Source organism: Podarcis bocagei (genome assembly GCF_964188305.1).
Source record: "Podarcis bocagei genome assembly, chromosome: 6".
Lineage (NCBI taxonomy): Eukaryota > Metazoa > Chordata > Lepidosauria > Squamata > Lacertidae > Podarcis > Podarcis bocagei.
Window position 1 is genome coordinate 90,758,021 of NC_138130.1, and position 142,848 is coordinate 90,900,868.

General features: G+C 46.0%; 3 protein-coding genes and 1 long non-coding RNA gene across 10 annotated transcripts; 3 read left to right on the forward strand and 1 right to left on the reverse strand.

The window, feature by feature from the left end:
• Positions 1 to 2,178: 2,178 nt before the first annotated feature.
• On the forward strand, positions 2,179 to 44,774 carry MTMR2 (myotubularin related protein 2). 3 transcript variants are annotated; one of them, XR_014008985.1, is made up of 16 exons: positions 2,179 to 2,566; positions 8,766 to 8,871; positions 17,033 to 17,108; positions 18,622 to 18,716; positions 19,200 to 19,310; positions 21,149 to 21,250; positions 22,742 to 22,825; positions 24,984 to 25,133; positions 26,391 to 26,579; positions 27,902 to 28,087; positions 30,173 to 30,379; positions 32,357 to 32,449; positions 32,963 to 33,076; positions 34,158 to 34,334; positions 35,560 to 35,832; positions 44,670 to 44,774. XR_014008985.1 is itself a non-coding variant. In XM_081197659.1 (15 exons), the coding sequence occupies exons 1-15, from the start codon at positions 2,481 to 2,483 to the stop codon at positions 35,719 to 35,721; spliced, it is 1,938 nt and encodes a 645-aa protein (XP_081053785.1). In that variant the 5' UTR covers positions 2,179 to 2,480; the 3' UTR covers positions 35,722 to 40,119. The 3 variants fall into 3 exon arrangements, 1 of the variants encoding a protein (XP_081053785.1); XR_014008986.1 differs by lacking the exon at positions 44,670 to 44,774 and adding an exon at positions 35,969 to 40,119; XM_081197659.1 differs by lacking the exon at positions 44,670 to 44,774 and having other exon boundaries at positions 35,560 to 40,119.
• Positions 42,216 to 60,005, reverse strand: CEP57 (centrosomal protein 57). 3 transcript variants are annotated; one of them, XM_081197679.1, is made up of 11 exons: positions 59,831 to 60,005; positions 56,770 to 56,929; positions 53,586 to 53,765; positions 51,062 to 51,183; positions 50,172 to 50,288; positions 48,980 to 49,057; positions 47,477 to 47,593; positions 47,135 to 47,215; positions 46,023 to 46,249; positions 44,701 to 44,845; positions 42,216 to 42,428 (listed from the first exon to the last, which is right to left on the reverse strand). In XM_081197679.1, exons 1-11 carry the CDS (start codon positions 59,858 to 59,860, stop codon positions 42,222 to 42,224), a joined length of 1,464 nt encoding a protein of 487 aa, XP_081053805.1. In that variant the 5' UTR covers positions 59,861 to 60,005; the 3' UTR covers positions 42,216 to 42,221. The 3 variants fall into 3 exon arrangements, with proteins under 3 accessions (XP_081053805.1, XP_081053804.1, XP_081053806.1); XM_081197678.1 differs by lacking the exon at positions 59,831 to 60,005 and adding an exon at positions 57,890 to 57,934; XM_081197680.1 differs by lacking the exons at positions 53,586 to 53,765; positions 56,770 to 56,929; positions 59,831 to 60,005 and adding an exon at positions 52,171 to 52,333.
• LOC308588993 lies at positions 51,200 to 53,193 on the forward strand. The gene is made up of 2 exons (XR_014009005.1): positions 51,200 to 51,639; positions 52,562 to 53,193. It is a non-coding gene; the product is annotated as an uncharacterized lncRNA (long non-coding RNA).
• Positions 60,006 to 60,516: 511 nt separating the features above from the next.
• On the forward strand, positions 60,517 to 76,706 carry FAM76B (family with sequence similarity 76 member B). 3 transcript variants are annotated; one of them, XM_081197697.1, is made up of 10 exons: positions 60,528 to 61,056; positions 63,410 to 63,474; positions 64,064 to 64,118; positions 65,078 to 65,233; positions 67,785 to 67,981; positions 69,701 to 69,748; positions 69,897 to 69,977; positions 70,550 to 70,685; positions 71,704 to 71,805; positions 73,586 to 76,706. In XM_081197697.1, exons 1-10 carry the CDS (start codon positions 60,898 to 60,900, stop codon positions 73,673 to 73,675), a joined length of 1,089 nt encoding a protein of 362 aa, XP_081053823.1. In that variant the 5' UTR covers positions 60,528 to 60,897; the 3' UTR covers positions 73,676 to 76,706. The 3 variants fall into 3 exon arrangements, with proteins under 3 accessions (XP_081053824.1, XP_081053823.1, XP_081053825.1); XM_081197699.1 differs by lacking the exon at positions 60,528 to 61,056 and adding an exon at positions 61,184 to 61,298; XM_081197698.1 differs by lacking the exon at positions 69,897 to 69,977 and having other exon boundaries at positions 60,517 to 61,056.
• The last annotated feature ends 66,142 nt before the right edge of the window (positions 76,707 to 142,848 follow it).

A 142,848-nucleotide genomic window follows, 5' to 3' on the forward strand; every position in this document is an offset into this window, starting at 1 on the left:
CAGCGGCGGGACTTTAGAAAGGAATGGAGCCGCGGGGCCGAGGAACGGCGTATTCGTCGCCGGCGAGGGACCGGGGTGAGGGGAGAATGGAGGGGACGGGAGTTCCCGCTGCCGGAGCGGGGCTTTTTTTCTGGGTTCGGCTAAGGTGACGTTGGTAGGAGGGGGTGGCCGCCTCCCGGCGCGAAGCCTGGGGAGGGCAGGCCGGTTCTTGCATGCAAAAGCACCACTGCCATCCTGCCGCCAGTATGGGCCCCCCCAATATTTTTTATAAGTCGGCGCCCCTGCCCCCATCGTTCAGCCTTGACACTGAGGTCCAGCTCCGAGGGCCTTCTGGCGGTTCCCTCCCTCTGAGAAGTGAGGTTACAGGGAACCAGGAAGAGGGCCTTTTCGGTAGTGGCACCTGTAGAACGCCCCATCTGATGTCAAGGAAATAAACAACTACCTGACTTTTAGAAGACATCTGAAGGCAGCCCTGTTTAGGGACGTCTTTAATGTTTTATCGCTTTTTATTATTAATATTCTGTTGGGAGCCACCCAGAGTGGCTGGGGAAACCCAGCCAGATGGGCAGGGTATAAATTATTTGTTGTTGTTATTATTATTATTACAGTGGTACCTTGGGTTACATACACTTCAGGTTACATACGCTTCAGGTTACAGACTCCGCTAATCCAGGAATATTACCTCGGGTTAAGAACTTTGCTTCAGGATGAGAACAGAAATTGTGGCGTGGCGGCTGGAGGCCCCATTAGCTAAAGTGGTGCTTCAGGTTAAGAACAGTTTCAGGTTAAGAACGGACCTCCAGAATGAATTAAGTTCTTAAGCCGAGTTACCACTGTATATATATCTGTTACCTGGCACTAAAATGCCCTAGGGACACAGGATCTCCTAGAAAACTCCCTGCCAACATGCACTGGGGCCCTGAACTGTGCATTTAAACCTTCTTGTCCCATCAGCTTCTGTACTAAACTTCCTCCCTATATCCAAAGGCCCATTCTAGGTCGGCATCCTGTTCTCATAGCAACCGGTCAGAAACACATCATGCCTGCTTCCCCAGTTTTTTATCAGGAGCAGCTAGCAAGATAGAGTCACATAACGTGCTTTAGGGGCTACCAAGCCATCTGCTTGGAGGTGGCAGTGGTGGGTAAGTCTGGGCACCATGGGCACGCTAGACTGGTTCCACTAGCGTGCCCACACCACCCTGCCTTCTAGCCAGCCAGGTAAGCTGAAGCAATCCTGCTGCCAGGAGGCCAGCGCTGTCACAACAGCTCCTCATCCTTTTGCTTCCCAACAACTTGTATTCGGAGTCTTATCACCACTGACACCGGAGCCAGGACACAGCTAGTACAGCCTTAAACTCCACAAAGCTTTCCAGACCCCTTTAAAGCTGTTCAAATTGGTGGCCATTGCTGCATCTTGTGGCGATGAGTTCCGCAGTTTAATCCTGCGCCATTTACTGTAGCTCAGTAAAGATTTTGGACCCCCAGTTCTTCAAGCACCAATAGCAACCAAACGGTGCCCCTGTGGGCATGGGCATAGCCAAGATTTATGCTGGGAGGGGGCAGGACACCCGACTGCTGTCCTCATCCTCTGTCTGGCTCTGTCTAACACAGGGGTCAGCAACCTTTATCAGCAGGGGGCCGGTCCACTGTCCCTCAGACCTCGTGGGGGGGCTGGACTATAGTTTGAAAAAGGAAAAAAAAGAACGAATTCCTATGCCCCACAAATAATGCAGAGATGCATTTTAAATAAAAGCACACATTCTGCTCATGTAAAAACACGCTGATTCCCGGACCATCCATGTGCCGGGTTTAGAAGGGGATTGGGCCAGATTCGGAAGGAAATAGTCTCAACGACAGCTGTCTTCAATTAATTTCTTTTGACCCCGGGCATAGCTCAGTTGGTTGGAGCGTGGTGCTAATAACGTCAAGGTTGCAGGTGTGGTCAGCTGAATATTCCTGCCTAACAAGGGGTTTGGACTTAGGGTGATCCTCAAGATCCCTTCAAATTCTTTGATTCTATGACCCCAAGCGCTCAGAAAGGTGTGTCAAACTCTTTCTACGAGCATTTTTTTATTTATTTTCTTGATTTGTGGGGGGCGGGGGCAGCCCACGCCGAACAGAGCTTAATTCCAAGACACACAAAAACCAGAGGCGGCCGTTTGGGACCAAAATGAAGACGATGATGGTGACAAGCGGGTCGTGCAAGCCTCACCGCCTCCTCCTTTTCCCGCCCTCCCGGGCGCAGGAGAGATGCAGATTCCTCCTCCTCCCTTAGGGGGTGGAGGGACGGAGCATCATCCGCCCCGGCCGTGCGCACAGCACTGTGGGCTAACATGGCAGCTTCCTTCGCCACTCTCGGCTTCCCACTCCTTTGACAATCTGCTCTGCTCTTTTGATTTCCCGGGGAGGGGATTCCTTTCCCCCCGCCGGCAACACACACACACACACACAACCTCTGCACACCCTTAAGGAGATCCAGTATGGAGAGGAGCTCCAGCTGCGAGAGCATCGCCTCCAAGGAGGCTCCGCCCGCCACCCGCCAGCCCAGCCCGGATTCCCTCTCCAGGTAAAACCGCCCTTCACCCTCCAGGGTGGGAAAGCCCTGGAGGAGAGAGTGGGGGCGGGGGGGGAGTTGTTGTTTGGCGCTTTCGTATCTCTAGGGTTTGGTTTGTTTCTTCTGCGGGGGAGGAAACGGACCCCCATATTCCCTCCATCCCCTTTCCATAACCTGCGCTTCTAACTGGCACAGGTCAGTGCTGGAGAGAGAGGTGCGCTATTACGCACACACTGCGCCCGTTGCACCTGGGTGGCTTGTGTGGTTAAACCCAGGGGGAGGGAAGGGCTGGGTGCGATCGGGGAACTGCACATGCTCAGAGGCACTCTTCTTGGTAAGCGCACGGGGGTTCCGGGTGGTTCCAGGGCACCCGAGGCCGAGCGCGCTCCTTGCGTCAGGATCCTCAGCGCGCTTTGCACAGGAGCCCATCAACCCGCGGAGGAAGCGCCGGTTTCGGTCCCCTGCGCTCGGGAGCGCGCCCTGTTTCCCCACCCCTCCCTCTGCGAGGCTTACTTCTGAGTAAACACGCAGAGGAACGAGCGCTGAATAGAACAGGGCGGGGGCGGATTCCAAACATTTTAATCCTGCAATCCCGTGAGTTTACCTGGGAGTAAGTGCTACTGAACACAGTGGGGCTTGTTCCCGAGTAAATGCGGAGAGGGTTGCGCCCTGTGAGGTTTTGGATACTTGGGCCATTCACCGTGCTGCGCTATTTCGTGGTGGGAAATAGAGGACAATGCTTGTAGGATTGTGTGTGTGAGATTTTTTTTTATCTCTGTGTGTCTTTGGTTTATTTTTATTTCGTCCTTAATGGAAGTGTTTGTATATCTTTATTTCTTTTAATTTATTCCATCAGAGGACATTTTCTTATTTTATTTATTTTATTTTATTTCTCACTTTAGTATTGCCTCGTTTTTCCTGACCCGACTACCTTGCAAGGTCGATCACATCCTTGATTTGGAACGCTGAATTTCACCTATCATATTTTAAGGCAGGGTTGTGGGTGAACTGGCAATCCATCTTGATTGTGGCCCCATCTGCACCAGACATTTAAAGCAGCATCATACCACTTGAAGCAGTTGTGACTTCTCCCAAAGAATCCTGGGAACTGTAGTTTGTTAGAGGTGCAGAGTGTTGTTAGCAGACCCCTATTCCAACCCACCCCCCAGCTGCAATTTCTAGAGTGGCTTACCAGTCTCTCTTCCCAGGGAATTCTGGGAACTGTTTTAAAAAGACACCTGGGGAAGGGCCTCAACAAAATCTCTTCTGCTCCTTCAGGTACTTAGGTAACCTGCCAGGGATTCTCCAGGCAGAGAATCTACCACCTACTTTTTCAAAACCTAGAGATGCCAGGAATAGAAGCTTTGACCCTTTGAGTGCAAATTGGGTCGTCCACCACCAAGTCATGATCCTTTCCCCATAAACCTTGGTCGCAAACATACCATACATTGTAAACACAGTGTCCCCTTTCTCCCCCAAAATCTTGGGGGCTCTGGTTTGTTAAGGGTGCTGGGAAGTGTAGCTCTGTCAGGGGTAAAATACAGTTTCCATGGTAAAAAAGGTAAAGGCCCCTGGATGATTCAGTCCAGTTGATTGGGGGAGGAAACAATGCCCGTTAAAGGGGCGTAAATGTGCTTTAAATTGATTATTTATTTCCTTATTTCCATGCGTACATAATTTTTAAAAAATTATTTTAGACTGATATGACAGTTGTTTCTTTTTTTAATCTTTTTTGTATTTTTATTTAGATTTTCCATCATACAATTTAATTAAAAAAAGAGAAATAATACACAACGGAAAAGAAACATTAAATCATTATACATTAAATCATTATACAATATAAAAAAAAGAAAAAACATAAACAAGATAAAATAAACCCACCACCCTGTTTAACTTCCCTCCACTGCTACTCCTTTTCTCTAGAATCAATCTTACCCTTATCATTGCATTCTGATTGTTTTTATTTTCTCAATATACATACATATGTCATTGATAATTTGTTGTTTTGATGCATTTACATTCTTAATCTAAGCATATTAGCATGTCTTTTTTAGAGCAATATAATACATAATTTTATTTTTATGCAGCTTCTCCATAGTTCAAACCATGCTCAGGCAGCTTGCAACATGACAAAAGTCCATAATCGTAACAAGGCAAAAGTCGCCATCAGCAACAAATAAAGCATTAAAAAAAAATACAACCACACTGAACAGATTCCGCCTAGTGATGTAGAAAGGCAAATAGTTGTGCAGGGTATTTCTGCCTGACTCTGAGGCTGTGTACGCATTATTGTATACTCTGGCTCCCGTGTGCTCCCACTACAGGTGTTTGAAGCTGAGTACACAATCCCTAGGTGTTCTACAGCTTCTTGAGAAATGCTGCTGTTTGATGAATTTCCCCTCAAACTAGCTTCTAACTTGAGGTGTGTACATCTAAGACCACAGCAGCACATGCCTGGATGGCAGTACACATGGAGTTTCACTGGCAGCAGGGCCAGATTTAGGTTTGATGAGGCCCTAAGGGACGCGGGTGGCGCTGTGGGTTAAACCACAGAGCCTAGGACTTGCCGATCAGAAGGTCGGTGGTTCAAATGCCCGCGACGGGGTGAGCTCCCGTTGCTCGGTCCCTGCTCCTGCCAACCAAGCAGTTCGAAAGCACGTCAAAGTGCAAGTAGATAAATAGGTACCGCTCGGGCGGGAAGGTTAACGACGTTTCTGTGCACTGCTCTGGTTTGCCAGAAGCAGCTTAGTCATGCTGGCCACATGACCTGGAAGCTGTACGCCGGCTCCCTCGGCCAGTCAAGAGAGATGAGCGCCACAACCCCAGAGTCATCTGCAACTGGACCTAATGGTCAGGGGTCCCTTTACCTTTACCTAAGCTACTGAAGGTAATGGGACCCTTTATATGTCCAGCTGTCCTTTGTCAACAACAAATTGTCACTGTTTTTTGTATTGAATATATGCTATATGGCAATTTATGGACCTAATAGCCATTTGTCACTGCTGGGTGGAATGTTGAACCTCCATTATCTTTTCCCCCTGTGGCTGGCAAAGCAGGTGGCGTGAGAAGAAATTCTGAGTGCACCCTGCTAGCTTGGAAAATGCTAAACTCCACCTTTTTTCCCTGACTTCTTTTCCTTTTTGAATACAAAGCAGTTGCAAGTGGCTTAAATCACTACATATATATGTGTGTGTATATACTTTAGTCTTGAGGTTCTTCCCCCTTCATCGACTTTCAAGCTTGCCTTCCATAGCCTTAAGGTCTAGAAACATGCTATTTTTAAAAAAGAAAAGATTCTCGGGAAGCTGAGTTCTATAGCCAAAACCAAAGGGTTGCACTCCTAGAGAGGCCTTTTGGCTCATGAATGGCCTGATTCACTGGAGCCTGAGGATTGTTCCATAGGAACACTGTATTGCATTTCAATGCCTGGTTGCCTTTCTGTTCTTGGAGTGGAGCAAAAAAGGACCAAACAATTCAGGCTTTGTTTACCAAGCGCCTTACACAGGCTGCAGGAATTCTGTAATTTAGCTTCCCCCACCCCACAAAATCCAGTATTAAAAAAAAAAAAAGTCTAATAGTGTATGACTGCTGCTTGGGATACTGTGGTCTATTGTGTGATCATCGAATGGACGCAGCCAGAAAGAAGCTCACCCATGGTCCGAGTCTAGGGTACCTTTCTCAATTTGCTTCTGGGAAAATATATCCTACAGATAAATTCCGCCAGGGTAACTGTGTTCATACGCTAGAGCCTACACGAGGAAAGAGCATTGTGGTAGCTTAACAGATTTCTTGTGGCACAAAGATTTTGTGGACTGATCTGGTTGGGACATCCGTTTTGCAGAAGGCCTAATCCCCATCCTCTTCAGGTAGGGCCGGGAATGTGGAGAGCTGCTGCCAGCCAGCGTAGACAATATGGAACTAGATGGCCAATAGTCTGACTCTGTAAAGGGAAGATTCCTATATTGTTATACCTCAGCCAGTTACAGCATGATGCTCATAGTGACAAGGCTATAGTTTCTATCCCTGCAAAGGACAACAGCATATTCTTACATTGCAGGCGGTTGGTCTAGATGACCGTCAGGATCCCCTCCAACTCTATGATTCTATTATTGTTACAGATTTTTTTGGGGGGGTCCCCCTAAACCAGGGGCCAACAAACTTCTTCAGCAGGGAGCCGGTCCACTGTCCCTCAGACCTTGTGGGGGGCCGGACTATATTTTTTTGGGGGGGTGGGATGAACAAATTCCTATGCCCCACAAATAACCCAGAGATGCATTTTAAATAAAAGGACACATTCTACTCATGTAAAAACACACTGATTCATGGGCCGGATTTAGAAGGCGATTGGACCGGATCTGGCCGCTAGGCCTTAGTTTGCCTAAGGTAAAGGTAAAGGGACCCTTGACCATTAGGTCCAGTCGTGACCGACTCCGGGGTTGCGGCGCTCATCTCGCTTTATTGGCCGAGGGAGCCGACGTACAGCTTCCGGGTCATGTGGCCAGCATGACTAAGCTGCTTCTGGCGAACCAGAGCAGCGCACGGAAACGCCGTTTACCTTCCCGCCGGAGCAGTACCTATTTATCTACTTGCACTTTGACGTGCTGTCAAACTGCTAGGTTGGCAGGAGCAGGGACTGAGCAACGGGAGCTCACCCTGTCGCGGGGATTCGAATCGCAGACCTTCTGATTGGCAAGCCCTAGAAATTAATAATATGGTAGGATTTTGATTATTTGTGAAGAGAATATTGCAGGCCTGTGGGAAAATACAGGTTTAAGCTTCCTTTCCAAGGCAGGCCTCACCTGAGATGGAGGCATGCTGTAAGATCTGGACTCCCTCCATGCAGATTGAAGGTGTCAGTAGGTGAATAAATAATATTTCTTAAGGCTACCACAGTCTCTGCCGCATGTTCAGTTCTCCAAAGACCACAGGGCGGCTCACAATATAAAAATACCTTCCATCAGCAGGTATCCGAGCTAAGATATAGCTGTAAACAGTGGATTCATATTAATCCATAGCCCCTCTGCTGTCCCCTACACACAGAGGCTAAATGTGGGCAGGGGCTCTGCAAATATTGGCCTTCTCCCACCCCCCTGGTGTCGTCATGCCCCTCTGGCCCTCCCTCTAATTTCGACATTAAACAGGATGTTTGAAAAGCAGCCGTTTGGAAAGGCTTCCTGTGTAGACATTCCCCAAACGGTCAGGAATCGCAGTTGTGTGAGATGATGATTTTGGATGTAACATATGTTCTCATTCGCCACCCGTCCAGCTTCATCCGATGACCTTCGGTTCTAATATTATGAGAGAGGGAGAAAAATGCCTCCCTATCCATGTTCTCTGCAGTGTATATAATTTTGTACACCCCCCAATCTGCTGTTACTCACCTTTATTCTAAACGAAGTAACCCCAAACAGGAGGGACTGGTGTGGAAGACTGGCTGGCACAGAGGGGAGGCGCTCCTCTGCCCCCCGACCCCAGCAGTGGCATTGCTGATTCTGAACAGAAGGATTGAATTCTACCTCTAGAGCAGCCTTTTTCAAGTTGTTGGACTACAACTCCTATCATCCATAGCTAGCAGGTCATGGACGATGGGAGTTGTAGTCCCATGACATATGGGGACCCAAAGTTGAGAGCGGCTGCTCTAGAGTTCCATTACCCTGCCTGCATTCAGATGTCATTATAACAAACCATGGCTTATCCTGACAGACTCTTCCTTTGGCATGGCTTAGAAACTTTTGCCTCTGTTTTCGATTACTCGCAGCTTGTTGTGTTGTATGACCGCAACAAACTGATTAATCTCTTAACTGTGGTTTGTTTGAACTTTGTTTGTACTTTAAACTGTGGCTTGCGAAGCTGGCTTATTTCATAGTTTACATCGCTCGGACGTAATACTAAAATCTGATTAATTTCCTCTAGACTGCACCAGAGGAGATATTCACGAGCCTGGTTGGAGGGTAGGCTCATTCCAGTTCTGATAGGCTATGGCTTATTGTGACATCCAAATAAATTGTAATGTTTGCTCCTTAACCATACCCTCATGTTACGGCCTGATGAACTTTATTACTTTCTCCACCTCAGAATAGTTAAAAGACTAAGCACCAAATGTCCTTGGGCCTCTTGATCACAGCAGACCTGTGAATAAATTTCTCCAGAATGTACACCAAACAACTGTCTTTCCCCCCCATCCTTCTCCCTCTCATTCCTTCTCCTTTAGCGCTTCCACCTCTCATTCAGATCATTCGGCGCGTACAAAATCTGCTTCTGTCGTCTCATCGGATTCCGTCTCCACTTCCACAGAAAATTTTTCTCCGGATCTAAGGGTAAGCCAATCTGCATGTGCAGCAGCGGAGTCATGTGATCATTCATTTTTCTTTTTATTGAATTTGTAGTACGGTAATGTTTTGTTAAACTTTAGACAAGAGAGCCGTGAGTTTCGGGGCTCCTCCTTGAAGAAGAACTTACTATACGTAGAAAAATAGTAGTACAAAGAGGAGGCTACAATTGGATTAATTATCTCCTGATGTATGTTGATTAATACATGAGACGGCATGTTGCTATATTACCAAAAGTGAAAATTCAGAGAAAAGTTCTTGAGGAGATTTTTGTCTCAGTTGTTGAGAACATCTCTCCTCCCCCCCCCCAAAAAAAAACAAAACTATTTTGGGTCTTTTCTGGGATTCTAAAACAATGCTTTTTTTAAAAACACCCTACTTGCCATACGTCTAGGTTTTCCCGGACAATTTGGCGATTCAGCAAAAATCCGCCCAGACGCCATTTTCAAGCTTGTTTCCTGGCTGTGTCTGGGAAAATCCAGACGTATGACAGCCCTATATATTTCCCCACAGAAATTCTGAATTCTGTAGTCCGGAAGTGGGAGAGGAGAAGCAACGGGATTTGCTGCATATGTAGAATGGCTATTCATCTAGTATTGCCATCTCAAGATATATCTTAGAGAGATGCCTGCTTAAAACCTTGGAGGGCTGCTGCCAGTCAGTGTAGACAGTATTGAGCTAGGCAGATCGATGATCTGACTCCGCATAATGCACCTATGTTCCTGTGTGCTTCCACAAAATGCGCCCAGGAGATTCTAGAGTAGGGGCTGGCAGGCTTCAATCCTCTTTGAAAGGCCACCCAGGTTCATGGCCATTACTTGCTCCTGTGGGAGGGAGTTCCACAGTTTAACTAGGCGCTGTGCAAGAAGTGCTTTCTTTGATCTGTCCTGATAATGTCACAGGAGCGGCAGGTGTGGAGGAAGGCGGTCACTGTCACTTACTGGGGCAGGGCAGCGGCAAGATCACAGCTGCACCCATAGGTGCTCCCATGCACCTCTGACCTCACTGACACCCTTCCCAGCCCCACACAATCCAACGATGGTGCTGTCACGAGTGTAGCAGATTAGTAGTGCCCCTCTGCACCAGACACTCCTGCAGCCCAGGCAAGGAGGAAGTTACCTGTATGAACTACATTGGTACCATCTGGGAGAGGGTCAGCACAGGCCGCTGTTAGAATTCCTGCTCTATGATTGCAGTCATGGGATTGTTGTCTATCGCATGACGGTATATGTTTTGACTCCACAGAGTGGGAAGTGACGAAGACAGGATGTTTGTGTTACTGTGTTCCGTGAAGTGGGACTGTTGTCCTTTGTTCTTTTTCTCTTTGCTGTCTGATGCTAGAGAGAGAAGGAGCTATGTTGCAGTGCTCCGTGTGTGTTTACATGTAAATAAAGTAGATTAGCCAAAATGCTGAGTTGCTGAGGTCTGTCACGCATGATGCACAAACTCTGGGGATCCCTAAGTGTGCCGGTGTCGGTTGGCATCGGTCGCTGTGATGTTTGGGCTGAAGAAAGCTTTTGAAGCTCCTGAACGATCAACCAGGAGGGAGAGAACATGCCAGTCGGGCATGTGTCTCTGCCAGGGTTCTACTCGAGTGTAGGCCGAGCTCCGGACCCTGTAGTGCAGAGGTGGGCAGAAAGGAGATTCGGATCTACTTATGGTGACTTGCAGTGAGATCTGCAAGGGTTTTTGACTTCCAACGTTCATAGAATCATAGGGTTGGCTGCCATTGGGGTGGCTGACATAACACAAAATGGCTGCCATTGGCCGGGTGGCGCAACACAAAAAGTGGCAGGAGCACAACGGTTAATTGGTGCCAGTGGCGGAGGAAGCCTCTTGGGCACCTGGGTTGGCATGCCCGGGGGCGGGGCGAACCATCCATAGGGGCAGGGCAAGGCGCCCATAGGGATGGGGCATACCGCGGGGCCTCAGCTGCCCTACAGCTGGGGGGGGGGGAGTTAGCAGGTGGACAGCGCGGAGCCTGCGGGTGCCAAGACACGTGACTCGTGCACATTGCAGGCCCTGCGGCGAGTGCCGCCTGCTATTTTGTCAACTCCCCCATCAGGATGGCACCTGGGGTAGGCCGTACCCCCCCACACACACTCCTTCCTACGCCCCTGATTGGTGCCCATTGTTAACTTTTTACTATGTTTTTTACTGTACGGTTTATGTGTTTTTGTTAAAAACCACTTTGATAATCTTTTTTATGAAACAGCGGTCTATTTTATATGTGTGTGTGTGTGTGTATAACTAATACACAGCTTATAAATCAATGGAGCAGGCATGCTGTACCCCACATCAAGTACCCCCTGCAATAGGGGGTGAGGGAAAATAGGTGTATTTCAGCTATTAATGTTCTCACTCACTCTTTGTCTCTCTCCTCTGTTCTGAATGGAAGGGGAGAGGCATATCAAGTCCTGGCATCCATTGAAATGTGGGCAGGTTTAAGGGTGCGTGTTCAGTGTAGGAGACGCTGAGGCAGCGCAAACAGGAATCGAGCAGCAAAGGCAGGTCTCTTGTGGGATATTTACTGCCACCTTTCTCCGGCACTGTAGCTTAGGTGTATTTCAGTGTTTGGCTTCATTTCTAACTGCATTGTGACAGCGTTTCGGTTTTTCCCCCTCACATGGAATTGTGCCCCAAAATGTGGGCTTCGCTTCAGACCAGCTGTGCTTCAGCTTTCTAGTGGCAGTGATGTCCCCCCCAATGTCACCTGAAATGGGCTGAGACTCTGGCCACACTCACTCCATACGCTGAAAGCGCTTTAAACAGTGGCTTCCCCCAAAGAATTCTGGGAGCTGTAGTTCGTTAAGTGTGCTGGCAGCTGTTGGGGGACTCCTTGTTCTGCTCACATATACCAGAGCTCCCTGGAAAGAGGGGTTGGTTGTTAAATTACTTTGGAAACTGTAGTTCTGGGAGGGGAGCAGGCGGTCTCCTAGCAATTCTTGGCTTTCTTGGCAAACTATAGTTCCCACAACTTAGGGTAAGATTATACTGCTCCTTTCCAATTGGTTCATGTCCTTTATTTTCCCCACTGAAATCCAGTAACTTTTCGTGCTGCAAGTGGTCTTTTTTTTGTCTCCAGACAGTAATAATGTCACTGGGGAAACATTGCGGAACAACTAGCAAAGCAGAACAAATCCATCACTAACGCACTATTATTGTGCCAAAGGCATGTTGCAGAATACACTTGCAAGAACCTAGAAAACAAAACAAAAAACCCCCCACCAGTCTAGAGGGGCTCATTATTTTCACTGCATGTCTCCCTTCTTGAAGGGGCATTCCATGGTTGTGGTGCCACAGCTAACAAGGCCCTGTCATTCATGTTTTTGTCTGCCCTCAGTTTCTGAAGGCCGAGGAACGGGTGGGGGTGTGGAGTTTTACAATACTGGCTTGGGTGCATGAGGACACACGTGTGCTGCCTCATATTTCCAAACATGGAAATGCCCTTCAGGAACCACAATAACCTGTGTTGGCAATGCAGGAGCTTCTCTTTTCTGCATTGTCTGAAATGACCCTGACAGGAAGGAAGGCCGTGCAGCAATTTCTTTTTAACTCATCTTTTTTTTTCTTGGACCTTGGCAAGCCTAGCTCATCCACTGACTCTGCCTTCTGTCTGTGTACTTTCTTTTCCAAAGAAAGCTCAGCGTTACCGTATCTCTTCTGTCAACCCCCACCCCAATTGTTTCCTGACAGGGAGGAATTCTGCTTATTTGAGCAGGATTCGCTTTTAATACCAAGTGTCCTTTCCCCCTGCCCTCTATTTATAGCTCTCTCGTCATAGACCTGCCAAGGCCCAGGTTACAATATATTGATTTAGTGCAAATGAGATCAGGGAGAGCCAGACTCGGTCAATCTTCTGTCTCTGAGGCAAGGGGGAAAGGAAGCGCCTCTGGAGTGTGTTCATGTTTCAAGAGACAGCCAAAGGAGAAGGTGATCTTAATAATGTTCAAGGTCCCCTAGATGTTTGCATAGGCACTAAATGTGCCGTGCGGAAGCCGCCCTGAAACTATTTATGATTGTCATTCGCGAGGAGCTGAGCGCTTAAGGGAGTTCGCCCATGGCCTTGGGATGCCCTCTTGGGACGTGATCCGTTATTTCCTCTGAGGCTTCTGCCTGCCTTCCTACCACGAACCCTTCTTCAGACTTCTTTCCTTTTCTTTTTTTTGCAATGTACAACAGGGTAAGGGATTTTATTCTTCTCTCTTATGAGTCTGAAAGGCAATCAGTCCGAGTTGTGCTTTAGCTTAGGTAGCCCTGCCGAGCATCTGAACAAAAGTAGATGGTTAGTGATTACTATTATTATTGCCAAATATGTGTGGGTTTTGTGTGCCTTCTTGATCAAGAAAGGTTCTCGTTCTTTTTGTCAAGGAGGTTTGTGGCTGTGACGTTAACATTATATGAGAGAGTGCTGGAGGGGAAATAGTTAAACAGGTTGCCCAGTCAGGACCCGGGACGGGGGGGGAGTCAGTGGGACTATAAAACCAGTTCTGGGAGCAGTTCGTTGGGAGTTGTTGGTGGGTAGCTGGTTGGTTTTAGTGGGTTGGCTGGTTGGGAAAGGTAGTTGGTAATAGAGAGACAGTTAGGGCCGTGTGGGGAGGTAGAAGAGATAGAGAGAGGAAAATAAGACTGAGAAAGTAAAGAGCAACCACGTTTGGAATGCCGTAAAAGTTTGTTTGTGTCTGAAATAAAATACACTCTTCTTTATTAATTGAGCAGCTGACTGAGACTGAAGTGATTTTACCAGGGAGGACCTAGTTGGTGGCAGCAGATTAGTGGTGTACGGGTCAATAGTCCATGAGACGACCGGGGGCTCCGTACGAACGCCACAGTGGCTCGCTTTTGGAGTGTGCATTTTGCACGCAAAGATTGAATCCCAGGCATCTCCAAACAGGTTGGGGTTGTTAGACTCCCCTTCTGAAACCCCGGGGAGCTACTGCTAGCTAGTTCTCACAATTCTGGGACCAGTGACTAGGTGCACGGCAGCCTCTGATGGAAGCCCAGTTTTCAACTTTGATTTTTTAAAAGAGATGCTACCGCTGCCTCATATTTGCAGCTCCAGGTTTGTGTCAGCGATCAAAATTCCCGCGTGAAATTCATCCCTGGGTGATGAAGCCAGTGCTCCCATCATTTGACACAATGGCCAAGACACTTTACTTTCCTCCCACTCCACTTCCTTTTTTGTGGTTGGGGGCAGCTCTGATGAATTAAGGCTATTGCACCAGTTTCCCCTTGGCACTTCCCTTCTGCTTTGTTTAACCAACAGCTAAAAACAGGGGTTTTCGGTACCGCTTATTGGCATGCTGTAGTTAATTTAACAGTGGCGTGAGAGGTGGGGTGCAGTCTGAACAATTTTGGGGATGTTTTCAGAGGAAGAAAATGTATGTCGTTCTATGAGGATAATGTTAGAATGAATGGGAAATGGACGAAGATCTGTATCGGGGGGGAAAGTCAGTTGTCTGAGGGAAGAACTAGATAGCGCGAGCTTTTCTGTCCTCCTGCGTTAGACGTTGCCACTATGTTCCTGGATCTGATTTAGGAGAAAATGCTTCAGGGGAGAGGCTGCTCAAAAGCAGCCAGAATTGACGTTGACATCACCTGTAACTTAAGTTACCTCTCTTCCCACCTTCAAAGAAAGGTCTAGGTGTGGCCCAGGGGAAGGGGGAGTCTGAGAAAATATGCCAGAGGTAGCTTTGGCAAACCAACCAAAACAGATAAAACTAAGGTTGCTTCTAGGCAACCTGTTTATTGGGCATTCAGCCTGATTTGGTTGCACAAAATTTATGGGGGGAAAGCCTGCTATTCGCTGAGCATTCATGCCAATTTGTTTGTGCGATGTTGTGTAGACCAACTGTTATCCCATACTTTCACCTACAATTCCCCACCACTTTCCTTTCTGCAAAAAGTCAATCATTGTTTTTATAAGTGGGCTCGTTGCGCAAGACATCAGTTTTAATGATGCCACACAAATTTGCTGGTATGCTACTAAATCCAGCGGTAGTCTGTAAGCACCCTAAGTCACTGCAGGAATGTTGGGGTTCCTATATCCATGAAATGTGGTGGACCGAGGTGTATATTTTTTATAATTTTTTTTTATTTACTCTCGTGTTTACGCCAAACTGGAGTTTGGGGTTTTAGTAAACTGAATGGGGCGATTGCAGGAAGACGCCGGTCAGTTGTGCGCTGGGTAATGCTAGCTGTACACACACACACACACACACACACACACACTCCCCTAGCTGCTTGTAGATGATCTTAGCAAACTTTGCAAACATTCAAGTAAGAAATGCTGTGTCCGCCCTATCAGGCTCTTGCACTATTTATTTATTTTTCAGTCCACGTTGCAGCACTTTGCAGAAAAAAGCAGCAACAACATAAGATTCTATGAATGACAACTTTCTGTATTTCAAAGCAGGGTGCCAACTTAATTCTTTATGTCCGGTTTGTAAGCAAAATGGGATGCTGTGAGATGATCTGCAGAATCGGATTGGCTGGCATGCCTATGGCCTGCCGCTTGATTGGCTGCCTAGTCTACGGCATGCCTCCAGATTTCTTCTATGTGCATCATCATAAAACGACCCATCTGCATATGGTGTTTCTGCATGATTTTATTTCCCTCCTTCTCCCCCCGCTCTTCAAAAAAGCCAAACGATTAAGACACAAGGCTTTTACATGGGATTAGTGATTTTGCTGGCTGCTTCGATCGTTCTGACTTGAGTTATTCTCCCCCACCCCACATCTGTTTATTTAATCCCCAGAAAAAGCCCCTTTCGCCACCATAATAAAGCAAGGCGCTTGGCTTTTTGTTCTGTTGTTGTTGGGGGGGGGGTTGCAGCAGATCTATTGTGTAGAAAGCTTGTGAGAATCCGGTGGTGGTGCAGTGTGATAATTCTGTGCAGGTCCAAATATGCAGCAGTTTACACGTAAGTAAAAGAAAAGTTTTTTCGGACACAGGTGGCACTGTGGGTTAAACCAGAGCCTAGGACTTACTGATCAAAAGGTCGGCAGTTCGAATCCCCGCGACAGGGTGAGCTCCTGTTGCTCGGTCCCTGCTCCTGCCAACCTAGCAGTTTGAAAGCACATCAAAGTGCAAGTAGATAAATAGGTACCACTCCGGCGGGAAGGTAAACGGTGTTTCCGTGCGCTGCTCTGGTTTGCCAGAAGCGGCTTAGTCATGCTGGCCACATGACCCGGAAGCTGTACGCCGGCTCCCTCGGCCAGTCAAGCAAGATGAGCGCCACAACCCCAGAGTCAACCACGACTGGACCTAATGGTCAGGGGTCCCTTTACCTAAAAGAAAAGTGCAAAAGGAGTAACTCCAGCAATTGATGCAAGATGTCCTTGTTGTCAGTATCTTGTTTTTTAAAACACACACACACACACACACACACACACACACAAACACACACACTTACTTTAACCCAGGGCATTGTCAATGCTGGCTGGGCAATCTGGAACAACATTTGGAGGGTAGTAGGCTCCCCACCTTTGCCCTTATGGAGACAGGTTTCTCACAAATTGCAATCTACATGTACAATTTGCTGTGCAGGTGCTACAGAGAAGCAACTTTCAGACAGGAATTGTGTGACAACTGAAGCGAAGCAGCTGCCTCGTGTGACTGATTTTTGGGCACGTTGAAAGAATGGCAGCAGACTGTCCATTATTTCATTTATTGTGCATCCAATTATCAGTGGATAATTATAATTTTTTTCACAAATGGAAAGAGTAAAACTTCAGATGGGTCGGTTTATGAACAAGCCTGGTCTTTGCAACTGTGGGATTTAGTCATTCCTACCCCCACAAAGAACTAACGAACTGCACAAAGGAACACCCAGAAGTCCGATAACTTGTATGATTCAGCTTGGCTTAGTTTTATTTCATATACTTTTCCAAAAAAGTTCATTAATGTGGAGCTCCCAATTCATGTGGAGACTTTTACAGGGTGAGTCTTTTAAAAGAGGCACCGTGGATACAGAGTAGAAATATACTTCTGTGTGATGGGCAATATCGTTTGTATTGTTTTATTATGAAAATCAGTGCTGTACTTCTTTGAGAAGGCGCTTGTTCATCTTGCCATTACCTGGAAAACAATAAAATAATCTTCTTTTTAAAAAGTATTTAACACTGATGTAGCTGATTTTCATCTTAGGTTCTCAGGGAATCTAATAAATTGGCTGAAATGGAGGAGCCCCCGTTGCTACCAGGAGAAACCATTAAAGACATGGGTATGTGCAGATATTTCTCTTTGATGTCCCCCCCCCCCCGGGTAGATAGCACTGGGTTACACATACATAGCTATGACAAGCAGACACAATGGTTTAATATCAGATATTCCTTTATTTTTCAGCATATTGTATGTTAAATCAAGACTGAGCTCCTATCATTTGCACTTCAACTGACCTCCGTCCCCCAACCTTAATTGTACTCCATTTATTTGTCGCTTTTGTTGAAAAATCAATTGTAAAAACCCATTTATTTATTCAAAAGGAATAGAAGAAATGGGATGATACCACTCTTCCCCTTTTATAAGAGAGAGAAAGGAAAACGTGAAGTCATTTCTCAGAGCAAAGCACACTGTTTCTTTTATTAGGATTAAACAGAAAGCTCTCTCCCTTTGTTGAAATTCCTTCCGTGTTCAGGAACGATAACCAGCTAGTAAATAGTTGTTTAAAACCCTCGTGTATCTATGACTACGGATGGGTTAGTTGTTAAAGAACTTCAGAGGGTTTTTTGTGTGTGTTTTGCTGGGGGGAAGGGACAAGCGCAAAGCACGTTTGGCCAAGATGTTTAAGGAAAGCCAGAAAGGACCAGCATCTTCATTATCTATCCATAAAACAGTACTCTTAAGCTGGATAGATATGAACAGTGTTATATGATGCTACTCCCACATGCCTGAGCATGGGTATGAAGTGTGAAATTCCCTTTCTTTAGTCGTCGTTTACATTGCCGCACCCACTTCTCTTGGTGAAACTGAAGGAGAGCCACTGAGAAGAGGCTTCTAAAGTCTTTTTTCAGTGGCAAGAAAAAGCACAAGTTGAGCTGATTTCACCTTAGAGCAGGAAACCCTTTGGCCCTCCAGGTGTTGCTGGACTACAAATCCCATCAGGCCCAGCAAACAAGACCAATGGCCAGGAATTGTGGGACTTGCAGTTATTGTTATTACTATTATTGTTCCATTTATTAAATTTGTATACCACCTTTCATCCGAAGATCTCGAGGCGGCTCATGGCATTAAACTACAAGATAAAAATACAAAATACAGAATGAAAACAAGAGCAAAACAATAACCTTCCCACCCACACCCACAACATATTTAAAAGGATAGCAGTGGTTCTCAAACTTTTTTCTCTGGCCCACATTTTCGGAATAAAAATTTGCTTGCGCCACACTGAATTTTTATATATATATAAGAAATAACTCTGGAAAGCAAAAAGAAGCAACTCCTAACCATGTTTGATTTTGAAAATCATATTCTGCAAATTTTAAAAAAGTAAATGATACTATACTATACTGCACTGAAATGTTTAAATGCTTATTTGATTGCCCTTGAATCTTCCCTCAACACTTATCCATCGTCTCCTACCTTTGAGAACCACTGTTCGTTCAGCTCCATCTCTTCAAAGCTTCCTCCTCACCTGCTTTGAGAGACATTGAAAGGTGTTCCAAGCCTCATTGTAGCACCTCCATGTGGAAATACATATAATATGTATATATAACATATTTCTTTTTTTCTCCTAGCAAAAGATGTTACTCACATCTGCCCATTCACCGGCGCCATTAGAGGAACTCTGACAGTTACAAATTACAGGCTATATTTTAAAAGCATGGAAAGGGTAAGGCTCAAATTGAGCAACTTTTCACTTGTTTTTCACAAGTAGTCTGGTCTGTGCCTGGATGGGCAACCACCTGGGAATCCCATGTTCTATGGGGAAAGAAAAGTCGGATGTGACTGTAACAAAATAAATGTATCAATGCATCTCCAGCCTCCTCATCAAGATGTTCAGCTTTTGGGTGCTCCAAGCTCTGTCTAAAAGTAATCCAATCGTCCCTTGGTTTTCAAACAGCTGAGTTCTCAAACATTTTGGCTCCCGAATGCGCAAACCCAGACTATTCCGGTTTGCAAACTATTTTTGGAAGCCGAACGTCTGATGGGGCTTCCGCAGCTTCCAACTGGCTGCCGGAGCTTCCTGCAGCCAATCAGAAGCTGCGCTTTGGTTTCCGAACGTTTTAGAAGTTGAACAGACTTCCACAGTACGACTGTACTTTGTTTTAGGAGGTTTTAGACTTTTCATTAACACACTACATTTCCTCCCCAGGACCCTCCGTTCGTTCTTGATGGTCCTCTGGGAGTGATCAACAGAGTGGAGAAAATTGGAGGCGCTTCTAGCCGCGGCGAAAATTCATATGGCCTTGAGATTGTGTGTAAGGTAAAGCAGATCCATCTATGGTTGGTGAATTATGGCTAGGTTCTTGCCCCACAGCAGTGGTCTGTTATGTTCCTAAAAATCACATGTTTTTAAATTCCTCTTTGCTGACTTTAAATAGAGCAGCCCTGCAGAAAGCTGCCATGTAGGACTTGAAGCTGAGTTGGCTAAACCAAGAAGAAAATACTGTATTTTTCCGTGTATAAGACTATATTTCCCCCCAATTTTTTTAAGTTTAAAACTGGGAGTCGTCTTATACAGTGGACCCTCTGGATACAAATGTAATTCGTTCCAGGAGTCCGTACGTACCCCAAAAAATCTGCAAGTAGAGGTGTTGCTTCTGCGCATGCGCACGGCACGATAGAGCACTTCTGCGCATGCGCACGTGGCAAAACTTGGAAGAATACACTTCCAGGGTTGCCGTATTCACAACCCAAAAGTTATGTTACCCAAGGATAATGTAATCCGAGGGTCCGCTGTACACAGAATGCTGCACTTATTTATTTCTTAATTTGGGGCTCAAAAAATAGGGGTCCTCTTACACATGGGGGCATCTTATACACAGAATAATACAGTATATTTCCCCCCCCCCACAGTGCTCTATATTGAAAACTCTGATCCTAAACCTCCACTGCCTTGCAGGATATCTTTGGGGGAAGAAATGGCTCAGGAGTAAACCCTACAGAAATCCAGAGTGGAGTCCCTGAGACGGTTGGATGGTGTCTCATACGCCTCCTTCTGGCAACTCCTGCAGCCAAGCTGGTGCCAAACATATTATTCTGCTTTCCTTTGGACCACATCAGTGAGGCCGAGGGGGGGGGTCTTATCATCTGGGCAGCACAGGACCTCCATATACACTGCCCAGGCTTGTGCGCCTGGGAGGTCACTTTGGTGCTGCTAACACCCCTGGAGGCACACTCCATTGTCTCTCAATAATAATAATAATAATAATAATAATAATAATAATAATAATAATAATAATAATAATTTTATTATTTATATCCCACCCATCTGGCTGGGTTTCCCCAGCCACTCTGGGCGGCTTCCAACAATGTATTAAGATACAATGGTCTATTAAACATTAAAAGCTTCCCTAAACAGGGCTGCCTTCAGATGTCTTCCAAAAGTCTGGTAGTTGTTCTTCTCTTTGACATCTGGTGGGAGGGCGTTCCACAGGGTGGGCGCCACTACCGAGAAGGCCCTCTGCCTGGTTCCCTGTAACTTGGCTTCTCGCGGTGAGGGAACCACCAGAAGGCCCTCGGAGCTGGACCTCAGTGTCTGGACTGAACAATGGGGGTCGAGATGCTCCTTCAGGTATACTGGGCCAAGGCCGTTTAGGGCTTTAAAGGTCAGCACCAACACTTTGAATATATAGTGGGTGACAATCTCCATACAGATAGAGGCCAACAACAATAGTACTGAGGTTTAAGAAGATGCACAGAAACATTGCAAAACCAATCCCAAGCCTTTTAGACCTTCAGTCCATCATGGGAACGACTCATCTGTTTCTGTCGTTGGCATCTGTTCCTATTTGAACTGAAATATGAGGTCTTTAGGATTCCAAAGAAGGCTCTACTCTGCATCGTAAAGTCAAGTGTAAGATGTCAAGTGTAAGATGTCTGATCCTTGCAGTCATGTAGGTGCTCTTCTTGCTGTGTCCTAACACTCCCCTTCCGCCACTCCTGCCCCCTTCAAGATATTGCAGTTCTACTTGGGGGTAAGAAAGAGCCCCCACCAGCGTAGCTAGTGGTCAGGAACGATGGGATTTGTAGTCCAATGACATTAGGAGGGCACCCGATTGCAGAAGGCTGGTCTGCTGAGTTTGGCCTAACGTTTTTCAGGATGTCCGGAATCTCCGGTTTGCGCATCGCCCTGAGGGCCGCACGAGAAGGTCCATATTTGAGAACTTGACAAAATACGCGTTTCCCGTGTCAAATCATTTGGTAAGTGCTTTTCTGTTGCTCTTGTGGCGCGCATGGTAAAATCGACATGAATTTAACCATTCTTAAGAGATAAATTACTTTGGGTCATAGTGGATGAAAATCTTTCATTAGTAAAAAAAAATTAATATAATTTTCTGCTTTACAATTTAAAATAAACATTTTACAAACTTTAAAATATCCAGCAACTTCCCTTCTTCTCTTTCCATGGTTCATTTTGCATATCTTTCATCCCTGCATATTTTACAATAACCATTCCAATTGGTTACTCTGTTGAATTTATCTTAAGGCTGCCAGCGTTTTCAGCTGGACACCATTATTTTCCACATACTCATTAAACGTTTTCTTCTTTAAACGTATGTTCTTCTTGCTCTCTTAGTTTATATGTTAAATCTGGTACACCTTAAAAGAATTCCCAGTGGCTCCGGCTTAATCTTGAGCTTGGGAGATCTGGGAACTTTTATTCCCCAAGCTTCCCAGCGGCAATTTGGAGCATGTTGGGTGAAATCTACTGGTGCTTGCAGCCTTAGACTCGGGCAGAAACCCTCCAGGTCATCGCTGGTTTAGCTTACCCCATAACTGCACACTGTAATCCAAATTGAGGCAGTTGAGATCCTGACACCCTCGCCATTCCTGAGGTGAAAAATATTGGTACCACCTCTGATTGTAACCTCCTCATAGCGCACCACAAACATGAGCATCCTATGGCTGTTTTTGGTTTTAAAAAGCCAGGATACTCGTAAGGTGAATTAATTTTGAATTTTAAATTGTTGTAACCTGCCCTGAGACTTTCTGGTGAAGGGCAGGTCCTAACTTTACTGTTAATTAAAGTTTGTAGGACTCGAACCAATGTCTTCAAGTTAAAAGAAAGGAGATTCTGACTCAAGATCAGGAAGAACTTTCCGACAGTAAGAGCTGTTTGACAGTGGAACAGTCTCCATTGGGAGGTTATGGACTCTCCTTCCTTGGAGGTTTTTAAGCAGAGGTTGGATGGCCATCTGTCATGGATGCTTGAGCTGAGATTCCTGCATTGAAGGGGGTTAGATTAGATGACTCTCGGGTCCCTCCCAACTCTACAACTCTGCAATTCTATCATTCTAGAATTATAATTGTGCTGTGGGTGCTGGCACAAAATGGCTGCCATAGGCAACCATCACAAAAACGGAATAGGTGTCATCCATGTGATGTTGCCTTGAAAGACTGCTCTGTATTTACACTGCCAGAAAAAAAATAATTCTTTTCACACAAAGTCCCTTTTCTCCCCCTTTTTCACCCCCATGGAGATTTCGTAGGTAATAGATCAGAATACAAAGGAATATGAAGAAGTGTACACTGATGTGTTAATTACAACGTGCAAAGACAGTTTCTTTTCGTTCATGCCTCAGTGTTATAGAAACAAAAAAGACTGTGCAGAAATTGTTATTGGAGATGCCAAATAAAATGGAAAATGAGCTGAAAAGAACTGTTTTTTTTTCTCTCTCTCTTGTTTTTAAGTCTCTTTTTGCATTTGAATACAAAGAGGTTTTCCCAGAAAATGGCTGGAAGGTTTATGATCCTGTTGTGGAGTATAGGAGGCAGGTAAGCACCTCCATTCTACCTCTGATTTACACTCCTTCCTGTATGTCAAAATTGTATATTATTGATTTAGGCTTGAGGAACCTCTGACCTGTAGGTGAACTTATTAACCCAAGTCCAAGCTGGGACCAGATCAAGCACTGCACTAAATAACTTTTAACTTAGTTGGTCAAAATCTGGCTCAGGAGCCACCATGAGTGGCAAGAGCAAGGAGGAATTCTGACACTCCTGGACTGCAGCCTTCCCCAACTGGTGCCCTCCATTTGTTTGGGGCTCCAGCTCCTTATCATCTCTAGTCAGCACGACCAGAGGTCAGAGATGATGGGAGTTGTAGTCCAAAACATTTGGAGAGTAACAGGTTGGGGAAGGCGGGCCAATGGCTAATCAAAATTTAAAAAGCAGCATCAAGCCTGTATTGTATGCTGTTACTTTCTCCCAAGCTCAGCGAACCAAAAGCACCAAAGGCGCAATGGGCTCTGTCTCGCCAGAAGAAAGCACTCGCCTTGCATTCTATGACAATCTTGCCGAAAGGGGATTTATATGGAGTTTATATTGGTCAATTTAAGGTAGTGCTCAACTCCCCAAGGTCTCAGTTCAAAGTCTTTGTGGCTACATGAGGACCTTTATCAGGAGATACCAACTATCAGTGTGTGTGTGTGTGTGTGTGTGTATCTATTAGATACCAAGCAAATGAGCATCTTGGCGCTTGAATTGTGCTACAGTTCATATTCGATGGCCATGTTCTTATCACGGAAGCAAGGAGCAACAGCATATGCCTTCAGGAAGGGCCATAGATAGCTCAGTGGCAGAACATCTGCATTGCATGTGGAAAGTTCAGTCCCTGGTATTTCCAAGCAGAGACCCTTGTCTGGAACCCTTGAGCACCGCTGCCAGTCAGTGTGTTAAGCCAAGCTTCCTCAAACTCAGCCCTCCAGATGTTTTTGGCCTACAACTCCCATGATCCCTAACTAGCAGGACCAGTGGTCAGGGATGATGGGAATTGTAGTCTCAAAACATTGAGGAAGCCTGGTGTAAACAGTAATGGGCTGGATGAACCAATGATTTGACTCTGTGTAAGGCAGCTTCCCATGTCCCCAGCTCTGAAATAAGTTTTAGATTGCTGGGGGGTTTTGGAGAGTGGTGCGGGTAGAAATCCTAAATAACTTCCTTGAACTTTTAAAGCCCTAAACGGCTTGGCCCAGTATACCCTGAAGGAGCTTTTCCACCCCCATCGTTCTGCCCACACTGAGGTCCAGATCCGAGGGCCTTCTGGCGGTTCCCTCACTGCAAGAAGCAAAGTTACAGGGAACTAGGCAGAGGGCCTTCTCGGTAGTGGCGCCTGCCCTGTGGAACCCCCTCCCACCAGATGTCAAGGAGATAAATAACTACACAACTTTCTGTACACATCTGGAGGCAGTCCTGTATCGGAAAGTTTTTAATGTTTGATGTTTTATTGGTTTTTTAAAATATTTTCTTGGAGCCATCCAGAGTGGCTGAGGCAAACTAATCGGATAGGCAGCATACAAATATTATTATTATTACTATCAGCGTCCTGTTGGATCAGCTGGAACATAAGAACTAAACCTTCTGCTGCTGTTGTTCCCCAACAACCTTCATTCCTCTAGTATATTTGACTCCCTTTGTCTCCTGTTACATTTTAGGCAGGTATTGATGTAAGCGCTTCCATTTCCGTTTCCGAGCACAATTCAAAGTGTTGGTGCTGACCTTTAAAGCCCTAAACGGCCTCAGCCCAGTATACCTGAAGGAGCGTCTCCACCCCCATCATTCTGCCCGAACACTGAGGTCCAGTGCCGAGGGCCTTCTGGCGGTTCTCTCACTGTGAGAAGTGAGGTTACAGGGAACCAGTCAGAGGGTCTTCTCGGTAGTGGCACCCGCCCTGTAGAACGCCCTCCCATCAGATGTCAAAGAGAAAAACAACTACCAGACTTTTAGAAGACATCTGAAGGCAGCCCTGTTTTGGGAAGCTTTTAATGTTTAATAGGTTATTGTATTTTAATATTCTGTTGGAAGCTGCCCAGAGTAGTTGGGGAAACCCAGCCAGATGGGCGGGGTATAAATAATAAAGAATTATTATATTATTATATTCCATTTGAATGATGGGAACGGGAAGCCCAAACATCTCTATCTCTTTCCAAAACAGGGAATTCCTAATGAAAGCTGGAGAATTACCAAGGTGAACGAGCAGTACGAGCTGTGCGACACCTACCCTGCCCTCCTGGTGGTTCCTGCCAACATCTCGGACGAGGAACTGAAGCGAGTAGCTGCATTCCGATCCAGGGGACGCATACCTGTAAGCTTAACGTTGTCTCTTACTGTGGCCACAGCCATACCATGCCTTTAAAGCACCGCGGTACCGCTTTAAACAGCTTCCTCCAAAGAATTCTGGGAGTTGTAGTTAAAGGCCTGTATTCGCCTCTTGGAGCTTCAATTCCCAGAGTTCCGTGTGAAGAGAGATTGATTGCTGAACCGTTCTGGGGAATCCTAAAAAAAATCCTCGAAAAATTCTTTGGGGCCTCCTAACAACAGACAGCATCTTAAAAAGCAGAGACATCACCTTGCCAACAAAGGTCTGTATAATAAAAGCTATGGTTTTCCCAGTAGTGATGTATGGAAGTGAGAGCTGGACCATAAAGAAGGCTGATCGCCAAAGAATTGATGCTTTTGAATTATGGTGCTGGAGGAGACTCTTGAGAGTCCCATGGACTGCAAGAAGATCAAACCTATCCATTCTGAAGGAAATCAGCCCTGAGTGCTCACTGGAAGGACAGATCCTGAAGCTGAGGCTCCAATACTTTGGCCACCTCATGAGAAGAGAAGACTCCCTGGAAAAGACCCTGATGTTGGGAAAGATGGAGGGCACAAGGAGAAGGGGACGACAGAGGATGAGATGGTTGGACAGTGTTCTCGAAGCTACCAGCATGAGGTTGACCAAGCTGTGGGAGGCAGTGGAAGACAGAAGTGCCTGGCATGCTCTGGTCCATGGGGTCACGAAGAGTCTGACATGACTAAACGACTAAACAACAACAGCAACTCCTCTCAGTACCCTTAACGTACAGCTCCCAGAATTCTTTGGGAGAAGCCCATAGGCGCCGACTCCATGGGGCCTGAGGGGGCCCGAGCCCCCTCAAAAATTCGTTTGGGGGGCTCTGCCCCCCCAATAATCTCAGGCGCCCCTCCAGCAGAGCGCCACCGCCGCCCCTCCCCCAGCCCAAAATGCACAGGGTCGGGCTGCATGCCTCCTGCCCTCCCTCCCGAGCAAAAGCTCCACCCAATTTCCTTCGGAGCTGATTAATAGGCGCAGCACGCTCTCCCCTATTCGCTCACGAGGAGGCGGCGCCACTTTATCTGCATATTCATGAGCTTATTTATTATTCATGAGCTTTCGCGGGCTCCCCCAATATTTTTTGTAAGTCGGCGCCCCTGGAGAAGCCATGGCTGTTTAAAGAGGCGTAGTAGCTTTAAATGTATGGTGCAGATGTGGTCTGTTTCTTCGACCTCATATTTATTTGTCTTTTTGAATAAATAAAGCCTTCCTTCTCCTCGAAAGGTTTTGTCCTGGATTCACCCGGAAAGCCAAGCCACGGTCACGCGCTGCAGCCAGCCGATGGTGGGCGTGAGCGGGAAACGGAGCAAAGAGGACGAGAAGTATCTGCAGTCCGTCATGGACTCCAACGCTCAGTCCCACAAGATATTCATCTTCGATGCCAGGCCAAGTGTGAACGCTGTAGCCAACAAGGTTGGATAATCGTGCCTTTCCCAACAGCAGGAGTCAGGAGCCTCATGCCTGGGCGCCAGATGTGGCCCTCAGAGCCCCTCTGTCTGGCCCTCTGTTCTCTTCCCAACCCACTCACTGGCCCTGGTTTGGTTTGCCTGAACTCTGATAATGCCTGGGTGTATAAAGGTAAAGGTAAAGGAACCCCTGACCATTAGGTCCAGTTGTGGCCGACTCTGGGGTTGCGGCGCTCATCTCGCTTTACTGGCCGAGGGAGCTGGTGTACATGTGGCCAGCATGACTAAGCCGCTTCTGGTGAACCAGAGCAGCGCATGGAAACACCGTTTACCTTCCCGCTGGAGTGGTACCTATTTATCTACTTGCACTGCATGCTTTTGAACTGCTAGGTTGGCAGGAGCAGGGACTGAGCAACGGGAGCTCACCCCGTTGCGGGGATTCGAACCGCTGATCTTCTGATCGGCAAGTCCTAGGCTCTGTGGTTTAACCCACAGTGCCACCCGCGTCCCGCCTGGGTGTATAAGTGTGTGCAAAAACTCACCTGGTGCGCAGAAGTAAGGTTTTCCTTGGTTTCTGCACCCTCTTTTGGCACTGGCCCTGCCTGCCACTGGCATGTGGCCCTTGAAATGTTGCCCAAAAAAGGGAATAGAAGCCCTTGGCTGTAACAGGTTCCCCATCCTTACCCAACTGTGTTGAGGAATCTGAGTAGTAGTCAAAAACAAACAAACCGAAAACCTGATACTGTATAAGATTCTCCCTCCCCTGTTTCCTCCCAGAAATGTTCTCTGGAGGGTTGGAAGCTCTGGAAAAGTGTGGGAGATTGTTCTGGAACTTGAAGAAAGGAAAGGAGGAGGAATTGATCGATAATTGTCCTTCCTCTAGCAGGTGCCTTCGCTGGGGCTGCAAAGGATCCCGGGGCCTGTAGTTTACCCCTCACCGTGCTGCAATTCCTTACTACCCTTAACAAACTACAGTTACCAGGATTATTTGGGGGGAAGCCATGTGCTCTGTGTGTATATGCAGCCGGGGTCTTGAGCCAAGAAGGGCTGGCTTGGATCTAGCCCAGCAGAACACTTGATTAAAAATACAATTAGAAAGGGGCAGTAGAATTAAAAGAGTGGTAAATCAAAGCAGCATTTTTTAATGCAGCACTCATTCCCCAAAAGGCATTCTGAAAAGTTGGATGGTCCTATCCCATAAGCCGCATCTGTTGAGCACCACAGGTTCCCTCTCCCTGCCGTAGGGCAACACACTAGGCGAAAGTTCAACCTGCAGGCTTAGGGTCTTATTCGGGACAAAGGCGGTCTAACCTTCATTTTCTTCTTCAGGCCAAAGGAGGAGGTTATGAAAGTGAGGATGCCTATCAGAACGCAGAGTTGGTTTTCCTGGACATCCATAATATCCACGTTATGAGAGAGTCATTGAGGAAGCTGAAAGAGATTGTCTATCCCAACATAGAAGAGACGCACTGGCTGTCTAATTTGGAATCCACCCATTGGCTGGAACACATCAAGGTACGTTGATGTGTGTGTGTGTGTGTGTGTGTGTGTGTGTGTGTGTGAATGGCAATGTGTGGGTTCTCCTACCGGTGTGGTTTCGGCAACTTCCCCCCATCCTTGGCAGGTTGCAGCACCAGACTGGTTGCAAATTGCAGCATCAGAGATGCAGAAGCCTGTAGATGTTCTGTGACTTACCGTATTTTTTGCTCTATAAGACTCACTTTTTCCCCCCTAAAAAGTAAGGGGAAATGTATGTGCGTCTGTCTTATGGAGCGAATGCAGGCTGCGCAGCTATCCCAGAAGCCAGAACAGCAAGAGGGATCGCTGCTTTCGCTGTGCAGTGATCCCTCTTGCTGTTCTGGCTTCTGAGATTCAGAATATTTATTTTCTTGTTTTCCTCCTCCAAAAACTAGGTGCGTCTTATGGTCTGGTGCGTCTTATAGCGCGAAAAATACGGTGCCTTACTGAAGCTGCTGCAACATTGCAGCTAAGAGACCACCGAGAGCGGAAGCTTAATTCATCCGAGTGTTTTGTGTAGAAACCTGGCTGCCTCTTCAAAAGAAGTCTCTCCCCCGGCCCCAACTTCTGAAAGAGGGAGGGAGAAGACAAAACTGCAAAATGTGTGGTTTGTTAAAGGAGTGTGTAGATGATGAGCCTTAGAAGCAGGAAGTCTAGAAATGCTTATGAGTTGTCACTTTTGAGACATAGAAAGCAGCTGCCCCTAGCTGGAACTGTGGAACTCACTCCCACAAGAGGTAGCAATGGCCGACAGCTTTCGGAAAGCGCTAGAGAAATTCATGCAAGATCAGGCTATCAGTGGCTGTGTTCTATCTCCGTTTTCGGAGGCAGTGTGGCTCTGAGTACCTGTTGTGGGGAAGGATGCTGTTGCCCTCAGGTTGTGGTTATGAGCTTCTGATTGACCACTGTGAACACAGGGAGCTGGTCCAGACGGGCCATTGGCCTGATCCAGCGGGGCCCTCTGTGTGCTTTTATATATTGCTGAATGCACACATACGCGTTGGACTAGAATTATACATACTTCATCAACCTTCTGAGAAAAATACAAAACATTAAACAAAGCCACAGAGACTTGCAAACTACCCAGCTTAAAATGAACTTATAATGTCTGGTTTCAATAGATTTTTCAAATGCTTAACTCGGTCTTTTAGATAAGTTCATGACGATACCAACAAAAGGTGATTTTGGTGATATTCACAATACCGAGAGGTGCTAGTAGAGTTGTAGATAGATGTTAATAAAGTTGTAGACGATGAAGTTGTAGATGGCAGGGTGCTGGCTTTTTGCACCTGTTTCGCCCTGGCAGTCCAAGTAGTCAAGAGGCCGCTGTTCGCCCCCAATGGGGCCCTTTTACTGGGGCTTGCAGGTAGCACACTCCCAAGATAGTTTTCCGGGCTTCTTCAGCGGTCTAATCTCAAAGTCTTGATACGTATATTGATATTCAATCTTATAGAGAATACTCTTTCTTGGCTTAAGCTTAAGAGACTGGTTTGCTTAGCACTACTTCCATCAGCAGCAGAGGTTGCATTTTTCTAGCATGAATGCACACATCCAGCATTCGAAATTCGCCAGGCGCGTTTTGCACCTTGCTATTGTCCACTTGCGACCAAGTGAAGATGTCCCTGCACCGGCATGGCGCCTGATGTCTCCAACCTCTGGGGGTCCCTGGATCTTGACCGTTTTCACACACTAGCAGCACATCCTATAGAATTCTATCCATTTTATTCCATCTTCACAATCAGAATGAATTTCAGGAACCCAAAAGACGTATTATCCGGCCCCCAAAATGGAACCAGGCACTCCGCTTTGGCGAATGTAACCCTGGTTTAAGGAGCTGTCGGGCGCCTAGCTTATGTACCTGAGTTTCTAACACGTGCAGGTTGCAAAATTGTAAAAAAAGAAGAAAAAAAGACGTGTGATCGCTCCTTGTGGAACATCCTTTCTCACTCGTTCGATCCTCACCTCTGTAACCTGGCTATGCAGAGAAAAACCCAAGACTTTGTTCCCATTCTCAATTATAATGTGTGGGGAGGGGGGAGGCTTTATGTTGTCTTATGTCAGGCCATTCTCTTTTCTCCCCAGTTGATTCTCGCCGGTGCTCTTCGTATTGCCGACAAAGTGGAGTCGGGCAAGACTTCCGTGGTCGTGCATTGCAGTGATGGTTGGGACCGGACAGCCCAGCTCACCTCACTTGCCATGCTGATGCTAGACGGCTACTACCGGACAATCCAGGGCTTTCAAGTGCTGGTGGAGAAGGAATGGCTGAGTTTCGGGCACAGATTCCAGCTGGTGAGTCGCCAACCCCTGGAGTTACCAAACTGACTGCTGAAATTTAGGGTGTGTGTATGAATTTTTCAGCTTTCGCATTCCAGGAATGAGGGGTGCTAAAAAGTTGTAACATGACCAGGGAATCCAAAAGTTATGTTGGTTGAATTAATATAATTTTGCTTTGCTTGGTAAATGGAACGTGTGTAATAATTGCATGGAAATCATTAAAAATGATTGCCAAATACTTGCACATATCACTAGTATTAGTAGTATTAGTATTTAACATTACCTGACACTTTCAAAAGATAAAACTAACATTCTTTCGTTTCCCAAAAGAAGCTTACGTGCTTCTTCGTCAGACAAAGACTTGCCAAGTTAAATGTTGTTCAAACACAAAAATAGCAGCAGATTTGAATTCCTCACACCCAAAAACATATTTTTAAGGTCCCACATTGAAGAAAAGTGCAGAAATTAAGTTTCACCTCCTAAAATTACATGCCTCTCTGCTATATCTTAAATCAGTGGTTCCCAATTAGCTAAATACTTCAGACCCCCTATTTTTCAAAAGCCAAGCCATTGACCTCCTACTTTTGAAACTTTTGATATCTTTGTTAGTTTTTGTTGTGTGAATTGTGCCACAGACCCCCCTGGGTGGGTTTTGCGGACCCCCTGAGATCCGCAGACCACCCATTGGGAAACCACTGTCTTAAATGATTTAAGAGGTGGTTTAGGAGGGCAGACAAGTGGGACACCTACTCCAGGGCTGTTGGCCAAGGAATTGGTGGAGTTCCAAAAATGTCTAAGAAAGGGAAGCAAGGCAAGGAAGTTTGGGTAACGAGCTTGATGCTATATGCCCACTTTTCTCAAGGACTGGAGAAAACAACAACAACTTATTGTTCTCCAAACAACTTATTGTATTTTTATATACGTGTATAAGACTCCTCCTATTTGGGGGGACTCAAAATTAAGAAAATGGGGGCGGATATTGTTGAGCTTTTTCGGGGGGGGGGATTGCCGAAAATCGCTCACCCGTCAGACAGACAATGCCACTTGCACGCCTCGGAAAAGCCACCTATCCTATGTCAATCACCCACCCAGTCAACACCAGCCCTTGCCGCAGCCACCAATAACAATCTCCAACTCTATCCATGTGTAAAACACTACACACTATCCATGTGTAAGACAACCCCAATTTTTAACATGATTTTTGAATTAAAAAAACTTGTCAGATACATGGAAAAGTACAGTACATTTAGGCAGCAGAAAGTATTGGAGTATGCGGATATAGCAAGGCTAACTGGAAGAATCCGGCAGCAGAACGATGAGACATTCCAAAAAGAATGGTCCAAATTTATGGTATACTTAGAGAAAACTGTATATAAATAAAGACACTCACAGGACTGAAATAAAACTCAGAACGTTTATTGTAAACATTTGGTTGGCCCATAAGATGTAATGCTGTAATATAATAAGGATTGTATGTTTAAAGTATAATACAAAAATTTATTACGGAATTATAGGCATTTATAGAATGTATATATAGTAAACACGTTTAATAAGAGCAATGCAGAGAAGCCAGAAGAGGGGTGGAGGGAAGTTAATTCGGATAAGATATAGATTTTAAGGAGAATAATATTGCTAAGCTGAATTGTGTTTAAGATATTTGGAAAAAAAATATTAAACATTATTGGAAAAAGAAAAGTATGGTACATTTAAAAGCATGAATATATGATAACATAGTGAGAATAAAAATACGTTATGGAACAGAAATGGTAGGAAAGTGTACATCCATGCCTGTCAAATGAATTTGTATGTCACTTTGTGTCCTTCGGGTCTCTTTATGCTCTCCTCTCGCATTTAGGGCTTAATCCAGGTAAGCCATCCTCAGAGTAGACTCTGCACACTGGTGATTTGCCCGATTTAATCTGTACGACTCCTATTTCTATAAACGATACTGGTTTTCAGATACACATCCTGTGGCCTCTCGTTTTGTTTTAGAGAGTCGGTCACGGAGACAGGAACCATGCCGATGCAGACAGATCTCCTGTTTTCCTCCAGTTTGTGGACTGTGTCTGGCAGATGACAAGACAGGTAGATTTCTAGGGGTACATACGGGGCTTTTGTTGGGACAGAGCTTGGGATTTTTACTGTGTTTTTTTTTTAAATAAGGGGCTTTTATTGGGAGAGGATTCGAATTACTTGGGTACAAGGGTGGTGTTTGGGGATTGTTGCTTTTTAAAGCACAAAGTACGCATATGTAATTTAACTTGTGGAACTCACTACCACAAGATGTGATAATGACCACTCCATATATGTATGAGAGAGAGAGAATAATGGAGTATAAATAGTTTTTTTTGTAAATACATAAAATAGATTTGAGATCTCTCAGTGGAAACCGGTCAATAAATCCTGTAAATAAAATTATTAACTGGGTGTCAAAAGAGGGGTGGTCCATTTCTCCCTTCCCTCCCACCCCTCTCCTCTCATCGATACTCCCCAGCCCCATATTCTCCCGAGTATAAACATTTTGCAGGAATAATGTTTTCATGTCCTGTTGGGGAAGTGTCCAGTGAAAACAAAATCTCAACCGCTTGTCTTTTGAAGTTTCCCACCGCCTTTGAATTCAACGAGTGCTTCTTGATCACCGTCCTGGACCACCTGTACAGCTGCTTGTTTGGGACGTTTCTGTGTAACAGCGAGCAGCAGAGAGTCAAAGAGGTAAAGCAGCAACAACCATCCCCAAACCCCATGGGCTGCTTTAAAAAAAAATAAAACATTTTGCTTTCCTACCTACCGTCGTTGGGGCCCACGGGTTACACACACATGAGGGTGGATGGAAGGACCCCAAGTGAGAGGCAGGGAAGACCTCCTAAGGTGAGAGACTGAGAGAGCAAAGGGATGCTCCCAGGTGAGATCTGGGAGGGTCTACCACTTTCTGGGTGAGACAAGATTTGAGAGCTCCTTTTAAGAGAGGACTCTGCGTTTTCTTTTCTCTTTCTTTCTCTGCTTTGGTTTTTATTGAGATTGGTTCCTTTTATCCTATTGTATCATGAAAAGGCTTTAATAAAATCTTTTTTATTTATTTTTATTAATGCTTTATTGGTTTTAAAACTGTATGATAGAAATAATCAACGCACAGAATAATTACAGACAGAAACTCAATCAAAACCTGCCCAAACCTGGATTGATATTTTGACAATATTCTTTTACATAAACTCTGTAGGTGTCCCACACTCTGGTAAATTTTTCATCTGTAACGTCTCAAAACCTTGCTGATAGTCTCACTAGTTCAGCGTACTCTCTTAATTTATTTTGCCAGGCTGGTTTGGATGGGGTAGCTTCTCCCAATCTTTTGCGATTAGAATTGTGGCAACTATTGTAGCATACATAAAGAATTTCCTGAACCTTTTTGAAAGCTCCCTGTGAAGAGAGATTGATTACCCATAATTCCCAGCAGGAAGGCTTCAGGCTTTTTAGGGAAAGAGCATTTAAACAGTTTCTTAAGTTCATTATAAATCGTTTCCCAAAACTGATATTTTTACAGTTCCACCACATGTGGATCCATGTTTAAAGGCTTTTATAAAATCTTAAGGGGAAAAAGAAATAAATAGAAGATCCACGCCTCTTCTACAAAGCAGGCGGTAGACAACATGGTGCCCTCCAGCGACTCCTGGTCAAGGATAATGGAAGTAGTAGTCCTAATTCTGCAAGTTGCTAAAACTCCCCAGAACTGTGCTAAGGCATTCTCCTAAAGTGCCACAAATACAGTAAAGCATCCGTCTTCCCTCCTGTTTTTCAGGGCCTTCCCAAAAAGACGGTTTCGCTGTGGTCTTATATAAACAGCCAGCTCGAAGACTTCACCAATCCTCTCTATGCCAGCTACACCAACCACGTTTTGTATCCCGTGGCCAGCATGCGCCACCTGGAACTCTGGGTAGGCTACTACATCAGGTGGAACCCGCGGATGAAGCCACAGGTAAGGTGACTAGGAGGAGGAAAGGGGTGAAAACTGGGGAGGTCAAAGTTTCTCTGCATTGCATGCTTCTCAGAGCCTGAGCGCATGCCTGGGCTGAGAGCCGCTGGACAAGAAGCTTGCTTGATCCAAAGGTTCGTGCCCTTGCCAGGCATGATTAACTATGGGATGCAGATGGGTGGTGCTGTGGTCTAAACCACTGAGCCTCTTGGGCTTGCCGGTCAGAAGGTTGGCGATTCGAATCCCCGTGATGGGGTAAGCTCCTGTTGCTCTGTCCCAGCTCCTGCCAACCTAGCAGTTCAAAAGCACACCAGTGCAAGTTGATAAATAGGTACCACTCCGGCAGGAAAATAAACGGCGTTTCCATGCGCTCTGGTTTCCATCACGGTGTCCTGTTGCTCTAGAAGCGGTTTAGTCATGCTGGCCATATGACCAGGAAAGCTGTCCACAGACAAACACCGGCTCCCTCGGCCTGAAAGCGAAATGAGCACTGTACCCAATCTGCCTTTGACTGGACTTAACCGTCCAAGGGTCCTTTACCTTTTTTAAAAAAAACCATGGTTTACATGTTATTGCTTCACTGTGTTATCTCTTTTTTCTTCTTTTCTTTGTGTTGGAAAGTTTTATTGAGACTTTTCATACTGCATTGCAATAAAGAAAAAAACTAAGCCAAAAGAAAAACACAAAGTCTTCTCTCCCAGGTAGATCTAAACTCTTATCCCACAGAGATAGAGCTGGACCCTCCCAGCTCTCTCACCTGGGAACTTTCCTTTCCCAGTCTCTTACCCTGGGAGGTCTTCCCTTCCCTGTCTCTCACACAGGGTTGTTTACCAACCATCCACTACCTCGATCTGTGTGTAGTCTCCTTGCTAACCCAGACTGGCTTATAGAAGCAAGAGCAAAGTAAAAGAAGAAGCAACAATAACAGAAAGATAGAAATAATAAAGGGATGGAAAAGTTTTGTTTTTTAAAAAAGGAAGAAGAGAGAGAGAGAAAGTGGGAAACAAAATTTAAAAGAAAAACATTAGAAAAATTTCCATTCGCTGTTTACATTAAAAAAGCCAAATAATTTCAAGCTATGTACTTCGCTGGGTTCTGGGCCTTAGTTCTGGCGTTGAAAATAGCTTCGGGGCTAAAAATGGCTGACCTCTAGTCCAAATGAAGCTTCTACCTGTGGTTAACCTCCATCTCCCAAGACTTGAGTGTGATGCTTCCTGTCTTGCTGTAGGAGCCGCTGCACAACCGCTACAAGGAACTCCTGGCCAAACGAGCTGAGCTCCAGAAGAAGGTGGAAGAGCTCCAGCGAGAGATCACCAACCGTTCCACTTCCTCCTCTGAGAGAGGCAGCTCTCCTGCCCAGTGTGCCACCCCGGTCCAGACTGTGGTATGACGCAGCTTGCAGACTCTTCGATTTGTCATCTCTCCAGAATTGCGCGATAATGGCAGCTTATCCAGAAATGGAAACTTCAAAAAGAGAAAACTTTGCGAACTTAGAAAGCAGGTCAGACACACTATTTATTACTCTACGTCCCTGCACCAGGGTTTATTATAATCTTTATTATTATTAAGGATGTAACTCTACAGAAAGCGAAAGCCTTTTTTCTTTCTTTTTTTGTTCTGCTTATTGTCGTTTAAAGGCGTCATATATAATTATCTTACTCGGGGGCGTAGTTACAAGGAAGCTTGCTGGCACAGCCTCCCAGGACGAAACCAGGACACTTGTTCATTGAGCTCAAGTTGCGAAAGCGGTGGTGTTGCTTTGAAATGGAGAACATTGCTCTCACACTGGAAGCTGCAGACTTCAAACAGTGGTATGACCACAGTGTAGCTTGCATCATCCTGTCCCCTCCCTCGCCATCTGATGAGCTGCTCCCAAAAACTCAGAGGAACCTAAGCAAATGGCAACAACAAAGAACTACATTCCAGAAAAGGGAAGAATTAGGAAATCTTGGTCTGCACGCAAAAGCAGTTGCGCTCATTTGGTTTCCGGACGCTGTCGACAAAGGAGCTTGTCCCATTATTTGGGAGGAAATCCCAATCTCATCGTGTTCTTAAGGCAGTCCTTTGCATCCTTTGCAGCCTTTTTGTGCCGCCAGTGATTCCCCAAGCAAAGGTGACAGCAATCCATCTGACTCACGGAGTGCCATCTTTGTATAGGTATGAAGCAGAACACAGTTTCTGTGCCAGCTTTTGTATGGCAGGTTCTGCTCCTGCACGGCCATCATATTTGCTGAGGGATTTTGTAGCCACAAAAAAACCACTGCAGGCAGCTGCAGTCCACAGGTGGACCATGAACAACAGTTTGCTTGCCCCCACTTCAAGAGGCAACATCAACAGCTAGCAAAATTTATCCGTTGGGGGTTGTCACCTGAAAATTAAACTCCCTCTAGATTTGGAAAAACAAAGAATGGCTCGCTATAAACAGTTTAATTCTCATCATTTGGGTTAAAACAAAACAAAGCAGGGAGCATCGTCACGAGGGTTTAGAGCTTGACATTCGTTAATATCTGGGTACTACTTGCTAGCAATTTGCTGTTAAATATAGTTAACCACGTTCCAGTGCTAAAGCAATGCCTTACTTAATCGGAGTAGAAATGTCATGTTATTTGAAAGTTCCGTTGAAAAGTGTTTCCATGTTGCACCTGCGTCCCCCTTTTGGGACATTCTCCAGCCCCATAAGTTGCAGCAGCAAGAAAATCATCATTCCCTATGACACAAATGTTAACACTGTGCTAGGGCAGAGATGGGGAACCTGTGGCGTTCAGATGTTGTTGGACCATAATTCTCATAGTCTGAGCACTGGCCATACTAGCTGGGGCTGATGGGAGTCCAACAACATCAGGAGGGCTATGGGTGCCCCATCCCTGAACTAAGGGGTGCCAGCGACCCATAGTCTTCCAGTTCTCCTCTGGTTTCCATTGCTATTGGCAAAGGGGACATGGGGAGCTATGAAGCTTGCCAAGGGTATGTGTTTTGTCTTTCCTGACATCAGAAAAAAGAGAATAAATCATATACTTTGGGGAAAGAATTGCACCCACACACTGACACACACACTATGGCAATGGTGTTGGATAAGGTCTCCTTTCTGCATGGGGGAAACGTACTGGGAATCGCATTGTGAAGTGTTAGGCTGTGGGTGATGTGACGTTGCTTTCTGATGGTGGTCTCTGTTGCTTGGGTTCTATCGCATTGTTCCAGTGACTTGAAAAGGGATTGGTGTGTGTGTGTGTGTGTGTGTGTGTGTGTGTGTGTGTGTGTGTGTGCTGGCACATCCCAGTCGTACTGCTGTAGCTGCCTTGTGTTCAGTGGTGCGTGTGCAAACAGGGGCGTTTCAAGACAACAGACCAGAGGATCGTGACGTCCCACCTCCAGCACTAGAGTAGCCACAGATTGCCAGGGTGGTTTCTCTGCTGTGTGAGACACCGCTTGCTATTATTGTGCCGATGTCTTGGTACCGGTTTGGTAAGGTGTGTCTTCAGCCGAGCAAACAAACTATAGGTTTTTGAGAGGGAGCAAAAACATCCCCAAACTCAACTCTGTGGAAGCTGAGCCTCACCTTTACTAATTTGCGGGTGGGGGCAAAACGTAAGTGCTTCACTTAGGGACACCACGGCAGTGTGCACTCCCCAACTCTGGTCACCGTGGCCTTTAAAACAAGGATGGGGAATGTGTGGTCCTCCAGCTGCTGTGATCTTCAGCCCCAGCTGGCCCAGCCAAAGGTTCAAGATGATGGGGTTTGGAGTCTTGCTCTCTTAAGAATTCCATTTATGCATGCAGGGTGCCTTTCTTGGCCTGCACAGAGACCCATTGCGGCTCCCCCAGGTCAGTGCAACATACACACCGGCTCCCTCTTCCCCCTTGACCGCGCATAATGCTGGACATTCTGCTAAAAGCACTAAAGGGTCACCAATTGCCTCTCCGCCGATGGTTCTGTGAGCAAGAAAACAAGTGATTGCGTTGTGATGGGCAGATGCTTGCTGCCTAAACCCCCAACCCATCTTGAACCCATTTTGTTTCCTTGCTTTTCCTCTCACCTAATGCCTTATAAACAGGTGAGCTCTGCCAAGCCAATTAGCTTTTTTATCCTCCATGCTCTTGGAAGAAGCCGGCGTGTCCAACTCTTGCTGTTGGCCGTGAGGAGCCCACGGTCTTTCCGATGTTGGACTAACAGCTCCATCACCCATCCTTGCCGATGCCCGTTTTGCCATAAATCATGTTTCACCAACCTTGGATCCCAGGTGTTAGGTAACAGCCCACATCCTCCCCAGCCAGCATAGCCAATGGGTGGAGATGGTGGGCATTGTAGTCCAGCAATATTTGGGGAGCCATGGGTTCCCCACCCCTAAGCAACAGCAGGAGTTGGGCGTGTCCACATCTTCAGGTTCAAGCAAGACTGTAATGTGTTTCCAAGTACAGTGGTACCTTGGTTTAAGAACAGCCCTGTTTACAAACTATTCGGTTTACGAACTCCGCAAAACCGTAAGTAGTGTCCTGGTTTGTGAACTTTACCTTGGTGTAAGAACGGAAGCTTGAACGGTGGAAGGGCACTGGCAGCAGGAGGCCTCATTAGGGAAAGCGTGTCTTGGACTTCCGGAACGGATTAAGTTCGTAAACCAAGGTTCCACACTATCTATTACTAGCTGGTTGTTATTTCATGTTCTAAACCAGCGTTCTGCCTTTCCCAGGATGGATACGGCAGAAATTATGGAGGGGACACCACATTTATATTTCTGGCAGTGTCTTCTTCATCAGTGATGGAAGCGTTTGCCTGGGTTTAAAAGGCTCGGGAGAAGGGGGGAGCAGGGATGGTAGACCGAACTGATGTAATCCCCATGTTGCGAGACTAGGCCCAATCTGGAACTGCTAAAAGCAAGGCTGATGGGAACTGGGAGCTCGACATCTCGAGGTCCCCAGGTCCCCATTCTAGACTTTCTTAGCCATTATGCCTCTACTTTTACTGAATGTTCCCAAGTGTGCAGTTTACATGCTGGAAAGCACACCCTGCCTGTAACCCAAATGTGTCTTCAGGATCTTTCTGAAGATGGCCACAGCAAAGTATGGCATCGCTCTGACTTTACAATGTAACGTAATCCTGTTCCTTTTTGTTACTTGCTGGCATTGGTTTCTGTTATTTGGAAGCAAAAGGGTGCAATTATTTATTTGTGAACAGACAGTGGACGTTGATTATGACAACTTGGGGCACTGCAGTTTGCCTAGGGTTGGTGTATACCTGCAGCTGAATGACGGCGGATTGTTCCACGTCAGACCACAGGGTGGAGGGGGGGATGGGATAATTTTCTTCCCAATATAAAACTCCCTACAAATGACAAACTAGCGAAATATGGGGGGAATAGGCCTAGCTCAGCCCTTGCTGTGCTAGGGTTTTGTTTTTAAACTCTGGTTGCATTTCCATACAACAGAGCATTTAAAACATGCCGTTTCCTTCACCTGCGGTCTGAAGTGGTACAATCTGTTCTACCATTCTGTTCTCTATTTGGACCAATGGTGGTAAGGGGGACTCTGTGCCAGTTCAAATCTTCCTGGACTCCAGTTCCCATCAGCCCCCACCAGCACAGCCACTGGTTGGGGGTGATGGAAGCCGTAGCCAAGCAGTAGCTGGAGGCCACGGGTTTCCTACTCTTGTGTAGACCAAAACCTACCCTGCAGGCCCTTTGACTGTATTAGGTTGCCCTGGGTGGCGACTTTCCTGTGTATTACTATTTTTAACATGATTATCGACTATGTATTGTCTCAAACGGAAAGAGCTATGATAAACAAAGTACCAAAATGTTCTCTTGCCCTTTCTTGGTAGTGTTTCAACTGTTTATACGGTCAAACTTGGAACGCACAAGAACAAGCATATTTGCAGCGTTCCAGCCCTCCCAAGGAACCAACCAGCAATTGCACATTTAAGACTGGTGTATGATTTAATTTTTATTTTTTAGCTTTAAAATAGTGCCTTATATTTATTTATGCATCAGCCTTCCGTGGGGCTGCTTGTGGCCTCCTTTCCAAAGGAGCAATCAATGTTCATGTGCTTCCAAGTCGCTCAAGGATAAATGACCATCTGATGTCACCACTAACATGACGGTACAGTACAGCTGTCACTTGTTCTGGACACGTGGGAATTTGCTTAAGGTAGGTACTTTCTGTATCTCAGCTCAATCGGTAGGGAAACTAAGGTAAGGTGGAAGCAGCTTAATTGCAAATATATCTCAAAGTTGGCACACCTGGTTTAACATTTGGCATTCCACTTGCATTGCCAAAGAGAGACTGGCTTGCTTAAGGCTTGAAGGGCCAAGAAGGGATTGGGACACAACTCTTGACAAAAGGAAGGGCATATTCAATTGCTTTCGATTTGCTGTGGCCTCGTTCCAATTCATGCAAAGGCAGTCCTTTGCCATGACGCAGAAACAGCTTAGGGAGACCCAGGTGACCCAATGGTCCTGCTGCTATTCCTCACGGCAGCTGAGCAGAGATGGCAAAGACAGCATTGCCTTGCTGTCTGCTCACAAAGGAGGGTGAGGGAGGGGAGCTTGCAGCAGGTCCACAGAAAAAAACGGAGGTCCTTGCTACCTTGTTTTTGCTCTAGCAGGTAATGAGGATTTTGCATGTACTGTCTGGGTTGCATGCTGACAAGTCTCATTGCAGGAAGCACAGGCTATACTTAACATACGTAAAAGCATCAATCTCTGAATGCAATCAGCTTTCCAGATTTGTTTAGAGCATATGCATCCCTGAGTTGCACTAGTACTTGAAAAGTTCAAGAGAAGCTGTTTTCTGCCTAATTTATTCAATTGGCAAGTTGCCTTTATTGGATCCCAATCAAACCTCAAAAAGCACAATTTTTGAGTCATTATTCCATTCCAATCATTGGAAAGACTTTACATTATTAATGTAATAAATAATATATCTCTGTGCATGTGTGTGTTTATCAAAATCCATAGTACCACGACAGCCACCAGATCTCCTAGTCCAGTTAAGGATAAAGTTATTAAAAGCCAAGTTAAAAACCAGCTGCCAATACCAGGACAGCCATGATTGGAGGTGCTGTTGTGTTTTTTGTTTTTTTAAAGAAACACATTGACTTCACTCTTTTGCAAGGAGAAAAAAACCAAGATACAAACAGCTGTCTAGTTCCTCTTTGAAACCACATTAAGATTCCAAGGATGGAAAAACACTGAAGGAAGCATCCTTAATTATAAGCTGAGGTAAAAGCCTTTAGGTAGTCAACTGAATATTGAAGAGGTCACTCTTTACAAAACTTCCATATTTCGAAATGAGAACGTCTTACTGAGAACGTTTGAACATCTGAAGTGGAAAATACCCAACACCACACATAAAGCAATTTTGGGAGGAAATGCAGGGGAGGGAGCAATTTAAGGCTGAAGACAAAACAATGCATTTTAGGAGAGTTGAAAGGTAATGTAATAACACCTTTTTGTGTCTTTCACCCCACTGGTCAAGATGGCAGTGAACATTTTTGAAGCAGGGCAAAGGCCTGCAAAACCTGTATACCAGAGACAACTATGCCTCCGTCATACTCTCTTCTGTGGAGGGGAGTGGGGAAGAAAATCACTATTGTCTGCCTCTAGGCTTAGGAAAGAGTCTCCCCTGGTGAGCAATTAGATTAATTGCCTGAGTTGCAGGGTAAGGAGAATACAATGGTTCACAGCAAAGGGATTGTTGACGTGCTAAAAGAATAATAAGGGTTATCTTATTTCTTCCCTCCCCACCTCCTGCATCAGGATTAGGGGCTGTAATCTGATCCAGCCCACAGATGGGGAATGAGGGGCTTTTGTTTAGAAAGTGCAGGGAAGGCAGCTGAGATTGGAGCCAGCAAGCCGGAAAAGGTGCAAAAAAAACCAACAATCACACACGCAAGACGCCTCAGTAGGTCCAACTGTTGTCATCTTTCTGAAGGGAAGTCTGTATGCTTTGCATTTCCCTCAGCAATTGCAGACTCTTCTTGCCCTGCTCTCCGGGTCTCCTCTTCAGGCCGGCATCTTTCACCCGGTTGACCTTCATTTTCGCTTCGCAGCCTCTGCTTGGCTGCTGAGGACAAGAGAGCCTGCCTTCCCTCTTCTGCTTCGCCAGCTGCGAGGTCAAAAAAGGAGAAGGGGAGAGGGCATTTCAGAATGGCCTGCTTTTTACCTCAGGAATATTCTTCCTTCCCTCCAATCCCCTTCACCAACTCTGCGGGGAGAGAGGTTTTTCTTCTTCGAGAAAACTATATTCTACAGACCTGTTATGTTCAACAGTTATTCTACCATAACATGTTTTCTCCCCCTCATAGGTTGTTCTAGACGTTATTTTAATAGGAAGCTGCCTTATACAGAGTTGGACTCATTGGTCCATGTAGCTTAGCACTGTCAACAGTGACTGGCAGCAGCTCTTCAATATTTCAGTGGTCACAGAATTGTGGAGTTGGAAGGGACCACAAGGGTCTTCTAGACCAACCCCCTGCAATGCAGGAATCTTTTGTCCATGTGGGGCTCGAACCCACAAACCTGAGATTCAGAGTCTCATGCTGTATGTACAAAATGAGCTATCCCGGCTGTTCTACCTGAAGACTGGTCCTTGTGCATGCAAAGCAGATGTTCTACTGTTGAGTTACAGCTCGAAGCCACCCTGACATTCATTTTTAGGTTTTATTTATTTATTTCGCAAAAAATTATATACAGCTTAAAGGAAAGACAATTAAGTGGTGCATATTAGTGTAAAATACTCATCAATGGACCAATTCACACTTTGAAAGGTGGAATATAAGTGCATTAAATCGGAGAAGGGGAACCTGCAGCCCGCCAATGGTGGACTCAGCCAGCATGGCCAAGCGATGGGAGTATGAAAACATCTGGAGCTGCTGCGAATCAGAGTAGAAGAAGAGGAGTTTGGATTTGATATCCCGCTTTATCACTACCCAAAGGAGTCTCAAAGCGGCTAACATTCTCCTTTCCCTTCCTCCCCCACAACAAACACCCTGTGAGGTGAGTGGGGCTGAGAGACTTCAGAGAAGTGTGACTGGCCCAAGGTCACCCAGCAGCTGCATGTGGAGGAGCGGAGACGCGAACCCGGTTCCCCAGATTACGAGACTACCGCTCTATCTTGTGGCTCTCCATATGTTGATGGACTCCAGTTTCCTTCGGACACAGCATAGCATGGCCCATGGTTAAGGCTGATAGGAGTTGTAGTCGCTCTCAGCCAGACTGACTGCAAGAATAAAACACCAGGAGCCTACAGCTGTGGCCCTGAATTCTAATTACTGGAAACCACAGGATAGGAAAACACTCTTGTGCTAATGTTCTGCTCACTGGTTTCCCACAGACATCTATCCGGTTGCCGACTGTGATAAGAGGATGCTGGACTAAATGAGCCACTGGCCTTTTTCTTTTAATTATTATTTTTCATTCATTCATTTATTGAATTTATATACCACCTTATACCCGGAGATAACCATAGTTTAACCATACTGTAGTTTTAATATTTTATATTTCGACTCCCTCCTCCCTCTTTCTGCGGTTCCTTACATTTATAAGGGCTGCTGGCCAGGCCCAGCAAATTCTTCCTATGTTCTTAGGGACATTTGTAGGGCATTCAGAAAAGACATGATGGGAGAGTAAAGCAGCATCAGCACGGGGACAATGCAATTTTGAAAGACCAGGGGATGGCCCTCTGTGGTGCAATGGGTCAATGCTGTTGAAGATGCTTTATCACTACCCAAAGGAGTCTCAAAGCGGCTAACAATCTCCTTTCCCTTCCTCCCCCACAACAAACACTCTGTGAGGTGAGTGGGGCTGAGAGACTTCAGAGAAGTGTGACCGGCCCAAGGTCACCCAGCAGCTGCATGTGGAGGAGCGGAGACGTGAACCCGGTTCCCCAGATTACGAGACTACCGCTCTTAACCACTACACCACACTGGCTCTTAGAACAGGACGGGCACCTGTGGCCCTCCAGATGTTGCTGGTCTACAGCTTCCAGCACCCCAGACCATTGGCCATGCTGGCTGCTGCTGTTGGCAGTCCAACATCTGGAAAACCACAGCTTCCTCCATCCCTGGAGCAGAGAGGACAAGCTCAGGTGCAACTCCTTTATCTGTTGTCCATTTGCCTTGTGCAGGGATGGCCAGCGGGGCACTACATAATTGTTTGCCATCACCTATTATAAAAAGCAACCGAGCTGCTCAAAAGTTGTGGCATTGTTGTTCAACCTGCGGTCCTCTAGAGGTTGCTGGACTCCAACTCCCATCGGCCCCAATGGTCAGGGATGATGGGAGTCATAGTCCAGCATCATCTGGGGGGGGGGGGAGAGGGAGTGACTGTAATGATTCCTTCTTTCCAGGTGCCAGAACTCAGGCAGCAGGGCAACTCACCCGTGCCCGATGCCTCTGGATTTTACAGATCTGTTCTGCCTTGGCTTCCATCTTCTTCACCAGCCCTTCCAGCTCCCTCTCTAGGTCTTCTCTTACGGCAATCGTTGGAGCCTCATGGATGAGTTTTACCAGCTGCTGGTGATCGCTTACATGCAATAGAAAGATTCAGGGCAGGGGGCGGATTAAACTTGCTTTTTGCTCGCTAAGAACATGTTTCATATACATTTTCAGAGTCGCTTTGCAAGTAGAGGAAACAATCCAACTTCAAAATCTAGGGCTGTTAAACCAGTGACAAAAAATATTTTTTCGACAGGCAGATGAATAAGCACATTTACCAACATAAAGGGTGTTTGTGATAGATTGGAGGAAAACAGAATTGGTGGATTAAGTTGTCAGCTATCCATCATTGTTAGGAATGGCAGGGAAAGAGAAGAGGCTACAACGTGACCAAGAAGCCTGTCTTTAAGTGCATTTGCATGGGGTGGGGAGGCAAAACCCCAGACAGATGCTTTATCGTAGCAAAGCTACCATTTAAATAGGGGTTCTTCTCAGGGGCAGAATGGTCCTATTCTATGATTTTAGTCAACTTTCTTGCAGTAGCACGTCACTTGGGGCATGCTTTTCTTCTTCTGGACATCACTATTTGCTTTGCCCCCTCTCCAGTTCCAGGAACCCAATAAGAGTGTCTCTGAGTATGTGCAGAGTGCCTTTTCTTCGTCAGCATATAGAGGCCCTTTCCCCCAAACCATGCCCACCTGCCCTACGTGTGACATCATCTGTGATGTCGTAATGGGTAGGGATGCATCTGCAAAGGAACAATCAGAAGTCTTGAAACGTGCTCCCATTATTTCTTGCCAAGTGGGGCTCGCTATCAGCAGTGACAGCAAGCCCCGGAAGAACTGTCGATGCTTTGGAGTTCCCAAAGCAGGGCTTGCTGTGTGCACAAATATTCCTTTGCATTGCCAAGCTTGATTTCAAGACGGCAAAGCAAGGCTCTTCCAATCCAGCCTGCTCACAAAAGAAATACATTATTTTGGGTCATCTCGGATCCTTGTGATGCCTGGTGATTGGCAGGTGGGTAGCTCCACCCAGCTGTCAAAACGGCCCTAGCAGTTTTATTTTGACACTCCAAGGTTGCAGTCCAATGCTCCTCTCCCTGAGAGTAAGCAACACAGACTTTGCTTCCAACGACATTCAGACAGAATTATGAAGGATGACCTGCACTTCTGCTCAGGGGGTCTGTGGGGCAGCTACCGGAATCGAGAGTCACACAACGGAACACGCTCAGAAGATCCGCAAGGCGCGCAAGTGTTTTGACTCACAAGCTCATCTGCCCCAGTTCGTCTTGCAGCGTCAACAGCACCTCGGAAAGGTCTCCCTGGGACGTGGAAGAAATGGAAGAGCCGGAGTTCCTCCTTCCTCTGCCCATCGGCTTGCTCAAGGGGACATTGCTGACCACACGCTCATTGCAAAGGGCTTTCGAATGATGCTTCATCAGGTGCAGCACATGCTGAACGTTGGCTCCCACCGAGTGGCTGGGGCTTGTGGACTGAAAGTAAAGGGAGGGGAAAGGTGAAGAGGACAAAGGCGACCTGGGCAACTGAACGCTGAGCAAAATGTACCACGGATATGCATCAGTACATACAATGCTGGCTTATACAGTGGAAACTCGGGTTGCGAATGTGATCCGTGCAGGCGGCACGTTCAAAACCCACAGTGCCGTGTCTGCACAGGTTGCGATTCAGCGCTTCTGCGCATGTGTGACTGCCGAAACCCAGAAGTAACCCGTTCCGGTACTTCTGGGTTTCGTTGCGTCCGTAACTTGAAAACGTGCAACCTGAAGCGTCTGTAACCCAAGGTATGACTGTGCAGAGTTAGAACTTTGGGACAGGAAATTAAGGGGAGCTGCGATAGCAGCCTTCCAATATCTGTGCAGAGCCTAACTCACAGAGGGTTTGAGACCCACAGCGGGGCGCCTTCATGTGCCCCAGCTGCAACAAAACATGTCTCTCCCACATCAGTCTCTACAGCCACAGCAGGAGCTGCAACCATCCAACAGCTTGACCTCGCCTCCAATGACACTCTCCTCCACCATCTCTCAAGACAGATGAATGCCAGCAACATGTTGTGCAGAAAGTAGAGAAGAACCAGTGGGTGGAAAGGACAGCCAATTTCAGCTGAACATTAGGAGAAACAGCTGTTTGCCTATGGAAGAGACAGCCTCTGGTGATGGCAGGCTCTCCTTTGCTGGAGATGAGGCATAGGTTGAGCAGCCAGCTCTCAGGGATGCCATGGTTGCAAGATTCTCCGCCCCAAGCAGAAGGTTGGACCAGGCGGCTTCTAGGGTACCTTCAAACCCCATTTCCTAGTATTGTCTCTGAACACAGAGCCCTCCATTCAGTTATCAGGGCTTGGGAAGTCACTGATTCCTTACCTTTCCCGCGACAAAAGGCACATCTCCCAGCCGCAGCCTATAGTGAGGCTGTGCGTGGCAGTGAACCATTCCAGGGTCATTCTAAAAAGAAAGAAGAGACACACTCACATTAGGAGAAATTAAGTCCATCAAGGGTGGCAACAAATGGTGGGAGGAGCCAGAACTGATGATGGGCAAAACTACAGCCAATAAAAAGCAGAGTCTGCAGCACTGGAGGGTTTCACAGCTGTCCCTCACCTCCACCCCATCTATGAGGGCTGCGTGAATTCGGGATTTTATGTGGATTACGGGCCACAGGTAAACAGGGATGAGATCTAAGCTCTTTTAGCACCAGTGATGTACCTTTTCCAGCTGTTTTGCTTTCTTCTTGATCTTCTTTGGTTTCAACGGTTCCACCAACACCACAGGCTGCGTTTGTGCTTCCAGCAACTGTCTGTTCTTCTCCAAACCCGTCTGAAGCTGCCAAGATAAGCCTGGGGATTATTATTATTATTTACTTTAATTCAAAATAATAGAAGATGAAGTGGGGGGGGGGTTGCCAGCTAAGGCACAGCCCACAGATGGGTCACCCCAAAGATGCTGCAGGACTCCCAAGTCTCATTAGCCCCAGCCAGTATAACAATGGTCAGGGGATAGGAACTGTAGTCCAACAATATTACAAGGGCTGGAAGCTCCTCATCCCTGACACAGTCCAGAAGTGCTAAACACATTCAGCCACAGGCATCCATTCATTGAGGAAAGTGTTAATTCCTCCATAAGCTGGTAAGAATGTTCCTTCCTAAAACACAGCTGCAGAGGGCTTGTGATTCCTTATCTCTGCTGCTATGCAACATGGCATGGAGAGCCGGCCTATGTAAGAGGCCCCCTTTTCAGCATTCCTGCATGGAGATGAATAGGGGAGACAAACTATGGAGATGTGCAGAGATACATTGAAACTCCCGGGACAGAAATTGAAGATCCAAAGGCTGTTGGAAAACTGGACGAAGGACAGTGTAGTTGCAGGACTTTGGCAATCGGACTTCATTCTTGCTTTGTGGAATTGGTCCAAGCAAAGATTCTGAAAGCTAAAACCCTCTCTGGGCTCGGAGAGATAGAGGGCTTCTTAAGGCAACTGTTTATAGGGTGTGTATAGTGTGTCTTGTGTTCACTGTGCAAAGCAGTATTATTAGATATTCATCTCAGCCCTGGTTTTCCCCATCAAAAGTCTAGCCTGCCCTTGGATGGTACCAGGGCCTTATACGGGAACAACCCAGAGCTGCTATCCAAACTCCTGTTCCACTGCTTCTGTATCAAACTTCTCCCAACCTGCTGCCCTCCAGATGTTGTTGGAACTCCAGCTCCCAGCAGCTCAAGCCAGCATGAGCAAGAGTCAGGGATGATGAGAATTGTAGTGCAAATTCAGGCACTAGGCTAGAGAAGTCTGCTTTGTGATGGAGGCAAGGAACTGATACACAAATATCTATATGTATATCTACTGCATGTAATTGGAAGCATTTGCATTGAAGGCTGGAGATGGGGACTTCTATCCCAACAAACTGGATGTAGGTTTTCAACTAAAAATGTTTGCAGTGTCCTAAAATTAATAATAATAATCTGCAGACCACAATAACTGGCCTGCTAACAGGCCTGCAGACAAGACCTTATGCTACCCAGCAGCTTGTGTCTGGACATATTCTTGCAATCTTCTGAGGGGGAATCTACCATGACTCTAGCCTATGCACAGAATGAAGTTTCTGATCATTCCATGTTTCTGCAAGGAGGCCTCAAACACATTACAAATCCTACATGCCCTCAGGAGTTCTTTCCTCTGCAGAGAAATTCAGGCCACAAATCGGAAGGACTTGCCTCTGCCGCTTTTTCCTGCACCCGTTTCCGCGCTTGTTCTTCCTCCAGGAGCTTCTCTTCCAGCTCTTTCATTTTTTTCTAGTTTAAACAAAAGCAGAACCTAAAATCACCCAACAGCCAATTGAGTCTTGCCTCCTGACTCCAGCAGGGTGTCCCACAGGCAAAGATCTGTCTGGGGATAGCCTGGTTCTAAACCCACCCTTTTTCTTTTAAAGGGAAGAAATAATCTAGCCTCCTTTTAGGGTTGCTGGGGAGTAAGATCTGCTCTGACCTTTCCCGAGTAGAATACAAAGGCAATGAATACATAATAGAAACAGATCTGGAGTCTTACCAGAGCCACAGCTCACAAAAGTAGGAGACACGGCCATCTATGCAGTTATATTCAACCACTAGGGGGATCCAGAAGAAAACTAAATTTACAAAAATCAAAATAGGTGGCACGATGGCGGGGGGGGGGGAGGAATCTAAATATAAGTGTAAGACACACACCATATTAAACTAAATAAATGTGGCATAGCATAATGTTGGGGCTGAGCTTTTAGGTTTACTTGCGAGCAGATTTCATGTTTTATTGGAGCAGAATTTGGGATTCAGAGGTTCTCATGCAGAACACTACAGCAGCAGAAAAAATCTAAACATTACCCTATTTAGTACGGCTGCCATCTGACTGAAGAAATATTTATATCAACTCAATCAAATGAATTTAATTGATTTCATTTGCATATGAATAAAAGAAAGGATAAAACATATCCCAGTGTTTAGAACACAATACGTGCCATGCTTACCTTTAAAATAGCAGAAGCACAATACTGCAACTTTCAGACTGTTAACCCTATACATGGTTTTCTGGGAGTAAGTCCCACTGAGGTCATTTATATATCTCTGCTCCAAGTTCCAGTATAAAAATTGAGTGGATTCAAACATTAAGGAAGTCCTTCTTGTATCAGACCGATAATGGCCAGCCAGATCGTGTCTAGAAAGCCCATTAGTGGGGCATGATGATGACAGGGATGTAGCAAGTTGTGACTCCCCCATCCGCCCCAGCCAGCATGGCCAATGGTCAGGGATGATGGGATTTGTAGCCCAGAAACATCTGGAAGGTCACAGGTTCTCCATCGCTACATTACAAGAATGCTGAGCATCCACAACGAGCACAAACCTGGTCTCGGGCGTCCAAACGAACGCAACCTACCTCTGCATGAGACTGCATCGACGTAAGCCTTGCATATTCTTTCTCAAGCAGATCCAACCTTTCCAATTTAGATGTCACATGTGATTGATCAAGGATTCTCTCTCTTTCTAATGTGGCCTGGAAAGAGGAGGAGGAAAGTTATTCATGGCGTGGGGAGGCAAGAAAGATGTGACGGGAAGTTTCACCAGCTGAATTTCTGCCTGCCGCTGAAAAGCACAGGGGTAGCCAACAGCAGTAAAAGTCTGCAACCCTAGTCAACTGCAACATCTCACTAAAAAGCAGCAATATAATGGGAGAAAAGTGAAGCAGGGTGTGTGTGTGTGTGAAGCTCACAAAAGGCTCGTGTCAAACCTTTTAATTCTAGGGCTGAATATTGTGACGTTTGAGACTAGAGCCTATATCATGTCAACAGCAGGCCCCAGTAGCAGATAGGGTGGCAAAACTGTTCAATGAAGGGGAATAGTTTTCAAGATCCGCATGATGGCAACCCAGTGCCACAACGTAACCTAATAAAAGCCTGGTTGGGCCAGACTGATGGTCCACCTACTCTGCCATTCAGTTTCCCACAGAAACTGACCAGATGCCACATTTGAGGAAGCCCAAATGTTGGACATGAAGAGGGAACAGCTCCTCCGGTTGCAATTCACCTGCAGTTGATTTTCAGGTGCACTTTGATACTGGAGGTAGGGAATACCCACCAGGACTAGTACGTCTTCTCTGAAATTTGTCTCACTCAGCTTTGAAAGCCTTCTAAGCTTGTGGCCATCACTACATCTTGTGGCAGTGAGTTCCACAAGTGTGTGTGTATAACCCAGATGTATTATGGCTGTTGGTGAAATTCATAGAGTTTGCATTAAGAAGGTCAGATGACACAAAGGCAGATGACGTACCTGCTTCTGCAAGACAGTGGTCTTTTCGAGTTCTGCCTGTGCAATCATTTGTTTCATGTAATCCAGCTGCTTTTCCAGAAGGCTGCAGCGAGTCTCGGCACCTGCCAGCTGAGCTGCCAACTCTGAAAGGAGGGCAATGAGAGATGGCTAAACCACAGAGTTAAACCACAGAGCCTAGGGCTTGCCGATCAGAAGGTCGGCAGTTCGAATCCCTGCGACAGGGTGATCTCCCATTGCTCGGTCCCTGCTCCTGCCCACCTAGCAGTTCGAAAGCACGTCAAAGTGCAAGTAGATAAGTAGGTACCGCTCTGGCGGGAAGGTAAACTGTGTTTCCGTGCGCTGCTCTGGTTCGCCAGAAGCGGCTTAGTCATGCTGGCCACATGACCCGGAAGCTGTACGCCAGTTCCCTCGGCCAATAAAGCAAGATGAGCGCCGCAACTCCAGAGTCATCTGCGACTGGATCTAATGGTCAGGGGTCCCTTTACCTTACAGCCCCAATGCTAATAATGGACCCCATGAGGACTATACAGGTTGCAAGCTATGGGGTACTGCCAGCTGTATTCAGGGTAGACTCATTGGTGGGCCTAGGTTTGTCGTGTCCGTCAATTTCAATGGGTCCATGTGGGACTAACAATGGATACAACCCTACTGCTCAGAGTAAACCACTAAATTTTCAGAAAAGTCCAACCTAGGTCCATTAATTTCAGTGGGTTTGCTCCATGAAGAATTTAGTTGGCTACAGCCCCAGGCGACTAGTAGACTAGGCCTAGGCAATGTACTGATACGGTTTAAAGTTAAAATCACAAAAGCGATTTCAGACTGGGCAATGTACTCACAGCCAGCACAGCACACTTCCCTTCGGCACCTGATGCTCGTCCACTCCCTCCCTCCCTCCCCAGCCTAGCCACCGGCCTCAGGAGTGGGGTTTGCCTGTCTGCCAGCCAATATCTTCATTTTCTTTCTCTGGCTCTGCAAGCGCTGGCAGGCTGCCTCCTTCCTCCGTTCTTCCTCGCACTGAACAGTGGCTCCTCGTAGCCACTGCTTATGTGGTGAGACACTGTGGTCAGGGTGAGCCATGGTTGGCAGTTCCGGGGAGGCCGGCGTCATACCATGCAATACAACAGCTGATGTGCTCCGCCCAGGGCAGTGCCACCTATCCGACCTCGCCAGTAAGAGGCAGAAACTGCACACAGTGATGCCAATTGTCTCCGTGGCCAGCAACGAACTTCTTCCTCCCCGCCTCCTTTCTGACGTCATAATATACCACCATATCGGCAGTATATTACGATGCTGGGAAGCAGATATTGCCCAGCCCTACAATAGAGCAAGCACAGGCTCTTCAAAATTCTAAATGGCCCAAGAGATGGAGTGGAGGAAGCACTCATCTGAACACCAATGGGGCAGATAAGATGCCATACGTACGTGCGGCAGATATATACTATGCAGAGCCCAAAGCTGAGATACTCAGACCACCTGCAGCTGTGCCTCAACACAGAAGAGGCGAGCGGAGAACGAGCAGCAGCTGAAGCACAGCCATACTCCCAACTTCAGCCGTACGCTGACCATGGGAGCCATACAAAGACATCTGTCAGTTCCACAACAAGTAAGAACAATCAGGTATCATGGTAACAGGAGGTTTTTTTGGAACCGGGCTCTGCATTCTAATTCCATGAGGCTACCAATACAGTAAAGGCTCCTGGATAGAGCTCTTCAACCTTGCCTTAACGACACCGATTCTCCAACACAGGCATTTCAAACTGTGTTTCAGGGTGATCCGGGATTTCTTAGAAGCTTCTCCTGAAGGAGGAGGCAGGCAAGCTCCCCTGAAAGGCAGCTTGCTCATCACAACTGATCCTCCCCTCAAATGTACATCCACGTGGTTGTGTAGGATGAGCTCAGCATGCTGAGCTGGGTTAGGCATCCTGGTGCCCATTGGAAGTCCTGGGCCGCACCTCTCTTCTTCCCTGGCCATTGGTTATGCTGGCCAAAGACAATGGGAATTTATAGACCAGAAGGTATCCATGGCACTTGGCTGCCCGCCCTTACTCTAAGCGAACAGCTGCTACTTGCAGAATAATGATCTTTTTGGATCTGAAGAAGGCAATGTGCAAAAATAAATGGTTTTCCCCGCCTCTTTCAGAGCATCTCAGCTTTTAGGCATCACATAGCATACATCTGCCCCAGATAGACCGGGAGTTGGATCGTTGGAAAACACTTCCACTGCCAGAATCCTCTACGATGCACCAAAATGCTTTGGACTGTAAGTTTTTGGACATTAACCTGTTTCTTCTACCCTTTTGCTTCTTGCTTCTCCCTCTTACACACATGCCATAGGGTGCATAGAGGATTCTGATAAGCTCACATGCTGTCCATATGCACAGATTTGCGGGGTGGGGGGTGTTTCACTTTGGACAGCCTACACATTGGGTCATGGGAAGTGACCTCACTGAATAACTTAAGGGGGCTCATCCAAACATCCCTAGGATTATTAATTTGTAGTTGAGCAAAGGAGACATTTACACACCTTCGTTTTTCCTGAACACCTCAAACTTTGTCTGCTCTTTTTCCATCAGCTGTTCGCCCAGCACTTTCTTATAGTCTGAGGTTTCCTTGGCCAGAGATTTCACACTCTCCTCTGCTTGAATCCGTTCCAGCTCCAGCCGCCGTATTTTCTCTTGCAGGTTCTTCAGAGCTGAGAATATTGCTAACAACAACAACAAAGCTAAATACAATTAGAACCAGCTATTAATGAGCTAGCAGGACACAGCAGATACAAGGTTGGATTTAAGACTGCGGAAAGCTGCATTCAAAGACTGTTCAGCTGTGAAGCTTAATGTGTGGACCTGAGCAAGTCCCAAGCTCCCTCCCTAACCTATTTCACAAGGATGGTTGTTGAAGCCCAAATGGGAAATGCTGATATATGCTGTTCTGAGTTCCTTGGACAGAGGGGTAGACTATACACCTGATGAAGTTACAACAAAATCCAGTTTTCTGTGAATCTTAGATATTTTAATTAGAACTATGCTGAAAATCTGCCTCATGTTCTTTCCTCCCCCCCCCCCCGCCATTTTCCACCACTAAACAAGAAAAAAGCAATAAAAATGATCAGAAGTGGGATGGGGAAGAGAAAATTGCAGTGAAATTCTTATGGGTAGAGTGTGATGTGTTTCGTTGTGCTTACCTGATTGGTGTGGTGGTTGTGCGGGGCTTATGAATACCCCTTATTTCCTTCTCCAAGTCATCTCCCAAGTACTCTGCAGCCTCCCTGGATGTCCGCTCTCCAATTAAAGGTGGCTCCTCCCATTGCGCTTTTGTCAATCAGGACGTGTGGGCAGGGAGGGAGGCTTAAGGAGTGCTGGAGAAATGGTTACTGGAAAGGAAAGCATACATGCCGCCCTTGGCCACCCTCCAGCAACCAGGTAAGCTCAAAACACAACACCCACCCAAATTCTAAAGGAATGATAAAGTACTTTGAAAATGAGGCAGAAAAAAAGGAGAGCTGCTTTCACAAAGAAATTTTTCAATAAATTGGATGGATATTGGCACAGCCTTACATTTGACTTTTGGCACTAAAGCTTGCCCTCAGCAAGACCTTCCTGATATTATATTGCTATTGCTCCTTCCCAGGAACTTTTGTTAAGGCAATGTTTCTCAAACTTGGGTCCCCCGCTGTTGTAGGACTACAACTCCCATCATCCCTAGCTAGCAGAACCAGTGGTCAAGGATGATGGGAATTGTAGTCCAACAACTGGGCACCCAAGTTTTAGAAACACTGTGTATATTCTATGCTTTTTAAAGTAAAAGTATCTGGAACTGGACTCCACATTCCCAAATCCCAATCACATTTGAAGCAGTACTGGCCCTGAGAGTCCGCTTCTAGCCACACATACAGCATCAACACCATAAAATTATTCCCAGAGAAAATATTTGAGCAAACGGACCTTCTGCTGCCAAGGAGGAAAACAGAAGGCTACCAACACTGTGTGAATTCAGTTCCCCAGGCTCTGACATCTGGCAGAGCTGAAAGGAAGTCTCATCAATAATTAGCAGACCCACTTCTCTGTAATAGCCAACGGAGCTCCTTGCCAGCACAACCCACATTTAATTAGCAACCGCTTCAAAAAGGAAAGGAAGTTTAGATCTCACAGGGTAGCTTTAAGCTCTGAGTTTCTCAAATGCTATCTTCATCTACTTCTCCAAGGTCAGGGAACTGAGCCAGAGACAGAAATGGGAAGAGTGATAAGTATGAAGGTTGCCTTTGTACTGTAGCCTCGTTTCTTTACCCTCACATACCCCTCTGCCCTCCATCCAATCAAGCCAGAAGCATGATCAGAGTCCAGTGACACATCCTGGCCAGTCAAAAGCACTTAAGGAGGGTGAAAAGCTGGGAATGTGTGGGCTGACAAGTATATGGCCTGGACAAGGGGAGTCCCAATGGTCATAAGACCCTACCTTCCCACGGACTGTCTTGCCAGAGTGATGCATGCTCTGGTTATCTCCTGCTTGGACTACTGCAATGTGCTCTACATGGGGCTACCTTTGATGGTGACCCAGAAACTACAACTGATCCAGAATGCAGCAGCTAGACTGGTGACTGGGAGTGGCCGCTGAGACCATATAACACCGGTCCTGAAAGACCTCCATTGGTTCCCAGTACGTTTCTGAGCACAATTCAAAGTGTTGGTGCTGACCTTTAAAGCCCTAAACGGCCTAAGCCCAGTATACCTGAAGGAGCGTCTCCACTGCCATGGTTCTCGCCTGGACACTCAGGTCCAGTGCCGAGGGCCTTCTGGCGGTTCCCTCACCACAAGAAGCAAAGTTACAGGGAACCAGGCAGGGGCCTTTTCGGTAGTGGCGCCCGCCCTGTAGAACATCCTCCCATCAGATGTCAAAGTAATAAACTATTGGGCTTTTAGAAGACATCTGAAGACAGTCCTGTTTAGGGAAGTTTTTAATATTTGATGAATCACTGAATTTTAGTATTCTTCTGGAAGCCACCCAGCCAGATGGGCAGGGTATAAATAAATTATTATCATCATTATTATTATCATTATTTTTATGGCCTGATGGTTTGCATTTGGTCTCTGGGCCTGACATTCCCCATTCCTAATATAGATGCAACAGCAGAGTCACGTAGGACTCCCAGAAATCTTCACAAGCGAGGAGAAATGACAAACAAGCAGGCCTGACAAATCTCTTTCCGCAAACCATTCCAGAGAAAGCGCTGCATCAGAAAAGGGCTTGCTCCACAATATCCACCTGCTTCACTTCAGAGGGGGGTGGGGGACATGGAGCAAGGCCTCCCAAAGTCACATTGAAAGAACGTATGGTTTAGTGGTTGAAGTAACCCAAAGATGCTGCTTTCCTTTGCACTGGGGAGTTGGAAAGCAAGGATTGCAGAGGAAAGAAGAGTCAAGAATAAGCCTAGGGGAGAAAGCAACCCATTGTCAACTGGTTCTTAAAAACCCACAAGGACCATATTTTTACGAAGCCACTGCATTTTAAAACAATCCACCTTTTAGTTTTCTTCAGATCAGCTGATAAGATTCCATAAAAGTAATTTAAAAACACACACGGGCATCCCACCCCCTCAACAAAGGTAGTGCTTTCACACTGATTCAAGGGTTGTGAACCTTCCAGACAGACATTCAAACAAACCGCAAACTTATTCCCAACGCTACCCCAATTCCTCCAAGTCAAATCGTTACCTCTGCTGTTACTCTCTGGATATGCAATGACTGGCTTGGCAGGAGGTCGTCGCAAGTCAGCGTTAATGAAAGGTTTGTGCCTAGGGTACTCCGTAAACGATGCTGCTGAAAGCCCATCTGTGAAGGATGAGGTCCTGTGACTTGTACGGAAAGCAGCACCCTGGAAAGAGGTGGAGATGGTCAGTTGAGCTGTCTGATAGACACAGAGGATGCCTCATCAGTCCAGAAAGACCAATTTGAGTTTTCAGAGTGCAATTAGAATGAGTGTCCAAAAAGACTTTGATGAAGAAGTAGGTCTTTAGGAAAACCTAAGAACGAGCTCACCACATAGCCAACAGGAGCAGCATGACAGAAAACACCAAGCAAGTGTGGCACAGTGGTTTCAGTGGCAGACTAGGGTCATGGAGAATATTTAGAATCATAGAGTTGGAAGGGACCCAAAGGACCTAGTCAAACCCATATAATGCAGGATTCTGCAGGTGTCCCTTACGGGAATTGAACCTGCAACCTTGGCACTACCTGCACCACACTCTAACCAACTGAGCTATCCAGGAAACTTGCACTTCAACTCTATTCAAGTTTACTTTGACTGAAGTGCCACCAAGTTCAACAGAGCTTACTTTCCTACTAAGTGGATTTTGCAGGATATTAGAGCGAGATTATGTATAGAATTTGGAGCTCCTTGGAGGAAAGGCAAGATAGAAAGGTAATCAGAGATAAGAGCTGGCCAGGAACGTTATCCTGCGTTCCCCGGTGACGGGGGAAATGCAATCAACAAACTTGACCCGTGCTATGACTGTGTCCAAACAACTTCAGATTGATTCCAAGTCGGCTAGTAGGTAGCCAAATCGGATCGCCTCTGATAAACAAGTGTCTAGTCTAGGTGATCAAGCACAGAAGAGTTACAAAAAGTTGGTAGTTCTTTCTTTTGGACTACCAATGAGGTACATGTGGATGAACAGGCTACTAAGCCCCTCTTAGTTTGTCTCATTTGCAAGTATGATTGCAATTAAACCTTAACAGGATTGCGATGTCAAATTGGGCATGGCTACAATTGAGCTGCCATGGCCACGCTTTCACTGTAGCTATTTTTCAATTCCTTTGCCTGCCTCCTACACACCCTCAGTGAATGGCTTAGGCCACATGGCATAGGGCAGCACATGCATCTTTTATGGCTTATTGTCCATAACCTGAGTCCAACTTAAGTGATAAATGCTTAGTTTCCGTATGTTGCTCAGCTGGTCCCTATGCAACACTGTCACCAAGCTTCTCTCCTGGAATACGAAACTGGAGACTTAAAAGACAGGGGGTAGATGAGAGAAACTAATCAGAATTATTCGTTCTGCAAAAGCACTCAAGCGAGCCCCTGAAAGCAAGCAGACATTACAAAGAAAGAGGTAGGAGGCGAGGATTTTTAGTAGTCTGACCCTACAATCTTAAGAGATTCCACAAAGGACTCAAAGGGAGCATAGCTCCCAGCTGATATATTTAGAGCATGGACCCGAAGGAGTCTCAAAGCGGCTAACATTCTCCTTTCGCTTTCTCCCCCACAACAAACACCCTGTGAGGTGAGTGGGGCTGAGAGACTTCAGAGAAGTGTGACTGGCCCAAGGTCACCCAGCAGCTGCATGTGGAGGAGCGGAGACGCGAACCCGGTTCCCCAGATTACGAGACTACCGCTCTATCTTGTGGCTCTCCAGATGTTGTTGGACTCCAGTTTCCATCAGACACAGCATAGCATGGCCCATGGTCAAGGCTGATAGGAGTTGTAGTTGCTCTCAGCCAGACTGACTGCAAGAATAAAACACCAGGAGCCTACAGGTGTGGCCTTGAATTCTAATTACTGGAAGCCACAGGATATGAAAACACTCTTGTGCTAATGTTCTGCTCACTGGTTTCCTACAGACATCTAACCAGTTGCCGACTGTGATAAGAGGATGCCGGACTAAATGAGCCATTGGCCTTTTTCATTCATTCTTTTATTGAATTTATATACCACCTTATACCCGGAGATAACCATAGTTTAACCATACTGTAGTTTTAACATTTTATATTTCGACTCCCTCCTCCCTCTTTCTGTGGTTCCTTACATTTATAAGGGCTGCTGACCAGGCCCAGCAAATTCTTCCTATGTTCTTAGGGACATTTGTAGGGCATTCAGAAAAGACATGATGGGAGAGTAAAGCAGCATCAGCACGGGGACAATGCAATTTTGAAAGACCAGGGGATGGCCCTCTGTGGTGCAATGGGTCAATGCTGTTAACAAGAAAGTTGGTGGTTTGAGCGAACCCAGGGATGGCTGTGGGCAGGATTCCTGCATTGCAGGGGTTTGGACCAGATAACCCAATTCTATGAGCACCTATGCGATGGGTGGACCATCTAAAACCAACAGTGAGGGCTTCTGAGCACGCAGGAAGCTAACTGCAAAGAGGGATGGAGAGAACTTCGGAAATATCCAAAACGCGATGTGAGATGCTATCGAAGAAGCTGCGGAAAGGCGAAAGTTCAATGTTAAGAGAGCAAGTGACCTTCTGCAGGTGAAGGTGTCCAGTACAGTATACCCAATTATGGTGGGGAAAGATCTCAAATACCAGGCCTGGAAGTGAGTGCTTAATGCCCTGCAGTGCCCTATTGACCTCCGGCAAATATTGCGACCAGAGTTTAAATCACTCACTTGGGGGGCCTTGCGCGCCAGTCACACTTTATTCTCTCAGCCTACCCTACCTCACGGGGAATAAAACGGTGAGGAAGAGAAACTCGCCCGCCGCCTTGAGCTCGCGGGGGGAAAGGCGGGCTACAAATGAAACAAAATGAATGCCGTTGAGAGCTGAAAGGGCTCTGGGTGCGAAGATGGGCTTGCTTGGAGATCCCTCCTTATACTGTGCCAGCGCCGAGGATCCGCGAAGTTCACCCTCGCGGGCGAGCGTGCCCCTGCGCATGTATAGAGCGCCTTCATCTCCGCCCGCCCTGAGCAGCCACGCCCAACCTCCCGCGCGGACGTAAGGGAAACCATAGGTGGTTTCAGGGCCTGCCGCTCCATCAGGCTCCCCTCCGGGCTCACCGTGTTCTCCAGGTCCCCCGCTACCGCCATGTCGCAAAAGGGCGCCCGCAGAGGGCGCCTGTCCCTTTAAGGCCAGCGGGGCCCGGAGAGCGGAGGCTACTGTCGCCTCCCGCCTCCTCCAGCTGCCCCACAAACACCGCGGCCGCGCCAAGGCCACTCTGTTGAGTGGCATGTGAAGCAGCCAACGGAGCCTCGCCTCGACCCGCCCAAGAGCAACATGTCCCCGCCCCTCCCACGTTGCCTTTTACGGCGCGCTTGCGTCACAGAGCTGCGGCGGTGATGGACGTCCGGATTAACCAATCAGAGTTGAGAAAGAAGGGGGGTGAGAAAGCAGCCAGAGCAGGAGCTCGGATTTATTTCCTTATTATCGCCTTGGAGTTTCAAGAGCGAGCGAATCAGAAGCCAAGGCGAAGATACGCTCCGGATTTGTTTGTGGAGCTTTCGGTGGGTGGCAGTAGAAGGAGGGAAGCGAACTGCGCTTATCTCCCTTCTGCGCAGGCGCAGCCTAGCGAAGGCGGTTATTGCTGCGACTCTTGTATGGGAAAAAAGGCACCGGCGCCCGGCCAATGAGAGGCGGCGGCGGAGAGCGGGTTCCGCCTTATTTTATTTTTCTAATTGGGTCTGGTCTTATAAATCGTGACGCAAGCACGGCGGGCGTGGGGAGCGGGTGAGGGACGTCGCGCGGCTTCCTCCGCCTCCTCATTGGGCGGCGAGGTTTGAAGGCGGCCTTGCCGCGCCGCGCTGATTGGCCGAGGGCGCCGAGGCTCGCGCTCCGTCGGTTTGCTCCCTGGCTCGCGCTCGGCCTCTGTTTGCGTGAGGAGAAAGGAAGAGGAGGAGGAGGGGGGAACGGAAGGGCCTCTTGACGCGGATGCCGACACAAGGAGGAAAGCGGGCCTAAGCGGAGGAAGAAGCGGCGGCGGAGGAGCCGAAGGAACCATCAGGCGCGCGCGAGGGAGGGGAGAATCCTCTCTCTTTCTCTCTCAGTCGTTCGTTCGCGCCTGCCCGCCCGCCCTCCGGCCGGTGGTTGGTTCCTTCCCGGCTCCTTCGGCGCTGTGAAGGGAAGGCGGATGGCGGCAACATCCGGGGCCTCCGGGGTGGCGGCAGCAGCGGCCGTCGCCGGTGGTGGAGGTGGGGCCGTCGCCGCCGCCCCGGCTCTCTACGCCTGCACCAAGTGCAACCAGCGCTACCCGTTCGAGGAGCTCTCCCAGGGACAGCAGCTCTGCAAGGTGCCGCTCCCCGGGGGCTGCGGGGGTAGGCCGGGAGGCGACGCCGAGGGAGGGGAGGGAAGGGCGGCTGCGTGGGGTGGGGACGGCAGGGCAGGGCGGGCGGCCAGAGGATATCCGGCTGTTCGGCGGGACGCGCCCGCTTCCGGGGCTGAAGGGGTTTGAAGGGACGGGGCGGCCTGGAGCTTCGTTAACCCCGAAATCTCGGGGCCCCTCTAAAGCTTTTAGTGGGGCTCCTAAACTCAGTAAGTGATACATCAAACGGGGGGTCGCTGTTAACACCCAGAAAACCAGCGTCCCATCCACTACAAAGTTCTGTAGAGCCTAGAAGTGCAAATCCTGGTTTTGTAGGTTCTTTCTCTCCCCCCCAACAACAACTAACTCGGATCCCCTAAATTTGAGACCCCCCAAAGTTCTGTAGAGCCTAGTAGTGCAAATTCTGCGTTTTGTAGTTTCTTTCCCCCCCCAACAACTAACTCGGAACCCCTAAATTTGAGACCCCCCTCTAAACCGTTCGTAGGGTATTGTAAGGGAAAACCCTGCATTTTGACCCCACAAAACGTCTACAAAAACCCTAGGAAAGTTTTGGGGTGGGTCGGAGATTTCGGGGTTTGTAGTTAACGAAGCCGCGGCCTTGGAATTGCGAGGGGGCTGACCAAGCAGAGGAGTGAAGGCAAGGGAAGGCTTTAGCTTCAAGGACACAACGCTGCTGATAAGCTGCTGTGTGGTTTCTTTTTCACTTGGAACATTTTTTCTGCGCTTTTTTAAGCGAAGGAAACGTCTCTGCTGGCATCTGGTGAAGCTGAACATTGGAAAGCTCAGGAGGGATAACAGGAAGCACTTCTCTTCCATGTAGCACATAGTTAAAATTATGGGGCTCTCTTCCTCAGGGAGACAGTGATGACCACCAACTTGCATGACTTCAGAAGAGGAGAGCACTATTGAAGGCTACTAGCCATGATGGCTATCCTGTGGTTCCACAGTTGGGAGGCAGCAGCAGTTCTTCTGAGTACAAGTTGAGGATAGGTCAGGTGCTATTGCGCATGGATCCTGATTGCCTAGCTTCCCACAGACACCTTGTTGGCCACTGTGAGAACAATATGCTGGCCTGGAGGGGCAACTGGCTTGTCCCAGCAGGCTCTTTATATGTTCAGAGAAGGTGACATAGATCAGTCGCAAAACAGGCCTCGTTTTCAGGGTTACAAAGGGATGCGGAGAGATTATATATGTGTCAACCCCAAAAGTTAGTTTCATTTGAGTTCAGTGATACTGGCTCTCCATGTGCCTATATGATTTCAGCCTTAGTGACTAATTCCAGGGTGATCAGTTCTTTTCAGATTACTCAGTGAGAGGTGCCAGTCTGCCACCCAAACTGCCCTGTGCTGTAGGTGTTGTGGCCCATTTGTTATGCCTGGCATGATGGTGCCACCCAGAATGTCATCACTATGAGATTCTTCCCTCTGTATCATGTCATCATATTTTGCATTTGCTCTAACCCCATTCTGAACCATAGTGGATTTCCCTCCCACTGTCAGACAGTATACAGCTTTCACTACATGGTGATGGGATGGGGTTTACTATTTTCAGTGGCAATCCCTCCTCAGGGTAGTTCTGTCCTGAATTTATTATACATATTGGAAAATTTTGATGACTTTTACATTTTGACTTGTTCGTTTTGAACAGGGCAGAACCTGCAGCCCTCCAAATGATGGTTGGGCTGTAATTCCCATAGTTTCTGTCCATGGTACCTGGAGACTTAACAGCATCTGGGGGATCTCATGTTTTCCATCACTGATTCATTACATCTTTGTCACACATTAAAAAAAAACACCTAAATGTGTTACTTCATCCCTTGCTTGCTGTAATGAAGAAACACCTGTTTTGGTTTTCTTTTTAAAACAGGCTATAATACTCTGGGAGCTAGCTAGTCTTGTGGCACAAGCTTTCATAGGCAATCAAAGTAATCATATATCCTTGCTTGTTACAGCAGCTATGTGACAGATTCTACTTGCAGGAGTCCACGGTAAAGATACTTAGTTTTGCAGCATTAACAATCAGTGGGTTTTTAATTAGTTATCTTAAATTCCATCTCTTAAACCCAGCTTATAATCAAGCAATAAAGCACTTTATATTGCAATCTTATGATGGTGACATAGACTGTATAGTAAGTCAGATCAGGAATTCTCTTGCCCTGTAGTTTGCAGCCACATATGGAAAGCCAAAGTGACTTGGAACAACTGTAACTTATACATGGGAGCACCATGGAATGTCCACAGAGCAAATAAGATAAAATGAGATGAATTTATTGTGTCAGTAGTTTCTCTATAGTAAAACAATTTTGACTTTTTTTGTCTAGGAATGTCGCATTGCACATCCCATGGTAAAATGTACTTACTGTCGATCAGAGTTTCAACAAGAGAGGTAAGGCTTTTTCATGTTATTTCACACTTGTAAACTATCAGCTATTACTTGAAAACTGTTATATGCCCCATAAATGTAATGCTGGTCAGTCAAATTCCACATGCAGTTTGCCTTGAACTATATTGCTAAAAGTCACCCACATATTGGGGAAAATGTTGTCTGCCTACCCTGGTCCCATGAAGGAGGCAAAAGAGCAAGGCAGAATAAAGAAGAGCCTCTGGTGAGCAACTTGTGCCACCCTTTTGGAGAACTAGAGTTCTTTTAGAAGAAGAGTTTGGATTTGATATCCCACTTTATCATTACCCAAAGGAGTCTCAAAGCAGCTAACATTCTCCTTTCCCTTCCTCCCCCACAACAAACACTCTGTGAAGTGAGTGGGGCTGAGAGACTTCAAAGAAGTGTGACTAGCTCAAGGTCACCCAGCAGCTGCATGTGGAGGAGCGGAGACACAAACCCGGATCACCAGATGACAAGTCTACTTCTCTTAACCACTACACCACACTGGGTTTAAGGGCCAGTCCTGAATATGGGTACTTCTCCTGTGTAACTAAGTATTTGAAAAACTGGATTTTATTTCCTTTTCTTTTAGCAAAACCAACACAATATGCAAGAAGTGTGCCCAAAATGTAAAGCAATTTGGAACGGTGAGTTAATTCTGGATCTTTTTTGTGACTGGGCCGCTAAATTCATAGTCAGGCCTACAGAGACTTATTCAAATTTGGATTTAAGAAAATAACAACAACTATCACATTTTATTCCACACTGGTTGAAGTTGCCTTTGACTTTGCATAAAGTTTTAAATATGTACGTGCTGACAAGTGGAACCCCGGTATTCTTGAGAGCTACAGGCTGTGAAGAAAACCAGGTCTTGCTCTAAGGTTGACTGAACACTGGTTATGACACATAATTGTACCTACCATGTGGCAGTATGGGCAGCCAGGAAGATGCACTTTGCAGCCTCCATTGTATCTTTAAGCAGCTGGCTGTAATAGCCTTTTTGGATAGTCTAGAGATTGCTTACTTTCACTGGAGGAAAAGGGTCCACACAAGAAGAGCCTATTGGATCAGGACAGTGACCCATCTTCTCCAGTGTCCTCACAAAAGCCAACCAGATGCCTGTGGAAAGCCCACAAGCAGGAACAGCACAAGAGGACTCTCCCCTCTTGCAGTGTTCAGCAACTAGTATTCGGAACCATAGAGGCAGAGCACAGTCATTGTGCTTAATAGCAATTGATAGCCTAATTCACCATGAAAATAGCTCCATAGCTGCAGTTCCATAATTATAACGGAAATGCTCTGTATTACTGTTTATTTTTTTTTATTAAGCAGTTTATACATTTTCCTAAATAAAAAGAAACAAATTTCAGTTAGCAAAATAATGTTTTCCCCACAGCTTACATCAGGAAAGTTTAAAGAAACTTTGAACCAGTTAATAAAATGTAACATAGTTTCAAGCATGTAACTACTAAGTGAAATCTGTCTAAATGAGCTTGTATAAAAGCAGTTTTACTTTTTCTTCAGTGACTCTAAGTCATTTTTGCATAAAATGTTGACATATTGAAACAAGGAATGGCATTCTTAATTTGTTGTTCTTTTTCTTCAGCCGAAACCTTGCCAATACTGTAACATCATTGCAGCGTTTATTGGCACAAAATGTCAGCGCTGCACAAACTCTGAGAAGAAATATGGACCCCCTCAAACATGTGAACAATGCAAGCAGCAATGTGCTTTTGATCGCAAAGAGGAAGGAAGAAGAAAGGTATAGCTTTGTCTTGCTGCTACTCATACTTGGTCTCAAAGTGGTAACTGGATGATGAACAACATCATATTGTTGTATTTTGAATCGCACTTGTAGCATTTGTGCGCACTCCCACCTCCCCAACCTGCCCTACTTGTCTGGCAAGACCCAGCTGAGAGAGAGAGAGAGAGAGGGGTGCACAGAAGCGTTTTCAGAACACAAAACAAACAAACAAACAGTAGTTGCTGCCACCACTTCCTTATCTTAGAACAGCCCAGAAAAGTAACCTAAGGAAGGAGATTACTCTTCAGCGTTACTGGGCTGCCCCACCCTGCGTCGCTTTACCATGGCACAGACAGAAATCCAACAGGTTCAGGGAGGCGACTAAGTGGTCAGGTGCTGCTTTAGCTTCCCCGACAGAAAGGCACAAAAGACAGAAACAGGAAAAAGTCCTTTTTCCAGAATTTATTAAAAAACAAGATTATTCAAACATAAAAGTTTGCACATCTCTTACAAATCCCAAACAGACAATAAAAACAGCTAACTACAGAACACACTCACAACGAGAACCGGCATCAGGGCAGGCCCTCTCTGCATGACAATGGTCTCACATGGCAAAGTAGGTTAGGTGAGGCGGCTGCGAATTGCAAGTCGGATTCCTAAGGTTTTATCCCCTTTGAACCCGCGTGAATCCCAAACTCAAAGGCCAATCAGTTCTTTAGATTAATTAGCAATTTGCCAATGGTTACATAGAAGGACGATAACTCAAACTTGTTAGGGGAATTGGCAGCTGAATCCTGTTTATCCCAAGACCTTGAAAACGAAAGGGCATCCTCCCTTATTCTCAGACACACACCAGATTCCCCTTCTTGTTGTAATAAGGCTCGATGACCTTGTTCACACAGAAACGGCATCTCAGATAGCCAGGTGTCAAGACTACAAATCAACTATGAGCCTCCCTCCTGCAGCTGGAGAAGATAACGTATTCACACTTCCAAAGACATTTAAAGAAGTAGACACACATTCCCCAGTGTTTGGTTCTCCCACAATGCTCTTCTTAGGCATGAGCCAAAGTTTTAACTTGCTAAGATTTCCCAACATCACTATAGCACTAATGGTCTATCAGAGTGCTGTTCATTGATCCCTGAAACTGTAAACCACATGTGGAGAATGGGGTCCCCCAACTCAGGCATACTTTGCTCATGAGCCTTTCCTCCAGGAAACACAGATCCCACTTCTGACACCAGTGTTGGTCTCAGAATTTGAGCGGTGTGAGAGTCCAGGGGTTCCAGGCACACTTACCTAGGGTCCATGTTTACTTAAGTCATGTAACTGGATGCTCCCTGCACTTCTGGCATGAGGTGTTCTAGAAGAAACCTTTAGTCAGTTTTAAGTGAAGGCTTCCAAATAATTATGGAGAAATAGAATTTATATTATGTATTTGTATTACTCTTCAGTTATCAGTTTATATAGCATCACTTGACTGCTGATCCATGAAAAAATTCGAACTCACAAAACAGTAAACAAGATAATTGAAAGTATGCCTTTTGATAGTTGTTTTCAGAGGCTATAAAACACTGGCATCTAGTCTGCCCAGTTGTTATTAATGGAATATAATATATTATCATTTTTATTTCACCATTCTTTCGTAATCTTTTGTAGATTATCAGACAGTCTCCCAGTTTAGGCACTGACCAGTCTCAGACCTAGCTATTTCAGCATGGTTGCTTGTCATCCATATTCGGACAATACCCCATTGTTGCTGCAAGTGGTCTCTTAGATTGCATTTATTTTATTACAGTATAATGAGTATTCATATATTAGAGTTTGGAGTAGACTCTTGGATAAAGCCTACTGAGAACCTTTTCTTCCAAGATGCTAGCTGGCAACCAGTTGGGATGGTGGATCCTAGATAAATCATTGGCCAAGTCTGAGGAGAGCTGTGGGCAATCCTGGAAATTGGGTGAAAGACAAAATGATACAGGGGAGATACATCCAACGTCAGTTATAGTCTAGATAGATCCATTGAAAGTTCATTGATTTCAGTAGGTCTACCACTTGAGTATGAAATGATTATGTGTTGGATCCTAATACCCCTTGAGAGGGGTTTCACTCCTGACACTCTCTTAACGGAAGAGGCAAGGCAATTTTTACAGATTCCTCTTTCCCTTCCAGCTTCTGAAAATAGAAACCTTGAGAATAGTGTGGGACACGGCACTGCTTGATAAAGGTTATGGGAGTTTTTGCAAAAATGTTCTTTTCCCTTCCTTTAGTGGGGCCTCTGCTGGATCAAGAGCCCTTCTGTCCATGGAAGAGGCCTTTTATATCTTGACAGGTGTGCTCACCTAAAGGAAATAGGTTGCAATATTTTTCACCCAGTTTTCAGCAGAATGTCCGGTATGTTTAATTTTACATGCTGCTGTTCTGTACTATGCATTTTTAACTTGTTTGTATTAAGATGTGTGCAAAAAGAATGACAGCAGAAGTATTTGATAATTTTATTTTGGCTGTTGTATGTCTTTTTAGCACTGAGTACGTGTAACATAACTTGCTGCGAATGATTTCCCAAAAGGTTGATGGGAAGCTGTTGTGTTGGCTCTGTACGCTGTCCTACAAGAGAGTACTGCAGAAGACCAAGGAACAGAGGAAGAGCTTAGGGTCTTCACATTCTAATTCCTCCTCCACATCACTTACTGAAAAAGACCAGCATCATTTGAAACACCAGCGCCATCGCCATCACCACCACCGTCACAGCAGCGGCCATCACAAGTAAGTTTTGTGAAACTTGTGGAATAGAGGCCGTACCTGTATTCTCTGAAACTAAATCAAGATACAGTAAAAATTTTGCTGCTAAATTGGTAGATTTAATCTATTGCACTTAAAACTTATTTCTGCTATTAATATTTCCTTAGGTTGAAAGTGTGGGATGGCAGATAGGGACTTGGGTGTAAGGATGTTTCTTTATATAGGCTAGGATCCAAGGATCTGCCCAACTGGTTCCAATTGTCCAAGGGAGCTTTGGGTTTGTTTACTTGAAAAAGAAGCTTCCCACATAGCAAATTGTTTTGCAAACCTAAGAGAGGTTTCAAAATAACAGGGCCTGTTATTCAAAGAAAGTCACATTTCCGATTGCGCAACATCCTGCCATAACTTTTAGAGACCGTATGTGTATAGCTGGGAGTCTGTGTTGTTTTTGTAGAACACAAAACCTATATGAAACAGTAACAGTTTAGAAACATTTGAGTTGCAAGCTGAACTCTCACTTCTAATGCTGTTGCTAATACACATAGCTAGGCATGGCCCCTTTCTGAATGAAGAAGAGATGCATAAATGCACCAGAATCATAGAATTGTAGAATTGGAAAGGACTCCAAGGTTCACTTAGTCCAGCCTCCTGCAGTGCAGCAATATCAGCTAAAGCATCCATGACAGATGGCCATCCAGTCTCTGCACATTCCAAATAAGATACATTGTGGTCGAAGAGAGATTTCACTTGTCATGAGAAAATGAAAATGCCAGCTCATTGTGCTAATAGACGTTGCCCAGCGGCTTCCATTTTCATTCTGCTGTACATCAGCTGCTTTCAATACCATCAGTATTTTATTTATTATTTTATTATACTTGTATCTTATTGTCAAACTTCAGGTAGTGTACCTAGTTTTCCAGGAAGTCTTCCATCCAGGCACTGACCCAGACTTAGACCTTCTTGGCTTCAGCCCCCCACTTCCAGCTAATCACCCTCTCTCTGCTTGTCAGATGAGCAGTCCCATGACCAGGGAGAAGGTGATTTGCATCACCACAGTGCAGTGACTGTGTCAGTGTTTTTATTTTTGTTGCGCCATTAAAATCGGAGGGGTAGTGGCAAACAAATTTGTTTGGGACCAGATCAGGGGTTAGCCTTCCCTGATTTAGGGTTTCAGAAAATGTTCCTGTTCAAAAGCTTTTGGGAAATTAGTGTACTTCCTTTGGTCTGGGGAGTCTCCATGCTATTCTTTAGCTTCATGAAACTGCTTGAAAAGGTTATCTGGATGAGTGAAGTATGGTGCCATCAGTGTATGGGTGCCATCCCAACTCTCCTTCTGATTCCTCAAAGACAGTGAGGAGGTTGTTATTCCACATCCAGCACATCACAGTATGATCATTAATCCAGACAAGACAGAAGTAACTAAAAGACCAGATTCATGGGAGTACTTCTAGACCTGCCGCTGCTCTTGGAAGGTCAAGTGATTGTGGCCAGCAGTACTTTTGCATAGCTGTGCCTGGAGTTCTGCTTGCAGTCTTCCCTGGAAAAGACAGGTTTGCCCTTTGTTAGGCAAGCTTTGGTTGCATCCATATAGGATTGCAGTGTGCTATTATATATGTGGCTACCTCTGAAGAATATTCAGAACTGGTAGCCGTACGTAAAATAGGGCTTTTGCTTTTTTTTTGCTTTTTTCAAACCATGATTGAGGTGGCCATTCTTAAGCCTATTGCACATTCTGCATTTCAGAATCAGCAGTCTGAGTCCAGAGCAAGATCAGGGATTGTGGAAACAGAGGTAAATGTTGACTATTAAAAAAAAAAAAGAACAATTTGTAAGTCCGGCCTGTTCCTTACTTTGTCAAATTATTTAGAAATCTATGTACATGCTGTTTTGTGTAAATGTAGATGTATAAGTCATACAGATTGTGTTGGCGTCTTTTCAGCCATAAATCCTCTGCAGCTACTCAGAATGAAACTCCAAAGAAAAAGCCCAAAATGGAATCCAAGCCATCTAATGGAGATAGGTAAAAATATGGCCTTCCTTACAGTTTTTCCCATTGAAATTATTGTTCGTTTTCCTTTTCTTTTTCATTTTATTCTGAAAAAGTCAACATGACTTCATATTTTGGCCATATGCCTTGGTGTAAACTTTAGTGGAAAATGATGCCTCTACACTCCTTATTCTGGAGGTTTTGGGGGTAATCAACTAAAATATAGCAGAAGGAAAACAGCCCAACATGCAGTGCATCTAGGAGCAACAGTTCAGTTATTTGTAGCTATAAACCTGCTTTGATTTGGTTCTTACTGACAAGCTTTGTTCCATGTGCATTTTGTTAGGTGAGAGAGATTGTATATAACAGTCTCTGACAAACAGTTGGAATTTGTGTAAAAGGCTGCTTCTTTTAGAAAGTCGGAAGCTAATGCTTAATTATATTTCTGCAGGTATTGATAATGTTTGCCATTAGTAAGCTAATTTGCTAGTTTCATCTATTTCTGTCAAGTACTTTTTTTCCATTAGGACATTTGTGAAACTGATTCAAATACATACAGTTTCCCCCCCCTCATTTAATCACAGCCCACACTTTTTGTTTTACAGTAGTTCTATAAATCAGTCAGCAGACAGCGGAGGTACTGACAACTTTGTCCTCATTAGTCAGCTGAAAGAAGAAGTGATGTCACTGAAACGCCTCTTGCAGCAAAGAGATCAAACAATTCTGGAAAAAGATAAAAAGGTAAAAGCCTCAACCCACAAGTAGCTATTTTGTAAATGTTCTAGTTCCAAATGAAATAAGCATTACAAATATGAATTAAGCAACCCAAACCCAGAGTTCATTTGGAATGCATTTTGGTCATATGCTACTCGAAATAATTATATTTAGATGAACTTTTTTGTCCACAAGGGGCCAATTTTATCTTCTTCCTCCACAGTATGCCCTCCTCCCTAGCTGGCCAGAACCTACCCTGGCTACGGTTTGATGCTGAGAAAGGGTAGGAATAGTTGAGGCCTCCAGGTTATAGGACAGTATATAAATTCAATTAATAATAATAATAAGCTAAACCTGCACACATAAAGCTGTATCCTCATCATTTCTGCCCATCAAACAATTGCTTTTGGGGGAAAGGGAGGGTGAGCCGTTGTGGTATTAGCCAGAGGTAATAGTTTCCCAAGTACACCTGATACATTGTAACATATTTGTAGTTTATATGGGTTACTCTGGATGCTTTGGAAGTCCTTCTCTCTCAATCCTTTCCCCATATTGAGCTTGCGTTCGTTGAGAGGTAGGTTGGAGTTTACACTTCAAATCCATAGTTTCCACCATTTGGGGGCATCTTAACTGCCACACAGCTTCATTGTATTTTGCTCTCTTCCCAAGAGAGAAGTGTAGTGCCTGGCTTACAAGTGTGTTGTGAAGGAGGTGATCTCTTACTTGCACATCTGGGAATAACTGCTGTATGGTTTATTTTTTCTTAACTGTGTATGTAAGGACAATAACCTGGACTATGCCAAGTAAAAATGTTTAGACAACATTCTGTCTTACGGATATACTCAGCTTACTTTGTTTGTGCAGATATAATATTTAATGCTATGCATTGTTTTCATTACTAGTCTTCAAATCAGTGGAAGAAATTGCTTTTTTGTCTTTTAAAAAGTTCATCTGACAGACACCAGGAATCTATCTTGTTGACGTGAGGGTTATCTTTAAAGGAGGTCTGGAACAGTATTTTAAAGATCTCCATTCTTTTTCCTAGTTGACAGAGCTGAAGGCAGACTTTCAGTACCAAGAGTCCAACTTGAGAACAAAGATGAACAGCATGGAGAGAGCTCATAAAGAAACTGTGGAACAGCTACAGGTAAGCACCGCAATTGTTCACAGACAACATTATTGGGCTAAGGACTTGGGGAGCAATCAAAACCTAGGATCTACTGGGATGGGTGAGTTAGGATTCAGTTGCTCTCCCAGTGTAAGCACCACATCCAAGCTTAGCTGGAGACACGCTGGCATAATTCCTTCAGCTCGGGCTTAGCTGACTGAACCATGTTTTTACACTGACATAAGCCCTGAAAAATGGGGATTGGTGAGGGTGCTGCCAGGCAGGGGAGACATATGAAGGATCCTAACTGTTTAGCTTGATCACACGACCTGGCAGAGCTTATGCTGGCAAAAAGGGAGGTGTAATTCAAACACTCTTTTTATGACTTGTTTTTTCCTCTTCGAGGCTTAGGCCGGCTCAGTGAGTAGTAGCACTGCTGAACAGAGTTTGGAATTGGGGTAATTTATGCAAGTTTAGCCAAACTGCGGGAGGCAGTGGAAGACAGGAGTGCCTGGCGTGCTCTGGTCCATGGGGTCACGAAGAGTTGGACACGACTAAACAACTAAACAACAACAACAAATGCAAGTTTAACTTAAGCTGGTGTCAGTTTAGTCAGCTTCCTATGCTTATGATAGTTCTGTTATATATAATTTATATAAGAACAAATGGTCACGAGATAGGCACCTTTTGAATTCAGTTCACTCTTCTTGAACTATCAATATCATACCCCAAGATAGCATTGAATTCTGGCATCACACCAAGAAGAGGAACCCACAGGCCTCTGCAGATATTGAACTTCACAAACTGGATCTCTAGTCATCCCAGCATTGATGAAGAGTAGATTGTAATTGATCATCGTAACAATGTTTGCAATTTTTTTATCCATAAACGCCCATAAATAATTAGCAAAGCTTAAATCAGTTAGGTCCCATTGATTGACTTTCAGTAACAGGGGTCTAACTTGAACAGGATTCATCATGAGATTTTGATATGTTTTACCAGTTGTACTAAAGTTGTTATTCCCCATTTTTGTTTTCAGCTATAGCAACTAAAGACATTGGCTTAAAGCTAGCTAGCTAGGAGAGCTGCTTTGGTGCAAATCTGTTTCACCTGCACCTTAAGTGTTGTACACAGCCGTGTCTGTGTTTTATAGAGAGGGACTTGATTGTGATGAATGGTGGTCATGTTTGCCTGGATAACTTCCTAGGCCGCTAGTGCTGAAATAGCCTCTGCTTTTTAGTGTGTTTCTTTAGGTGAAATCAACATTCCAATCTCTTCACACAGTGTAAAGCTCCAGCTGACTCCCAAAGAATCACAAATTAGCCAAATTATTAAACTGGGGGACGGACGGACAGAGAGAGCTTTGGACAGTGTCATGTTGAGACAGCTTTCCATTTAAGCATCCGTCTGTCTGAACATGTGCTTTAAGGCCCTTCTTTAAAAATATCAAAATGAAAGCTGTCTAATAATACAGTATTTTTACTTCAAGATCTAATGAATGCTCTTGATAGGGTTCCAAAAAGGACTCGAGACATCTCTTTCTCAAGCATCACCTCATCATACCAAACAGTTTGCAATAGGATTGGGGCGAGGGAGGAACTGGAGTACCAAAACCCTTGGACTGAACCTTACATAGCTCTTTGGATCCGTGGCTTTGAGCCCTTTTCAGCCGCACAGGCGTTCGCCTACATCTGTTAGACATTTCTGCAACTACCATGGGAATGGTGTAAAGAGGGAAGTGGAGCATTGTCCAACATTGCATGGCAATGTATGTACGATACAACCTACAGAATTATAAGGGTTGTGTTGTTTTTTGCAGGCAAAAAACAGAGAACTGCTCAAACAAGTTGCGGCTTTATCAAAAGGCAAGAAGTTTGACAAGAGTGGGAGCATACTCACATCTCCATGAAGTGCTGGCTGTTTGCATGGGTGTTAGTATTCAAAAGGTAAATGACTCTGTGGAAACTCCTTAGAAGCCTGTGTAGTGGAAAAAAGGAATATTTTTGCACACAGAGTAGTTGGCATGTTTCCTACACCTTTTTGTAACTGATAATGCAGTGGAACTCCCCCCCCCCTTTTTTTTTTTTAAGTTTAAGCCATTTGATTAAAATACTTCAGCTGGCTTGAAGAATGCTTTTTAAAAAGAATTTATACAGGAGAGGACTTCTTGCCAGTTACTGGTAATCAGTAAGAGTGCTCTTATTTTTAACCACATCATGCAATAACATATGCAAGGCAGCAGTTTGAGGGAGCAGTCCATCAAGTATGGCTATTGTGCAGAATCATTAATCTAAATTGGATTTATACAGGACACCTAGGCAAAAGCAGAACTTACCCAGGAGCTGGGCATATCCACATCAAGAAAAATAATGGTCAACCATATCAGTATTCCAGCAACAACTAGCTTGGAAACAGAAACTGGAGCACTAAATGCCTGACAATTGTGCATTATCTTTTGGTCAAAATAAGAGTACGTTGAAAGTCTAAAATCATGGTGCTTTTATAACAAGAAGCTTATTACCTATAAATATGTAAAAGAATTTTAACAGTTCTATTCTTAGTGATAACTGGTGTTTTACATTTCTTGTGATAGAAATTTAAAGAGATATTCCCTATTGTAAGTATCTGAACAAAACGTGTTTTTTGAAAATTTACTGTAGACTTTTTCTCTTGCAAGTGCCTTTTCTCCTAACTGTTTATTATTTATAGGAATGTTGGTATTTTGTATATAAAGTTTTTCTTTTTTTAAAAAAAATCATGTTTAAATGTTCCTTTGTGGATGTATATAAATAAATGTATGTACAGAATAATCAGATGTTAAGATCAGAGTTGTTTAGGATGCTAGAGAAGGTGTTAAGATCTGGCAAGAAAGGAATATTGACTGTACATAATTGTAACAGATTTGTCTGTGTAGAAGGTGTTTGTCTTAACTCATGTTGTGCCTAACTTAAATTCCCCCCCCCCTCACACACACTAAACTGTAGGGCTTCTAAAATATATTTCACCTTTTATCTCAGTGCTAATTTGCATAATATTCCCTGTGGCATGTTCTAAATTGAATGACGCAGGAACAGTATTTGAGCTAATGTAACTCTTTGGCAATTTCTTTTAATAACATTTCATTGTACTATGCCTTTTTAAACTGCTGGGAGAATATGCCTTTTTATTTCTCAAGAGTGAAACAAACACCCCCCACACAAACAGCTTCACATTGCTAAGGGTGCAGTCACACTGTTCTGGGACAGGTTACCCAGGAGCCAAAAGAAATGGCCCCGGAGAAGCTCTCACATGGGACAAAAAACGCCAGCCCCATAGACCCTCACTGGCTTTGCTGTCTGTGGGCCAGCCATGAAGTCAAGTGGGATCAGTACAGGATGAAGAATCATGTACTCAGCAGGAATTGGATAAATCTCTTAAGACAAGTATCTCATTCCTCAATAAAGAGCCAGATGCTGGCATTCAGAAAGTCCTATGGGAAGCTGCAGGATTCCATGGAAACATAAATAATAGCATACAAAGTTCTCTGAAAGGCGGGCAGCTTGCCCATCACTACTGATCTCAAGCTGCAGGAATTGTATTACATGTGCTCTATATGTACTCCCAGTTCGTTCCGAGGAATTAAGCCCATAAAGTCTGGTCAGCATTGCACAAGCCCAACTGTGCATCCCTAGAACAAGTCCCAGGATTCTGAATAAACCATCAGAGTTCAGTAATAGACAGGCAGACATCCCTCAGCAGAATGTGGAAAGCAATACCCGAAGGTAGGAAGTTTCAGGTCCCTGTCTTACGTTTCTTCAGATTTTTTTTTTTTAATGTTCCCTTTGGGAGTTACGATATGAATTACTATATGATATGAATTCATTCCAGAAGGCATGGTCTCATCAGCTTAAAAATGAAGCTGCTTTTCCATAAAATGGAAATCCTATTTGATTCAAAGGTGCTCAAGTTACTATCAAGTTACTTAAAAGAATAACGTGCGCTTCAGCTAGCGTTAATGTGTTGTTTTTGGACCTCCAGCTACCTGAAGATTGGGAGGATTTGTTCCCAACAGACTACTGAATAATGTAATTTGAAAGAAAAAAAAAAGCTGCTTTCTACAATATTGAGGATTATTTTTAATTTTTTGTATACTAGACGAACTTTGTAAATTTATAAATACTATTTGATTATCTTAACATGATAAAACAGCTAGGGTAGAATATACTGCTGCTATCCTATTGGACTGTTTAATCATTGAGAAGGTGTTTTTTTTTCATTACTTACTTGCATTTCAGAGTATTTTGATACTTTTTCCAGTCAAATGACTACCTGTCACTGGTAGATTTGGGTGGTTTTTTTTAATACAAAAACCTGCCAGAACTTTTACCATGAATCTGATTCACTTTCTGATCAAATCATTCTCATTGAAACCTGCTTATGCTGCAACAGGAACATTCTAGAAAAAGAGACCCAGCATTTTAATTTTTAACTGCCAGAGCTGTACAAATCCTAGTATGGACCCATTTAGGGACTTTACAGTGTTTGAAGAGAAATCACTCTGGTTTTATAAGTTTCATACCCTCTCTTCACTTGGGAGTTTTTAAGGCTAGGAACTAGCAAATGAAATCCTGGAGTTGTAGCTATCTTCACAATGAACTTTTTAATGTAGATTTTGAGGGTGATACATTGTACTATAATGTGCATTTAAGTCAGTTTTCCAATTGTTAATTAGCATTGAACAAAACCTTTCACTTGGACTTCAGTTATTTATGTATTTTAAGCCTGTGAATATTGCAGTTTCTTTTTAGTTAGAAAGTATGTCCATTCTGAGGTGAAGCTGTTCAGCTTGCTACATGTGTATATACTGTTGAAATTCTGTACTGGCACACATTTGACAGTTGACATTTTTGTACTTTTTTTCTAAATCCAATATTTCACAATAAAAGCTTGTTAAAACATCATTATGCACCTCTTCTATTTTTTATTATTTATTTTTATTAAAGATTTTCTTGGTTTACAAAACTACATGCCTTGTCTCTTTTTCAGATTGTACATTCTCTTACAAATCAGTTACATTTGTTGTGAGACAGTGTTGAGTACAGTATAAGGTTGGGGGAGAGGAGAGGTGGGGCGTTTATATAATGTACATGTGGGGTTTGGGGTCAGCGTCAACTGGATAGGTTCTCTTTCTATTGGTTTATTACATTTCCTTGGTAGTGAGAGGTCTTGTGGGGCAGGGTGTTGTTGGTTGGCTGTGGTTTGCTGCAGTGGGGTTTGTTTGCATTTGTGAAGGGGTGAGGGCTTGTTGGATCAGGTAAGCCAGAATGATTCGTATGCTGTTGGTGGATTCTTCTTGTTGGGCTGTGTATGTGATAAATGGGAGCCATACTGGCATCCTCTTCTATTTGTTCCCATGTCAGTTTCAAGTTTATTAGCTAGCTTTTCTAGTAAGGCTGTTTCTCATACAATTTGATACCATTGGTCCATGTTTACTGCTGACAGGTCTCACCAATGTCTGGCTGTGAGGATTCTGGCTGCTGAGAATAAGTGAGTTATGAGCCCTATATAATGTGAGTGGTCATTATGATCTTGGAAGATGTTCAGTAGGGCCAGTTCTTGGTTGAGTTTTAATACCTGTTTAGTTAGTTTTGCATATCTCTTATAGGACTGCTGTCCAGAAGGGTTGGATTTTAGGGCATTCCCACCACATGTGGAGGTATGTACCTGTGGAATTGCAGCCTCTCCAACATCTTGGTGAGGTTCCTGGGCATATCAGTGCCAGTTTCCGTGGCGTTAAGTACCACCTGTAGTTGAGTTTCAGAGTGAGTTCCCTTCTTTTGGCTGATAAGGGAGGTTTAGACCACCTTTGACTTAAAGGGAGGTTTAGACCAGTGTTTCCCAACCGGTGTTCCGCGGCACACTAGTGTGCCGCGAGACGTTGCCTGGTGTGCCGTGGGAGGGAGGCGGGCGAGAGGCGGGGCGGCGGCGGCGAGGATCCGCGTCGAGCCGGGGGCGGCTCCGCGGTGGTGGTGCCGAGGTTTCTCTCTCCATTCTCCTCTCACACACACACACAGGAAATAACACAGGATCAGCTGACAGGACCCGGCCAATGGGGCGGCGGCGGGGCAGCGCGCGCAAAAGGGTGGAGCGCGAGACGGTGGCGGCGCAGGGCGGGAGGGCGGCGCATTGCGCGTGCTCAAACCCGCCCTCCGAGGCGCAGAGGGGAGCTGGGCAAGCGCCTTCTTCAACCACGCGCTCGTTTAAAGAGGCAGCGCCCGGGCGGAACAGAACTCTGTGCCTCTCGCCTAGGGATGAAGGCGGGCACCAGCTTAAGCCAGTAGTAGCCTAATAATGCATTAACTTCCGTGGGACTTCCAAGTAAACACAGTAGCCCAGCGCCTCCCTCCCCAAAAGGAGGGGGAATTACAGCAGCGCAGGCGACTCCTGCGTCTCCCCGATATTTAAGGCTGCCATCCCTCGTGCACACTTACGCGGGAGCAAAACCCCGTGAACAAACTAGGGCTTACTCCAGAGTAAATACGGGTAGGATCTGGCTGCAGTTGTACAAGAAGAAGCAATTGATAACATTTTCTATCTCGCGCTTCAGCCGGAAATGCTGCTACCACAGTTTCCAGCCCCTATTGCTTCCCTTTCACTATATTATCTCCCCTTCCCACCCCCCACCCCGCTGGCCCACCAAGGGATGGGGGGTTGTGAGCAGAATCATAACGGGTTCAGTCAGAGGCAACGGCTTGAGTTGTCCAGATCACGGCTGGCACCAAAGGGTGGCGAGGTCTGGCCCGCCATCCTAACCCACTCATGGTTCTCCTATAGGTGGCACTCAAGAAAATTAGAATTTGGAGGCAGCCCAAAAGAGTTCTTCCTGCCTTTTCCAGGTGAAGGGGGGGGGCACTGCCTAGAACCCACTCTGTTTAAATTTCTCGTCTCCTGTCTCACCAGCTGCTGCTGAAACACGAATGTTTACTCATTTTTTAAAAAAGCATTAAAATGCCTAAGCAAACAGAGGCCCTTACCAATAATATCAGGTTCCTAGCTGTATAGCAGTGGCAAGATCCCAGGGCAATGTGTCTCCTATTAAAACAACACTGTGATAAGCAACACCCTGCTATGAAGCCATAAAAAAGGTAAGACAAATCCTCAATGCAGGCTCATTATTAATCCAGCTTTTCAACCTCCCCACACTTCTTTGAAGTCTCTCAGCCCCACTCACCTCACAGAGTGTTTGTTGTGGGGGAGGAAGGGAAAGGAGATTGTTAGCCGCTTTGAGGCTCCTGAAGGGGAGTGAAAGGCGGGATATCAAATCCAAACTCTTCTTCTTCTTCTTCTTCCCACTGGATACCACATACGATCTACTTAACCAAGTCCCTTCTACACATGTAGCAGAGTAAGTTGACCCAGAATAGTACCAATTCAGATGGCAGATGGGAGAATGACAGTGCTGAATGCTTTCCCATGTAGAACAGTCCCTGCAAATAAAAACCTAGCATATTTGGAAGAGGGATGCTAGCCTAACCATTACCTTCTATGCTGTTACTATTTTTTTATTTTTTTTTACATAAGTAAAAAGTGACCTTTCCCCATCTGGCATGGTGGTGTGCCTCGAGATTCTTTTCATGAAACAAGTGTGCCTTTGCCCCAAAAAGGTTAGGAAACACTGGTTTAGACCACCTTCTAGTCCATTGGGTGGGGTTAATCTCATAGCCTATGTCGTGCTCCCATTGTTCTTTGATGGCGTCAAGGGGGTTTGTGGGATTTTGGAGCAGTATTTTGTATATTGCGGATACCATTGCTTTGCCATGTCCCTCTGCTGTCGGGAGAAGGTTTTCGAAGGTGGTCATGGGCCTAGTGGCTGCTGATTTTACTGCTGGATTGTTTAAGAAGGCATGTGTTAGCCAACGTATTTGGGTGTCCCCTAGTTTGTCTTGTATTTCTTGTGTTGGTATGGGTTTGTTGTTTTTGTAGAAGTATTTTAGACAGTGTAGGCCTTTGGCTTGCCAGGTTTTTATCTGGAGGTTTTGTTAACAATATTATTCACCAGTCCATTGGTTCGAGGTGGTTTCTGGGTGCTTTATTTGGCAATAGTTGTTGCAGGGTTGTCAATCTGTGGTGTGTGGCTTTAGCTGAGGTTGGTTCATAGTCTTGTGTTGCATGTTCTGCAGGGCTGTTCTGTGAGTGGTACTTGACTGTCTTTGCTTTGTCACGTCGTTTCTGTTGTTTCTTCTTTCTCTTGTTGACTGTCGTCCAATCGTTTGCTGTATTTTCGTCTTGGTTGTCGTTTGGTGGGTGATGGTTGCCATTCTGGTGAAGGGTTAAGTCTGAGGTTCTCCAGTCGTTGCAGGGCTTCAGGTATGTTGGTGGCTGTGTGCTGTGTTGTGTCAATTGTTACAATGAGGCGAAAGGGAAGTCCCATCGGTACTTGTAAGAAATTGTATAAACTACTTAACCAAAACATTCCCTTAAACTTCTCTACATAAAACAATATGTAACATCAGTAAAATACAGAGCAACAGAATTCAAAAACAACTATAAAGGTAAAGGGACCCCTGACTGTTAATTCCAGCCTCGGACGGCTCTGGGGTTGCGGCGCTCATCTTGCTTTACTGGCCAAGGAGCTGGCATTTGTCCAAAGACAGCTTCCGGGTCATGTGGCCAGCATGACTAAGCCGCTTCTGGCGAACCAGAGCAGCACACGGAAACGCTGTTTACTTCCCGCCGGAGCGGTACCTATTTATCTACTTGCACTTTGACATGCTTTCAAACTGCTAGGTTGGCAGGAGCTGGGACTGAACATTGGGAGCTCACCCCGTCGCAGGGATTCAAACTGCCGACCTTCTGATCGGCAAGCCCTAGGCTCTGTGGTTTAGACCACAGCGCCACCTTTAAAACAAGTATACATGCCTGAATTATGTCTGAATAAGCTTGTCAAAATAAAATTTTCAGCAAGCACCGATAACTGAATAATGAAGGTACCTGCCTAATGTTAATGGCACATGTCCCAAGCGCAGGCATTGCTTCACTAAAATACTGACTTCCTACAGATGAGTGATGAATACTAGTAAGGATTAAACGTGAAATCTTGTTCATGTTTGCCTTGAACCCGTTTGTGAATCTTTCCCGCATCAGAATACAGTTTTTACTACATTGTTCTGAAATTCTTAATTAGGAAAAAAAAAAACCATGGAAATATTATACGGCCTTAATTTATGCACGCTCTAAACTGAACGTACTGTATGATGATGTAAGAAAAATTGGCACAGATGTTTCACACGGTGTGCCTAATTTTTAGTATTCACCACCAACTATTTACAAATAGCTGCCTTTACCCAGTTGGCCACCAGATGCTGCTTTAGTCCCACGTACTATATTAGAAGCATTCCTATGTAAAGTGTCTTCTGACCCAAAAGTGTGTGTTACTAGGGCATAACCAGACCCAAGCTGTTTGAAACATTTTCAGGTAGTACCCCATAGTAACAGCTGGAGAATGGGTGGATAGGTAGCCTATTGGTGAGGAACCAGTGGTGCTTTAACTATGAGGAGATCTCTCTGCCAAGTGGCAGCTTATTCAAGAGTTTATGTGACACTTGTGCTTAATTGTGAATGGTGCATATCTCTTTAAATGCCCAGGTTTACTTGCAATAAACAACGAACAATTGAGGTCACTTTGCTGCCATTGCTTCTCTGTGTACTGTACAGAAACATTGCCATTTAAACATATGTGAACTGATGGCATCACATGTGCATTTTCCTGTTTAAAGTTTGGTCCCTTTTTGTGAATTTGCACTTGGGGTTTGGACTGAACTTTTGATGGGGTTCAGAAGGGAATGTAGTTCTGAAACTGAGGGCTGGTAACCGGGGGAAGTTCTCGGGAGTGATTTCTGTTCGAAATTGTCATTGTGCAGTTGCCAACAAAAGAGAAACGGCATGAGAAAAGGAGGCACAGAGTTGAAGCTAGTATTGCACTGTGAATCTCAGCACCGTACCTTGTATTGTGCTTGGAAGAGCACGCACGCACGCGCGCGCACACACACACACACAAACATCATTTGGATGTAATCTCTAAAATTGCCATGTTCTAGCCAACAAGTCCCAAGCAAGATTCAAGGACGAGAACAACTACTTTGTAAATGGATGACTAAAAATTAGTAGTTTGCTTTGCCCAGCGTGATCACCCAGGAGCTCAGTGTGCCAAGCCTTGAATTGTGAAGAAGTCAGTTTTGTACATTCGTGGCGTGGGGCAGAGCAACTCCAAGGTTTACCTTTAGAATTATAGCCGCAGACCAGACGCAGCACAAATCTGTTAGGTGGCAATTCTAGTGGTTTGGTTGCAGGCAAAAGTAGCAATCCTAAACATGCTGACTCCCAGGTAAGCAGGTATAGGATTGCAGTCTGTTAGTTTTTTTGTTTTCCTCTGTATGATTGTGACATAGGAATTGATTGCTTGGGGATCTAAGCAGTGGCTTCCTTCTCTTCCTGAGGTCACTCAAGAAAAAATATTCCAGATTACCAAGTAATCAAATCCCTTGTACATGATGCAAAATTCTGTGGCGTTCATTGATTGTAACTCATACTTCTGAAGGGAGTCCTCTGCAATTTTGGTGCCATTGTCCATGCCCTAGTATCTCACAAGTACCCACACCCAAGGAGTTGTTCCGAAGTGGCTCTGTTTGGAACCACAGCCTGCATCCACTCATAGTCCATAATGTTGAAAACTGCATTAAGCCATCCCCCCCCCCCAAATTCCTGCCTGTATCACAGAAGGGGGTTCACCCCGTTGATATGCCTGCTTGACATGTCAAAGCTCCAATCAGAATCATTCAGTTTTGCAGAGGGAGCCAACTGAAGACTCTGCCATTATGGGGAAAGGGCCTCCTCTTTTGAGCTGGGGAGAGGCCCCACACACAGCGCCCGCAAATGGGAGCCCTTCTTTCCCTCCCCAGCCCAGTGGCGGCCCCCTCCACCTCGGCTCAGCTGCAGCTGAGATAAGAACAGTTAATGCTGGGAGTTTCTGCCCACTTAGAATTCAGCTTCACTTAAATGAATGTTGCTCCTCTTCTGACCTAGATGTGGAAGACAAAACCAAGTTCAAGCCAAAGGAACTGAAACCAGACTCTCTAACCTCCGCCATCTCTGCCCACAAAAAGGCCATTATGCGCCTCTCGCCTTGAAAGGGAGAATTCAGAAGTTTATAACTCGTATCAACAGCAGTATTCTTTCCAACCTTTGGGAAGCCATAGAGCTTCTTTTCGTCTCATGAGTGGACTGATCTGGAGCAGAGTTCATCGCCTGGAAGATTTAAAAAAGAAGAATCATCAATTAAATGTTTCTATCAAAAGAGGATTGTCAAGGGCAAAGGGAATGAGGCGGAGTGGTGAGCCCTGTCCTTCACAGGCCACTTCTAGCAGGCTTACCTACGCTGCCATCTTAAATTTCCCACAATGCCTTTGACAATGCATCATTCCAGTGCACCATGGAGAACTCAAATGGTAGGTCCAAGTTGCTAAGTTTTGGGGTGGGGAGTCCCAGGGGGTTTAAACTGCAGCAGCTACCAAGGGTGTTTGGGTGTGCAGATGTCTGGCCCGGCATGAGAATAACTTCTTTGCACCCATGGCCATCAGTATCTACCTATTCACTATTAGGCAGAATGTTAGATCGTTTCTGGTGAAAGCATCATCTGTGTTTCGCCAGTAGCATATTCTCAGCCATCTGCATTGCCTCCCACTCGCGCTCGCTTAATCAGAGCACACAAACATACCTTCTGCTGAACTTTAGAAGGTGGTTCTCTGCTCATAAAGCTCATTAGCTTTGAGGCAGCAAAGGATTCTTCAAAGCCTCTGCTGGCAGCAGCAAGGGTCTGTTAATCTGGATTTACTGCCAACAGGAGCCCAAAGGAGGCAGCGACAACAATTAGGTTGAATTATTTATTTTCACTTGGGATTCAGGAACATTTGGGGCCAGGCTTTGTGAATATCTTGCTTGATGAGCATATCTTCCCTACAATGGTGAGATGCATTGCATTTCTCTTTAAACTAGTAACTATTTCTAAATTACTAAATTTAAACTTCATATAAATTAGCATATGCAAACTTCATGCAAATCTGTCCCTTTCATGGTGGGATGGAAAGGGAGGAAGGTCTTTCCTCTTTTTGGCGAAGCATAAGTGGCCAGTCTGGAGGGGAGCATTTATTTCTGCTCACCTGCTTACCTCTTTCCTTATTCCTATAATGCCTCCCACGTCCCGTCTACTCTGCTGAACTTTGTATGCGACCAGAGGAGGCATGCACATAGACATATGAAACTGATAGACATTGTGGGGTTGTATCCAACATAGAGTCTCATGCTCTATGTAGAATTTTGTATCAGCTGCTTATTCTTTTTTGATTGGATTGGACTTTCACCTTCAAGGATTGCTTCTTAAATGCAGAGTTTATGATAACTATATGAATAAAAACATAAGGGCTGCTTCCCAAGTCAACATTTTTACACAGGTGAAAAAGTGGATAGATAGATAGATAGATAGATAGATAGATAGATAGATAGATAGATAGATAGATAGATATTCATTCAATCTGGCTGCTGTCACAATTATATTACAGCCCCTAATAATATTTTAAAGGACACAGCAGTTCCGAAAACATAACACAGGAAAAACTTTTTCATGTTTAATTAATTAATTAATTAATTAATACACCCAGTAGTGTTGCTCTTAGGAGCCTTTGCAAATCATAGTTACAGCTGGGTGAACATAGCTACTTTTTCCTACAACAACGAAAGAACATATTTTCTGTGCTGTGGACCAAAAGCCTAATTTAGTCAACGGTACATAATCTCTTCTGGAACCTGTCTACAAAGACCACAACTAAGCAAAAAACGGGGCAGATCTACTAACCTTGAGCCATGCACAAAAAGATCCATGCTCCATATGGGGTTTTATTGCAAGCTTGGCTAATGCTCTACTAGGCTTGCTTTTTGACCTCAGGGCTGTTAAAGCCTTTCTCAGGGGTGCTGCTACAAGTTAGAAATGGAAGTGGAGTTGGAAGGATGTCCTAAGGAAAAGCGGGGCATTCTGGGATCAGATCAGAAACTGGGTCTGCTACCTGAATCCCTAACTGTGGGGGTGTTTGACTGAAAGCTACTTGTTGAAATGCTCCAACATCAGTCTTGGGGGGGGGGGGACCCAGAGACCCAGCCTAGTATGGAAGAAGGTAGCTTGGACTGAGGCCCAACACAGGAGGAAGAATGTCGAAAAGAAAACAATTTCACGGGAGACCTTTACCAAAGTCTGTTTGTTTCTAGAACTGGACAATGAAAGGAAATGGAGTTTATATGTTCTGTCCCAAGGAGTTCATAGTTTACTCTTTTAAAAGATAGGCTGGGCCTTGTGTAAATACTTGCCCCCAAAATATATATCTGCTATTTTATAAGAAAAACAAAATGAATGAAAAGGCCACCTTAAAGTTAAGGAAGTTTGTTTTATTTTTACTCATTCATTTCTGTTCCTCCAACAGGGCTCCAAAGAGCAGCTATTAACTGCAAATCTATTCTTGACAAACTTAGATTTACTCCCAGATGAACAGTTTGATCCTAGCCATGTCTACTCAGAAGTAAGCACTGCTGAATTCAATAGGGCTTACTTCCACCTAAATGTGGTTAGGAATGGAGCCTAAGTGGATTTTAATGGTGTCACACTTGGGTTAACTGCATTTGTGACGTGCGTGATTTTTTAAAATAGTGCTTGCTTTTATGCTTAGCTTTGATTTTGCTGTGAACAGCTTGGATTCCTTTGCAGGTTAAAATAATATAGACACGATTAAGGAAATAAAAAATGTGGGACTGGGGAGGGGGGGAATGACTCCTTTCATCTCTCCCAACCTTGTTCTGCGTCCTAGAAACAGGTTTGCTAGTTTTGTAAGAACTAGAACTTTCCCTGCCCTGTGCTATGTTTATTTTTCACACCAGGTTTTTCACATGCAGCCAATCTCAGGGCAACAGAAGGCAGCCCAGGGCAACCAGAGCCAGCAATCTCAGAGAATCGCCTCAGGCAGCAGAGGCAAGGAAAAGCTTCTGCAGGGGTCTCCTCCTCCCCACTCCGAGGTCCAAGGGGGTCTTCTTTAGGGCAAGGCATTCTGGGTGAAGAAGAAGCATGTCCTCAGGCAGGGTGAACTCTGAAGAGCGCCACTATCTCAGGGGCGCTGTGGAAAACAAATATGGTCTGGTGGCCTGAAATATACTCGGAGTCGAGAGTGGATTTCATGCTCTTTATAGTGGTGAGGAGGAATGGAAGTTCCTCCAGAATGTCTGCTTTATATACATTCTTTACACAATGCGCCCCACGTGATTGGCTAATTCCGGGATTCACCTGTGGGCCAATCAGGTTGCGGATTCACTTCCACCTGGAGCTGGATTGGGTGGCTCCTGTGGACCAATCAGACTGCTGCATTCTGAATCCTATTGTTCTAGGACCAATCAGACTGCTGCCTTTTGGATCCTATTCATCTCAGTACATAACATGGCCATTTTCATTTCCCACACAGTGTTAGGAGCAATGCTCTGCACTCTGGAGCGTTGTGGAAAATTGAAATGGCTCCTGGCCACTGCTGAAAAAAACAGGTGATCCCATTTGTTGGTTGCCCGCCCCAAGAAATGGGAACTGGCAACAGGCATGCAGCAAAATAGGATGGCAAAATGGGCTGGCGGCCCTTGAGAATGTGGATGGAGCGTGACGTCTTTTGAATGTTCCCTTGAGTTTAATATCTTCCCCGCAAACAGAAAACCAACAGAGCAGGCCAAGGTCTGGGGCCTAGTACCTTTTCCCCCCTTTCTATTTGCAGGGAGTTTCTTGTGCTTTGGATTTAACGCTGAAGGGACATTTGGCCGCAGGATTCCCCCGTCTGTAGCTTGGGAGCGATGCAGGCTTTCCTACCACTTTCTTTTGCGCGTCATGCTAGGGTAGAGTGTGATGTCAAGGGTGTGACCAAGAGACAGACCATCGGGAAGCTGCCTATTTTAGACTGATCGTGAGCAGCTATGAAGCGGGCTTTCTAATTATGTTTCTCTGCAGACATTTATCTGGCAGGTGACCAACCTTCCCCTTCTTCTCCCCAGCCTCAATCTGCCAGTTTTGATGAAGTTAACAGAAGGATATTTAGGGAAAGTTCTTGCCTTTCTAAATTAAAAAAAAGGAAAGGTTTGTGTTTTGTTTTGTTTCCCCCCCAGGAGGAGCTAAATGACCTCAGGGAATATTATTTCCATGGCTGTTTTTCGGGATAATGCATTGAGCAATGAGTTGGTAGTGTCCTGACTTGCTGAGGCACCTTCGCGTATTTGCAGGGACAACAAACACGCCCTGGTAAATGCTGTCATTAAATGGACACCAAGCCCCTGGAAAACGGCTGCACTTCAATTAAGAGGACGGCACGCCTTTCCAGAAAGGAGCTAATGGCTCACGTAGCTTTGAGTTGCGGGCGCAGGCCTTTGCTCCTGCCTCATAAACATCTGCATGGCACTGGAATCCCGGGAGCCATGAGGAGGAGGAGGAGAGGAGGCCCCCACAGCAGCCAACCCTCGAGCGCCAACTCCCTTGGCCACATCTGGATGTCACACTAAACCGCGACTGTGTGCCACGTAAACAAACTTAGGCCCTGTCTGCGCTATCCATTTAAATATCACAACACCACTTTAAGCAGTCCCGAGGGCTCCATTGCAGCTTAGCTCGGTCGGTTAGCATGTGGTGCTGATAACGTCAAGGTTGCAGGTTTGATCCCCGTGTGGGACAGCTGCGTTTTCCTGCATTGCAGGGGGTTGGACTAGACGATTGACAATTCTATGATACAGTGGTACCTCAGGTTAAGAACTTAATTTGTTCTGAAGGTCTGTTCTTAACCTGAAACTGTTCTTAACCTGAAGCATCACTTTAGCTAATGGGGCCTGCTGCTGCGCCGCCGCTGCACAATTTCTGTTCTCATCCTGAAGCAAAGTTCTTAACCTGAGGTAATATTTCTGGGTTAGCGGAGTCTGTAACCTGAAGCATATGTAACCCAAGGTACCACTGTACTCCTAACAGTGAATATACCGTAAGCCAAAACTTCAATATGGTTCACAGGGCAAAAGACATTAGAATCATAGAATCATAGAGTTGGAATAGACCACAAGGGCCATCGAGTCCAACCCCCTGCCAAGCAGGAAACACCATCAGAGCACTCCTGACATATGGTTGTCAAGCCTCTGCTTAAAGACCTCCAAAGTAGGAGACTCCACCACACTCCTTGGCAGCAAATTCCACTGTCGAACAGCTCTTACTGTCAGGAAGTTCTTCCTAATGTTTAGGTGGAACTTTTTTTCTTGTAGTTTGGATCCATTGCTCCATGTCCACTTCTCTGGAGCAGCAGAAAACAACCTTTCTCCCTCCTCTATGTGACATCCTTTTATATATTTGAACATGGCTATCATATCACCCCTTAACCTCCTCTTCTCCAGGCTAAACATGCCCAGCTCCCTTAGCCGTTCCTCATAAGGCATCGTTTCCAGGCCTTTGACCATTTTGGTTGCCCTCCTCTGGACACGTTCCAGTTTGTCAGTGTCCTTCTTGAACTGTGGTGCCCAGAACTGGACACAGTACTCCAGGTGAGGTCTGACCAGAGCAGAATACAGTGCCACTCTGCTGCTCGATGGCCCTTGTGGTCTATTCCAATTCTATGATTCTACTTTTTTGATGCATACTAGTCAGTGCCAATTTGTTCAGAGCAGAACAGACCCAGTCCTGAGGCCTGGGAGAAAATATATTTCATGGTTACCTCTGCTTAACATCTAAGGCGCGGAGCCAGGCCAGTTCTGGCACCCATCTTGACCTGTGCAAACCCCACCCACCCAGATACACAATTCTGTTAGAATAAACAGTTGCACGAGAAGTGGTTCTTTCCACGCTGAATGCCGCTGAAAGTCTTTTTTTGCCTGGGGGCGTGGGTGGACTCAGGAGAGGTGCTACATTAATGTCAAGAAAAGAAACAGGAAACAACCAACGCTGGGCCCCGCTTCATGTTTTTGCAAACTGTATACAGGACTATTTGATCGCAGTGACTTCTGGTTATAAACAACCAATCGACTGCATTTAACTTGTTTGTTTTAAACGCACGTGTGCACGGTTGTTTCTTAAAATAATAGTAACGTTGCACTAAGATGCACGGCTTTTTCCTTCGTATTCTGAAGAAACTATGCAAATATAAAACTTATCCGTTGATTTTGGGATTGTCTTGGGATTGCAAAGAAAAATCATAGCAAAAGAAACTCCCATGCCTGAGAGGAATAATAAAGAAATGGACAACCTAAAAATAAAATTTAAAAACATCAGAAGAAAGACAAGCAGCTTAGCTGCCTGATCATTGTGAAGCAAAAGTCGTAATTTGAAGGCTGATTGCCTATGGGGGACCGCTAGCAAACCAGATGTTATGGGCTACAACCAGTGGCGTAGCGTGGGTTGTCAGCACCCGGGGCAAGGCAAGTAATTTGTGCCCCCTAACCCGTGGATTTTACCTCTGCCAGGTAGGGGCAGAGAGCTGCGAGTGCGAGCGCCCCCCCCCCGATGTTGCGGCCGGTGCGGCCGCCCCCCCTGCACCCCCCACACTACGCCACTGGCTACAACACCCTTTTTCCTTGACCACTGGCCATGCTTGGGAGTTGGAGTCTAGCAATACCTGCAAGGCCTCAGGCCTCCCACCCATGCTTTTAACAAATTGCCTATACAGTGGTACCTTGGGTTAAGTACTTAATTCGTTCCGGAGGTCTGTTCTTAACCTGAAACTGTTCTTAACCTGAAGCACCACTTTAGCTAATGGGGCCTCCGGCTGCCACCGCGCTGCCGGAGCGCGATTTCTGTTCTTATCCTGAAGCAAAGTTCTTAACCTGAGGCGTATACGTATACGTGAAGCGTATGTAACCTGAAGCGTATGTAACCTGAGGTACCACTGTATGAGGAGGCAGTGAACTGGATTGGGTCCGTGCCCATTGTAACTAGTTGGTTCTGGGGGTGTCGCGGTTCTGTTGTGGCTTCGTCAAAGGAAAACCTACGCCGCGGCAAAGCACGTGTGAGAAACGCCGCGGCTACTTTGGCCCCAAAGGTTCAGATAACTGCCTGCAGCGTATGTCTGTCACACGGCTGCAAACGAAGGAGAAGGGGAATGGAGCCGCAGTCCTGCAAACTCCAGCAAGAGCTTCGCATGCAGAGAGTGCAGGGTTTTGCTTCGCTTCTGGCTCAGCCAGCGTGTTGCTAAAGTAATTATGACATTACCTCATCCTTGGCTCGCAGCCCTGTGTTATCATGCTGAGCAAGTCTTTTTGGGAACATCTTGAGTGGGCTAAATGTTTACAGCTCAACAACAGTTAGTCATTGAAGCAGCCTCTTATTTAAACCCATCTTTCATACTGCAGCTTCTCTCTCTCTCCACCACCCCTCCCATTTATTTTTTTGCTGTCAAGGTTTGAAAATTACTGAGAAGGAATTTTTAATATAAAGTGGGGGGTGAGGTACAAGCTGTAAACAGCAAAAGCTGGAGCTAAAGAGCAGGGCCAAAGGTGGGTTAGTGAGACAACTTAGCAGATGATGATAAGACGTTGGCTGCCATCCTAGTAACCACTTAACTGAGAGTATGTATCCTTGAACTTAATGGAGCTTACTTCTGAGTAGAGAAGTATAGGATTGCACTGTTATGGTGCCTCCTTAGAATCATAGAATTGTAGAGCTGGAATACTGAGGAATCTCAGCTAAAGTATCCACGACAGAGGGCCTTCCTCAAGTCTCATTCCTTCTTCAAGTCTAATTCTTGTTGTGTTCCCAAGACGGTGCTCGTAGGTACGGAAACATAGAATAGTATCTTAAAGATCAGAAGTGTAACTCTAAAGTCACTCACTTTGGAGTAAGCCCCACTGAACTTCCCAAGCCAGGTGTAGACCCTGCAAAACTTCTCATTTACAACATCTGCAAGGGCAAAACATTGGTAAGATGTACTGCAGATATTTTGCAAGGCAGACATAGGATCATGTATGTTATGTAGTGTAGTTTCACCCTGGGCCAACAGGGGGATACTGTATATAGTTTTCACTCAGGTCTGTAGATAGTTTTCACTCAGGTCCGCGGCAGTTAGTTTAGGCGGGAACTCTGAGCTGTTGTGGTTACAATGTTGACAGCCGGCTGCCTATAAATACAGGCCGGCTGAGCTGTTCACAGTCAGTTCTATTCCAGCTTGTCTTAATAAAGAGCTACTTGAAGAAATCGCTGTGCCGGCTGCTATGTCAACCCACTACTTAATACTGGCGACGAAGGTGGGATTGGATGGACATCAGAGCACAGCCAGATGCGGCCAGCCTCTGAACTGAGCTAAATCACAGAGCGAAATCACTGAGCGAAATCACTGAGCGAAATCACTGGGCAGAACCAATTCAGAGCTGACTGTTCTGGCTAGAGCACTGTGTTCCATCCATCGCCCTTCACGCTGGCATCGGAATCATGGCTTCATTTGTGCCTCTACCGCCGTTTGCGCCAGCCTCTGAGTCATGGGACTCCTACCTCGCTCGGTTCGACTGCTACCTCCAAGCCAACGAGCTGACAGCAGTATCAGTGGATCGGAAGCGGGGCCTATTCCTCAGCCTCTGTGGGCCTGAGGTGTTTGAGACGGCCCGAGCATTGGTTGCGCCGGAAGCAGTCCAGGCAACACCATGGGACACGATCCAAGAGAAGCTCCGCAACCACTACGCACCAAAGCCGTCCAAGATTGCTGCCCGCCATGCGTTCTACCACCGGAACCAGGCAGAGGGGGAGTCAATCAACAACTACGCCACCGCCCTGCGACAGGCTGCAATGCACTGTGAGTTCCGAGACTTAGACGATGCCCTGATGGATCGAATCGTCTGCGGAGTCCGGGACATCCATCTGCAACGGCGTCTCCTAGCCAAGCCAGACCTCACGCTACAGAAAGCCATTGAGGAGGCTGTGGCCTCAGAAGCCCAGGAGATCCGCAAGTCCAGCAGCCCGCGTCTTGCTAGGGGGCCAGTTCCGGTGCATCATGAAGAGGCCAGCAGTGATGAGGCATCCTCCAGTGAAGACGATGACGTGCACCAGACAAAGCGGGAGCGCCGGAAGCTCCAACAGAAGTCCAAGGGCCAACCGGAATGTGCTGGCTGCGGAGGCGACCATTCCCGTGCCAAGTGTCGATTCAGAGACGCCATCTGTAGGAGGTGTTCCAGAAGGGGCCACATCGCTAAGGTCTGCCGATCGGCTCCGTCTGACACCCCCCCTTCATCGACTCGCAAGTTCAAGTCTTCACTCCAGTCTGCCAAGGAAAGTTGTTTCGCTCTCACCAACTGCCGCTGCCCGTCTGGAACCACGATTGGCCAAACCGACTCGTCTACGCGACGCAAGCTGAACGTCACGGTGCTCATTGAAGGAGCTCCATGTGACATGGAGATCGACACCGGGTCTGCCCTGTCCGTCGTGTCATGGAGCACCATCAAAAGACTGGTACCCAGAGTATCCAAAAGGCAACTCGACTCTCACCGCGTACACCTGAGAGACTACCAGGGAAACGACATTCCCGTGGTAGGCGTTGGCCGGTTCCAGATCGCCTTCAAGGATTTTTCGGGCCTGCTCCGGTTGGTGGTGGTCGAAGGTCAGCGGCCAAGCCTTCTAGGGCTAGACTGGTTTGATGCCCTCGGCCTGGAAGTCACCGGCATCAACTGCATCTCTAACGCAGAGACTGAGGGTCTGGTCAAAGACTTTGCCGAGGTTTTTGACGGCACCTTGGGACAATATACCGGTACGCCCATCTCCTTTAGCCTTGATCCACAAGTCGCCCCCATCAAGCTTAAGCCACGCCGGGTTCCCTTTGCTCTCAAGGCTAAGGTGGACGAACAACTGGACAAACTGATCGCCCAAGGAGTTTTGGAGCCCGTTGACCACGCAAAGTGGGAAACCCCCATCGTCACGCCTGTCAAGCCAGATGGGTCGGTGAGAATCTGCGCTGACTACAAGTGCACAATCAACAAGTCACTTCAGCAGCACGCTTATCCGGTTCCTGTTGTCCAACACCTGCTGCATTCCCTGGGTGAGGGTAAGGTCTTCGCTAAGCTGGACCTTGCCCAAGCCTATCAACAACTGCCAGTCGATGATGCCACTGCTGAAGCCCAGACGATCGTCACCCACCGGGGGGCATTCCGTTGCCGCCGGTTGCAGTTCGGGGTGAGTGTGGCTCCTGGCATCTTCCAAAGCCTTATGGAGCGTCTCCTGCAAGGGCTTCCGGGCGTGGTACCATATTTTGATGACGTCTTGGTGTCTGCAGAATCACACCAGCAGCTGTTCGAGCGCCTCCGTGCCGTGCTGACCAGGTTCCAGGAGGCCGGGCTCAAGGTAAAGAGGGAGAAGTGCCTGATTGCCGTTCCACAGGTAGAGTTCCTGGGCTATCTTATCGATGCCTCCGGCCTTCATCCAACCACATCCAAGATCCGCGCTATCCAGCAGGCCCCCACCCCGAAGGACAAAACGGAGTTGCAGGCATTCCTGGGGCTGCTGAACTTTTATAACATGTTCCTGCCCCACAAAGCCACTGTGGCTGAGCCTCTTCACCGACTCCTTAGCACTAAGACACCTTGGGCCTGGGGTCATCGAGAGACGGCGGCCTTCAATGCGGTCAAGGCTCTCCTTTCTTCAGACAGTGTGCTGGTACAGTACAGTGAATCCAGACCGCTGGTCCTTGCCTGCGACGCCTCACCTTTTGGCATCGGTGCTGTCCTTAGTCACTGTTTTCCAGATGGAAGAGAAGCACCGCTCGCCTACTTTTCCAGGACACTATCTCCGGTGGAACGGAATTACAGCCAGCTCGACAAGGAGGCATTGGCACTTGTGGCTGGAGTGAAGAGGTTCCATGAATACCTCTATGGCAGGACTTTTGACCTCATCACTGACCACAAGCCACTCCTGAGCCTCCTCGCCGGTGATCGTCCAACTCCACCGGTCCTCTCACCACGCATGCTGCGATGGACTGTTTTCCTGGCTGCCTACCACTACCGGCTCATCCATCGCCCGGGGAAATCGATGGGCCATGCCGACGCCCTCAGCCGTTGCCCTCTTCCAGCATTTGTGGAAGACCCGGCTCCAGCTTCATCGCTCCTTCTGATTGAGGATCTTCCGGCAGCGCCTGTATCGGCTGCCACTGTGGCCTCCGCGTCTGCCCAGGATCGCACCATCAGCCGGGTGCTCAACTGGGTGTGGAGGGGGTGGCCACAAGGGCCTTTTGCATCGGAGTTCCAGCCCTTCGCAACCAGACAACATGAACTCTCAGCTCATCGCGGCTGTCTGCTGTGGGGAGACCGCGTCGTGATTCCCCAGGGACTCCGTCAGCGCGTCCTGGAGGCTCTGCACGTTGGCCACCCGGGAATTGTCAAAATGAAGGCGTTGGCTCGATGTTACGTCTGGTGGCCTAATATGGACGATGCCATCACTGCCTGGGTATCCGCCTGTCAAGCGTGCCAAGAGTCGAGGCCTGCACCACCGGCAGCTAAGGGACACACCTGGGAGACGCCAAAGACACCCTGGTCGAGGGTGCACATCGATCTGGCTGGCCCCTTTCACGGCCGGACCTTTATGGTAGTGGTGGACGCCTATTCCAAATGGCTGGAGGTCGCCCTGATGCCCTCCACCACTACCGAAGCTGTCATCCGGGTGCTGCGAGGCCTGTTTGCAACGCATGGGTGTCCTGATGTCCTTGTCTCTGACAACGGACCGCAGTTCACGTCAGGCACGTTTGAGCGGTATCTTTTGGGACTGGGCATCCGCCATGCCCTAACGGCACCTTTTCATCCATCCAGCAACGGGCAAGCGGAAAGAATGGTGCGCTCGACAAAAGAGGCACTGGCGCGCCTGGACCGGGGAGACTGGCATGAGCGGGTCGCCGAATACTTGTTCGTGCAGCACATCACTCCTCATGCGGCCACAGGGAGGAGTCCTGCTGAACTGCTTATGGGCCGCCGCCTCAGGTCACCGCTCGACCGGCTACACCCAGACTTTGCCGTGGCTGAACCCCCAGGCTGTGCCAACGCACCACGGTCATTTGTCCCAGGAAACCAGGTCTTTGCCCGGAACTATGTGGGGGACATTCCTTGGGTGCCAGCCACAGTAGTGGGAGTCACTGGACCTCGCTCGTACCAGGTGGCACTCGAAGACGGACGTTTGTGGCGACGGCACATAGACCAGCTTAGGCGCAGGGTTGGCGACTTAGACACTACCGAGGTGCCCCCAACTGCGCTTGCGGCTCCAGAAGAGACACATACAGATGGCGAGGCCCCACCTACACCTCCCTCGCAAACTGCCAGCGTGGAGCCGAACCAAGCCGTCTCAGAACAGACTCAGACCACTCCACTTGCGGAGGCTCCACCCACAGCAGCGGATCCAGGGGAGTTGGTTCCAACGCCACCTAGGGTCGCACCACAGCCTCAGCGAGAACTGTGTGGCCCTCCGGACTTGGCTACCAGTCCCCGGCGGTCTGGCAGAGTTTCCAAGCGCCCAACTCATTTAAAGGACTACGTTGTTGGACAGGTATCACTGTTGGTCTAAGTATGGGAAATGTAACCGATATGCTTTTGTGCCTAATTGAACCATTACGCGTAGTGCTGTATATAAGGAAACCATTACGATTGTAACTAACGCCTTATCTCAGTGGGGAGGGGTGTTATGTAGTGTAGTTTCACCCTGGGCCAACAGGGGGATACTGTATATAGTTTTCACTCAGGTCTGTAGATAGTTTTCACTCAGGTCCGCGGCAGTTAGTTTAGGCGGGAACTCTGAGCTGTTGTGGTTACAATGTTGACAGCCGGCTGCCTATAAATACAGGCCGGCTGAGCTGTTCGCAGTCAGTTCTATTCCAGCTTGTCTTAATAAAGAGCTACTTGAAGAAATCGCTGTGCCGGCTGCTATGTCAACCCACTACTTAATAATGTACAGCATTACAAATGCCTCATTTTTGTAAAATAGTTCCAAATTCTTTTATGCTGGGGGACACTTTAGCAGCAGCTGTAAAACAGTGTTGTTGTTGTTTTACTGTTTCTGGAGGCTTGAAACATTACTACATCTCACATAGTGCCTGTTATTCTTACGAAATTGTTCAAAGTCATCTTTCAGATCATGTTCGGTGACCTTGGAATCTGGTAAAATGCTTGACACTCCAACCAGATATGGTTGGATTAGATGTGGTATTTTCAGTGTCTCCAGCAGTAAGGGTGAGTTTCCTCGACTTTTCCTGGTTATCGGAGGAGACAGGCACATTGGAGAGTGTTGGTAGAGCAGCAGAAGCAGGCTCTCGATGCTCCTTGGCAGATACTTGAGGTTCATTAGCAGGCACGGATGAGAGCCCAGCTGCAAATGGCAAAAAATATATTTTAGGCAGAAAGGCTGGACAAAGGATTAGTAACTGAAGCTACCGGGTAAAAAGAAAGCAGGATAAACCCATTAACACACATGCACGCACCCCAGTTTGTGTTTCTGTGCTTTTAAATTGTAAACTGCCCTGTGATCTTTATATGAAGGCTGGTATAGAAATTAAATATATACTAATAATAATTACACCCCAAAATAGTATGAGAAGGGACAGTCTCCAAAGACATCTCCCATTTTTCCCCCAAGGCACCCTTCCTTGCTCGCTCATTTATTCCCAACATTCCTGTCTCTCTTTCTTTGTAATTTTTCTTCCCTTCTTTTCTCATTTCCCCTTCCCTGCTGTTTATCATTAGTAAGAAAACGTTCGAACCGGGGGCATGTGCCGCTTCCTTGTGCGGTAGAGGTGGAAATTGTAGAATAACCCCTGAATAGTGAGCAGAATTGAGGGTGGGGTCTGCTTGCAGTGGGTGTTGCTTGCCTTGATTTCACAAACAAGAATCTGAGCTTGGGGCAGTCCTTGTTTGAGCAGCACTCCTTCCAATCCTTATCCAACCCACAACTGGTATATATTCACATATAAGCAAACTAAGTGTTCCGCAAGGGCCCTCCTTGGCTGACCATGTCTTCTGGTCTAGAAGTATTATTATTGTGGTTGCAAGAATGTTATTTGCCCAAAAATGGAAAGAAAAAGAAGTTCTGAAGAGAGAAGAATGGATACAGGAAGTAAAGGAGTATGCAGAAGTGGCGAAACTTAAACAGAAGAATGAGAAATCAACAAACTTTTTAGAAAGGAATGCAAATGTTTTATTGAGTTTTTACAAACAAGTGGTAAACAGCTGAAGACATGGGCAGGATTATTGTAAAAGCCTGCAGTTTCAAAAACGTATATGAGATATATAGTGGTACCTTGGGTTAAGTACTTAATTCGTTCCGGAGGTCCGTTCTTAACCTGAAACGGTTCTTAACCTGAAGTACCACTTTAGCTAATGGGGCCTCCTGCTGCTGCTGCGCCACTGGAGCACGATTTCTGTTCTCATCCTGAAGCAAAGTTCTTAAACTGAAGCACTATTTCTGCGTTAGCGGAGTCTGTAACCTGAAGCGTATGTAACCTGAAGCGTATGTAACCCGAGGTACCACTGTACATGAAAATAGATCAATGAAAGAATAAGTTAAGATAATTCGGAGTATGCAGGAAATGATGAAAAAAATGTAAAGAACCACAGAAAAAGGGGGAACAGAGTAGAAATCTGAAATGTTAGAATGTTTGTTGAATAATTGGTGTAAATGAAAATTATAAAAACTGTAGTGTTGTTGTTGTTGATAATATCCCACCTTTTTCCCTGACAAGGACTCAAGGTGGCTTACAGATAAAACAAGAACAACTAAATTTTTTTTAAAAAAAACAATAATTAAAAAACAATTTTATAGAATTAAAACTATTTATAAATACAAAAGAGAAGAATTCAAGGCTATGTGGGCTACTGGTTTGTCCCGATGAAGCCGGCCTTCTCTGCAAAATCCTCAGGCTGGCTGCCTTTGATGCTCCTTTGCACACACTCCTGCGCTGTGTGGTTTTCCTGTTGTCGCACTTGTTTTCTGCCCTTTGCTGGGAAATCAGCCATGCAACCTGCCGTCTTGCTGTCTGTTCGGAAAAGGTGCCAAGCCGAGCATTTGCTTGGGCCCACGTTAATGGCCCTCGCAGTCCACAATATACTGAGTCCCTGCTCAAGAAAAACAAGGAATTGCAGGCATACCCCGAGGACCCTTTCTGGAAACAGTCCTGCGGGGGCAAAGTCAGGCATGGGCTTACAAAGAGTGCACTCTCCCGAGGGATATGCCTCTCACCTGGCAGTAGCAACTTGCTCCTTGGGGTGGAACAGCAGCACTATAGCAGCCCAGCAGACCTGTGCCTCTGCCACTTTTCCAGGAGAGGCGGAGATGCAAGGCAGCAGGGAAGCTGGAGCAGTGTGGGCTCACCAGCAGGATCCTCAGATTGGTTTCTCTGGTGCGGTTGCCTCCATTTAAGGCTTTATAGGTCAAAACCAGCACTCTGAATTGGGTCTGGGAGCTACAGTGGTACCTCGGGTTAAGAACTTAATTCGTTCTGGAGGTCCATTCTTAACCTGAAACTGTTCTTAACCTGAAGTACCGCTTTAGCTAATGGGGCCTCCTGCTGCCACCGCACGATTTCTGTCCTCATCCTGAGGTAAAGTTCTTAACCTGAGGTACTATTTCTGGGTTAGCAGAGTCTGTAAGCTGAAGCGTCTGCAAGCTGAAGCGTCTGTAACCCGAGGTACCACTGTAATTGGCAGCCAGTGCCACCAGGCCAACGGGATTCAGGAAGTGCACTCTGCCACCCCCAAGGGTGCTCAGCCTCTGTTTTGGAAGGTGACACACTCTAGGGACACACACACCAATCTGTTGTTGTATAGTAGATTAATAGATGGCCAGTACAGTGGTACCTCGGTTTACGAACTTAATCCGTTCCGGAAGTCCGTTCTTAAACCAAAACCATTCTTAAACCGTGGCGCTCTTTCCCTAATGAGGCCTCCCGCCACCAGTGCCCTTCCACCGTTTGGATTCCGTTCTTAGACTGAGGTAAAGTTCGCAAACCGGGTCACTACTTCCAGTTTTGAGGAGTTCATAAGCCGAATCGTTCGTAAACAGGACTGTTCTTAAACCGAGGTACTCCTGTACTGAACAAAGAGAGTCTGCAAGAAATCAAAACCAAACTTTGCTCAAAGAGCTGTCCCTAAGCTCTTACAGAAGCCAGGGCCTGAGTTAGGAGCATACGATTCAAGAAGGATGAAGGTTTAAAGCTATTTGTTGTGATTAAATAGGATTATGGGGCTTGAACACAGGCTGGAACGCCAGTGAAGTGAAAAAACAAAAATGTCTTCTAAGCTTTTCCTTCCATCCTCCCCCCACCCCATCCCAAATGCACGTCAGGCTGAGGGACCAAGCAAAATAGCAGAGGTTAGAAGGGCTAAGCCTGATCTTCTCCATATTTATTCAGAAGTAAGCTCCACTGATATCAGCGGGACTTGCTTGCAAGAGAACATATTCTTAGGACTGCATCCAAATGGCACTTTTGCCCAGTTAAGCATGCCCGATCACTTATTTTTGCTGTAGTGTGATGCTGTCACGAGGCTTGATAATTGTGCCATAGATTCTCCACTCACAATATATTTGGAGGAGCAGGATAGAGAAATGTGGCCCTGATGTGGTTTGCCAATTTATTTTATATCTGGCTAGATAGCATGTTTCAGAGCAAAAAAAAGGGGGGTGTATAATCACTAAAGAAAACCACAATCAAACAGAAGAGCTTCTGAGGAACGGCAGCTACGCAAGGCACAAGCAGATCCAGAGTTCATCAAGTAAGTGGTTCCCCCAGTACAGACATTAACATTCCAATAGATCTTGCTTCCCTATTAAGTTTCCAGGAAAGCCTAAGGTTTGGTTCTAGCACAAAGCAAGGCAAGCCTCTGTGCCTCCAGCTTCCAGCATCCACCAAAAGTCTCTCACACACAGCTCACCTTTAGCCTATGGTTCTCCCTCCTAGGATGGCCTAGCGTCCAGCCAGGTGATGTGGGAATGGGCCCATCCATTTGTTTATATGGCAATAGGGCAATGTTTGGGGACAGGTAAGCTGCAGCATTTAGGGACCACAGAGCCTAGGACTTGCTGATCAGAAGGTCAGCGGTTCGAATCCCCGCGACGTGGTGAGCTCCCGTTGCTCTGTCCCTGCTCCTGCCAACCTAGCAGTTCGAAAGCACATCAAAGTGCAAGTAGATAAATAGGTACCGCTCTGGCGGGAAGGTAAACAGCGTTTCCGTGCGCTGCTCTGGTTTGCCAGAAGCGGCTTAGTCATGCTGGCCACATGACCCGGAAGCTGTACGCCGGCTCCCTTGGCCAATAAAGCGAGATGAGCACCGCAACCCCAGAGTCGGCCACGACTGGACCTAATGGTCAGGGGTCCCCTTTACCCTTTAAGCTGCAGTATTTAACTGGCCAACTCAGGCCATTTAACAAAGAAGCTGGTTTGGCTGATTTGGCAGTTGTTATAGATTCTAACCTAGGAGATTCAGAAACATATGCTTGGAAGGGAACCACAGACAATATCATCCAGGCCAGCCCTCTCCCCAATCCTATAACAATATATACTCTCCATCAAGATTTTTGAAAGTCACAATCCATCTGAAAGTCCTGACCAATTTGGACCTTCTCAGCATATTACAGTTCCTAGTATTTTTTTTAGGAGTGGGATACTTTGATTTAAATAAAGGAGCCCACATCCTGTATGAGTGAATTTGTACAGACCCGAATCTCCATTCTTATTTTATTCTTGTTTATTGTTTACATTTTTTCCCAACCAGCCCTCCTCCCTCTTCTAAGCTCCGTCTAGCCTTCACAACAATCATGTTGCTAGCCCAAGATTGTACAGTGGGATTGATGGTTGAGCAGGAATTTGAATCCAGGACTCCTGAGCCAAGTGTTTTACTAATTTAAGCTATTTATACCACTTCATTACTGCAGTTTCTAAGTGGTGTGCAAAAATTCCAAAAAGCACATAAGTGGGTGAGACAAATGAAAATTAATAGTGAAAACAGAAAACACTCTTTCCACACCAAACTGGATGTCATTATTTTTATTTTCTAATTAAATACCCTAGAGATCTAAGGAACAGGTGTGAGCTGTCTTGAAGACGTGACCTAGAAAATGCAAGTCACTTGAAACTGCAGGAATCTAGTTTTACCTGTATTCTTTTTCTTTCTTTCTTTTAAAAAGCAGTAAGCCCTGGAGCGCTTAGAAGGTTGACAAAAAGCTAAGCTGACAGCCTGCCACATAAAAGGCCCCTTTAGAAAAGAGAGAGAGAGAAATATTGTATATTTCTGAAGTAGTCTGACTTCTTCGTGATCTTCAATCCTGAATCTGCCCCTGTCCATAAACAGCTTGGGCTGGTCCGAGCCCTCAAAATTGCAGGCTGGGTTTTGCTCCTGGGTTGAGCCACAAATTTGCTTACCCCCCTCCCTCTCCCACCACCACAGGATTTTATTGAAGGGCCTAACCACAAACAGTATACACAGCAGTACACATTTTGTAATGAATAGCATCTGTGGGAGTTTCTAAATTGGAGGAAGGGCAAAGGTGAACATGGTGGGAATGGCTTGTATACTTGGCCATATTATTTTGTGTACAGGAAGCTGGCTTTTACCAAGTCAGACCACTGGTTGCTTGCCTTGACTGTCAGAGGCTTCCAGACAGGTATGTCTCTCCCAGGACTACCTGGAGATGCCAGGAATTTTAATTTGGAGGTCTTCTGCATGCAAAGCAGATCACAGAATCATAGAATTGTAGAGTTGGAGGGGACCCTGAAGGCCAACTAATCCAACCCCCCCCCCTTCAATGCAGGAGTCTCAGCTAAAGCATCCATGACAGATGGCCATCCAACCTCTGCTTAGAAACCTCCAAGGAAGGTGTTATGTACTGAGCTGAATCCTAGAACAATAGGATCCAGAATGCAGCAGTCTGATTGGTGCACAGGAGCCACCCAATCCAGCTCCAGGTGGAAGTTAATCAGAGAGCTGATTGGCCTGCAGGAGCAGCCAATCAGGCTCCTGGATGAAGTGAATCAGCAACCTGATTGGCCTGCAGGAGCAGCCAATCAGGCTTCTGGAGGAAGTGAATCCGCAACCTGATTGGCCTACAAGAGCAGCCCGGAATTAGCCAATCATGCGGGGCCCACTGTGTAAATAATGTATGTATAGCTAGACGTTTTGGGGAAAGTCTCATTCATTGCTACTATGAGCTGAATAAAGAGCATGAAATTCACGCTCGATTCCAAATATATTTCAGAAGGAGTATCCACCACCTCTCGAGGGAGTCCTTTCCACTGTCAAACAGCTCTGAGTGTCAGAAGTTTCTTCCTGGTGTTTAGTCGGAATCTCCTTTCTGCTAACTTGAAGTGCTACCTTCCAGAGCAGGAAAAGACAAGCTTCCACGTGACAGCTGCTGTTATATTTGAAGATGGCTATCATATCTCCTCTGAGTCATCTCTTATCCAAGCTAAACATGCCCAGCTCCTTCAGCCGTTCCTCATAAGGCTTAGTTTCCGGACCCTTGATCACCTTGGCCGCCCCCCCTCTGCACACCTTCCAGGTCAAGATAGGATAATCTTTATTGTCATTGTCCCATACAAAACAACAAAATTGAAAAAAATATACATCAGACATTCAAAAACCAACAAGCCTGCTATCCCAGCTATCCCAGCCTGGTTAGCCCCCTAAGAACTCTGATACCCCATAATTAAATGCAATATACTCCCATAGAGACTACCTTACACTGCGTTTAAAATCAAAATCACATTTGGATAGAAACTGTTTCTCAGGCAGCTAGTCCTAGTCTTTATAACCCTGTACCTTCTTCCAGAAGGCAAAAGCTGAAAGAGACCATTTCCGGGGTGCGCACTATCCTGCACTATCTCTGCAGCTTTCTTATGACACCTGGAAGCGTAGATTGGATCCAAGGTGGGAAGAGTGCACCCAATTATTCTCCCTGCAGATGCTCACGTATGCTGTGCTCTGCTCCTTGGTTACATTAGCAACAAACCAGGTTCCCCGTATATACACAGTTGTATTTTCTCTTGCGGTTTCCAAGAAGTAGAAAAGTAGGTTAGAAAGTTCACAGGGGCTGTGTTCATGCCTTACACGGAAAACAGGTTACTGTATGGCCACAGCCATCACAAAGTGTGGAAGGGAAATGTGGGTCAGAAGCATTGGTGTGGTGTGTGAGAGCCAGTGTGGTGTAGTGGTTAAGAGCGGTGGACTCGTAATTGTTGGGATACTGCCAGGGAGATAAAGTCCATCATGGCCCCAAGCCGTCTGCCGGACGATCCATCGATCTCCCGTAGGCACGCAGTATCAGCAGTTAGCGACATGAGTCTCTAGAAAATATCTTGCCACATTCCAGAGCTCATGCACACTCTATCAGCAGATAGTCACAGCAAAAGTCGCACTCAGGAGAGCATTATTTACAAGTTTTATTCAATGTTGATCAGAACAAAGAAAGCCATGACTGCCTGCATCAGTGTCTCCGACACAGAGAGAAATGAAAGCAATAGATAACATAAACATCCTGTGAACAGGAAATACGCAGACTCTGTGACTCACAGCCTGCTCCCTTTTAAGGTGGAACGGAAATATCCTAACAGTAATCTGGTGAACTGGGTTCGTGTATCCTCTCCTCCACATGCAGCTGCTGGGTGACCTTGGGCTAGTCACACTTCTCTGAAGCCTCTCAGCCTCACTCACCTCACAGAGTGTTTGTTGTGGGGGAGGAAGGGAAAGGAGAATGTTAGCCGCTTTGAGACTCCTGAAAGGGAGTGAAAGGCGGGATATCAAATCCAAACTCTTCTTCTCTTCAAACTCTTCTTCTATCTGGTGGCAGCTGTCCCATCAGACAGGAGCAGGAAGGGATACAGGCCTTGAGGAGCTGGGGCTTCTAGGGCATGTGCTGTGGGCCCCTGGTCATGCTTGAAACCTCCACAAGCCTACCTCTTTCTCTTTAGATATCAAGGCTCTCACCATAGACAGGTCCACCTCTTCCCGCAAAGCAGTATGGTTCTCATCAAAGAAGAACAAAGGGGAAACTCAGAAAGCCACTGGCAATAAGCCACAGCTTGTTTGTTTTCCAACCCAACTGCATTTTTTCACTGTCATTTTGAACGTGACCTCCTGGAGACCCACTTCTCTGGGTATATAAGGCAAAGAAGCCGGGCCCCACATCAGATTTGGGACCGAGAGGCCTCGAGTTTCAAAGACCATGAAAGCAGCTGTCTCCGGACATACATTGGGACAGAGGGGGAAATCAGCCAATCTGGCCAGAGTCTAGATTTTCAATGAATAACTCGAGGGCAAAATTCTTTTACGCACTCACATAGCTTCTTTCTTCTTTGACGATCACTCATAGCCGAGTATGATTGTCTTCCATGAACACAGTCTTTACAGTGAGTCCATAATGCCTGTTTTGTGTAAATATGGTGGCGGAGGATCTGGGGTGGGAATGGAAGCAGCTATCGTATTTTGAGAGGCAGAGATTGTGAGCAGAATATGACATCCCGACATGGGGCAATCTATGGCAGCACACGAGAGTGACACAAATCATTTGGCTATCCTTGAATTGGCAGATGGAGACAATGTCCAAGGACTCTAGAGGCAGGCGTAATGATCCGGACACAAGGTTCCCCTGACATACAACTTCTTCTCAGAACACATGAAATTATGCTAGATCCAAAGTACAGAATAACTTGTTGGTGATCCTTGATGATAGTTGATTTGAGAGAGAGAGAGAGAGAGAGAGAGAGAGAGAGAGAGAGGACTCAGCTAAAGGTAAAGGGATCCCTGACCGTAAGGTCCAGTCGTGGCCAACTCTGGGGTTGCAGCGCTCATCTCGCTTTATTGGCCGAGGGAGCCGGCGTACAGCTTCCGGGTCATGTGGCCAGCATGACTAAGCCGCGCCTGGCAAACCAGAGCAGTGCACGGAAACGCCGTTTACCTTCCCGCTGGAGCAGTACCTATTTATCTACTTGCACTTTCACGTGCTTTTGAACTGCTAGGTGGGCAGGAGCAGGAACCGAGGAACGGGAGCTCACCCCGTTGCGGGGATTCAAACTGCCAACCTTCCGATCGGCAAACCCTTGACTCTGTGGTTTAACCCCCAGCGCCACCCCCAGCTGCAAATAAAACATTTTAAATGTGTGGTATAGTGCATACAAATGTGGAACTAGATAGTGACAGCAAGCTATGCAAAATTCAATGTCTTTTGCAAAACGTTTTTTTTAAAAGCATTTTCACAGCATTTTTTTTATATGTGTATAGATTCCACCATAGATATGCCATCATGGTTTTGCTCGGACTAGAGAGGACTTATAATATGTTGTTTTATAACTCTCCTAACTCTATACACACTTGTCATTAAATCATTCTCTGCGTGTATATCAGGTATAGGCAAACTCGGCCCTCCAAATGTTTTGGGACTACAATTCCCATCATCCCTGACCACTGGTCCTGTTAGCTAGGGATGATGGGAGTTGTAGTCCCAAAGCATCTGGAGGGCCGGGTTGGCCTATGCCTGGTGTATATCCTTATGTAGCTACCACGTGTTCATAAGTGGCAAGTATAAGCAGGCTTGGGGAACCCTGAGATTTGTAGAGGTCCAAAAAATATCTAGGCGGAAAAACCCCAAGTGGGCAGGGAATCCAAAAACACGAAACAGAGCAAACTAAGTGAGCATGGAATGATGGCTGACTGTTTGGCGGGAATACGACAGAAGAAGAAGAAGAAGAGTTTGGATTTGATATCCCGCCTTTCACTCCCTTTCAGGAGTCTCAAAGCGGCTAACATTCTCCTTTCCCTTCCTCCCCCACAACAAACACTCTGTGAGGTGAGTGGGGCTGAGAGACTGTCGCGTATTCCACGCGGCGTTTTCAGCGAAACACTAAGAGTTCCAGGTTTTTCAGTGCAGTCCTTTTTTAATGTGAGCTATATACAGGCATTTACAAAAGAAACAGTCCATACAGAGTACTTACAAACGAATACTCTCCACCACAGCACCACCACACTACAGCACAACCACCACACCCCCTGTTAAACAGGCTTTCCTTTTTAAAACAGGTGATAGCCAATTACACTAATCACACTCCTGCTGAGTCACTCTGACCCAGCAGAGTATTGCATCATCCTGTTGAAGCCTGCAGACTTATCCAGTATCCTGCGAATCCCAACAGAGACTTCAGAGAAGTGTGACTAGCCCAAGGTCACCCAGCAGCTGCATGTGGAGGAGCGGGAAAGTGAACCCGGTTCACCAGATTACGAGACTACCGCTCTTAACCACTACACCACACTGGCTCCCAGGTGGGAGGGGGTGGAATGGAGTATCCTGGAACAGGGCATGGCTGGTTGGCTGGAAGCCTGATCAGGAGCCCTGAAACATTTTCTAGCACATTCCACTTATAATTCTTAACATTGGGAAGAATTCAACGTAGCGCCTAGGAGTTCATTCCATCACTGCAAGCATTTTTACTTGCCAGACCAAACAATCTCCCCTTTCCAACCCCTGCACTGGGGGTTTCTCCAGACCCTCCAGAGTGGGTTTGGGAGTGCATGGAGGGAGCAGAGCGAGGAAAGGTTGGGGGGGAACTCCATTGTGCTAGGACTGGCTTTGTCTAGCAGAATGGGGTAGTTGAATCTAGCCCACTGAATCTGACACACACACACACACACACACACACACGTGCCCTACTCATTTAGCTGATGCTTCCAGTAAGTTTTCTGTTATGCTCAAGGATGCTTCCCTCCCCACCCCCAGTTTCTAGGAAGCGATACCTTATTTAAAACACATCAATACATATGTGTGAACTTAGGATGTGTGTTCCGGTTACAAAGGCCTTTGAACTTTCTCTAGAGTCAGGTTTCAGATCTTCCCATGAAAGTGGCAGGATGCAAATATACGGTAACAACATTTTAGCTAAGTAATTCTGCCTTGTTCTTAAATGGTTGGGGAGGGATTGTTGCTATGCTGTGAAGACTCAGCAAATCACTTCTCATTCTCTTTGGGTTAACTTGTCTTCTGGGTATTTAAGCGGGGAGGTAAATCGGTTTTTGAAAAGGAGGATTGGATCCTCAGATTCAAGTTGTTGCAGAGCTGAAAAGCGCCATTATTAAAAAACAAATAAACCCCTTTCTAGTAAATCTCTCTTGGTTTTTAAAGCTTGCTTGCTTGTTTAACTGGATTACAGCTCAGAAGCTTTGTTCAGTGTACGTTTTCATCTCCTTCATTGGGCTAAGCTGCCAACCATTTTGCTTGTTGACATTGTTAAGTTCAGAGTTTTGCAGGCACACATTGTGCCTTAGGGCAGAGATCCTCAAACTGTGGTCCACCCACAGACCGCTAGCAGTCCTCAGGTGGTCTGCAGAAAACTGTGGAACAGTTGAGAATATATCTAATGTGATTTTCCATCCATGTTCCTGGATGGCCACTGGAGACTAACCATGATGTAGTGGTTAGAGAGCTGCACTAGGTCTGGGGGGGGCGCAGGGGTGCGCTTCAACATGGCGCTAACTGGCAGGTGGGTTGAGGCCGTTTACGCAACTGAACAGTGGGCACTTAATATGTTCTTAGGAGAATAGAGCTGGTGTGCCACATGAGCTGCCCTGTGCCCCCCTAAGTTAACCTGCAGCCCACAGGTTTGATGCAGAGTTGAAGTATTGTGGAACTAAAGAAGCGGCCATTTTGTCCTTTCCCTCGGGCAGCAAAATGTCTTGGGCCAGGCCCGGCCCTACTGTTTGACACCCCTAACAGGTGACAGCAGGGAACTGACCTGAGATCTTGTGCGTACAGAGTATGGGCTCTGTCACCGAACTATGGTTCATCCCCTGTTTATTTGCGTCCCCCTTCCCTCCCACTTTATCACAATACAAAAGGATACTGAGGCAGAGAATCTGTGTGAAACATGACGGTGTTGAATTGTGGCTTTTCTTATTTTTTGTAAGCATCTGATGAATTGTATGTCTATACTGTAATGGAGATTACTGGCTCCCTTAAGTAGCTTGCAGGGGACTTTTGTACTTTCTTAAGTAATCAGGATAAATAATTTAGGGTGGCGCATGAATAATACACCAAGCAAATCTTCTCACCGTTCTGTTTCCCCTTCCATCCTCCTCAGCTTTGTCTACTGGGCCGCTTGAAAGAAGACTAAAGAGGAGCCCATCTCTGGGGAAGTGCTGTGTGTTTCTAACAAAGACCACTGTTCCGCCCATCGCTGAATGAAATCGAAAACACATGGTGGTTCTGGGAGGGAGACATTTCTTTTTATAGGCCCTCCTGAAAATGTCACGACGCAGCTTGTTTGCGACGTGTTTACAAAGCCTTAGGAATTTTGATCTACACTGGGCAGGACCAGAGCCAGCAAAGACATTTCTGTGCCCATTCACAAGGCTGTGTGGGTTATAGGTTGCTTTTCCCCCTGCTGGTTTTAAAAATAATCTTTGCTGGCATGGCTCGACCAGCTCACACCTTGTGTGACTTTGACGCTTCCAAGAAGTCTCTTCCCCGCCGGTGTTAAAGTCTGGCAACCACCTTTTTTCATTAGAACTAAGCTGGTTTGGGGGCTGTTGTTGTTTTATCACTCGAGATGCTTTTCTCCTCTTAAGCTAGAAGCAAAATTGCAGCTGACATTCCATGCAATTAGAGAAAACGATGTATGGAAGTAAGAGCTGGACCATAAAGAAGGCTGATCGCCGAAGAATTGATGCTTTTGAATTATGGTGCTGGAGGAGACTCTTGAAAGTCCCATGGACTGCAAGAAGATCAAACCTATCTTCTGAAGGAAATCAGCCCTGAGTGCTCACTGGAAGGACAAATCGTGAAGCTGAGGCTCCAACACTTTGGCCACCTCATGAGAAGAGAAGACTCCCTGGAAAAGACCCTGATGTTGGGAAAGATTGAGGGCACAAGGAGAAGGAGACGACAGAGGACGAGATGATTGGATAGTGTTCTCGAAGCTACCAGCATGAGTTTGACCAAACTGCGGGAGGCAGTGGAAGACAGGAGTGCCTGGCATGCTCTGGTTCATGGGGTCACGAAGAATCAGACATGACTAAAAGACTAAACAACAACAACAAATTTCTTCTGAGTGTAGCTTGGCCTTCTCCATCCACACAAGTGGACATGGCATAGCTCTGTGGAGGGGGAGATCCAGTTCAACTGAGCAGCCATTTTTAAAAAATCAATCATAAAAATTAAATTTTATGAAACATCAATACGTATGTGCTGCGTGAAGAGCAAACTGATCCAGGACGTTTTGCTGCTGGGGGCAAAACAGAAAATTGTTACAAAAAAATTTTGGGGGGGGGAGCAAGCACTGAGTGTGGGCGTCTTAAATCCTGGATGTCTTTGATAAAAGGCGCTATCTTGTTTACTGAGCATCAGATAGCTCCTGAATAAGTTTCATCACACCCAAACCAACTACTCTTTGACTGGTGGTGGGGAACCCTGCGTTTTATCAAGATTAGCAAGGGAAAAGCTTAACCATTCTTACAGTGGTACCTGTGCGAACTTGCCAGAATGATTATAAAAAGGAGAGTTAGAGTGAGAGAAGAATAAATAAGGAGATACAGTCACGCTCTGAAATCCCTTCACATCTTAGGAAATAAGCAGCATAATATGGCACATCATTTACCACACGCACAGCAGAGCGTTAAGCTCATAAGAGCACCCACACGACCCTCTCATACCAAAGCAACTGGCTTAGGGTGCCAGGCGTGGCCAGCCATTTTGCAGAAACAAATCGAGCAAGAGATATGAGTGTGGTGTCTCATTTCTCTGCTGTAACAACACGGTGTTGTTCAAAGGTTGTGATTCTAGACAGATTCTCACAATTTTGCTAGCACATTGCAAATTCTGCACACACATGCACACACACAAACTTGGTTCAGTCTGACTTCGCTTGTTAGCAGTTGATGGATGCTCCAAGACGACCTGTTTATTGAGCATTCATCCAGATTGGTTTGATAGGAGATTAGGTCATCATCATCATTACATCAGACTATTAAATAATTGACTATTTAATGAGCGTTCATCTGTTTCTCCATGGCAGCCTTTCTCAACCTGTGGGTCCCCAGATGTTGAACTACAACTCCCATCACCCCTAGCTAGCAAGGTCAGAGCTCAGGGATGATGGGAGTTGTAATCCAACAACATCTGGGGACCCACAGGTTGAGAACTGCTGCTCTATGGGGAGATTAAATGACATTGCCTCAAGCAAGTGTTGTCCCTCACTTTCCAGGGTAATGAATGAATGATCCGTTATGGCCACAGACCAATAATACACTTCCCAGTGCTTTTCCCCATCACTTTGCTTACTGCAAAAAGTCATATTTTGGAGAAGCAGGTTTGTCATGCAAGAGCTCCCAGTCGATGATAATCTTGCAACCTGAACTCCCCAGGATGTGACTGAATCATACCCAGAAATAGCAACAGTCTCAAGGCACCATTGGTCTCCTTTGCTACTCTGCAACTGCGCAAGTGGTTCCAGGAGAACTTGCGCAAAGCCACCTCCCTTGCTTCTTCAAAATCCCTCCTCAAAACCCACCTTTTCCTTGAAAACACAACTCCCTCATTCACATAGCTCACTGTGACTCAGCCTTTGGCTTAGCCAAAACACCTGCATTCAAAACAGCCACATCATGCTTCCCTGTTGACCCCTGCCTCTACTCCCCCCCCCCTCTCTCTCATGTTAGCTTGCAAGCTCCTCAGGTCAGGTAACTATCCATTCTGCAACCATTCTCTGGGTAAAACACCATGCGCACTGATGATGCAATAGAGATTATTGGCAAAAGCAGTGCAGTTTGTAAACTAATAGGTTCAGCCTATCCAGGCTCTTTCATCTTCATTTTAGTGAAGTCTCCTTCACTTAGTAGTAGAGCATCTGCCTGAATGCAGTAGATGTGAGGTTCATTCCTCACGAAGAGTTGGATCCCCAGGCGCCCAATCAGCTTGCTCCGCCACTGGATCAATGTAAACACAGAACTAAACAGACCATTGGGTCTGATTCAGGATAAGGCAGGTTCCTACGTTTCCTATCAGTTTTTTGTGGGCATGAAGAAGCGAATGCACAGGAGAGGCCAATTTAAGGAAAAGGTGGAGCCCGCTAAGCTGGAAGAGGTGCGAATTTACCCAGCCCTCTGGGCTTTCTTGCAAAAGCTAGATTCCGAAAAGTAGATAAATCTTGGATAGACTTGAAAGCCACCTCTGCAAAGCCTCTAAACCACCGTGGAGTGCGATTGCAGTCATTATGTTTTGGAAAGGAAATGGTTATAATCTTCAGTATGTCATCCTGTGTTCCTTTCCCGTTGAATTTTCCTGCAAACGGCTGCTCACTTCAAAAGATGCCGACCGAGGCCCATTATGTCGTTCAGCTACTCGCAACCAGAGAAAAGAAGCTTTGCATTAGATAAAATTGTTTTAATTTCCCCTTAATTGTTCACACACATACACACCTCTGCCAGCTGGAAAACACTGAGGTGTGGGGTTATTGCAAATCACTGAAAACACTGATAACATTCCCCATTTGGCGTATTCTGTGGGTGCTCCCAGGTGGTTACTTTTGGTGGGATTCCAATGCATGCATTTTTTAAATTTATTTTTTGCAATGGCCACATTATGTTGCTGGCCTCAGAATGCTAGCCTGTATTCCCCACCCTATTTGATCTGGATTTATCCTCTCTGGGAAAGATCTTATCTATCTATCTATCATCTATCTATCTATCTATCTATCTATCTATCTATCTATCATCTATCTATCTATCTATCTATCTCACTACATGTAATGGTTCAATTAGGCACAAAAGCATACAGTTACATCCCACCTTCGTCGCCAGTGTTAGGTTGTGGGTGAACATATCAGACGACACAGCGATTCTTCAAACAGCTCTTGTTTATTCACAGGCCAGAACAGAACTGAACTGAAGGGTTCAGCCAGCCTGCTTATATAGAGCTCCACTAGAACGCAACAGTAACCATTTTCTGTAACTATCCAATCACTGAACGTGACTTTCAATCCCTTATTTGCATATGTGGACCTGAGTGAAAACTATCTACAGTATCCCCCTGCTGGCCCAGGGTGAGAACTTCAGTACATAACACTATCTATCATCTATCTATCTATCTCGAAAAAGCACTCCATAGAGGGGTGTATGCGGGAACAGGCTCTCCTGAGATGGTATACAACAAGTGCACCATCTCCTAGTGGCTGAGGCATTTTCAGCACACCCAAAGTATTTTTTGAGGGGTCTGAGCCCCTTCAACACTGAGGGGGCTTTCTGCTCTGCCCCCTGCCTCCTTGCAGCATCGTGTGTGTTGCATCAAGGAGTTGTGCAATGCCGCACGCTTGACGTCACGACGTCGTGTGGTGTCACACACGAGGCCCCCTCTTAACAAGATGGCGCCTCTGGTCTACATCCTGCCCTTCTCCTCTTGATATTTACAAAGCTATTGGCAATTTTGCTTGATGCAAACTATCTGATGCGTTCACAGGAATGTCTTGGACACTGTGTAGGAGAGAGATTATTTGGTACACATTCAAGCAAAGAGTTGTTCTGGTTTTGTTTTGCGTTTTTTTGTTTTTTTTGTTCTGAAGACAAACACATGAAATCTGATCCATTTGTGTTCCAAAACGACTGTGACATCCTTTTGGCCTTCCTATTACCTCAGCTTGAATTAAAAACAGCCTGCTCAAAGGTACAAGGGTGGCAGAGTTCACAGAAAGAAGAGAAGTAACTAAAACATGTGGATTTAGCTGTGATGGTGATTTCAATCTGACATAAACTTGTGTGTGTTTGTGTGTTCATTTATATATTTTCACGTACTCTTTGAGTATGCATTCTTTTTTGGACAAAATCGTACCGAACAAGAGTGGAGTATGACCAGACTTAGGGATACTCCAAGGTTTGCAGAAGACTCCCTGACAAAGGATTCTGTGCCAGGCAGCACTTCCAGTAGAAATTCAATTTAGTTTGCATTCAAACACGTATCTATCTAATTCACACTTTCTGAAAGAGTCTGCAAACAGAAACACTCTGTGTCGGTTCTTTCATTGTTTTGGAAAATTAAAATTAGATAAACTTGCTTTTAAATGAAAGTTTATAATCCAGAATACTGGCTCACGTCTAGGAGAGATAGAGCTTATATTCAGAAACCAGCACACACTTAACCAGTGCTATTCTATGCAAATAAATAAGCACCACTATAAGAAAAAAATAAATATTTTTGCATTTTTGTCTTGGGCTGCAGCCTTATTTCCTTGTTCTGCTGGCATGGTCAGGTCTTGTCTGGATGTTTGTGAATGTACTGCATTGTCTGTCCTGTCTGTGTATGGGGAAAAACTTGTTTAGACCACAAATATTTCTTGGAAAGCAAGTCAAACATATTCTTCGTTGGATTTAGGGCACCATTTTGAAGGTCAGAGGAAGCCATGAGACTTTTAGCGGGTCTGGGAAGACTCCCTCACACAGGGAGGCATTCACCACCCCACAGAGCCCACTTCCCAGCCTTGCCCGGTTTGCTTTTATGAGCCAGGATGGGCAAGGATCAAGGAGACAGGTGGTCGGTTTCACTCTTCCAAGCAGCCTGTCCACATCCTCGGAGGCAACAGGTTGGAACTGATCCCATACAACTTGACTAGACAGGACTCTAGCACTCTCTTGCCCCAGCCCTGCTACCACAGCTCTTTCCGAATCTGAGCAGAGCACTCTTCCCAGAGTGCTCTATGTTTAGCCTGGATAAGAGGAGACTGAGAGGAGATATGATAGCCATCTTCAAGTATCTCAAGGGCTGTCACATGGAAGATGGAGCAAGCTTGTTTCTTCCTGCTCTGGAGGGTAGGACCTGAACCAATGGAGTCAAGTTACCAGAAAGGAGATTCTGACTAAACATCAGGAAGAACTTTCTGACAGTAAGAGCTGTTCAACGGTGGAATGGACTCCCTCAGAAGGTGGTGGTCTCTCCTTCCTTGGTGGTTTTTAAGCAAAGGTTGGATGGCCATCTGTCATGGATGCTTTGGTTGAGCTTCTTGCATTGCGAGGGCTAGAAGACAACCAGGGTCCCTTCCAACTCTACAATTCTATGATTCTCCATGCAAAGAGAGCTATAAGAATTGTAGCTCTTTGAGGGGAGTAGGGGCTATTTTATAGTCTGTTATTGCAGCCTATTATTTTATAGTATTCTCTCATCTTAAGCTACCTCCCAAGGTTGCTGTGAGGATGGAGGCGGGGGAAGCACGTGCACCATATTGAGAACCTTGGGAGGGAAAGTGCATATACAGAGGTACCTTGGGTTACATACGCTTCAGGTTACAGACGCTTCAGGTTACAGACTCCGCTAACCCGGAAGTAGTACCTTGGGTTAAGAGCTTTGCTTCAGGATGAGAACAGAAATCGTGCGGTGGCGGCAATGGGAGGCCCCATTAGCTAAAGTGGTACCTCAGGTTAAGAACAGTTTCAGGTTAAGAACGGACCTCCAGAACGAATTAAGTTCTTAACCCAAGGTACCATTGTAAATGGAACGATACAATTTCTTTTCCTGACAAGAAATCATAGCTCAAGAGGGAAGCCATCCCGTTCAAAGCAGAAATTAATTGAGAACTTCACAATAGCTACAGCGCTGCAAGCATGGGCAGGAAGTGTAGCTGGGCAGGAAAACAAGCCAATTCGATACACTACTCATTTCAAGGGACTACATGATTAATGCCCTCCAGCAAGGATGCAACTGTTTCTTCAACTTATATACCAAAGAAGCATTCTTTTTTTTTTAAAAAAAAAGTGTTCATAACTGCTCATTATTGCAACATTCACCCTTTTCTTTCTTTCCATATACGTCTCCGGGAGTTTTCTTTCTTGTTGATTATCCTCTGGTGCCTTTGTTCAGCTTCTTTTCTTTTCCACGACTTCCTCCTTTATGGATCCGTTCTTCACAGCATCACGCTGAGAAACTCAGGATGTTGTTGTACTCCAGTACATCGAGCAACACCCGGCTGGCAGATTCCTTTTGCTGGTTGTTGTGCAACTTTTGAACCAACATGCAATGATCAGATGTCAGGTCACGAAGAGTCAGATTCATGTGACTTTTCAACTGGCAGCCAAGGATGGGCAAATATGGAGTCTCTCTGTTTCTCATTTCTCTTTAGTTTCCATTCTTCACACGTGCATTTATATATGCATGCTTTACCCTAGTATAAGGTAAAAAGGTAAAGGTAAAGGACCCCTGGATGGTTAAGTCCAGTCAAAGGCGACTATGGGGATGCGGCGCTCATCTCGCTTTCAGGCCAAGGGAGCCAGCATTTGTCCACAGACAGCTTTCTGGGTTGTGTAGCCAGCATGGCTAAACCGCTTCTGGCACAATGGGACACCGTGACAGAAAGCAGAGCGCATGGAAATGCCGTTTACCTTCCCTCTACAGTGGTACCTATTTATCTACTTGCACTGGCGTGCTTTCGAACTGCTAGGTTGGCAGAGGTGGGACAGAGCAACAGGAGCTCACCCCGTTGTGTGGATTTGAACTGCCAACCTTCTGATCAGCAAGCCCAAGAGGCTCAGTGGTTTAGACCACAGCACCACCTGCATTCACGTACATATTCCTTGGCCAACGAATTGCATTGCAAAATTCGGAGAAGTGAGAATTGTGACAGATAAACCTCACCGAAGGTGGCTGCAGGGTAATGCGACCCATATTATAGATGTGTTGATAGGAAAAAAGCTCTCCTTGTTTGCGCATAGCAGAGGTCTAAAATAAACTGTGTGTAGTAGCATTTATGGTTAAACATAGAAGCACACATAGAATTGCAGAGGTGGAAGGGCCCCCAAGGGGCATCTGGTCCAACCCCCTGCAATTCAGGAATCTCAATATGCAGTCCCCCATCCTATTTGAAACCATACCAGCCCCTGCTTAGCTTTGCAAATGTGCTGGCAGCTTTATTGCTGCACCACTAGGAAGTATCCTGGGGAAAGGGTGCACGTACCTTTGCCCAGGAGGTGCTTGCTTATTAAGGTTGCAGGAAGCCACCTCTACTGCATTAGACTGAGTCATTTCATTGGTCAATGTAGCTCCATATTGTCTACACTGACTGGAAGCGGCTGTCGAGGTTTTCACACAACATTCTTTCCCAGTCACACCTGAAGTGCCAGGGTTGAAACTGGGACCTTCCGCACACTTGGGTTTGTCTCTGCTTCTTGTTTTCCCAGTCTTAAATTCAGTTTCATGTTTCCACATCAGTTTACACACACACACACACACACACACACACACACACACACAAACACACACTCCTCCTGAAAGCTCATCAGCATTTTAGTGCCAATTTCTCCTAATACAGTGGTACCTTGGTTTACACAGGCATGTCCAAAGTTTGTTTTGGGGGCCTAATCCGGCCCGCCGGTCAGTTTAATCTGGCCCCTGTGGCCCTTCACTTCATCAAATCTGGCCCTCTTTGAAAAAAGTTTGGACCATAATCTGTTCCGGAGGTCATTTGTAAACCGAAACAGGTTGTAACCAAAGGCGCGCTTTTGCCAATGGGGCCTCCCCCCAAAAAAGTGTTCGCAATCCAAAAAAAATTGGGTTGTAATCCAAAAAAAGGTTGCAAACCAGGACACGCACTTCCAGGTTTGACTTGTTTGTAATCCAAAACGTATGCAAACCAAGACGTGGGCAAACCAAGTTACCACTGTATACACATTTCTGTATGCAATTTTGCTTAATATGCCCATTTTTGCACACAATTTATTCTAATACAATGCATTTCTGTAAATTGTTCTTGTTAATATACACACATGATTACTCAGGTAAATGCATTTCTGTACACTTTTTGGTGGAGAAGTACACTGCAAAATTCAGACAAGTATTTGGGATTCCATATTCTTTTTGAAAGTGTGAATTACGGTAGGTACGTTCGTCTTTAAATGCAAGCTAAATCTAATTTATCCACCACCTCTAGTGCTGAGAGTCGTCTATCAGCTGTCTACACCAAGGAACATGCCACATCTGGATTGCTGGGGCAAAAGCTGGAAAAAGGCACATCCAATTCCCTTTTTTAAAAAATAGCACTCTGAACGTGCTATTACTAAAGGGGTTCAACTCGTACAATGAGTTGTACCAATAATTCATCATTTTGCCAGATCACGAATCTGCAAAGTGAAACAACTGCTTTCTGAAATCAAAAGAAGTAATTCTTTAGAGCTCTTTCTAACAGTGCACAATTTCAAAGGAGGAAAATCATATAGGGGAAACCAGTATTTAGGTGATGGGAATGCCAGGAAGGACAGTGTCTCACAGTAATAGATGAGGCTGTAAAACTGAATTACTGTTCAGACTAGTAAGAGAGTTATACAAGGAGACAAGCTGGTTGTAAAGTTTAACAGCATCGTCTAGCGAAGCGAGGAAAGGGCCACAGACTCCACTTGAAAAAAATTATTTTAAGAGGCTTCGCTAACACCAGATGAGTAATAGAGTTAAATAGCACCTTGTGCAACATGGGGCTTACTTAAAATGGGCAGCCAGAGCCAATATGGGCATTTACAGTGGGGGGAAATGGGTGGTTTCAAGAGAACATGTGTGCAGTTCGAAAATTCAAGTCGTGCAAAAGTTGGATTATGTAGGTGATGTAAAAAGGGACTGGCATCAATGTGAAAAGTAATTAAGAAGAGCTTCCTGGATCAGGCCAATAACCTATCTAGTCCAGCATCCTGTTCTCACAGTGGCCACCAAGATGCTTGTAGGAAACTGACAAGTAAGACCTGAGCACAATAGCACATTTCCCTTCTGCTGTTTCTGTTACGATATTCCGTTCCACCTTAACAGATATGTGAAGCTGTTGTATGTCACATGTCTGTTTACATTCCAGCACAGCTTGCTGGGAACTTCCGTTCTGTATATAGCTTTTGCTTATGCTTCTTGTTTGGACATGAAGGAGAGCAGACATGTTTTCTTTGTCCTGATGCTGAATAAAATGCCTGTAAACACGCTTTACACAGCCTCTGTCTGCCCTTCTGTTGCGAAGAGTTTACTCTGCTGGCTTGTGTGCTCAGCTTCTGAAGGTTTCTGAAGCTCGAGCCACAGTTACATGCTGATCCAAGGACTGGTGATCGCCTGGTTCCTGGCCAGTGGGCTGGAGCCAGCTGGGGGCCTGCCAATTGCCCCCATTTCCTTGGACGCATCCCAACAGTTTCCAGCAATTGGTATTGAGAATAATTACTGCCTCCGACCATGGAGGCAGAGCATAGCCATCATGGCAAGTGCTCATTGGAAGTGAGTTTCTCTTTTCAAAGCCATCTAAGTTGGTGGCTGATTGAGTAGTCCAGATTCTGCTAAAAACCCAGACCCTCACCGGGCATGGCCTACTATTCCTCCCCCTGCCGAAGACGCTCCTCACAGACTTCACTGCCAATGTCCATGACGTTTCTTGGGTGAAAGTGGACTGTAATGTTTCTCCTACTCTACGTAGACTTCTAAATGTCACAGAGTGCGACTCTAAGTAGGAAATCCTGCATGCACACATGAGGGGAAATGCACCGCACAAGCGTTTGGTGAAGGAATTACAATTGCACATCACCGGGCAGTTAGAATCATAGAATCATAGAGTTGGAAGAGACCACAAGGTGGAATCTTCTTTCTTGTAGTTTGGCTCCATTGCTCCGTGTCCGCTTCTCTGGAGCAGCAGAAAACAACCTTTCTCCCTCCTCTATATGACATCCTTTTATATATTTGAACATGGCTATCATATCACCCCTTAACCTCCTCTTCTCCAGGCTAAACATGCCCAGCTCCCTTAGCCGTTCCTCATAAGGCATCGTTTCCAGGCCTTTGACCATTTTGGTTGCCCGTTTTCCTTCGAAAAAGCACTTTAAAACCATAGCTGTCAACTTTTCCTTTTTCTTGCGAGGAATCCTATTTGGTATAAGGGAATTTCCCTTAAAAAAGGGAAACGTTGACAGCTATGTTTAAAACAGTCTACACAAACATCATCTGTATAGCGAATAACACTGTAACAGAACCTCCAAGTATCCCTATTTTCCATGGACAGTCCCAGATTTATAGAAGCTGCCCCGGTTTCTGATTTGATCCCAAATTGCCCCGCTTTTTCTTAGGAAGTCCCTATTTGCATTGGATAAGTGTTGTATATTGTCTCCCTGCTTATTTAACTTATATGCAGAATTCATCATGCGAAAGGCTAGGCTGGATGAATCCCAAGCCGGAATTAAGATCGCCGGAAGAAATATCAACAACCTCAGATATGCAAATGACACAACCTTGATGGCAGAAAGTGAGGAGGAATTAAAGAATCTTTTAATGAGGGTGAAAGAGGAGAGTGCAATATATGGTCTGAAGCTCAACATCAAAAAAACGAAGATCATGGCCACTGGGCCCATCACCTCCTGGCAAATAGAAGGGGAAGAAATGGAGGCAGTGAGAGATTTTACTTTCTTGGGCTCCATGATCACTGCAGATGGTGACAGCAGTCACGAAATTAAAAAACGCCTGCTTCTTGGGAGAAAGGCGATGACAAACCTAGACAGCATCTTAAAAAGCAGAAACATCACCTTGCCAACAAAGGTCTGTATAGTTAAAGCCATGGTTTTCCCAGTAGTGATGTATGGAAGTGAGAGCTGGACCATAAAGAAGGCTGATTGCCGAAGAATTGATGCTTTTGAATTATGGTCCTGGAGGAGACTCTTGAGAATCCCATGGACTGCAAGAAGATCAAACGTATCCATTCTTAAGGAAATCAGCCCTGAGTGCTCACTGGAAGGACAGATCCTGAAGCTGAGGCTCCAATACCCACCTCATGAGAAGAGAAGACTCCCTGGGAAAGACCCTGATGTTGGGAAAGATGGAAGGCACAAGGAGAAGGGGACGACAGAGGATGAGATGGTTGGACAGTGTTCTCGAAGCTACCAGCATGAGTTTGACCAAACTGCGGGAGGCAGTGGAAGACAGGAGTGCCTGGCGTGCTCTGGTCCAGGGGGTCACAAAGAGTCGGACACGACTAAACGACTAAACAACAACAAGTGTTGCAGGACATGTGGTAATTCTGTTCCTCATTGTCTGGCACCAGTCATCTTCTCTTACTTGTTTCCTTTCTAAGAAAGAGATTTTGTCAACCTCTGCCCAACATGTTTTAAGTATGTCTCAACATACTCTTCAACATGTGTTTGGGATGTGGAACTTTTTGCTAGTCTAGCTGAAATTGCCTTCCTTCTTTTGAAATTCCTCAGATGTTTCTTCTGAGGAAGAAGGAACTCCACACAGACATTATGAATTTCTTTGTAGACAAAATCTGCTAACTGTAATTGAACTTCCTTTGAATGTGTCTCTGCCAGAGCCGTCTTTCCCATTAGGCTTACTGGCGCGTTGCGCCAGGGTGCCAGCCTCTCAGGGGTGCCCCAGCAAGTGGGGGAGCTGTGCGGCTTTGCCGATGGCCTCCCCTTTCCCTCCTGCACACCCGTCAGCTGCTCCCCATCAACCATCCCAAGCCTCCGCGAGAGGAGAGCAATCCCTGCAGAGGCTTAGGATGGAAGCTGTGCCCTGCTAACTATATGGCTGGCGGACATGCAGCTTCCTTCCCAAGCTTCTGCGGGAGGAGAGTTATCCCCACAGAAGCTTGGGAAAAGGTCAACAACTCTGGGAAATTGGGGATGGGGCGCTGGAGGGATCTTTGCACCACGGCGCCGGATATGCTTAAGATGGCCCTGGTCTCCGCTATCTTACTTTAAAATCATTACCCACCTCTGTGTTAGCAGTCACCAAGACTTGCTCTAAGAACGACTTTTGGCCTGCACACTGACACTTTTAGTTGCAGAACAGAAGAGGGGTGAGCTGTTCTCCACCTGCCATGTTCTGCAGGACCCATTTCTAGACAAACCAAGGAATATTTTGTCAGGATGCAATTACATGCCACCCCACACTCTGGAAAAACACCAAATGAAGGTTAAGCCATCATTGACTTCTTCCCAGTGGTGGGCAGTGCATAAGTCTGCAATTGTCAGCCTGGAAAAACAATAGCCTTGAACTCTTGCTCCCTGGTGGTAGGATGACGAGGATTAACCTTGGAGCCTCCTGCTTTTCAAAAGTCACGAGGCACTTAATTGACAATAATTAGCATTAGTCTTTTGAGAGCAAAGCACTCGAATTGAACCAGAGATATCCAAAGGCAGCAGCAGAAGAAGAAACAGCAGAAGAGAAATTTGAGGGAAGAAAAAAGTTGTTATTTTAAGGTCTGGATTCCTCGAAGCGTTGGTGCAAGAAGGAAGACAGGTTCCCACCTTCATCCCCAAAAACATACTCTCCAGTATCCCACTGATCAAAACTGGGATGCTCATTTTTCCATCCTAGGCTCTGGCGTGAGTCAGCTGATTTGTGTAAAAGTGCAAGACTGAAAAACGAGCGTATTTTTATGGTCTGGCACTCTGACGTGAGCCAGTTGACTTGCGCCAGAGCGCCGAACGAAAAAATGGGACATTCCAGGATCTAACCAGAAGCTGGGATGGCTTCTGTAATTCTGGGATGTCCTGCGATGTCCTGCTCAAATTGGGGCAGTTGAGAGGTATGTAAACAGCCCTTAATTTCTAAGATGAGAAATTAAATGTCTGCCTAAAAGTTGTGGAAGCTGGAGATGGTTACACCAAGGGCACAGCTTCTGAAAGCACTTTGCTGAAGCTGAGGAGGTCTGGGTTTGATGAGTGCCTAGGTGGGAGTCTGCCCTGGACCAGTTGCGAGCAGGAAGGCAGGCAGGTGGGGCTGCCTACCACAGACCTAGGCTGGTGGGACAGGCCCTCATTTGCCATACCAGACCAGCCTCCACCCATGTCAACTCAAAGCAGCCATCTTAGAAGCACCCAAGTGAATGAGAGTGACCATTAGCATTAACATTCAACTTGTTGCCCCCAAAATAGTCTCAGGGCCGAAGCCTAAGCTATGGCAACTTTACCTATTCTACTGTCAGGGGATCTTTAAGATCCTGATGTACTCATCCAGCTGTTCACCACAGAAATAACAGACTGGTATTCGTGTGTGTGTGTGTGTGTGTGTGTGTGTGTGTGTGTGGTGTTGTTGTTGTTGTTGTTAGTCTTGTGGAGAGAACAACAGAGCTGTAATCTTCTTTATTTTCATCCCCCCCAGAGACAGGTATATATGATGCTTGGAAGAATTTATGAATTATGATGAGCTAACGGTTCCTGTTCCTGTTTTGTTTGGTTTCTCCCATTCCTATAGGACTCACAACACCAGCTGCATTTCCTTTATAAGCCCCCACAAGGCTGTTGTGCTGCCCTCAGGACCACAAACTGGCTCACATTCGTTTGAGGCCTGTGAAAATTGGAAACGTTCTTGTTTCGCTTTTAAAACAAAATATTTTGTGTGGTGGTTGTCCTTTTCAAGAGGCAGAGGTTTTGATATACAGATGTGTCAGCCAAATGGCAGTTTATTCACAGGCTGCCCCAGCTGTGCATTCTGTGAGGGGAATGAAATGTATGGATTGGAGATGATGGGAGTTGGGAGTGCGGGACATCTAGAGGACGCCATTTTGGCTGCCCATGGTTTAAATCATAGGTAGGCAAACTAAGGCCCAGGGGCTGGATCCAGCCCAATCACCTTCTAAATCCAGCCTGCGGACGGTCCGGGAACCAGCACATGAGTGGAATGCTTCCTTTTATTTAAAATGCATCTCTGGGTTATTTGTAGGGCATAGGAATTCGTTCATTCCCCCCCCCAAAAAAAATATAGTTCAGCCCCCCGCAAGGTCTGAGTGACAGTGGGACACACCCCCCCCCGCTGAAAAGATTTGCTGACCCCTGGTTTAAATGCTTGCTGTTTTTATTTTAACTGTTTTAATCTGTTCTTTCCACCTAGTCACAGCATCCCCACCCCAAACTGGTGAGAAGTCCACTAAAGGTGGCATTTTTTCATCTCCACCAAGCTAAGCAGTTGGCTCCTTACCTCTCTCGCCCTGACCTAGCCACTGTGATCCACACGACGGTCACCTCCAGACTTGATTATTGTAACTCACTCTATGTGGAGCTGCCCTTGAGACTGACCCAGAAACTCCAGCAGGTGCAAAATGCCGCGGCGAGACTCCTTACGAGGTCTTCGCTGTGAGATCACATTCACCAGGTGCTACACCAGCTGCACTGGCTCCCGGTGGAGTACAGGATCAGGTTTAAGGGGCTGGTTTTAACCTTTAAAGCCCTATACGGTCTAGGACCCTCGTACCTACAGGACCGCCTCTCCTGGTATGCCCCACGGAGGACCTTACGGTCTTCAAACAAAAACATTTTGGAGGTCTTGGGCCACAGGGAGGTTAGGCTAGGCTCAATCAGAGCCAGGGCTTTTTGGGCTGTGGCTCAGATCTGGTGGAACACTCTGTCACAGGAGACTAGGGCCCTGCAAGACTTGACATCTTTCCGCAGGGCCTGCAAGACAGAGCTGTTCCACCAGGCTTTTGGTCAGGGCACAGCCTGACTCCCTCCTTTGGCAATCTTTACAGAAGCCCAGCCCAATGGTTGCCATTAATTTGATTTTGAATTGATTTTAGAATGAATTGATTTTAGAATGCTGTGATACTTTTATTGTTGTTAGCCACTCTGAGCCTGGCTTCGGCTGGGGAGGGTGGGATATAAATACATCATCATCATCATCATCATCATCATTATTAAAATGAAAACGCTCTGGTTTCAAAATTTGCATCTATCTGTGTAAATTATAATATGAAATCTTAATACAAATCTTTGTTGTCTTTTTCCATTTTTTTCTAGCAATGCGTTAAGTGGCTGGCCACCCTTGATGTGCCCCATTCGGTGGTGGCTGGTGCCCATTGGTGGGGTGGAAGGATGAAAGGCGGAGGCAGCTAATTCCAGCTTTGTCCCCATCCTCCTCCCTGCTGAGTTCTACAAGGGCAACACTGAGACTAAGGAGGAGAAGGAAGCCCACAGCCAAGATCATGCCTGGACCGGACGTAAGGAGGGAGGCAGGCAGGTGCTTGCATGCTGAAGGCAGAGTAAGGCTGGTGGAGCAGTGCCCCATTCACTCTAATGGTTTCAGCCCTCCACTGGGACCATTCCACCATCATGTGAAGAGGTTTACTTCCCCAGGAATGGTATGGACCAGGCTGGAGTCTTTTATAATGACTTTGCAAATCAATATTATTTGCTTTCTCCTGCTTAATAATAATAATAATAATAATAATAATAATAATAATTTATTTATACCCCAGCCACTCTGGGCGGCTTCCAACAAAATATTAAAATACTGTAATACATCAAACATTAAAAGCTTCCCTAAACAGGGCTGCCTTCAGATGTCTTCTAAAAGTCTGGTAGTGTGCTGGCCCCGGGGGGGGGGGGAAGGTACTAATACCGTAGAATCATAGAATCATAGAATCATAGAATCATAGAGTTGGAAGAGACCACAAGGGCCATCGAGTCCAACCCCCTGCCAAGCAGGAAACACCATCAGAGCACTCCTGACATATGGTTGTCAAGCCTCTGCTTAAAGACCTCCAAAGTAGGAGACTCCACCACACTCCTTGGCAGCAAATTCCACTGTCGAACAGCTCTTACTGTCAGGAAGTTGTTCCTAATGTTTAGGTGGAATCTTCTTTCTTGTAGTTTGGATCCATTGCTCCGTGTCCGCTTCTCTGGAGCAGCAGAAAACAACCTTTCTCCCTCCTCTATGTGACATCCTTTTATATATTTGAACATGGCTATCATATCACCCCTTAACCTCCTCTTCTCCAGGCTAAACATGCCCAGCTCCCTTAGCCGTTCCTCATAAGGCATCGTTTCCAGGCCTTTGACCATTTTGGTTGCCCTCCTCTGGACACGTTCCAGTTTGTCAGTGTCCTTCTTGAATTGTGGTGCCCAGAACTGGACACAGTACTCCAGGTGTGGTCTGACCAGAGCAGAATACAGTGGCACTATTACTTCCCTTGATCTAGATGCTATACTCCTATTGATGCAGCCCAGGATTGCATTGGCTTTTTTAGCTGCCGCGTCACACTGTTGGCTCATGTCAAGTTTGTGGTCAACCAAGACTCCTAGATCCTTTTCACATGTACTGCTCTCAAGCCAGGTGTCACCCATCTTGTATTTGTGCCTCTCATTTTTTTTGCCCAAGTGCAATACTTTACATTTCTCCCTGTTAAAATTCATTTTGTTTGTTTTTGCCCAGTTCTCTAATCTGTCAAGGTCGTTTTGAAGTGTGATCCTGTCCTCTGGGGTGTTAGCCACCCCTCCCAGTTTGGTGTCATCTGCAAATTTGATCAGGATGCCCTTGAGTCCATCATCCAAGTCGTTGATAAAGATGTTAAATAAGACCGGGCCCAAGACAGAACCCTGTGGCACCCCACTAGTCACTCTTCTCCAGGATGAAGAGGAACCATTGATGAGCACCCTTTGGGTTCGGTCAGTCAGCCAGTTACAAATCCACTGAGTGGTAGCAGAGTCAAGACCGCATTTTACCAGCTTCTTTACAAGAATATCATGGGGCACCTTGTCAAATGCCTTACTGAAATCAAGGTAGGCTATATCCACTGAGTTCCCTTCATCTACCAGGCTTGTAATTCTGTCAAAAAATGAGATCAGGTTAGTCTGACATGACTTATTTTTCAGAAATCCATGCTGACTATTGGTGATCACAGCATTCCTTTCTAGGTGCTCACAGACTGTTTGCTTAATGATCTGCTCCAGAATCTTCCCTGCTATTGATGTCAGACTGACTGGGCGGTAATTATTTGGGTCCTCTCTTTTCCCCTTTTTGAAAATAGGGACAACATTTGCCCTCCTCCAGTCTGCCGGGACTTCGCCTGTTCTCCAGGATTTCTCGAAGATGACTGCCAGTGGTTCTGAGATCACATCTGCCAGTTCTTTTAATACTCTTGGATGCAGTTCATCTGGCCCTGGAGATTGAATACATCTAAACTAGCCAAATATTCTTGTACTGTCTCCTTAGTTATTCTGGGCTGTGTTTCCTTTGCTGAATCATTTGCTCCAAATTCTTCAGGTCGGGCATTGTTTTCTTTATCGGAGAAGACTGAGGCAAAGAAGGCATTGAGGAGTTCAGCCCTTTCTATGTCCCCTGTTTGCATTTCACCATCTTCTCCTCTGAGTGACCCCACTGTTTCTTTGTTCTTCCTTTTGCTACGAACATACCCATAAAAGCCTTTTTTGTTGCTTTTAACCTCTCTAGCAAGCCTGAGTTCATTCTGTGCTTTAGCTTTTCTGACTTTGTGTCTACACGTGCTGGCTATTTGTTTGAATTCCTCTTTGGTGGTTTCCCCCCTTTTCCATTTTTTGTACACATCCTTTTTTAATCTTAACTCAGTTAAAAGTTCTTTAGATAGCCACCCTGGCTTCTTTAGGCACCTTCCATGTTTCCGTCTCATTGGTATTGCCTGAAGTTGTGCTTTTACTATCTCCCTCTTAACAAACTCCCAGCCATCATGAACTCCCTTTCCTTTTAGTATTACTGTCCATGGGATCTCACCCAGCACTTCCCTAAGTTTTATGAAGTCGGCTTTCTTAAAGTCAAGAAATTGAGTCCTAGTATGCTTGGCTGCTCCTTTCCGCTGTATAGTAAACTTCAGAAGAGCATGATCACTCGCGCCTAATGATCCTTCCACTTCTACCCCACTAACCAGGTCATCAACATTGGTTAGGACCAGATCTAAAATGGCTGTTCCTCTTGTTGCTTCTCCCACTTTCTGGACAATGAAGTTGTCTGCAAGGCCAGTGAGGAATCTGTTTGACCTTATGCTCCGTAGCCGAAGTTCAGTCCAGAGTCACTAGCAGGGTAGACGAACACTGGATGAGACGCGAGGTCCGAAACAGGGAGCCAGGCAGGGGAACAGGAACACGGGTAGGTCCGCAGCAGGCAGCCGGGCGAGGAACAGGAACACCGGAGAGTAGTAGCAGGAAGCCGGGTGAGGAACAGGAACACCAGAGAGTAGTAGCAGGAAGCCGGGCGAGGAACAGAAACACCGGAGAGTCAGGAGCAGGAAGCCGGGCGAGGAACAGGCACACTGGGAGTGCAGATCTAGGTCTGGGTAAAGCAGGTACTCCACAACGACGTTGCTCCCGCAACCTGGGACCGGGCTGCCTGACCTTTATCTTCTTCTAAGGCCGGGGGCGGTCCCGGCCCCCAGGAGCCCCACCTCTCCTGGCCTTAAGGCGAGCACTCCTCCTGGGAGAGACCAGTTCCCTTCGCCTCTCTGCCCTAAGCCTCTGCAGTTCAGGAGAGGCCGAAGGGTTACTGGGCCCCGGGGGAGGCTCACCTGTAGCCACTGAGTCCTCCAGCACCTCTGGGGCCAGAATGGTCTCACCTGGTGCCTGCCCCTGAGGATCTGGTACAGGTGCAGGCTCCTCAGCATCTAGGCCTTGCCCCAGTTCAGCCGGCCCTGGAGGCGGGGACTCCTGTGCCGGCTGGGATTCCTCCGGTTCACTCTCAGACTCGGAATCCCAGGCCATCACAGGTAGTTGTTCTCTTTGACATCTGGTGGGAGGGTCCTGGTCCCCTGTAACTTGGCTTCTCACAGTGAGGGAACCGCCAGAAGGCCCTCAGCACTGGACCTCAGTGTCCGGGTAGAACGATGGAGGTTCTACCTTCTTATTATATAATGTTGTTTCTTATTATATATTGTTGTTAGCCACTGTGGCTGCTGAAAGGCGGGATATGAATTTGGCTCTAATAATAAATGTAATTATTACTACTACTACTACTACTGGGACGCGGGTGGCGCTGTGGGTTAAACCACAGAGCCTAGGACTTGCTGATCAGAAGGTCAGTGGTTCGAATCCCCGTGATGGGGTGAGCTCCCGTTGCTCGGTCCCTGCTCCTGCCAACCTAGCAGTTCGAAAGCATGACAAAGTGCAAGTAGATAAATAGGTACCACTCCAGCGGGAAGGTAAACGGCGTTTCCGTGCGCTGCTCTGGTTCGCCAGAAGTGGCTTAGTCATGCTGGCCACAAGACCCAGAAGCTGTACGCCGGCTCCCTCGGCCAATAAAGCAAGATGAGCACCGCAACCCCAGAGTCAGCCACAACTGGACCTAATGGTCAGGGGTCCCTTTACCTTTACCTTTACTACTACTACTACTATATCATTTGAGTTTTGGGTGCTGGGAATCTCCTTTGAACCGTAAACATACTTGCTGCTGACTGAGGACCAAAGGAAGCTGCCTTTTATCTTGTGAGACTGATAGTCCATCTCGCTATGTTTTGTCCACTCTGACTGGCAGTGGCTCTCTTGGCTGTCTTTCCCATCAGATGGTACCTGATCTTTTTAAAATATATATATATCTAGAAATGCCAGCAATCAAACCTGAGACATTTTAAATGCAAAACATGTGGTGTGGGTTGGCTCTCCTTTTTGACCAAGGGATGCAACCACCACAGCTGATCCTGTGAGCACTCAGTGAATTGTCTAGGACAGGAAGAGGTGCTTGTGGTGTGATTTTTCTGCCTCAGGTGCCAAAATAACTTGATCGGGCTTGGGTACTATCTACTTGGGTGTTTGACTTGGGTGGTGGTGGGGTGGTGCTGGCACTGCTTGCTACCCAGCCTCAGGCAGCAAAATGCCTCAGGCCATCCCTGCACAGTAAACAAACAAACAAACAAACAAACAAACAAACAGGCCAGACAAGTTTCTCTGTCCTTCGCCCTCCTCTTTTTCCTTCTGTTCATGTAATTAATTAACCACAAGTCTCCACCACATTTACTGTGAGGTTCACTAGTATAAACCTCTTTACATTCCTCAATTTTGATCTGGTAATCCCCAATAAATCACCCTTGATTTTCTCAACCAACTCAAGCTAGAGTGAAGATTTATGCCTAAAGGATTTATCATTTCCCACAAGCCTTAATCCTGAATCTCTCTCTCCCTCTCTCTCTCTCTCTCTCTCTCTCTCTCTCTCTCTCTCTCTCTGTGTGTGTGTGTGTGTTTTGAAGGAACAGAGAGGGGAGAGAGAGGCCCTGTTCTCTACACATCTTTAAAGGCAATCTGAACTCCCAAATAGAAACAACAACTCTGAACCACAACTTAAGTGTTCTCTGTGACTTCAGCGTTGTGACTTGCTTATGAGTTATTGAGAAGCATCTGATGGGCTATTGAGGGAACAATTTCTGGTTTGGGCAAAGGGCAGAAACAATAAGATTTTTGTGGGTGGGTGGGGTGAAATCGAAGATCCACTCTTGGATATACATATTCAAGAACAGTAGCCACAAACTCAGTGAGTTCTTAAGTATAACATGCTATGGGGCTTTTAAAACTGAAAAGCAAGAAGCTCATAATAACTATATCAGCATCGTTTATAAAAATATTTGTATCCCAGCCTTTCAGCCTCACAAAGGCCCCCCAAGACAGCTAACAAATATCAATTATAATAAAAGGCACAATTGTATTATAGACCCCTGCAGTGATGCTGGTGCCCATTATGACTGGTAGGGCAGAATCCAAGAAGATCACTGGTAGGTGGAGCCACAGCCAATCACAGGCAGACCTTCCCACTGATTGGTGATAAGTAAGAAGGCAGACTGAGATTGGTGGGGCTGTGCCCCTTTGCTTTAATGAACCCGCCTCCACTGGAATCCTGGGAACTGTAGTCAGACCCTCCAAGTGTCTCTGTTTTCCGGGGACGTCCCTGATTTAGAGAAGCCATACCGGTTTTTTATTTGACCCTGGAATGTCCCGATTTTCCTTAGGATGTCCCTATTTTCATTGGAGAAACATTGGAGGGTATGGAGTTATCCGACCCCCGAGCCGTCTGAAGGCAATCCTGTATAGGAAAGTTTTTTAATGTTTAATGTATTATTATGTTTTTGTATATGTTGGAAGTTAACCAGAGTGACTAGGACAACCCAGTAAGATGTGTGGGGTATAAATAGTAAAATTTCAATTATGGAATGGGACATCCCTATTTTCATCGGAGAAATGTTGGAGGGTATGCTGTTGTATCATACAACAAAGACCAGTCTTATGTTGTTATAACTGAGAAAAGAAGGTAGGCAGGTTGCAGAAGGAAGGCGAAGGAACCCACAAAATGAGCTGAAATGAGGATTGGGGGCCTGTCCACTGATGTGCTGAGCTGCCTGCTGAGAGAGAGAGAACATAGTTTTTAAAAGGGAGCTCTACCCAACTGAGAACAACATAGACACGCTAAATGATTCCAACTCAATGCAACTCAGTCCAGTGCCATCTAGTGACTAAACTACATAATGACACTATCCACGCAAAACTCATCGGGGCCATGAGTGGCGCTACACAAGTGTGCGTGGATGCTCAATGCAAGAGAGCATGGATTTTGATTGGGCCCACAGGCAGAGAGGGAGAAGCAAAGGATGAGCAACAATTTCACTGGTGCAGTCAAACTGAAAATGGCCTCCGATTTCAGCATCAGCATCAGCCATGACTGAGAGCCAGGTCTAAATGCTCTATGTTTCATAATCCTAATGACTCATAGCCCAAGGGGGAAGAATGAGCCTAGACAGTCAAACCTATTGTTCTACACGCAACAAAATAAACAAGGTCATTTTTCAACATGACCATAAAAATGTCAACAAATCGGAATCTGTTTTGCATGTTAAGAAAAGGCAGAGATGTGCAAGTCGTTGGGAACTGGGAGTCCTTTGGATAGAAGGAAAATATTGAGTCATGTTTTACCACCTAAGCTCAGGGAAAAAATGCAGACCTGTTTCTTTGGTGTTTCCCCCCAGTACTATTACCCCACCACACGTATCATGCATTTTAACATGCAAATGGTTGGACAGTCTTAATTTTCATCTTCACAATGACTTCACAATGAACTCTGCTGGTTCCAGGATTTTTGTATGATGGTTCTCAGTTTTTTCCTTTTTTCCTTTTTAAATATTTTTTATTAGGAATTTAAACAAAACATATTATCTTAAAACTCATCGTCAACCCCCCCATTCCCCCCATTCCCCGCCTCCATAAAACAACCCCCCTCCCCCCTGACTTCCCTCAGTTCCAATCTTTGGTTTCTCTATAAATGCTATTCTCTGCATGTTACAAAATTGTATAAATCCTTAATTTATCCGACTGGTTATTATCAATAAAAAGTTTATGAATGTTTATTCAAAGCCTGCCAAGGAGTCCAGTTCACTTTGTTGCTTCTTTAAATACTTTGTAAAAGGTTCCCATTCATCTTTGAAGTCAAAGTTATCCTTGTCCCGCAGTTTATGCGTCAATTTTGCCAGTTCTGCATAGTCCATCAGTTTCTCTTGCCATAGTTCTTTAGTCGGGGTTTCCTCATTCTTCCATCCTTGTGCTATTAAGACTCTCACCGCCATTGTCACATACATGAAGATATTTTTCAGCTTCCAGTTCTCAGTTTTTTCAGCACGTCCTAGCCATCGTTGCTACAACCCACTCACCAAGTTCCTCTAGGCCCAATCTCCAACACCTACCAGAGGGTAGTGGCAAGGTGGCAGAAGTTACTGCTCTTGCTCCTCTCCCTAGTTGCTCACTCGGAGACAGCGGATGAACAGGCAACAACAGCGAGGAGCAAAGCTAAGCAGTGGGTCCTTTCCAGGGGGTTGGGCCTTGGCAAGTGCCTAATTCTGGAGCCAGGTCTGATTTGAGGTCAGTCAACAATATGACGTCAGAGATAGGCATCAACATGGTGCCCTTCAGATGGTATTGAACTCCAGCTCCTATCAGTCCAACAGTCCAGAAAAACTCTATGAGGAAAGCTTGCAGAACTTTTTGTGCCCTCCAACATTCCTCAGATGAAAAAAGGGGTGCTGGTCTGGGCTTGAGGCGCAGCTTCTTCTCCCGATGCAGATGCCCAGATCCACCTCCAGCAAAACCACTTTCTCCTGCAAGGTCACCACCTCAGTGCCAGGGAATTCGGGACTCTGTGTTACAAAGTGAGAAGCCATGATGGCTTAAGGGTTTCCGTGGCAGTACCATCATTTTCAGGGCAGTTGGAGACTATGGTGTTTTTCTTCAGAGTTTGCCTGGCAAAATGAATCGAAAATGCTGGGGGTTTTAGAGGACAGCAACAATTAAACCACTTTTGTCACTCTTAAAACACTTCACCGGTTTTACCCAATGTGATATACCCCACCCCCTAGGAAACCCTGTTTGTATCCGAGGTATGCCGCAGAAATACTAGGGAATCAAAGGGGAAAGAGGTAGATCCAATCCGCCCCGTCCCACTCCTTGTATTTTGTGTTGTTCTTGCCACCAGCCTGCTTGGCTAGTTTATTCCTTCTCATGCACTTTTTAATTAAAGCCAATTGCTGAACATTCACAAAATACACAATCACTGTTCTGATGAATGCAGAGAGATGTACGGCCCTGTTGGTTTTTTTTTTCCTGCACGATGAAAGAAGTTCCACCAAATACTGCAGCGTCTGGTCTCGTTTTTGTTCTTTGCATTTTGATACAGGCCTTTGTAAGGTCAATGACTCTTTTAAAAGTAAGGAAAACATGGATACATGCCCAGCTTATATCCTGCTGACAGCGCAGTTCTCTGAAGCATGTACAGGACATTGCTGAAAAAAAGAAACCAAGTCCTGCAATCTATTATGCTGTATTTAATGGTACATTTGAACCTATAAGCCTGATCCAAACTATATTTTAAAAAATGCTGGATGCAGCAATCATCTTCTTCAACAGCATCATAAACTTCATAAGCATAGGTCTGGTGCCTATGCTAATGAAGGCGCTCCCATTTCCTCAAGCTGGCCACAATCTTCAAACCACTTTCTCCTGTGTAACCCCATTCATGTTATTCGGATAGAAGATCAGCAAATCTACCATCCCATTGCACAGCTCCAAGTTTATCAAAGTGGTTCCCAACTAGCTGAGTAATGTGGACTCCCTGTTTTTCAAAAGCCAAGCCATGGGCTCCCTACTTTTGAAAATTGTGAAATATCTATGGTAGTTTTTTGAATTATGGTGCTGGAGGAGACTCTTGAGAGTCCCATGGACTGCAAGAAGATCAAACGTATCCATTCTTAAGGAAATCAGCCCTGAGTGCTCACTGGAAGGACAGATCCTGAAGCTGAGGCTCCAGTACTTTGGCCACCTCATGAGAAGAGAAGACTCCCTGGAAAAGACCCTGATGTTGGGAAAGATGGAGGGCACAAGAAGAAGGGGACGACAGAGGACGAGATGGTTGGACAGTGTTCTTGAAGCTACCAGCATGAGTTTGACCAAACTGCGGGAGGCAGTGGAAGACAGGAGTGCCAGGCGTGCTCTGGTCCAGGGGGTCACGAAGAGTCAGACACGACACGACTAAACAACAAGTTTTTTGTTATGTGAATGGTGCCATGGACCCCCTGGGTCATTTAACGTGGACCCCCTGGGGGTTCGCGGACCACCAGTTGGGAACTACTGTTCTAAGACAAAGCATGGGGCCCATGTCAAACCTTTGCAATGTTCTTATTCTAAAACAGAACGCGTTTCTAGTCCTTGTGGAAATTAAGGTTTGTTGTTGTTGTTTAGTCGTGTCCGACTCTTCGTGACCCCCTGGACCTGAGCACGCCAGGCACTCCTGTCTTCCACTGCCTCCCGCAGTTTGGTCAAACTCATGCTGGTAGCTTCGAGAACGCTAGTTATCAAAATACACCGCATTTTTCAGATTGTGCTAATGGTTAGTCAGTGTGATGCTCATGAATTATTATTATTATTTCTCACTATTCTAATTTGTTCCATTGACGCGGGTGGCGCTGTGGGTTAAACCACAGAGCCTAGGGCTTGCCGATCAGAACGTCGGCAGTTCGAATCCCCACGACGGGGTGAGCTCCCGTTGCTCGGTCCCTGCTCCTGCCAACCTAGCAGTTCGAAAGCACGTCAAAGTGCAAGTAGCTAAATAGGTACCGCTCTGGCGGGAAGGTAAAAAGCATTTCTGTGAGCTGCTCTGGTTCTCTAGAAGCGGCTTAGTCATGCTGGCCACTTGTCCTGGAAGCTGTACGCCGGCTCCCTCGGCCAATAAAGCAAGATGAGCGCCGCAACCTCAGAGTCATCCACGACTGGACCTAATTGTCAGGGGTCCCTTTACCTTTACCTTTAAGTTCCAGCCTCCTCTTCACTATTCATTAACAGTAAATCTGCCCCCAGAGCCACGTGGATGTGACTACCCAGTCCAGAAGCTAAATTAGTACGCAATGTGTGTGTGTGTGTGTGTGCGCGCGCACACACACACATCAGTACACCTCATAGCTGCACATCAGTTACACCACATACCAAAAAAATCACACCTTTGTTTTTGGTTTAATTCATCCATTGGGCTTAATTAATCCATATATCCACTTCCACTTGGAAATAATAATACATAATAATACATAATAATACATTCCATAATAATACATTGCAACAGTAAACCTGTAAACAGTAAACCGCAAACCTGCTTCCTTGGATGTTTTTAAGCAAAGGTTGGGTGGACATCTGTCATGGCTGCTTTAGCTGAGATTCCTTCATAGCAGGGGGTTGGACTAGATGACCCTAGGGGTCCCTTTCAACTCTAAGATCCAATGATTAGGACTCACTGTTTCAAGTACTCTTTAACCAGTAAGCACAGCAAGGGGTAAATTTATCAGCTTGAAGGTTACAATCTTATACAGTCATACCTCGGTTTGCAGACGCTTCAGGTTGCACGTTTTCGGGTTGCGCACCATGCCAAACCCAGAAGTACCGGAACAGGTTACTTCCGGGTTTCAGTTCTTACGCATGCGTTGCAAGACTAAATCGTGCTTTGTGCATGCGCAGAAGCGGCAAATCACAACCCGCACGTGCGCAGACGCGGCGCTGCGGGTTGCAAACGTACCTCCCGCACGGACCACGTTTGCAACCCGAGCGTCCACTATACTCACCTAGGAACAAGCCTCATTGAACTCAATGAGACATCTGAGTGAACATATAAGGAACTGGCAACAGCAAATTTCAGGCACTCATGTCCTTTTTATGGCCTTGTTGCCCATTGTGTGTGAGAAAAGGGTGCAGGATTGATGGGCATTTGGTCTGATCCCGCAGGACTCTTCTTCTGCTCTTATATAAGGTTTGTTGTGGTAATTTATGCAGAAGTGACATTTCATATCGAAGGCATTTTTGTACACAATGCATAGGGTTTCATCCATATAATACCCCGCCCCCTCCCCACCAAAACTCAAGCAAAAAATAAGTGTTATGGCAAAGTGCTTTCATGGATGCGAAGTGCATACTGACAAATAACAGATGATCTCTGAAAACAAGGAATCGGAGTGATGAAATCTTGCATATGGTCTCAACTATTAGATGCCTGTGTTGGGGGGAATGAGAGCCAGGTTTGAGACAGCTGAGAGGCGGAGATCTTGCACAGGCATATGTCCAAAATGGCTTGGATGACAATAATATGTATTTTTTAAAGACACAAATCCCAGCGAAGGGAGTGCTAGGGAAGGACCTGTAAACACCAAAGGGTTGTCTGCCCCATGTCTAGTTTTTGCCTCTGAACTGTGCAGAATGGAGAAACTTCTCATGTCATGGAATGTTCCTGCCCCACAACAAACCCACCAGGAAAAGATTCCCACATGGGGGGGGCAGCATCTCCAAGAGAAAGATAGGCTAAATCAGGGTTGAAAACCACCAAATACAACAGGAAATGGGAACAGAAAATACGGTACTGGGTGCGAATCACCAAATACATAGGTAATAAGAAAACAACTGTGGGATATTATTTTGATATATGATGACAGTGGACAGACTCTTGTGTGGACAAAGATGGAAAGACTTATTATGGTTTTAAGGTACAGGAATGTTGTTGAAGTTATTGGAGACAAAGCTGATACATGAAAGCTGACTCGCACAGGGATTCTTGTTCCATTTACAGATGTGCATAATGTCAGCTTCTCATACTGGACTCCAGTAAGACACGTCATCATACTGAGGCCAATATTATATCTTGTTACTGGTGCCAAAATCTCTCAACCTGTGGATGGCCATATGTTTTTATATCTATGCAGTTTGTTCCAACTCGGACTCTCTTGGCAATATGCAAATGTATCCCCATGTAATCAGGTAATCAATTAGTTGTTTGAATGCCAGATAATGAATCCAGTGGGAGACCTACATTTTGGGGGGCCTGGAGCCTGAATTGTTATGGGGGGGTCCTTCACAACCAGCAACGAGGACTGGGTAATCTTCTTCAGTTACATTGTTCCATGACAGATCACATTTTTTTAAAAAAATTAATTAACTACCACAACTCAGGTTTTGATTAGTTGGTTGGCAGCCATGCTGGTAACTCGTTTAAGAGGTATGCCACACAGAAAAAGAGTCAACAATATCTCTTTTGGAAGCCTTATTGATATTCTCCTAGGTCAGCCTGCAAGATCTATCCTGAAAGTGATTTGCAGTCTGTTAAAAGTCAAGGGCAGTTTTACTGCTGACGTTCCCCATATGCCTAAATTCAAGGAGGATTGCTCAAGTTAATGAGGTCTGATTTATTTATTCACTGTTGCACTGGCAGATTTGCCACGGAGATCTCCCCCCCCCCCCAATTTATATTTTTAGCTCTTTGTGCCACTCACTGCTGCCTGGTTATCAGAAGCCTGATCTGTAAAACAAGCCCCTGTTTTGCTAACTGTGAAAAACGAATTTCCAGTAACCCAGCAAAAGGGTTACATTTCCAGCATTGGTGCCGTCAATATAAGCATACAATCTCAGGCAGTTCTCTCAAGGGCTAATCATGCTTTTCTGCAGCCAATATGGTTTTTATAAAACCACAGTTCTTCCTTCAGCTTTGTGGAGAGGAGGCCTAATTGGGAGTGGGGGGAGGAATTGTTGCAGGACAGTATGTATATAAATGCAGATAGCTTAATACAGTCATACCTTGGGTTACAGATGCTTCAGGTTGCATTTTCTCGGGTTACGGACCCGCCGAAACCCAGAAGTACTGGATTGGGTTACTTCTGGGTTTTGGGGGTTGTGCATGCGCAGAAACGCTAAATCGCACTTTGCGCATGCGCAGACCCGCTGCTGTGGGCTGCGAACGTGCATCCCACACAGATCACGTTCACAACTCGAGTGTCCACTGTACATTTAAAGTTTGTTAAAGTCCCAAACCTACTTTGTAAGACAGGGGTTTTCAACCTTTTTGGGTCAACGGCTCCCTTGACCAACTACATTCTTTCTGTGGTACCCCTGTGGGGTTCAGGAGCCCAGTTATGTCACCCCTTGCCTGCAGAGCTGGCAGCCCCTCACCATTTTTCGAACACCCTCCCCTGTGGAGTGTTCCCTCAGCCTCCGCACCCCTCTCCCTTGGGAGTCCTCTGCTGCTATGGTCTCTGAGCTGCCCCCCTTCCTTAAAGAGAGGTGCCTCCTCACGCTGCCCCACAGGGGCCTGGGAAGCACCCCCTCGGCCAGCCATTCACCAGAGGCACCATTCACCTGCGGAGCTTGTAGCCAGGGCTGCTGCAACAAACAGCTGTGCAAGCCTTTGGGAGGCAGAGACGTGAGAGGGCATCAGAGGAGGGAGGGAAGGAAAGAGGGACCGTGATAAGAATTTTAAAGTCTTAGATATATAATAAATGTTCATAAATGTACCAACCAAGCACGTACATAGATCAGCACAGGAAGACCGACCTGAAACCATTTTTGACTCCCAAACTGACCAAATGTTTTCTCTGTAAGGTCAACGGAAAATGGAAAAGCCTCCCCATTGTCTTTTCCTTCACAAATCCTGTCTTAAGGGTATGTCTGTGTTTGAATAGGGCGAGCCTGTGACCTGGCCCAGGAACTAAGTATTTATCATTACAAAAGACTGGCCAGGCTCCCCAATCAAGTGAGCATTAACAGGTAACCTGTCAGATGAGATGAACAACGCACTCAGATTTCTGCTGTAGACCACATTTTCTGTGATGTATGTATGATGTATGGAGGGGTGGTCGTGAGCTCCAGGGCAGGGAATTTAAAATGTCTATATAAGGCTTGCGTGCCATTGTTTGAGGTCCTCCTCCTTTTCTGCGTGTGAGGGGAGCATCCTGTTGCAACAGATCAATAAAGATCAGGCTTACTAGCTGCTTTGCTTCTTAGTATTCTCTGTTTGGCCTCTGTTATTTTCTCCTACCAATAGGGAACCTACATAAGGACTCTACATGGGCTCTTGGATGCCCCATAAGGGGGAAAGGGCAGATTTTGTTTAGAACAGGACAGAGGCCAGTGTTGCCCACGGCACCCCTGACCATCATTCAAGGCACCTCAGGCTGCCACTGCAAACTGGTTGAAAACCACTGTTGTAAAGCATTAGCCCCACTGAACTCAAAGGAAAGATGCATAGGATTGCACTGTTTTTTTTGTTTGCTTCTTGATGACTAATTGGACAGCAGTTCTGGCCCCAGCCTTCCAAAACAAGTTCCCAGTCTTGGCATGTAGCAGAGAAAAACCCCTCTTCTGTTTTCTGCCCTGGCATCAGATTACCATGTGACCGAGAGATTTGCACAGCTCCCTGGTACTTGCTGGTTGTCTCTTTAGCTTTGATTCTTCCCATCGATGCCCTGCCTCCACCTTGCACAACAGAGAAAACCGTTGGAACCTCTTTGTGTAGCAGGAAAACCCCAAGGTCATTTCAGTATCTTTGCTCTTAGACCAGACAGCAAACACAAGGCCCCAGAGCGTCAGTGTTGCAATCTGTTGCAAATGGACTAAATTACGCCTCGTTTGCATACCGTTGCCATTGGTGTTATTTCTTTTTCTTTTTTCGCATTGAGTGTGCACAGAGCATAACAGGCCCGGCTGCAGCTACGGAGAGCCGACTCTCTTCCTAGGGAATTAATTAATGTTTGACTTGAGCTTCAAACAAAGTGAAGCGCTCGTTCCTAACGCTTTTGATAACCTGTTGAGATTGCTGAATACTGTTATTAAATTCCTGCTAAACTGGAGTATAATTCATACCAATGCTTGAGGAGTATAGCCAAACAGGCTGGACTCAGTGTAAAGTTTTTGCTTTTGTTTTTCTTCTTTAAAAAAAAGCAGATATCTGATGTCTCAGCTCTGCTTTGAGCATCATATCCTTTGGGACTTTTGAAAAGAAAATGAAACAGAAAAAGGCAGGAGAAATGGTCACAGCAATAAATCCTTCTTCTTCTCTTAAAATCCCCTGAGAAAGAACTAGGCAGAAAATGTTATTTCCGACACTAGTACACTAGAGATATTATTGTACAACAAGCAGTATTCGCCAAGTTATTTTCTGCTTTGTTTATGTTTCCCCTCCATAAAAGATGCATTGAAATGAATTAGATAGTTCATTATGTCACTTTTGGCAATAGCGGATAGTGAGACAAATCACATAGGTTTTAGCAGAAGCAAAACTGTAGCAGAACGGAAACAAGGCTGCTTGGAATGGGCACGAGATGGAAATTGCTACCTCCTTGATCCTTACCCACTGGTGTTTGTGGAGGACCAGACTACCAGAGCAAACCTAGAGCACCTTCGAGCTAATCCTGGAAAGGTGGGGGTGGGGAAGAAGGTCACCACCCTGTTGGCATCTGTGTCTGACAAAGGGGAAAGCACAGGCAAGTGAATGATAGTTGGATGGAATCATAGGAACCATTCATGCACACCAAAGGGTTTTTCAATTACACAGGAGGAAGAGTTAGGTGTCGTGGTGGACAGTTTTACAGAGCAGTATCGCTATTGCTCTGTGACAATTGAACGACGCAAGAAATGAACAGCTAGGGTGATGGGTGGCAGACGGTTATATAGATCAATTGTTTGACCTCGCCTTGGAATCTGTATTCACAGGCCTTTGGGAAGGACGTAGGAAAGAGGTCTCATCATTTGATGGCTTTCGCCCAAAGGTGTGAACTGGTCTGCACTGAAATACAGTGGTACCTCGGGTTAAGTACTTAATTCGTTTCAGAGGTCCGTTCTTAACCTGAAACTGTTCTTAACCTGAAGCACCAATTTAGCTAATGGGGCCTTCTGCTGCCGCCGTGCCGCTGGAGCACGAATTCTGTTCTTATCCCGAAGCAAAGTTCTTAACCCAAGGTACTATTTCTGGGTTAACGGAGTCTGTAACCTGAAGCGTATTTAATCTGAAGTGTATGTAACCTGAAGCGTATGTAACCCGAGGTACCACTGTATATAGTTTACATGTGAAATATGAAGTACATGTGAAAAGGATCTAGGGGTCTTAGTACACCATAAGCTGAACATGAGTCAACAGTGTGGTGCAGCAGCAACAGCAGCAGCAGCAGCAGCAGCAAAAAAACAAAAACAAAAACAACTTAATTCAATTCTAGGCTACATCAACAGAAGTCTAGCATCCAGATCAAGGGAATAAATAGGGCTGCCCTATTCTGCCTTGGCCAGACCACACCTGGAATACTGTGTCCAGTTCTGGGTGCCACAATTTAAGAAGGATATTGACAAGCTGAAACATGTGCAGAGGAGGGAGACCAAGGTGATGAAGGGAACTATTGAAGGAGCTGGGTATGTTCAGCCTGGAAAAGAATAGAAGATATGAGAGCCATCTTCAAATATCTAAAGGGTTGTCGCTGTTGGAAAATTCATGGAACTGTTGCGTGTCACATGTCTGTTTACATTCCAGCACAGTCTGCTGGGAACTTCCATTTGTGAATAGCTTTTATTTTTCTCTGTCTCTCCGAGAAGACAGAGAGAAAGAGAGAGACGACATGTTTCTTTGTCCTGATTTATGATTAATAAATCCATAGCTGTATTATGCTTCCACAAGCCTCACACCTATTCTGTATGTGCAGTTCGCTCTGTTGATATAGTGTGTCCTGGCTTTGAAGTCTGGGGCACTGATTTACATTGGAGCAGAGGCCGATGGGTCTTCGCTGCGGGACGGCTGGAAGGAGACGACCCAGCCGGGGCTAGCTAGCTGGCCTTGCAATCCTCTGCATGCCGACAGTCACATGGAAGATGGTGCAAGTTTGTTTTCTCCTCCAAAGGGTAGGACCTGAACCAATGCCCTGTCTTCGACTATTTATGCTTGGACTGCTGCTTCAAGTCTGAATAGCCTTGCCCTTCCTGTCACCTATCCTCAGCATAGTGACTCATTACCTGTTGTTGAGCCTGTACCTATTCTCTCCTCAATAAAGATATCTTCCTTGGTCTTAGGTAAATGCTTCTGTTGTGGTCTGAGTGGGAGCCAGGACAAATAAACAGGTTGTCTGGAAGTGACCCATGTCTGCTTTGGCCCCGAGTGGAAGAAACTGTCAGCATTATTGCAGGAAAAGCAGATGATAAACAGCAGCGTTGAAAAATGTTTTTAACGGTCCTCCACCTACTAGGGATGTCAGAGAATACTGGCAGAAATGGAAATTGCCAGTGTTTGCTTATTCATCCCCTCTCAGGAACAAAAATAATTCCAGCATATTCACTCTTGTCGCTGCTGCAAACGACACAGAACTGATTATGTTTCCTCCCCAATTGCACCGTATTTCCTTTTTGCTGAAATGGACAGGGTGGAACAATGTGATCGCAATGTAACTTACACAATTCATTGCATACGTTACATAATTTCGCCCCGGTGTACAGCGAGATGAATAATGTAACTTTTGGTGGAAGACGAACTGCAGCAGAATGGAAACATTGCTGCATGCAACAGGTACAGGGCAGAATGGAAAATGATAGCTTCTTAGACTCCTACCTGAACTGCTTATAGTCATTATCAACGTCCTCACTTGTATTCTGGCTATTTTCCAGACACACCACCATCTTGGCTCGCAAGATACTTACTCTTGGTGATAAAGCTGTAACAGCCACCCTTGTAACTTTATGAGATTTGTCCTTCCTCTCCAGAGCCTCCAAAGCATGTTTGTATTGATTTCCTTTATTCCCTTTCCTTTTTGCATATATTTTGGAACACAGGAAGATAGGAAGCTGCCTTATACCAAGTTGGACCATTTATCATAAGAACATAAGAAGAACTTGCTATTCTCACAGTGGCCAAGCAGATGCAGAACTTCTGCACCAGAGCACTCTCCCCTCCCCTGGTTTCTATTCAGAAGCATACTGCCTTCAACCCTGGAGAAACAGCATAGCTGTCATCAGTGGCAGATTAATGGGCATGCACAGGATGCACAGAATTAGGCCTCCACCCTTGCTGCAGCTGAGAAGCCCTCAAACGATTAGTATACATTGCTAAGAGGATGCCTTTGAAACATGGCAACAAAGAATTGCCATTGACGAATTCTAGCACAGTGGTACCTCTGGTTACGAACTTAAATAGTTCCAGAGGTCCGTTCTTAACCTGAAACCATTCTTAACCTGAGGTACCACTTTAGCTAACCGCCGCCGCACAATTTCTGTTCTCATCCTGAGGTAAAGTTCTTAACCCGAGGTATTACTTCCGTGTTAGCGGAGTCTGTAACCCAAAGTGTATGTAACCCGAGGTACCTCTGTATTCTAGTTGTGTTGTTTCCACTCCTCAGTTCTCCTACACCTCAGTTAAAGTCAGTGGAGCCTGATCTGTTAGGGTGGTGGCCACCAGCCAAGTGCACATAAAGGCCTTTATGATAGCTCAGACTCTGAGCTATCATTTAAAAAAAAAAAAAAAAAACCCTCAAGAAAGAAAGTTATAAAGCATTATGTGCAGGCAATCTTCTAAGCCAGCAGTCACCAATATGACACAGGAGAGGCAGGAGTGTAATGCTTCTTCTGACTTTGCAGCCCAGACCACTTTCCGGAGTTGGAAGGGCCTGTTGTCTTCCAGCTCCAATTGGCTATGATGTTCACTTCTCCCCTCCTTTCTGGGGGTAAGGATTTCGCCTGGGCAGTTGTTGTGGGACAAAACTGGAGAGCTCTGAAAGGAGAGGTTGCTTGCAAACGTGGGTAGATTGGACAAAATTGCATACAAAAATGTATATGGCAGGAAAGATGTGCACTGAGATGCTGACAACTTTTCACGAGGACTCCCCCACCCCCAATTAAATCACTAACTGATGTGGAAATGTGGCAAACTGAACTTAAGCCTGGAAAAAATGCGAAACTGAGGCTAACCCCAAAATTGCCAGATTTGTCTATCTGAGGGCCTTGCTTCCAAGTAGAACTTCCAAGCAGAACTTATTTTCCAAGTAGGCCTTGCGCATGAGCATGCTGTCAAGCTGTGGA

Excerpts from the sequence above, each read along its gene's own strand:
- FAM76B (XM_081197697.1), top strand. The coding sequence starts at position 60,898 with ATGGCGGCAACATCCGGGGCCTCCGGGGTGGCGGCAGCAGCGGCCGTC. Across the intron at positions 65,234-67,784 it reads AAGAGGAAGGAAGAAGAAAG|GTTGATGGGAAGCTGTTGTG; the intron begins GTATAGCTTTGT and ends ATTTCCCAAAAG. Across the intron at positions 71,806-73,585 it reads AAACTGTGGAACAGCTACAG|GCAAAAAACAGAGAACTGCT; the intron begins GTAAGCACCGCA and ends TGTTTTTTGCAG.
- CEP57 (XM_081197678.1), bottom strand. The coding sequence starts at position 57,931 with ATGTGCTGCCCTATGCCATGTGGCCTAAGCCATTCACTGAGG. Across the intron at positions 47,594-48,979 it reads TGCAGGAAAAAGCGGCAGAG|CTTCAGACGGGTTTGGAGAA; the intron begins GCAAGTCCTTCC and ends TTATCTTGGCAG. Across the intron at positions 46,250-47,134 it reads TGCCTTTTGTCGCGGGAAAG|TCCACAAGCCCCAGCCACTC; the intron begins GTAAGGAATCAG and ends CTTTACTTTCAG.
- MTMR2 (XM_081197659.1), top strand. The coding sequence starts at position 2,481 with ATGGAGAGGAGCTCCAGCTGCGAGAGCATCGCCTCCAAGGAGGCTCCG. Across the intron at positions 2,567-8,765 it reads AGCCCGGATTCCCTCTCCAG|CGCTTCCACCTCTCATTCAG; the intron begins GTAAAACCGCCC and ends CTTCTCCTTTAG. Across the intron at positions 26,580-27,901 it reads TGAACGCTGTAGCCAACAAG|GCCAAAGGAGGAGGTTATGA; the intron begins GTTGGATAATCG and ends TTTCTTCTTCAG.